Genomic DNA, 144,179 nt, shown 5'->3' on the forward strand with positions numbered 1-144,179 from the left:
GTTCTCTTCCTCAAGATATAGTTGGTCTGGGTCTACTTTAATCTTGTTGATTTTTAAAATTTTATTTTATTTTTTATTTTAACACCAAATGTAAGATGGAGGTAAATGTAATTGTCAAAATATTAGTGGGTCAACATGGAAATATGCTAAACTACAGGAAGCAAAGTGTAATTTACCCAAAAAAAAAAAGAAAAAAGAGGAATGCTAATATTCTCTCTTTCTAATAATATCTCTGCCCATTTTATCTTTTAGTGATTAAGATGATGGTAGTTTTATCTTTTACATAATAAATGTTCTTAGCATTTATGAATTACACACACACACACACACACACACACACCACACACACACACACATATATATATATATATATAAAATGTTATTAGTATATCTTTTATCTATTATCTATACCTATACCTATATAAAAAGAGAGAATTGATCGTACGATTTTTTAATTTGATGAAAATACCCATTTTTTCTAACAAATTCCTTTTTATGTCCCACGCATATCCCAAATCTGTGTCTCATCTTCTTTTACCTCTTCACCTTTGTCGCAAACCCTATACAATATTTTTGTATCTTCATCAATTATTAATCTCTTGAGCTCCTATTAATTGCAAATCCATCGATTGGATTGGTGATCTGTTTTCTTTGCAAATCTTTCAATGTCTTTGTTAGAGACTAGAAATATATTCTTAGTAAGATTATGAATTTGTTTTTTGTTCCAAGAAAAAATAGTTTGAAAAAATGAGAAGTTCAGAAACGATTCTGAAACACCTAGATGATTTCATACCCACTTTTGAAACTGAAGATTGCAGCAAGGTAATGCGGAGAAGTATATCCACTAGGGCCTCATTAGGCTTTTTGTTATACAATGCTTCAAAAAGTCTATTTTAGTTTCTCCTTTATTAATCAACAACTCGGTGTCAACCTTTGCAACTCTGTAAACTACTATCTCATCCTCAATTGATTTTGTGAGTTATGGATGTTATATTCGGTTTAAATTAGTATTATTTGTAGAGATTGTATGTGAAATTTTGAAGATTAAATAAATGGACAACTGGATTTTGTGGGATGATTTTTATTTTTTTTAGGGTTCATAATAAATTTTAATTTTTCTAAGTTGATTTTTACAAGATAAACGAATTTATTTAGGTAGTTTAGTTCGACTGAGTGAATTATTGGACGATTTAATTCAGGTTCATAATTGATGCCAAAATGAGATCATATTTGAAATATATGTTATGATAGGTAGATCTTCCAGTGCAAGAAAAATTCATTATGGTTCAGCATCTTCTTAACACACGTCTTATATATTAGATTCTGGGTTAGGATGATGATTTTGTGACTTGAAAGAGAAATACAGGTTTCCTATAGATCAATTTTCTTGGGGAATCCCTACGGAATATTTATTCATCTCAATCGTTTGTTGAACACTCTTTGTCCACGCTCCACACCATAATTTTTCTTTCAAGTTAGGTTGGGGGAGGTACATTAATCCCAACAATTATTTGCTTTTCGAGGTGATTTAGACTAGTTAGTTTAGTTTATGTGAAATCTTATATCAATATAGTGAATTGCATGATATTCCTGATTATTCTTTCAAATTTACAGTATTAGAAGAATACAAATAATATACAAAACTCAAGGAAAAAATAATATATCAACTATGGTACCAAAAATGTTATTAAAAATGAAAGAGCAAAAAAATATAGTGAGTAGTGAAGTAGCATATTCAAACTAAACATGAAAACCATAATACTATAGCAATTCACCACAAACAAACAGCCAAGTGTTCACATTAAGTCAAAGTTTCAAACAACCCATAAACTTGATGACAATTTATTATTATTTTAATGTGATAGGGTGTCCCCACTCTCATTGAAAGTAGGATTCATTCTTGTAGATATGCCCTAGTACCTCAAATAAGTATATTTGGTGAAGTATGGGTGTGGAAATTTGATATCATGATCCTGAGAAGAACACGCATAGTAATTTATAACCTATTACAGGCAACGAGGTGTCGCTAGCCAATATGTACCTCTCGATTGTAGAATTCTCTTCAATTTTTTACCCAAAAATGTCTTTCTCATCCATCCTCTTCAATATCTTGTAGAAGAAAACCTTTGATTTTCGTCACAAAGTCTCTCTCTCTCTCTCTCTCTCTCTCTCTCTCTCTCTAAATTCCATAGTCTCCAACCTCTTGTAGAGAACTCTTGATTTTTCTTCCATGTCTATGAATTCAATAGTTTAAGATATTTGTTAACTATTTGTATTCTTGAAGTTTGTATTTTAACCTTAATTATTTGTTTTAATTATCTTAAATCTTTGTTTTCTTTTCTTGTTAAAGTTTGAGACTTTACAAATTTAAGTTCAATTCTCATGGAAATCATGGTGAGTACTTACAAAATTATTCATAATACTTTTAGTGACAATCTATTTCATTAGGCCCCTCAAATTGTTCCTTATGGATTTAATAGATTTTCCACTTTATTTTGTTGGAAATCCTTATTGTCCTATTTTATTTTTTCTAAGAATTGTTTATGCTTCTTACATGGTATCAATACTTTCTAAATTACTTTCTTCAAGAGTTCCTTTTTCTCAAGTGATTCAATTCCTCTGGAAGCAGTTCTTTCCCATGTGTGAGCTCTCATGCAATTGAGTTGATAAGAATATTAGATAAATTTGTATCAATAGAAAATTTAAATTTATCCTTTTATGACCAAAAAAAAAAAAATACATTTACTATCTAATTTATAAAAATGGATCTCTTCTCATCATATTTTAATTAGATGGCATCCAATTAAAAACTTAAAATTTTCATATGTTATTGAAAAATACATTTTTAATTTTCAAAATAAATGTATTTTATATCCTAAATTTTGGGACATATAAAAAGAGAATAAAATGCTCAATTTTTGTTTATTGTTTTCTGAGGCTAGATCAACCAATACCACATCAACTTCATTCAAGTAGCTTTATCTTGGCAACTGCACATCCCTTCGTCAATCGCTTCCTGCCCCTTCTCTCTCCATTTTCAACTCACAAGGATATCTCCTTTTGTGCTACATCCCTTCAGAAGTAAATTTTCATAATCAATCTCTTTATCTCTTTTTCAATGGACGAGGAGGAGATAAAGAATCTACAACTCTATTTTGACTTTTGAGTTTTCATATGAGCTCTATTTTTCATTTTTGTTTTGCAAGAGAGTGAACATATCTATCCTGTGGAGGCAAATTGTTGGGGGTTTGTGAGAAAGATCAGTCATCGTGTCTAATTGGTCCATGAGAATCAATCGTCAAAAACTATAAAAATCAGTTCTTATGTATGATTTTACTCTAGAAAGACATAAATCAAGTTTAATATAATTATATAAATAACTACTTTGATTTTGTCTAATCTCTTTAAATTTCAAGACAATTAATATGAATTTGACGTTTTCATATTTTTCCCTTCTTTTATTCCAGAATAGAATTCTTTTAATTTTCCAATTTTTGTTGGATACTTTAAATCTTCCTATTTAGATTTTTTTTCTTAGAAATTTGATAATTGGAATATATCTATAAATGAATTCCTTATATATATATATATATATATATATATATATATATATATTTTCTCTATATGATTCTCGATTCTTAATTATTGTATCTAGAAATGATTTTCTTCTATTTTTTTTCCTCTTCATAAATATCGTTTTGATTTTAATTTATTTTTCTATATTTCTTCATGCTATATTGATGTTTTTTGGAATTTGAGAGTCCAATGAGGTGGAAGTAGTTAAGAAACATCACCTTGGAAATGTGGTTTTGAATTGTGTTGGAGGTAAATTTTCTATTTCTTTCTCAAAAAAATTATTGTTTAATTTAGAAGTACTTTAATACATTGTTAAATATTGTTTTGTTAGAATTAAAATTATTGGGTTGTATTTGGTATTCATGTCACTAATAATAAGTTTTTTTATGGCATGCATAGTGGGTCTATCTTGAGAATTTGTCTCCTCTTCTTATTTGATGATTACTCAATTATGATTTCATTTATGTTAGATTCAGGTACTAGTAATGCGAATGGCGTAAGAAACCTGAAATTTGATTTTTAATTATAGGGAAAACTTAATTTGTAGTAAAGAGTGTGGTGATGCCATTAAGTCTCTTCATATGCAGATGCTACAAACATTCATTAAGTATGTTTTAGTAGGGCAACACAAAAGCCATAGGTTTATGTGTCGAAAGCAAACAACTTATTTACAATGAACATTATAATAAGGTATTTGTATCTATTTGTTCCCTTTCCCTTTTGTTTACCATATGAATTTATCTTTGTAATGTTTAGATCTTCATAATAGTAATTATTACTTAGTTTTTTAATCTGTAAATTTTGATTAATCTAGGGTTAATGGATTTTTTTTTAAAACAATGGAGAGAATGGTTCAAAATTAAAAGAAAGGGAAAAAAGTGAGACATAAATTTAATTTTGAAAATATCTAAGAACAAAAATGCCCAGGGTTCTCTATTTTATTATAGGGTTATATATATTTGTAAGATTTTTTTTGAAGAAGTATTTTCTAAATATCCATTTTCTTTATAATCATAAGGGGTATTCTCCTAAGCCAGCTATTATGATATGTGGGGGGAAATAATATTTTTTTTCTTTTCTGTAGCGTTGTGTCTTTTTCTAGAGGTTAGTATAAATTTTCTTGGGACACAACACTTGTTTTCTATAACAAACATATTGAAAAGATATATTTACGTGATCTATTGATGCAAGTCTATGATTGTTTGCCTTTCTATTGAATTATTTGGAGTGGTTGATTCCTACTTATAATTGTAGAGATATTTGTTTTACTTTATAAATTTCTTGATGTTCCATTGCTATGATTTTGTAGCAAGATTGATGGGTTGCTCTTAGCAAGTCTAGTTTACCCACCAAAAATAAAATAAAATAAAAATTGCACATAGAGTCTTCCAAGACCAAATTTTTTATCAAAAGATTTTTCTTTTGAATGAAGGATTTTTTTTAGCGCCTCAAATAACGAGGATTGAGACTCTTATTTAATGAAGAACTGAGATGGGATGAGAAGGAAAATATGTTTCCTAGGGATCCATTTCTTCCCTAGGAATATTCTCTCATCCCAAACATCATCTATGTTAATATTTTATTCTCCCTCTCAACTGTTGATTTGATGGTGAGCCTCATACATCATCTATAGCTAATATTTTCCTTCAGATTTTTGATGTTCATGTGTGTATTTTCAGGTATTTGATTTCTTGACATTTTCTCTCTCTTTGATTAGACATTAGAAATTGTCTTCATTGAAGACAAATTATTGAGGGAAAATACCATTGTCTTTGTATATTTTTGTACAAATATTCATGTTTCTTTCCTCTTTATTAATTAACTTGGTTGATTGGTGGTTTAGCGGGGATTCCTTCCTTCCTATCTTCTCTCCCTACAATTGATCTCCTATTAAAATCTTCTGATCGAGTCACTTTCTACTTGCTTCTTGATTGAAAAAGTTACATTCACCGGGATATGTTTGTTGTTATGATTTGTTATTATTATTTTTCAATATCATGTGGCCAATTACTACAAAAATTCCAATTATTATTCCATACCATGCAAAAAAAACTAACAAAATATGCATCCTTTCCAACCTGTGTGGATGGCTTGTTGGATATAAACCTGTAACTCAACATCAAAGATTCATAAGTGTCTTATTTCATGATGAAAACACCATGATTCCAAGTTTGGTTGTGTGATTACTCAATTTTATAAATATAAAATGTATAGAGATCCATAAAGGAGACGTGATGTAGATAAATTGGTACTCGCCCATCATCTTAGGCAATTGGAGTAATAGAAATCGTATATGAAACCTGAGTGATGGACATGGTGAAAATTAAGAAATGCAAGTTCAAAATTAAATCATTTCCAATGTTCAATCTTAATCATGATATAAATAGTATTTTGGCTAAAAAAAATAGAATATGGTACAAGCACTATAAGAGTAAGTAACTGTTATATTAGTTGCCAATAATTTCCATTGAAAGGTTATCATTCTCAACTATATTATTTTACAAAGTTGTGCAATGGGTAAAACCCTGTATATCTCTTTAAGTAAAAGACTTGCTTGTTTGCTTCAAGGTCTTTTTAGAATGATCTTAACTTCTAATATTGTGCACTCAAGAGAAATTAGAAAAGATCAGGGGGAAAAAAAAAAAAAAAACTTTGCAAATATTAATTTCACTTAAATAAAATATTGATGAATATGTCATACTATATAATGTTTCATAGATACAAATATAGATGATTTTTAAGACAAAATAAATAATTTAACTAACATGTAAACTATGAGAAAAATAATGAGGTATGGTTTCAACTCTATTTCATTTTGATGCCTGAAAATTTATTACGATGCAAAATAAAATTAATGAGGCTATACATTTTTTATAGGTTGATTTTTTAATTTTTCACGTGGCACTTTACTAGTATTATATAAAAGACAAACATTTATTTTGTAAAAAATCATTTATTATATAAATAATAAAGAAAAAAAAATTGAAAGAAAAAAAATAGACAATGGTATTATTGAAAAGTGTTAACGTCATCATATGAGGTCTTAGACTAACTCATTCTCAAAAAAAAAAATTCGACAAAGAAATTTTTTATGGGTTGGTCAATGGTTTGGAAATATACGAATTCCCAAATTTTAACGAATTTGTCATCTAGATGAAGTGGTGCCCATTCAACAATTGAAAAAGCATTACAAAGAGCTATAGAAAGAAAAGCAGGAAAAAAAAAAAGCATTGGGGGAAGCTATAAGAAGAAAAGTAGTACGAATCAGATTGAGTTCAATTCGATTAGCTAGATGCAAAAAATTTGCTCCACCTTAAGATCTTAACTTTGGTAAGGATCACACAAACAAATTAAGCAAATAATACAAAAAGAGAGAAAACAAAAGATTTTATGTAGTGCGGCGAAAATGCCTACATCCACGAGCTCCATGGGAGTTATTTCACTATAATCCCCATTCTTGTTGTATGGTGACTCCTTTTACATACTTTCTTTTTTTTCAGATCCCTTTTTATAACGTATTTCATTTGTCATCCCTTTTAAATTAGATAAAACCCATAGAAGGGAACCTAATGCTAATAAGATTATAATTGTTTAATCAATCCTCCTCTAGAAAGGAAGTTATTTATAGGGAAAGAATTCTTTCATACTAAGAATTTTTTTCCAAATTTGATAGTATCAAATCTTCTTGATAATGCCACGTGGTTTGATAATACGTCTTAAGATAACGTCAACTAATGAGCGATTTAGTTCACGATTTGGGTTGTCCCTATCCCTCACCATATGAGATATTCAATAATATCTCATTCTGAATTGAAGAACTATTATCAATGAAAAAAAAAATCCTAAAATGCCAAAATCTAGGGTTTTGTCCACCTTTGATTTTCAAGTTTAAGGAAAAACAAAAAAACAAAGTCTCATCAATGAAGGAGCCACACAATTCAAAAAATTAAAAATTAAAAACCTAAATTAAAGTTGTGTTTGAAATATCCTAAATTGAAAAACCTAGGATTTTGAATATGAGTTGCAATTTTTTATTCCCACCATTTTACCAATTTTTAGTTCTTTTCTTTTCTTTTCTTTAAAAAAAACATAATTGGGAAAAAGAGTGAGTTGAAAAGAGAGTGGTGTTTGAATGAGAATATATATAAACCCATTCTAAAACTTCTAACCCCAACAAAATTGACTTACAAATTGAAGAATAATTGATCATTAATTTTTACCGTTAACTTGTAAACAACTTTTGATAGGGTTAGAAGTTTCAAAATCGACTGATTTTATGTAAGGATGATGTCCTTACCATAGATATCATCTTCACAAAAAATCAGTCCATTCCGAAACTTTTAGCCCATATAAGACAAAACACTTTGACTACATTATTGGATATGCATTCGGATCAGACATTTTCAAATCGATATATCAATATCTGAATATGTATTTGAAAATTATTTGAATATAAAAAAGTTATCCAAATTCAATAACCAGAATATTCAAAAAATTATTCCATTTAATATGATTTTGAATTTTGATTCAAATTTTCAACTAGTCATTGACACCCCTACTGATATAGAAATTTTCTTTTTAAATTATGTTTAAGAAAATTGTCTACTCCAAGAGCTGTCAATGGATTGGGGATGATTCCCAAAATCCAATCCGTTTTGATATGATAACCTTGAATCAAGGATTTGGATTCCAACAAGGATTTGATACGATAACCAACCATGATTGCATACCATAGGATCCTAATCCAATAAAATGTGAGAAATTGTGCAGATTAGATTATATATTTTATGTGATTATTAGTAGTAAGTTAAATTTTGTATATCAAAATTGGATTTGATACAATTCAAAGCCGACCCAATTGCCATCAGATAAGATGCTGATTTAATATTGAGATCCCATAAAACAGCCGACTCAACAAGGGTTGGATCTAATTATATTTGGGTGGCGTTCAAGGGCCAACTTTTTGGCAAAACATTTTTCAAAACATGAGTTCGTAGTTTTGGAATGGGATGATTTTGGTGAGGATGATCTCTACGGTGAGGAGATCATCCTCACCAAAAATCAGCCCATTCCAAAACTTCTAACCCCATCAAAAATAGTTTACAAAAAATGAACGGTTCACGATTTTTCAACTTGTAAACATGGGTTAGAAGTTTTGGAATGGGCTGATTTTTGGTGAGGATGATCTCCTCACCGTAGAGATCATCCTCACCAAAAATCAGCCCATTCCAAAACTTCTAACTCATGTTTTGCCAAAAAGTTGGCCCTTGAGCGCGACCCATTATATTTATAGTTACATATATATAACTAGACCCGGGCTTTCACAATGTGAAGAAAGCCCAAATTTGATGCCCTGGGCCGTCAAATTTCACAAAATTCGACGGGCATAGAGGTTGAATTGGCGTTGAATTTTTCATTGTCAAATTTTTATTTTTGACGGGGTCGAAACTGTCAAATTAATGAAGGATGAGAGAAATTTGACAACTCTAAACCATAAAATCTAGGAACATTAAGAATTGTGAATGTTCTAGACTGTCAAAATTCAGTTTCTAAAATCTGTAGGCCCTGATCCGTCAATTTTTTTTTGTCGTGTCAATTTTTTTTGTCGAATTTTCCAATTTTCGCATAATGTTTGTCCGGTTCATAGACTATGATATTGTCCAATGACTAATCTCGGGGCACATGCAACGCCCGCACCACATGCATCAGGTAAGTTAAAGTGATGAGGGTGCGTCTCACGGGTGGCCCCTGAGGAATTAATGCTCATATTAGGTATCGAACTCATGACTTATGGACATTAATCACTTATTAGTCCGAAATTACCATCGAGCCAACCCCTCGGGGTTGTGTAGATGATATGTTATTATAGGGAAAGACATTACTTCAACCCATATAGCAAAGTAAATTGAAAAATACTGAAAATTAAATTTATAATCCAATGGTAGAATATCTAGACCCTTGTGAACATTCAAAAATAAAAATAAGGCAATAATCAAAGCTAAAATCAACCTTACATCAAATAATTCCTTAAAATTCATGCATTAGTTCTACCATTCTAGTTCTCCAAAACAGCTAGTGCCTTTTGGCCACAGTCTTCTCTAATAGATTAATGCAGAATGACTTTAATACCCTTGTCTTCACCCCAAAACTAAAAATCCTTTGATTTTCTCTTTCCAAAACTAATCATCTTCATCATCTTGGGTAAATATTTGTACCATATCCTTCAACATTAATATAAATCTACTTTAACCTTCAAACATAAAGAACAACATAGGATTTTTAGGTAGAAGATGATGTCATTTTTTTATCAATAAATACAAAATGCTAAGGTTTTCCACAAGGGACCAAGGCGAGAGGAAATACTCAAGATGAAGGTCCTAAAAAACAAGTGCCGGTCTGAAAGAACTTGGATGAAGACAATGAAAGTAAATATAAAGGCATTCTCAATAACTAAATACTTGGATTTGGATAGAGTGATATGGAGGAATTGGATTTAATTAGTAAACCTTCTCAAGAGTGGTTGAAAGATATAGGAATAGCTCGAATAGGTGATAAACTAAGACAAAACCTGATTATAGTTTTTAAAAGACCTAAAAGAGTTAGAGGAAGATCTAAAAGAACTTGGAAGCAGATATAAACTCACTCTCAATAGCAAAAGTCTTGGGTTCGATACAATGGTATGGAGGAGCAAGATTCATCCAACCGACCCCAAATAATTTACCCATACAACTTCTTGTTATGAATTTACAAATAATTTTAAACTTATCTCTATTAGCATTAATGAGTTTTCTTAAATTTAACATAAATCCATAGTTTTATTATGTGAACGCTTGTTGAATATTGTGGAAAAAAAAAATAGGATTTTATTTTTTTTCATTCTTGATTAATTAAGTACAATAACCCTAAGAGGGTTTATATATAGAAAATTTAGGAAAACATAACCTATTGGATAACACAAACTAAATCTAATCCTAATCTAATCAGATCTCATCAAATCTATCATAATTTTCATATAAATTATTTGGTGTATCTTAGTACACCTTATTACGTTGCTTTCTATCTAATACTCTAACACCCAACCTCAAACTCATGGTGATCGATGATCATTGTGAATTTGATAAAATCAATTACCTCCAAAAGTGCAATTGTCGATGAAGAATCTTCTATAGCCATGTGCTTGTTGTTGAAGAATTTATCCATTCAAATCCAATTTGCCAAATGTAGAGTATTTACCCGAAAACAAGATGCATCCGAATGCAATAGAGAATGAGGAGCAAATAGCTCAACTTTAATAGGCCTCAATTGGGTCACGATCGGTTTTGGCTAAGACCGAAACCTGTTGGATTTTAATCTGAAAAATGTGGCACCTAACGAACCAGAAAACAAACATCAACGGCTCGATCATTGGCAATGACTATATATTGGGCCTTGAAATTGGAAATGGATTTCTATGGACCATCACGGGCTTGATCCATAGGACTCACAAGCTCAATATATTTTGTGTGCATTCATCACGACTCGGTCAGTTATCCTAAATGGAATCCAAAGTAATGGTGGGCCTGTCACTGAATCCATTTCCTTCATGAGCCAAGCCCATGGATTGAAAAAAAAAGGGCTTCAAACCCATGAATGAATGACTAGAAATCACCAAATAGGTTCACCAAAAAAGTGGGCCGGACATTCATGGTCAATAAGCCTGATTTGTTGGGATTATAAAATTAAACCTAGGATCAACCCAACTCGGGCCCCCAAACTAATCAACATCCAACCTCATCTGATCCAAAACTTTAGGATTTGGATTAAGCTTTTGGATCCAATCAGATAGTATTTTACACGTTGTAATCCACCCGAGATCCAATCCATTTGTAATGCAATTAAGACGCAATCCAATTTGTACTGAGGCTCTTGGCTTCGATAAGAATCCATCCAATAAGGGTCAATTAGGTAATGTATTGGATCAAATCCCAATCCAATCAATTTCTTAATGACCCAATTGGATCTGCCCCAAATCCATTTATAGTTGATAAATTTCTTGCTAAGTGAAAACCCCAGATCAATGACATGTGTAAGTTTCTTATTAAATACAGAAGATGGGTACAAGAAATTACACAATTACCCTAATCACATATTTAAATGTGATTTGATGCATCTCAATATACTTTAATACATAATAACATAACTAATACTCTAATAATAGCAACCTAGTTTCTAACCATATGTTACTAGATTCATTCCAATTGGACCGAACCGTGAACGTGTATAAAATGAATCAATTTGTGGGATAGTTCATACTGGATTGGTGGAATTCAGTTCGTAATCGTAACATGCATGCTTGAATTATATGTACACACATATGAATCCAATTAACCAACCTAAGTAAACTAATTAAGAAATGAAATATCTCTGCTTATCTTTTTAGAGTGATGATTCGCAAACCACAAACCCGACCGAACCAAACCGAACTGAGCCAAACCAGGTAAAATAGGCCTAACTTCTAACTAACATCTCTCCGCCTATCACGCCACAACCAAGTTAACACCAAGACAAGAGGAGAAAAGGTATCTTGATGGAGTCAAAGTCAATCGGTGTTGTTGACAAAATGTACTACTAACCACCGTTTGGAAATGTAGTGATTACATTTTCTACTCATCACTTGAATTTTGGACCATCTAAAGAGGAATCCTAACCATCTGATCTAATATTTTAAGATAAAAAGACATTGGATCTGCATGAATAGGGGCACGAAACTTTGATCCGACTCGACCCACAAAGAGAGAATGAGAACAAGAGAAGTCTGCTTCAAAAAGGCAAGAAGTTTTGATCGAAGACTTGTTAGGTGACCCACGATGTTAGACAAAAAGTTAAAAGAGTGCACATGGAGCGTGCACCGAAGGCTATCATCTAACTATCCAACGCCTCAATCCCCGCATAATTGCCCGGACATTTCTAGGAAGATTTAAATTCTCAAATTCTTATATTGCCCTCTACTAAATGGTCAATAAATCCAAATTAATCTCCTTTTTCTTTTTTTTGTGGAGTTGGAACTAATCTCACTTGAAGTGAGATTTTTGCTCAAAGAAAAGTCAATCTTAGATTTGATAGAATCTTGAATGACCAATTACACATAACATAATGAGGGTATTTTTGTAAATTGGGGATACCCTCGATATATGTGGGTTCGTGTCATTGTTTGAATCAGATTTCTATTATATCCCAAATTGACTTTTATGTGAGTAAAAAAAAAAATTACTTGAAATTATCATAAAACCCATCAAACCCCAAGGGATTTACCCAATGGCAAGTCGAGCCTTGATAAAACCCTCAAGAAGAGTAGGTCAAGTATTCGAAACCCCACCAAACAATGAATTCTTAAGGGTCATCCTCTAGAGTGTGGTTGACCCTCGACTCAACTAGTTGCATGTAGGACTTTTTGGGGTGGTTCATGTGATTGTGGGATTAGTCTTACCCAAAGTGTTAATGGAATAGAAGATCAAAGACATGGAAATTAGATGGGTATTATCGGGAAAAGAGGGTGAAGAGAAAAGATAATAAAATTAAAAAGGTATATTATTGAAAAATGAAAATTTTGAGGAATATTATCAGAAATTGAGTGAAAAGGAAAGATCATAAAATTAGAGGGGTATATTATTGAAAAAGGGAAAGATGAGCAAAGACAATTTATAAAGTCGAAGAGGCTCTTTTGGAAAGGGGGTTAGAAAAAGGAAATATAATAAAGTTAGAGAGGGACATTCTTGTAAAGAGATGGAGAGAAAAAGGAATAAAATTAAATATTGCCCTCGAGATAGGTATGAGATTGAATCTGAACCCCTCTTTCTGGTGGTGGGGGAATGAGGATAAACATGGGAAACACAACCATTATATTTTATTATATAAGTGGTAATTATCTTTAAAACAAAATGATATTTCTTAAAATGAACTTATACAAGGGACCACAATTATCATTCATATGTTCTTGTGTGGAGAGAGAGAGAGAGAGAGAGGTCTATATAAGACTTGGATCCCAACGTTTGCACTCAAACCATCCACCACTCATATCTAAGTTCTAACTCACTCATGGCCCCCTCTCCCAAACACCTTTCTTTCATCTTTCTAACCTTCCTCATCTCCTCTTCCCTAATTCAAGCCAGGGAGAGCAAATTCTTCAGCAAGTTCACCCGCGATGAAAACACAGCCACCATCCCCACCACCACAACTAATAACCACGCGACCACCCCTACCACCACCACCACCAATGATAAGGAGACTGAGCTCCCCGAGGAACATGCACCTTTAGGTAAACAAGATGAGGAACCAAGCTTCATCCCACAAACTGGCAATGGTCATGGCCTCTACGGTCGTGACAAGAACCAATACTCTCCCACCACCACCACCACCACCAATAATGCATATGACATGTATGCCAACCTCCCTGGCAAAACATCAACTGAAGAGTACTCCAGCGGAAGCTACAAGTACAAAGAGTTCAACACGGACTCCAACAACAACTACAATTACAACAACAACAACAACAATTGGTCCAAGCACGAGAAACAAGGCATGAGTGACACAAGGTTCCTAGAGAATGGCAAGTACTCTTACAAGTTGAATAATGAGGATTCATATCGTAACGAATACCAGCCAATGAGTGGAAGCTACGAGGGGTTTGGAACATCAAAAGGGGTGGATTCGACGAACAAATATAACTATGGGAACAATGATAATGCATATGAGTTCAACAACTCCAAGGAGGATCCCCAGTATCAACAAGAGGGGGAGACCCAGGATGGATACATACCATAATTAAGTTTGGTCTATAATTATCATTTACAAAACAAAACAACATTGAGGATTACATGGTTGTGGCTAGTTATCATAAATTAAAGTGCAGTATTAAGTTATGAGGGATGTTTATTGTCGTTTTATTATGTTGTCTTGTGTTTCCACAATTTTTAATCCTTGCAATTTAAGTTATAGAGGAATTAATGATTTTTGCTTTTCCATGAAGAATTCAACAAGGCCCTACTTGATATGTGCCCAAAATTGTAAGGTTTTGTGATGATATCTTATTATATTGCTCCAATTTATAAGGGAATTCTCTTGTGTGTGATTTTCATCTTTACACCCATAGACTCGCGTTGCTTGCCCATTTAAGATATATCATGCGGAATGTTAATTTCTTCAATCAGAGAACTTTCTAGTCTTGCCGAAGCATTGTCTCACCTCAAGGTCCATTGACCTCTACTTATAATGGGGGTGGGGTGGGTATACCAGGAAAGGCTAATGGGTCCATAAGAAGATCGCTGGCCCCACTTAATATGAGGTGTTGATTATTTAGAAACTTTTAAACTCTAACCCTATAATAAAAGGGGGCTGATCATTTCAAGGACCCAAAAATTAGTCTTGGTGATTATTTATGACCAATGGCCCTTTTTCATTTGAAGATTCTATCGGTTGGATTTGGGCAATTTTTCTAGGGAAATCTAGTGGCTAAATGGTTGTCGATCAAGTTGATTTCACTGTCGATTTCCATTAGTATGTGAGCCCAACTTTAGTTTGGTTAGTAAACCCAAAATATATGACCCTTAGATTCCCACCAAGGATTACCTTTTCTACCACATTTTGTTGATTTTGACCCCACTTTTAAATTGATAGAGCATTCTTCTCTGCCCTTGTGAAAACAGAGTGAACCAAATAATTGCATTAGCACTCATAATGCTGGGAAGAGAAGAGTGGAGATGACACTAAGAGATATAATAGTGCCTGATTGATAAGTCACATCCCACCTACTTCTATCCCCCCACCACCACCAATTGCTCCATTTCTCTCGTAATGGATGGTGAACCCACATATAATTTTATTTTTTTTTTTGAAGCAAGGTTTCCCCCACACCCTTTGCAATGGGAGTAGTCCCTACCTTCACACATCCCAACCCCATGGAAGCTTCTCAACATGCAATCAGAAGGAGCAAACCCCTATGCTAGTTTTACCGCTAAGCCAACCCCATTGGGGTTTATGGTGTACCTACTTCCTTGGAATCAATCTGGTTTGTCACATACTCGCAGTTGTTCGCCATGTGGCACATTTGATCACCAATCTTTGATCATTCAAGTATCTTGGGAGGACCACAACCTCATCATTCGAATCTTCATTTTGATGGCTGGAATTATTTTGTACGCTGGCCCAAAACTGGTTAATCAACCTTTACGAAAAACATGCTTTAGATAGGGTATTTAAAGGAAGACTAATCAAGGTTTAAAATCTCATCTTGGCCACAAGGGTGTTTTAGAACATGTATGATCTATTGCAAGTCTATTTCTACTCCTACGCAAGGTGATTTTAATGTTTCTTGGGATGGTGATGTACTATCTTATTTCATATTCTACCGTAGTATTGTTGGAGCACTTCAATATTTAAACATTTGTTCATCCCAACCTCGTCACATTGAAATAAATAACAAACTAGCTAACCTAAAATTTATGTAAAGTATATCAAATGACAAAGATGCATAAAAGTACAAAAAACAAGGTATTAAACTCTTTTCTTAAACTACATACTACACATGGAAGCAATGTTTAGAACAATTAGCTCTAAGGATGCTACATTCGATCAATTAGCTAGTCCTTAACTTATGCTGCCTTAGAGTTTATGCAAGATGACTTGAGCATCATACTCGGGGGTGAGAGTGGCAAAAAAGGAGCATGCGTATTGGAAATTCAAAAGAAAAGTTTTGTAGGATCTTAGCTTCTAGCAGAGCAAAGTTTTGTCCGATGCATATTCGCGGACCCCAACCAAATGGGAAGTATGAGATTTGGTCCTTTGACACCTTTGAAATCCCATTAGAGAGTCTTTCTAGATTGAATTCATTTGCATCGTTGCCCTATTGTTCAGATTGCGGGGTACAAGGTGTATAGGCATAGTGATAGTTAAATCTTTTGGGAGGGAGAACTCTCCTAATTTGGTTTCCTTTTGAATTTATCGATGAAGTATTGCTGGTGGGTATAACCTTAAAACCTCATAGAGAATCATGTTCACCTACAATAAATATGTCAAGAGTTTTAGAGAAGTTTACAAGAAAATGATCCAAGTTAAAAGGACTAGCAAGAATTTACTCACAGCCTTCAAACAATTCAAGCAATCAAAATTCGGTTTCTCTCTTCCTAATACGTCTAGAACCTTGTCCCTTGCTCACTCTTGCCAACTCGGATGCATACTCAATAGGATCATTGTCCATGATAGCAAATTTGATGGGTTTCGTGTCCCACGAGGTAGAATACCTTACACTCCTCTACAACATTATCGATTGTCATTCCAATGTTCTTCAATCTCTTATTCTCTTGAGATACATTGAGATTGGATTCCATTAGCAAGCCCAACAAGTCATTGACAAAACTATTTCCCATTTCAATAGCCTTTTCTCACTTTTCAATTATACCTCTTAATAAAGTTCGAACTTCTTCGTAAATTTCAATTCTTCTAGTGTTCACTTTCGGTGGGAACAAGCTGTTCATACAAAATGTTACTTTTTATTTGGATCGATAGAGAACTAGTGATGTGAAATGAAATGTACCTTAAATTTGAGGAATCAATTTGCTGATGCTCTTGGAAAAAAAGTTTTGCTTGTTCAACTTGGAGTCGAAATATCTGTCTCCCTTTTTTAAAGCTGCTACTAAATGCAACCCGAGAGTTCACATCTCCAGTTAAGCCATGGAATTCAGGACATAAATCCAATTCATACAACCCTACTGAGGTGACCTTATTGTCCCATCTATCGATTAATTCATCATAACAAGTAGAAAATGCTGGCAGCATCCACTACACCAAACATCAAATACCACCTTAGGGTATGTACCATACATGTGGAGCACAAGTTTATCAATATGTTATTAGTTAACCCCTTAATAAAAATGATCAAAAGATCCTAGTGTTAATGAAGGATGAGAAACTTCCCAACTATGTCTGAAACAAATAACAATCAACACGATATAAAAAATTAAAACTACCAAGCTAAATGACACTATAAACAACTATAGCAAGTGCACGGAGAAATTTATCAAACATATAGAAGAGAAACCACATCCCCAAAATTTACTTGGGGAAACTATCTCAATGAAGAAGGGAAAAACCACAGGACAACTCCAAAAATAATCCATTATTTCAAAACTATAAATAATACAATTGTTTTCTTATCAAATTCTTGTCCAAAACTTGAGGTATTATATAGAATGAGAGAAGTACAAGGTTACTTCTTATAAGCTTCAATAATTAATAAAAGCTCACCACGAAGTACCTCCCAATATAGATGGACAATAACCAATCTCACCGTGATGGAAATGAGATGAAAATGGCTCACTGAACCTTATTCTTGAGCACAAATGGAAGTCCCAAAGAAAACACCAACTCTTTCTCCATTTTTTCTCCCTTTTTTTCTTTTTTCTTATTTTTCCCTTGTCTTAACTTTTGTTTTATTTTTTATGATGGGGGGTGTCTCAAACCGTAGGTCGCCGCCCAACTAGCAAGGGCAAGGCAATTGCACCATATATTGCCCAAATCCCCCAGGTACATACAATACCTCACAAACCACACATTAACAGATAATCCAGGATAAATCCTTATGGGCAGCCAACAAGGGACTTGAACTCAAGACCTCTCCTTTTTTTTACGGAGGCTCTGACACCCAACACTAATTGGTTGCCTTATCTTAACTCTTAAGAACCCAAAACAGAAATTTGCAACATCTAGAGTTCCCAACTCAGTTTCTTACCATTGTAAATGAGGATTTCTAGGGGCAAATCCTATGTAAGATTGTACTCTTCTTTTGTGGGCTGGTATGGTAAATACCCTCTATTACCTTCCAAAAAAAATCTAGAGAACCTCACTCACTCTTTTCTTCTATTCAAATGGGTGAGTTAAAGATCAGTGAACCTTTATCATGGGCCAAGGAACATAACATAAACTTTATAGGCATGGGCCAACCAACCCATTGGAATACAACACCTAGAAACCTAACAATGGATTCTACGTTCTTAATAATAAAGAGAGAATGTGGCAAAAAATATTATGGTTGCTCAAATTGGTTAAGATCTTCTTGTCCAACTGGTTTTTAGGCTTGAAGATTTCCTATGTAGGACTCAGAGATAAGTGAGCATCTCTACCTTACCTTATGTAGAAAAAAAAAAGACACTTTGCTTTGGAATAGGGGAATAATTAGAGCAAATTTAGTACACTCTCCTCCCCCTACACACACCCATCCATCCCACATTCTTTCAAGCCTACTGGATCCATGACCTTTTGGTCAACCTCTTGGTGGACCCACACACCAAAATCATCTTGATTGGTGATTTAAGGACTTTTGATTTGGTTTTTTTTATTTATTTTTATATATATAAATCATGGGGTTTATGAAAACAGCCAATGGGTGGGTTCCAAGTGTGGGTGAGTTCCAAGTAAAATCAAAAGTTTATGTTTTGTTGAATTTTGAATAATATTAACTTAAGCTTCTCCATGTGGAAAGCAGGGTTCAATGATCCTCCTGTGTTTGGTCCATTTATCTCCATCATAACTTATAAGACCAGTCACAAACAACTTTACTGATGGGGTGGTCTCTTGCTTTAAGAAGTCACCAGACTTACTAGACATAATCTCCTTTATAATCTTTTGATCCATGATGACCAGTTGAGGATTTTTTTTCCCATCCAAGTAACAAATTAACACATTACTTGTAATGAATGGTGAAACCACTTGCTTGTAATGAATCTGGTTTGAAAACCATTTGAAAGAGTATTTAATTCTGAGATTGCACATTGAATTTCTAATCATAATAATAAGAACAATCACGATCCAGAGCATTGTCCCGTTCCTATAACAACACATCGGACTGCGTGCAATGTAGAAAACGACTAGTACATCATTCCTATTATTCCATAGGAACAGGACACCTTACTTGATAATAATAATAAGAGTCGTGCTGGAGTCACCTCAAGATTGGACCTCATATCGCACATCTTGACATGAAAGTGGATAGGAACCATAGATGCTTTTTCACTCGTGTCTTGAGGAAAGCCCCTATGGTTCCCATACACTTTCACATCAGGGTGTACACTTTCACATCAGGGTGTGCTCTGTTAGGTCCAATCTTGAGGTCACTGCAACATTATTCTAATAATAATAATAATAATAATAAGAGATAATTATAGGAATATAATTTTTTATAAATATTTCTCAAACCTGTAAACTTTTAGATAATTAAAAAATTTTCTCTTTTTTTCTGGAAATTACCTTGATCTCTATGCGCCTTGAAAAATGACATTATCTTTTAATAAATTTATCAGAATGTCATTATATACAGGAAACTGACTTATTTCTTAATCAAAACTCTAACGAATTTTCGAGGGGACTGCAAATGAATAATGAAACAGAATTACATCGATTCCAAAAAGGGAAAAAAAAAAAGTTTCGTTATCTCTTGGGAGTTGGGAGCTAATTTCTACTCTTATGCAAGGCAATTTTAGTTTCTCTTGGGAGAGTGAAGTATTAATATTTTACATTCAACCATAGAATTGTTGGGGGCAGTTCAATATGTAAACACTCTCTCATCCCAACCTCATCAAATTGACATAAATAATAAATTAGCTTAAAAATTACTCAAAATGTATCAAATAACTACATTGCATTAAACTACAAATAGACGATAGGGAACTCTTAAAAAGTATAAATAAACCCAAAGCTTGAACTATATGCTACATATATGGAGATGCAATCCTTGGCACTAGCTACAAGGATGATACATTTGATTGATCAACTAATCTTTAACTTATGCTGCCTTAGAGTTTATGCAAGATGACTTGAGCACCATGACCAGGGGTGAGAGTTATAATAATAGAAGGAGCATGAGTATAGGAAGGTGATAGTTCAAAAGAAAAGTTCTGCAAGATCATAGCTAAAGCCATCTTAGCTTCTTGTAGAGCAAAGTTTTGTCCAATACACATTCGCGGACCCCAACCAAACGGGAAGTATGAGCTTTGATCCTTTGACGCCTTTGAGATCCCATCAGAGAATCTTTCTGGATTGAATTCATTCGCATCGTTGCCCCATTGTTCAGGATCACGGTGAACAATGTGTACAGGGACCATGATTGCTACATCTTTTGGGAGGACAAACTCTCCTAGTTTAGTTCTCTTTCGAGTTCGTCGAATAAGTACTGTTGGTGGGTATAACCTTAAAACCTCATGGAGAATCATGTTCACCTGCAATAAATATTTCAAGAAGATTATATATGTTTTATAAGACAATTAATCAAATTAAAAAGACTACCAAAAATATTTTACTCACAATCTTCAAACGGTTCAAGTATTCGAAATTTGGTTTATCTTTTCCTAATACTTCTAGAACTTCCTCCCTTGCTCGCTCTTGCCAACTCGGATTCATACTCAATAGTATCATTGTCCATGTTATCAAATTCGATGTGGTCTCCTGACCGGCAAAGTAAAATAACTTGCACTCCTCTATCACATCGTCGATTGTCATTGCAATGTTCTTCGAGCTCTTATTCTCTCGAGATTCATTGAGATTGGATTCCATTAGCAAGCCCAACAAGTCATCGTTAACACTAGTTCCCCTTTCAATAGCCTTTTCTCGCTTTTCAATTATACCTCTCAATAAAGTCCGAACTTCTTCAAAAAGTTCAATTCTTCTAGCGTTCACTTTAGGTGGGAATAAGCTGTTTATGCAAAATGTTGGGCAAAGAAGATAATTAATTAGCAATGTTGTACTCGTTTATTTTTATTTTTTTGTTTAGATCAATATAAGGTTAGTGATGCAAAATGAAATGCACCTTAAATATGCGGAATTCATTTGATGATGCTCTTGGATAAAAAGTTTCGCCTGTTCAACTTGGAGTCGAAATATTCGTCTTCCTTCTTCATAGCAACTACCGAATGCTGCGCGTGAGATAACATCTCCAGTTAAGTTTTCGAATTCGGGACACAAATCCAACTCAAACGACCCTTTGGACGAGACCATCTTATCCCATTTGTCAATTAATTCATCACAACAAGTAGAAAATGCCGGCACCATCCTCTACAACAGACATCAAACACCAACTTAGGGTATACGCCATACATATGGTATGTATATAGTGAGGAGTTTATTTAATTTTTTGTTGCATTATTTGAATATAATTACCTTAAGCTTCTCCATGTGAAAAGCAGGATTGATGATCCTTCTGTGTCTGGCCCATTTATCTCCATCATAACTAGCAAGACCAGTAACAAACAACTTTGATGATGAGGTGATCTCTGTCTTTATGAAATCACCAGACTTATTAATCATAATCTCTTTTATGAGCTTTTGATCCATGACAACTATTTCAGGATTTTTTCCCTTCCAAATAACAAACACCTTACCTGCAGAATGATCACCAATTGACACACTTAAATTACTTCGAATATTCACTTCAGTTAGCTATAATGAGATGAAGATGTTGAGAAGCAAAAGTGGAAAGACTAGGACCAATTGCACTCCATCACTAAAAAAAAATTTCCTTTGCACTCCATTTTGGATGGTTGCACTCAAAGTAAAAATAAAAATATTGCATTCCTTTGGTTTTTGTTATTCTTCTTCAACTATGCTCACATAAATTAGTGTTGGTTCAATAGTTTAAGAAATGCATAATTTACTACTCCAACGGAGAAGACAAAGTCATGAGAAGGTGAATAATCCTAAATCTTAGCATTACCGATAATGAAACTAGTAGGTTAAAATATAGTTTATAAAAAAATAAAAATAAAAAGGTTATTTTTCAAGGTTGGTGTGCAACCAACTACTAGTGATGTGCATATAAAAAAAACTTATACCTTACCAAGTTAGTAAAGAAAGTTTCCTCACCGCATCACCTTGTCGCATCAGAAAACATGATCAAGAGCGGATTTATATGCTATTGCCAGGGATAACAAGGGTGGAAAAGAAGATACGATGCCACCAGGTTGTAGTGGACCAAATTATAAGAACTTCGAAAAAAAAAATTATTTTTCACTATTGGATTTTAATTTAAAATTTGGAGTTCAGTCGATGTTCATTTTCAACAACTTGGATCAAGCACAAAAAAAGTTTCTTTTTCTTGAATGATTTTTTTTTTTAATTTGAATTTGAATTTGAGTTTTTCGATGAAATGTATAGTGCTGAGGTGTTGGATTGCCAATTTGGTAATCCATGGGGCCCATTGACGTTTAGTAAGATATGAAATCTTACTAAATTAATCAGGTTGGCCTCATTCTTGTGAAGTTGCACTTAAAAATTACTAAATTGATCTTCAAATACATGAATTAAGTACCTTTTCTTTTCTCATTGCTATAACAAAATAGTAATAAACATTATTACTATTTATTACCCAAAAATTACTAAAATAATCTTTAAATACAAAAATAAAATATTCAATTTAGTACCTGTAGAGGTAGATTCAAGTTTTACCTTGATTGACTCTACCCTATTAATCCATAGTGGCTCTTCAGTCCCCCCTATAAGCACCAGTGTGGTACTTGCCAATAATCCTCTGAAACCCAAGTTAGAGTTGTAGAGAAAAATAGTATTCCAGAAAAACAATACTTTCAACCCTTGTTCTCTAGGCCAAAAAGATCCTCTCTCCTCCATTAATTCTTCTATTTATAGATTCTTCCTTCAAATCATGATTTCTCCTTTAATTAGGATTCGATTATGGTGAATCCCCTGATTGCAAAGATCCTAAACGAAATTGGGATATCTGAGATTGAGTCTAAGATTCCTGGGAGATCTCTTCCGAGATCTGAAGACTTAATATGTATAATATTAAATCATGCAGATATTCCAATTAGACCTGCCCTGCTAGGCCGATCAGATCTCCCCATATGCTATTCTGCCCTACTAGTCAGAATAGACGCTATTATCTTGGTCTACCTTGCCACTGAGCAGGGTTGGATATACTGGCTTGCTCCAAGTATCACTTACTTGGCTAGGACACGTGCACGGTCGGTCTAGATAACATACCATTATTACCCTTCACACTACCTTTATCTTGTTTTCTCATTACTCATTATTACAATAAAATAGTAATACAAACATTATTATTATTAATTATTTATAATAAATAATTTTAAAACAGGGGAGGAAAGAAGAAATTGTAAAGGAAAATACTAGAGTGATTGAGCCGCACCCAGCCTTTTTTATAATTCTTTTATTTATTTATTTAATTTTTCTTTAAAACTAAGTAAAGATCCTCTACTTATTTATTTATTTAATTTTCCAAGAAAAATGTATCTTTGTAAAAATCCCTAAAACATTGAAACAGATATATAGAAAATCTAACGTACCATATTTCATCATCGCTTTTTGAAAAAAAGGATAAAGACGTGGCACAATGTCATGAGACGACAGACTCATAGGCTGCTTAGATCTCATGACCTCCTGATCCATCTCCTTCAAGTTCCCATATATGAATCCGTATGGAAGCCCATTGATCCCTTGAACCTTAAAATACCTCTCTAGACTCTTGGGTTTCAACCATTGAGAGTACAACAACCACCAAACCCACGAAACTAATATAACAGATGAAATTGAAAGACCGATAGATACAACAGAAGAAAACGAACAAGTCTCCATAATTTTCTTTGATTTCATGAACTAAGTATTTCTTTAACATTTATAGATGGATGGTATGAAAGATACTGATTTTCTCGAATAATAGACGTGTCGTGACTTTGAAGATAACCGTGTTAAAGAGCCTAAGAGTCTTTGACAAATGTCAACTTTGCCTTTGTGCTTAAGCAAATAAAGATGATCGGTGACGTCTGTGGCTTTGGGGGGATTGCGTGTGAAATGGGATTTTGTTTTCAGTTTTCACATGATAAAGTGACTTTAAAAAAAAAAAAAATTGCTCAACTAACATTTAAATTGATATGGTTGTGGGCATCACTGACATGGATGTGTCTATATAGAACATTATTTTCAGAGTCGTGATGGGCTGACACAAAAGGAGACACAATGACATGATGCCGTGCATATATTTCATAGATACTTACGAGTAAAAAGCGATTATGTGCACGCCACCTCATTATTTATGTCATCTTTGTATCTCCATATGTATTTATGATTCTGTGCACAATAATGTCCCAAATGAGGTCAATTTCAATGCTATTCCAGCATGACTCGAAATTGATTTCATGAGCACGTATTTCTTTGACATTTATAGATGGATAGACACAAAGTGTGAAAGATACTGATTTCATGTGCAATAGACGTGTCGTGTTAAAGAACCTAAGATTATTTGACAAATGTTAGCTTTGCTTTGTGCTTAAGCAAATAAGGATGATTGCTTAAGTTTGTGGAGTTGGGGACAAGATTTTGTTTCCAGCTTCCTCCTAAGAATAATGATAAATGACTATAAAAAAAATAGGAAAATGCTCAAGTAACATTTAAATTGACATGGCTGGGGGCATTGCTGACATGGATTTGTCTATAGAATCATAGATACTTTTCATTGAGATACAATTGAGAAGTAGTTATGGTTCTGTGCACACCAACGTCTCAAATGAGGTCAATTTCAATGTTATTCCAGCACAACTCAAAAAAATAAAAAATACTCCAATGAATAATGATAAGGAAAATGTTGAAGTAATATTAAAATTGATATCGATTCTCACATTGCTTATGTGGATGTATGTACAGAACCATAGATGTTTTTTATCGAGATATGAGTGAAAAGCATCTACAACTATGTATGTGCCTCCACAACAGCAATGTGAGAATTGATGTCAATTCTAATGTTGGAGATTTCGTCTAATAAGTTTGGTGACTTCTTGAAGATAGAGAGGACCCCTTCATTCAAGTTTTTTGTGTCTAGTATTGGAAGTTATGATGGAGATAAATAGGCAAAACACAAGAGGATCTTCAACCATGCTTTCCACATAGAGAAGCTTAAGGTAATTAATTATATTCAAATCAAAGATAAATTGGGTAAGGGTATTATTGAAGAAAAAAAATACGATGAAGAATGCTAACATTCTCATGAGATTTTGGGTTACTTTAATGATAAACTTACTTTAAAAAAAGAAGACATTCAAAATTCACTCAACTGCACAAAATCATAGAGTTTTCCTTGTGTATCTTAAGGAAAAAAAATCTATGGTTCATCTCACATGCCAAGTCAATTGAGTTTTTTTTTTTTTTTTTTTTTTTTTTTTTGAGTCACTTCATTACAACACTACTCCAAATTTGGCAAACTAAACCATTGACTTAGCGGGAGCAAATCCTTTATAGCACTCTTTTCCGGTAATGCACTTAGACAATTAATAGAGTGTCACGTCAATCATAAACTTAAACTACACCATTAAAAAATATAATTTCAAGAGATATGAATTGTTATGGATCATGTTAAAAAAATAATTTTTTTTTTCAAATCTAATCTAAAGCATAAGTTCTAAGAGATATGAATTGTCAAAGAATGGAGAGAGGGAGTTTCTATTGGCACCACCAACTTTTAGTTATTTTCAACCAATTACTTATTTTCTTTATTTTTAGTTGAGTACTGTAATAAGTACAAGTTAGGGTGCCAATAATAGCTCTCTTATCTTATTTTACATTACATTACACCTTACCATTATTCTCACAATGAAGTAAATAACTAAGTGTAGCTTTTATACATACATATCTATATATAGGGTAGCGCTATTTGGCTAACATTTTGGCAAACACATTTTTCAAAACATGGGTTAGAGGTCTTGGAATGGGCTGATTTTTGGTGAGGATGATCTCTACGGTGAGGAGATCATCATCACCAAAAATCAGCCCATTCCAAAACTTCTAACCCCATCAAAAATGGTTTACAAAAAATGGACGGTTCACGAATTTTCAACTTGTAAACTGGGGTTAAAAGTTTTGGAATGAGCTGATTTTTGGTGAGGATGATCTCCTCACCGTAGAGATCATCCTCACCAAAAATCAGCCCATTCCAAGACCTCTAACCCATGTTTTGAAAAAGTGTTTGCCAAACTGTTGGCCAAATAACGGGACCCCTATATATATATATATGGGTCCCGTTTGCCACCCTAAGCTTTACCATACACTTTAACAAATGTGTTTTGTCCTACATGGGTTAGAAGCCTTGGAATAGGCTGATTTTTTGTGAGGATGATCTCTATGGTGAGGAGATCATCCTCACCAAAAATCAGCCCGATCCAAAACTTCTAACCCCATAAAAAATGGTTTACAAAAAATGGACGGTCCACAATTTTTAAACCGGTAAACATGGGGCTAAAATTTTCGGAATGGGCTGATTTTTGGTGAGGATGATCTCTATCATCCTCACCAAAAATCAGCCCATTCTAAAACTTCTAACCCATGTAGGACAAAACACGTTTGTTAAAGTGTAGGGTAAAGCTCAGGGTTTTGAACATTTCCCTATATTGCATGAAATTACAAATAAAAGGTACTAGAGTAGCCTTATTTTAAAGAAGAAAGAAAACACACAAACTCAAACCACTTAGACTTATACTACAAATATGAAGCTGATGCAATCCTTAGAAGAAGAAGCTATATGAGGATATATGCTACAATATTGGATCAATCAGTTATAATCTTTAATTTATACTGCCTTAGAGTTTATGCAACATGACTTGAGCACCATTTTCAGGTTTGAGAGTTAAACCAATAGAAGGAGTATGAGTATAGGAAGGTGAACGTTAATAGGAAAATTTTGGAGGATCCTTGCTATAACCATCTTAGCTTCTAGCAGAGCAAAGGTTTGTCCGATACATATACACAGACCCATACCAAAGGGAAACTATGAGTTTGGATCCTTTGACGCCTTCGAAACCCCATCAGAGAATCTTTCTAGATTGAATACGTTTGCATCATTGCCCCATTGTTCGGGATCACGGTGTACAAGGTATAAGGGCATGCACCGTGATTCCTGTATCTTGTGGGAGGGAGAACTCTCGTAGTTTGGTTCTCTTTCGAGTTCTTCGAATAATTGATGTTGGTGGGTATAACCTTAAAACCTCGTGGAGGATCATGTTAACCTCCAATAAATTAATATTTCACAAGAATTAAACTAGAAAATTTATAGGAAAAATTATAAAGTTAACATGAATTTACTTACAATCTTCAAATGGTTTAAGTCGTCGAAATTCAGTTTATTTTTTCCTAATACTTGCAAAATCTCTTCCCTTGCTCGTTTTTGCCAACTCAAATGCATACTCAATAAGATCATTGTCCATGCTAGCAAATTCGTCGAGGTCTCCTGACCGGCAAAGTAGAATCCCTTGCACTCCTCTATCACTTCGTCAATTGTCAATCCAATGTACGTTCCCGGAGCTCTTATATATTCTCTTTAGATTCATCAAGATTGGATCGCATTAGCAACCCCAGTAGATCGTCGTTAACACTCTCTCCCATTTCCATAGCCTTTTCTCGGTTTTTTTATCATAATCTTTCAGTAAGATTCGAACTTCTTCAAAAATTTAATTCTTCTAGTGCTCATTTTAGCTAGGAGAAGCAACCTGTGTTCATACAAAATCAAAATTTTTGAGTGATGATTATAATTTGCTATGGTACTCATCCTTAGAATTTTCATTTCACTTCATATATATATATACAATCTAGTATGAAATTAAATATACCTTAATTTGAGGAATACGTTTTTAAACGATCTTTGATAAAAAGTTTTGTTTGTTCAACTTGAAGTTGAAATATTCGCCTTCCTTCTTCGAAGCTGCTACCAAATGCTGCTCGAGAGATCACATCTCCAGAAAAGTTATGGAATTCAAGACACATATCCAATTCTCACGACCCTTCTGAGGTTGCCCTCTCCCATTTGCCGATTAATTCATCGCAAGAAGTAGAAAATGCTGGCAACATCAGCTACAATCAAACAAACCATCTTTTTAATGGTTTTTTTTTTTTTTTTTTGTTTAAGTTTCAAGAAAATTGTGATCTACAACCTTGTGGTGTCCGATCATTTTTTGGATTTCACATGGAGGATCGATGCAATCAAATGAAAACTATATAACCCCACACAAGATTTTTGAATAAGTGATTGTCTGATAATGATCAAGCAAGGAACATTCATCTTTATGCCAAACAAGATTTATTGATCTCATAATTCATTTGATGTTTTTTATGAATGTCAACTAAGTATTGTAAGTATATTTCCAAGTTGTTCAATCATTTGATAACCAGAGTCTCAGATCAAATGTATCAATATTCGAATACATATTGGATAAGCTTTAGAATTTGAAAAATCTATTTGAATCTGATATCCAAGATTATTAGGTAATAGTTGATTTTTCAAATACGAATCCGAAATTTGGATCAATTTTTCAACTATCTAGCTATTACAGCCGTATTTTCAAGTTATTTTGGAGCTTACAAGAGCGAACTTCTTTGAGCTTAAGAAGATTGGAAGAGAACACATCTTGAGACAACAAAAATTCGATCGATCCAACAATAAACAATAGGGTTTCAAAAGTAATAGGCGCAGAAAGGAATTTTATTACATTGATTTCATATTATAGGAAGAGAATATAACGTGATAGAAATAGACTTCATAGGTTTTTTATGTGACTGTAATCATAAAAACACAATTCGGATTCAACAATTATTCGATCGGGATTCAATTTTGATTGATTCGTATGAATTTGAAAATTTTCATAAAAATTTGGGAAAATGTTTAATGTACAGATGTTGTTTGGGTTTTTACCAAAACCTATCATTTTTAACTTTCCTACATACTATACCTTGTTCTTGATATTTGATTGGAAAAAATTAAAATTTTGAGGGTGAAGGGTAACAATTTACCCTATTTTGCGATTAATTAATATATTATCAATTATTTCCTTGATCCTTTGATTTAATTTGCAGTACCTAATTCAAAGAATTTTATGAACTTTTAGAAAATATTTGTAGCTATACCTTTAATACACATTTTAGTGACAAATTGTAAAATTCGTGGCAAAACGTAACTTTTTGCGATGAAATGATTTTCATGGATTTAAATATTCTTTTTTAAATTTATTTCCAAGATTATTCTACATATTTATTATCGATTTAAGACATATTAGCAAGGAAAAATTTAAGACATATGTATAATACATAAGCGACAAAATGTAAAATTCTTGACAAAATGTAACATTTTGAGACGAAACTAAGTTCATTGCTAAAAATATTGCCCCACATGCTAGTACAATTTACTTGTCAAGATTATATTACATATTTAGTGACGAAATGAGATTCGTAGCAAAAAAATCTATAACACATATTTAATGACTAATTGTAAAATTCGTGGAAAAAAAATTAATTTTTTGCAACAAGATGAGGTTCATGGCTGAAATGTTGTCGCAATTACTTTTCCCGCTTACATGATAGGAGGGGAAATTTTTGGCACCAAGGCTTTAGCCATTAGTTTTTGCAATTACTGCATATTTTGTTGCAAAAAATATTATGAAGTACCTATATAACGACAAAGTGTAATATTTGTCGCAAAAAGTATACCTTTTGTGATAAATTGAGTAGGGGTATTATTGAAGAAAAAAATGCAATGGAGAATGTTAACATCGTTAGGAGATCTTGGGTTACTCTAATGATAAACTTACTATAAAAAAAAGTAAGACATTCAAAATTCACTCTACTGCACAAAATCATAGATTTTTCCTTGTGTATCTTAAGGAAAAAAAAATCTATGGTTCATGTGACATGCCAAGTCAATTGAGTATTTTTTTTTTTTTTTTTTGAATCACTTTATTACAGCACTACTCCAAATTTGGCGAACTAAACCATTGACTTATGGTCTGTTTGGAAAAACTGTATGTAAAGTTGTTGATGCTGAATTAAGTTGCTGATGCTGAGAGAAAGTTGCTGTTGCTGTTGCTGAAACAACTTGCTAAATTAAGTATATTGTTTGGTAACATACTGTCTAATTGTGCTGTTAAGATGTTAAACTGTTTGGTAACCTGCTGTCTAAAAATTGTTGGATGAAATTAAAAATAATATTTAAAAAATATATTATTTTTCTGATATAAGTAATAATATATTAACCATAAATATAAACATAGGATTTAATATTAAAAAATAAAAATAAAAATTCAATTTCATTTTTTCTTTGATAATGTCCATTAAACAAACGGTTGACATGGGTGCATAGTCCCAAGGATTTTCATAAAATTGTAGATCTAAACTAATTCCTAAAAACTAATAACTCATTCTTGGAAATTTTTAATCTCTCCACTTATCTCAACCACCTTTTGATAGAGATCTTGGGCCTAGCAATGAATCAAATTTTTTTTCCGATATCCAATCCGATCTGATAAATATCCGAACCGTCGTGTTAGATCTTTCTCAATCCAACGATTGTAATGTTAAGGAAAAAAATATGTCACACCCATGTTTACTAAATGCACGCCAATTCACATTATCACTATTAAATTCCATCACTATCCCCAAATCTATAGGAAAATGATAGAACCATCAAATTGGATAAGAAAATAACCAATAGTGAAATACGTTTTGACTTGTTGATTATTTGGATGAGCTTCAATCATTGTTTATTTCCCATTATAATTGGACTCTACTCAATAACGTTTTTTAAAATTTTAAAAGATAATATTTATTTAATCCCTTTAAAAATATTTCAATGTATCTTATTTTATATTTTTTTATTTAAAAAAAATAGAAAAAAAAATGTAGGAAATGAGTATCTCAAATTGCTGCTTTATCTCTATTTGTTGTCAAGCCAGTGAACAATTTCTAGAAAAGTAAAAGGATTTTTAAGTAAAATAAAAGAAAAAATTACTTACCTTTTAAAACCATGAACTCAAATTATCAAAATTAATATTTCAAATTGTTGATCTCGGTGTTTCATGTTGAAACGTTGGGATTGATGAATGTTCAATATCAATGATTAGAAAAAAGTTGGTGTAGTGTTAACAAAAGTTGGTGTGGCAATATAACTTTATTTGTTAAGTTTGTTTCTAACCCACAATTTTTCTGTGGCTGTGGGAGAACATTGTTGTCTTTAGTGATTGCAAGTTCGATTGATTCAAAGAGGTGTGTGGGTGAGTTCTGTGGGTGCTGTCAAGAGCCCAAAAGCAAGTTGAATGCGATGAAGGTGGGTTCCATGAGTGAGTCGTGAGTGAGAGAGGGTTTGAGAGAGTTGGCCATTAATGGATGGTTGAGGTGTTGTTGTGTAACTAAGTAATTATTTGGTGTTGAGAGAGTTGGCCATTAATGGATGGCTGTGATGAAGGTTTGTGAGTGATGGGTGAGAAGACAAAGATGTTTGTGCCTTAATGGTAAACATGAGTGAATGAGGGAGATGAAGGTGTTGGGACGAAGAGAATGAGGGTGAGTTTGGGTTCGATTGAACTATTGGAGAAGATGACAATTGTGTTGAGACCAAAGGTTTGTAGGTGAGTGAGCATTGAAATCGATTGATGAATGGATGTAAATTTCTGTCTTACTCTTCTTTCTCTTTTAAATCTCTGAAAATTTTCAATTGAGCTCTTGGAGAAGATGACAATGGATTGCTTAAAACACGAAAATTGAAAAAAAAAAAAAAAAAGTTGCTTACCTGTGTGAGTTGCAGAGATGAATTCCTGATTGTTAAATCAGAGAGAGAGAGAGAGAGATGATGATGCAAGTAAGTTGTTCACTCTGTTTTTGCGGAACCGATTGATTTTGCGGAGCCTCCGTGAAGTGATGGTAGTCGATAGAATCGGCTGGTTTTAACGAAAGAGTCGGCAGTTTAAAAGAGGTTCAATCCATTCCAAACACTGAGGTTTCAAAAAATCGGGCGTGTTCGGATGAATTTAACCGGCCCACGACTCTTCCAAACAGACTATTAGTGGGAGCGAATCCTTTGTAGCACTCTTTTCCTTTAATGCACTTAGACAATTAAGAGAGTGTCACGTCAATCACAAACTTAAACTACACCATTAAAAAATGTATGAAAATTGGAGGTTTAGTGACCGTCCATTTTCATTGTTATGGATCATGATAAAAAAATAATATTTTTTTTTTCAAATCTAATCCAAAGCATAAGTTCAAGAGATATGAACTGTTAATTAAGTCTAGAAAAAAAAAATGGAGAGAGGGAGTTTCTATTGGCACCCCCAACTTTTAGTTATTTTCAACCAACTACTTATTTTCTTTATTTTTAATTGAGTACTGTATTAAGTAGAAGTTAGGGTGCCAATAGTAGCTCTCTTATCTTATTTTACATTACATTGCACCTTCCCATTATTCTCACAATGAAGTAAATAAGTGTACAATAATATTGCATGAAATTACAAATAAAAGGTACTAGAGTAACCTTATTTTAAAGAAGAAAGAAAACACACAAACTCAAACCACATAGACTACAAATATGAAGCTGAAGCAATCCTTAAAAGCAGCAGCTATGTATGAGGATATATGCTACAATATTGGATCAATCAGCTATAATCTTTAATTTATACTGCCTTAGAGTTTATGCAAGATGACATGAGCACCATTTTCAGGTCTGAGAGTTAAACCAATAATGATAAAATGACTTTAAAAAATACGAAAAATGCTCAAGTAACATTTAAATTGACATGGTTGAGGACATTACTGACATGGATTTGTCTATAGAACCATAGATATTTTTCATCGAGATACAATTGATTGTAGCTATGGTTCTGTGCACAACAATGTCCCAAATGAGGTCAATTTCAATTTATTACAGCACGACTCAAAAAAAAAAAATACTCCAATGAAGGATGATAAGGAAAATTTTGAAGTAATATTAAAATTGACATCGATTCTTACATTGCTTATGTGGATGTATGTACAGAACCATAGATGCTTTTTATCGAGATATGAGTGAAAAGCATCTATGACTATGTATGCACCTCCACAACAACGATGTGAGAATTGATGTCAATTCTAATGTTGGAGATTTCATCTAATAAGTTTGGTGACTTCTTGAAGATAGAGAGCACCCCTTCATTGAAGCTTTTAGTGTCTAGTGTTGGAAGTTATGATAGAGATAAATCGGCAAAACATAGGAGGATCCTCAACCCTACTTTCCACGTAGAGAAGCTTAAGGTAATTAATTATATTCAAATCAAAGACAAATTGGGTAGAGGTATTATTGAAAAAAAAAAATGTGGTAGAGAATGCTAATGTCCTCATGAGGGCTTGGGTTACTCTAATGATAAACTTACTTTAAAAAAATAAGACATTCAAAATTCACTCAACTGCACAAAATCATAGATTTTTCCTTGTGTATCTTAGGGTGGGGTGTATATATATAGATATATACATGGCATATAAGTTTTGGAATGGGCTGATTTTTTTTTCTGAGGATGATCTCCTCCTCACCAAAAATCAGTTCATTCAAAAACTTTTAACTCCATCAAAAGTGATTTAAAAAAATTGGACGGTCCACGATTCTTCAACTTGTAAACTAGGGTTACAAGTTTCAAAATGATCTGATTTTTGGTGAGGATGATCTCTTCACCATAGAGATCATCCTCACAAAAAATCAGCTCATTCTGAAACTTATAACCCCTATTTTGAAAAATGTTTGGCTCTCACTCCTAACCTGCATTATTTATAAATTCTCAAAAAATTTAAAAAAACAATCAATTGGAATGTTTCTTTATGGGCCACATTTTTGACCTTTTATGCCCACTGACCAATAGTTTATGGAACTTGCATGTTAAGGTCCACACCACCATAAGAAAGCCCCTCAAAAGGGTCTATTATTAATCATAAAGAGATAAGATATTAATTGATATTTAAATGGTAATTATGAGAGCAGAAGAAAATCACAACTACATTTTTCACTGAGATCCATTAATTTGATAAAAAAAATATTTATTCACCAAATATTATATGTCAAATCATCATCCTAATCTAATGGTTTAATTTGATCATTTTCCGTCGGTAGATGTATTTTCCACTGAGGTACATTAATTTGATAAATTTATTTAACCACCAAATCTCATAAATCAAACCATAATCTTTTAAGTTGTCATGGTAAATTTAGTCATTTTGCCAAATGAGAATATTTGTCATGTGGCACATTCATTAGGCCCACGATGAAAAATATTCAGATCCGTTTAATTTCTTTTGAGTACGACTTGAATAAATTCAATAATTTATTTTAAAGGTTCAAACATAAAAATGAATTTAACAAAATATGATACAAGAAGATTGGTTTATAATTCTAGTTTTTTTTTCTTAATTAATAATAATTTAAAAAAAAAATGCTTTAAAAAATTCTATACATACTTATTAGAGAATTTTAATACCAACACCCCCGATTTCACCACTTACCCCTTTCATCATCAAATACGACGTTGACTTTAAGTCAAGGAGGTAAACCTAAACTTGCATTTTGCAAGGGGGTAAACCTAATATCTATAATTTTAATAGGGCCTATTTCTAAAATACCTAAAACCCATCGGGGGTTAGCTGAGATGGTAAGGACCAATTGAGTTTGCTCCCCAGGTCGTGTCTTCGAATCTCTACACGCCTCTCCACATAAATGTGACTACTTAAATATCGTAACACACGACAGGGTGTCGAATGGTGCGTGCGGCCACGTACATTAGTCTCACCAAAGGTGGGGATACTTCTTGGGCTACCAAAAAAAAAAAATGCCCAAAAATACCTAATCAAAGACTTCAAAAATGGATAACCATTGCACAACCAAATTTAAAAATATTTTGATCAATAGAAGAAAAACAAAATTCCTTCGGAAAAAAAAAAAAGAATTTTGTACCTCACATTCAAGACAACCAATTATATTTTTAGATGGCACATGGATGTGCGATCCATTAAGATAATGTTATTACAATCAATTTCAACCTTTTCTTTTTTGAAACCAAGGTATCCGAACCTCTTAAAGCACCAGACTGGTCCTCGACATATGTGTCAGCTCCTCTACCCACACTCACCAAGAAATTTCTGGGACAAATCCCTCAGTGTGGCCCCCAGGGGGGGATTCAAACTTCATCATGATCCCAACATCTCCAATGAATTTAAAGCAAGAAATGGGTATTCCCATGGACGTGAACGATTTCTCAGCCCCTCAAGGACTAGAATTACTTGCAGAAATCCTTGACACGTAAATCCTACACCTACTAATGTGATCAATCCAATTGTTCTACATCAATGGGTGCTCTAGATTAATCAACAAAAGCCTTTCTAATCTCATTTTCAATGATTGCCCACCAAGAAATTTCAGGAAGATCAAGGATTTGAAGATCAGATTGTTATTGGAGATGAACTGCATGTATGTAGAAATCTCATTCTCAAGCTGTTTCGTTGAATCAAAATGATAGAAAGCCTAACTATTGGATCACGCCAGCAACATTTTTCATGCGACTAATGGCAATAAAATGCTTCCCCACACGCAATGTAGTTTTTACAGAACAGATTTTGGACCAGTAATATGGGCTACTATGGCACAGAACCTAATCCAGTTTGAGTTGCTACATAAACTAAATATATAAGCAAAAAAAAAAGGAAGAATAAAAAGCTTCTACCACATTCAAGAGGTTTAAGCAAATCTCGGGCATAAAGAATTCCTTTTGAAAGGAAGATAGGTCTTCTATTGTCCCAATACTCTGCCATCTTTCAACTCTGAAGTTCAAAATTCAATCGAGAACTACACCTCGAGCAGGAGCTTTACAAGGTTATTGAAAGCCATGGAAACTACCACCAACGCATCGCACCCAACAAATTATAAATCATCCATCTACAATACAAGAACAAAATGCGTATGGAGGCTATTAAGAAATTGATGAAAACAAAAACCATAACGAGCTATATCATAAATCTGACAATTTTACAATGCAGTTTATGCGATTGTTGGTTGGTAGTTGACCATCAAATAAGAACCATAAGAAAAACTATATTGCAACAAAAACAGAAATGAAAGTGAAAGCAAGTCTTCAAGCCAAGTCACAAATAAAGGAACGATGGAATTGACTCTGACGTCAAAATAAGCATATGATTATGCACGAATATGGGTTTGGGGTAATTTTCATTTGCTTCAAAATTTTCTCGTCCACTTTCTCTGTGATGCATATAGCCCTCAGTGACACACCAAATATTTGTGGAAACAATCCATAGATTTTTTTTAATTTACCATGAATATGAGAAGTCAAACAAAGAAAGGCAACAGATATATCAAAAATGAGAAGTTAACTTTTTGAAATCAACCAATTTTAAACACATCAAAGATTTTTAAAGATAATATCATCAACATGACAACTACTTGGGTCAGCTAAATGAATCTTGTTTTGTATTTCCACTACACCAGGGGCATAATCTTCATTAGTTTTCTCTTATAATTTCAAATCCTATGTAACTAACTACTTTGATCTACATTTTTTGGCCTTCACCTCCTTTAACAGGCATGGATCTGCACACGCAGGTTTTAACCAGATTTTGTTGGTCTATGTTACACAAACCATCTCCATCTCTATCAACTCTTATTTTATCACCAGTTGGAGCAACTCTCAGGGGACTTCCTCAAATGTGATTGTCCTTCCTATCTTTCCCACTCATCTAACACAAGTTCAAAACATCTTTATATGGGCCAACTCAGCTGGTTTCTTGCCCTAACATTTCGCTATCTCTAATAAAATTTCCCAGTAGTTTGACTGGTGCATCAGTCACAAAGCACCTGAAAAGCAAGGCTGCACTTCATCCACTCAGCTTCATTTCTCCATGCAACATCCTCCTGAATCTCTCCCTCCTTGTAGAGATATGAGAACTGAGAGAAGAAAATAGTCACTATCAAGTATATCTCATGGTCAATGGTATTAACTACTGCCTTGTGACCACATGAAGAATTACTCATATAATTTGTTGGTCAGATTAGACTAATTTTTGAACTCTTGGGTCCCAAGGCATCCCAAATACATCAACAACAATACACAACACCCTAGATAGATTACAAATCCTTTCTCATCTTACCAAAAAATCTTCAAAGTACACCCCTTTAAACTCCGTACAGAGATTTCCCCAAAATTACAGAAGACCCAAGATAGAAATAATCATGTCCTGCACAGATTGCTCCTAATTTTCAAAAACACCACTACTCCTCCCCTTAAACAAACCCCAACAAATCGCAAAATCCATTCCACAGCCCCTCCTAGTTCCTACAGTCTTCTACATCCTCCCCAAATGAAATTGACTCCACGCATAAGATCAAACTTCCAACATTCTCCACCTCTCATTCATTAAAGAGACTCCTAAATCAGAAGTCCCATGAAACCTCCCTTCCATCCCTAATCATGAAGGAAGAAGCTGGTTTACTTAGACAAAGACACCCCTGTTATAAAAACATGATTTTTTTCTACATATATCTCTCTTCACCAATTTCATAGAAGAACTTTTTCATCTCATTAACCCTATTTCCGCCTCACGTGGTTGTTGGGGTTCAAAAGTTCTACCCAAGATATCATTCTTTGTTTGTTCCGTACTTTGGGAAAGATTCTAACATTGGATGCCATTCGTATGGGTTTATGCACTCCTACTTTTAGTGTCATTTGTAAGGACAAGGAAATGGAGAATCATATTCTTTCCCATTGTTCCTTGGTGCACAAGATTTGGGATCAACTTTTGTCTTTGTTTGGGTCCCATTATCTCTTTGATCTTTGTTCGAGTCTTGGTGATGTAGGACAACCTGGGTTTTATCGATTCTAGGTCTATTCTACTTTAGGAACAGTGGGAGAGATGGCTAATTAGGTGAAGAAGAAGATTGGAGAATTAAACAAAGTGAAAGTTTAGGCTTGAAAGGTTAAATGGTAAATGGTAAACGGCAAACATAAAAGTATTGCAATTAGGTGTTGTAATTAGGTTTAGGTTATAAAATAGGGTTAGATTGGATGAATAGGAAGTGTTCAAAGGTTGTGGATACAGTTTTGAAGAATTTTGGATATGTTTTATATACATTATGGTGGGTTTAAGTGATGTCTTGATGAGCTTAGGGGATTCTTGATGGGTTCTTGATCAATATTTGATAAGTTAAAAACAGAAAGATAACAGTGAAAGGTGGAAAAGATGAAGATAACAAAAACGATAGGAGAAATACCTCAGAATCACACCAGAAGGTTCTTAGCATCCAAAAGATGGCATCACCATATCCAATAATTGTAAATGTGTTTTTTATTCAAATAAACTGAGAGAAATCAATTACAACAGTCAGATATGTAGGCTCTCACATTTTAGACACAAAACCCTAATCCTAACATGACTTAAACTTTGGTGTTTAACTCTGAGATTCAAATCTCATCACAAACGGATATCCTACCAGTCTTTTTGTCATAACTTTCTCACAGTGTATCGGATTCGCAAAATATTAAACACATTAGATAGGTGATAAAATAATATTTCAAATGACACGAAAATCAACCTAATAAGATAAGTTTTGACCCCTGAAAATAAAGTTTAAAGAAAAATGACGTGAATAGTACTTAGACTAACTAGAACTTCTAAAACAACTCAAAACTAGAATATAATAAATTTAATAATCTAAAACTAGTCACAATAAATGGAAAAGTAATAAAAATAAATAAATTTGGACCCAAATAATTACGAAATTTGTATTGGAGTTTGTGACAGTTTGCTTGATTTACGTCCCACATTACTTGGTCGTCATTCTATTTTGCTTTTTCGAGCTCTAAAGGATTTTTGTGGAGCACGATTCCATTTGAAATTTACTGGGGGATGTGGAAAGAAGGAACAATCGCATGTTTGATGGCAAAAAGGATTCTAATCAAGACATTACAATTTCCAAATTTTCAAGGGAATCGTTTTTGAGTATTTCGTAAGTAGACGAGACTAGAGTGGGTTTGTTGAATCTCTGAGTAGTTGGTTTCGTTGGTCTCGTTGGTTAGGTTGTTTTGTTTTGGTCTTTTGGTCTTTGTCTTTAATTTTTATTTTTATTTTTATTTTTTTGGTCATCTTTTGGTTAACTCAATTCCATTTATCAAAAAAAAGAGGGCGGGGGAGGTTTAGAAAATTCTTTATCCTCCTGTCAACTTTCAGCATATATAAGGGAAAAGGGCATGAAAAAAAGCATTTGAGCTGTTGCCCATGCTCATTATGTCCCTAAGAAACCTTTTCAGCTTTTTCCAAACTGGTACATGTATCACAAGGATATAAGAAAGCCATGCCACCAAATAGTCAGCTTTTGAGAACATAACCATGCCATTGTGACGATTGAAAAACCAGTAGACAAAAGTTTACTTACAAATTGCATCTTAAATTGATAAAATTGTATTTCCAAGGGGGGTGGGGGTGGGGGAGAGGTACTACATCCAAGTCTTCACATCTAATTTCTCATGGTTTTCGCAGTAGGTGCCATTAAAAAAATCAGAAGAATGTCCAAAATAAAGCTCAACAAGTAAAAAAACATCAGAATTTACTAGTACATCAAGGTAGAAAGCTCACAAAAACTAGCTCAGTTTTTTTTTTGGCTCATTCAACATCTAGATTATCAGGAATGACAGTCTTACAGTGCAGGGAGTTTGTAAATAAAACTTTGCTCAAACCCACTGGAGAATCATCATACGTCATCATTGCAAGCTGATTGAAAAAAAAATAGTATTCTCCGTAAGAGAACATGTTAACAACAAAATTACAGAAAAGAAAGTCGGTTCAAGTTAAATGAAATATTTGCTGCATATCTTTTACATTTACTGTCTCTAGGCTTCACATCAAGCACAAAACATATGGAGAAGGTGGGCATCAAATTTAACTAGTGAGAAAACAGCAAAATGTCCACTAAGTTCATCTAGGTCTGAATGCTCACAGAAACCAACTTAGATGTCTTCCAGCTTATTCAATACTTCTAACTATCATCCGTCACTGTCTTAGTTTGTACTTAAAACCCTGCTCGCGTCCACTGGACTTTCATCACAGATCATCACAAGCTGATTGAATACAGCAAATCAGATTCTAATTTAAAATTCATGTTAACAAACTTTATGAAACAAAATAGTCAGTTTGATTTGAATGAAATATATAGAATACACTTTTTACACTCTATCGATAAAGAGGGATAATTTTCCTAAAAAAGGGAAGGGTGTTGCATCTTCCACATTTGAACTATCCAGGTTCCATACCAAGCTCAAAAGCCACAGGAAAATGTGTGCACCAAACTTAACCTGTGAAAATAAAATAAAATAAAAAAGATACCTTACTAATTTCTCAAGGTTCACAAGATGCAATGTGTGGAGAACTCTATGGGGAAAAAAGTAAAGTGCACCCAATGAAATGAATTTGGGATCCCCCTAGCAATATTCAAATGAAATACCACATCCTTTCTTCAAATCAGTAGCAAACATTGTTCCTCATTATTTTTAATAAAAGATAATCTTCTCACCTAATCTATTGAAGAGGACATTCACTAATACTTTCAAAGCTCGATAAAAAAAATAAACATCCAAGTCATTCCTCCTTTGCTTGCTCTTCATCTAGTTTTGTCTTGGCCTACAAGAGGAAAAAAGAGTATCCACTCTTCTATCAAAACAAAAACAAAGAGAGGAATGGGAGAGTGACAAATTGACCTATATTTAGAAAGAAAATATCACAAAGTAAAAATGCCATAACATTGAAATTGATTTGAGAACCCACATCTCCATATCTTGATATTATAATAGTGCCAGTCATGTAAGTATTGATCTTCCCCTTTACAACTCCATAAGGATTTTTTGGACGGGCATATAGGTGAGGTAGGGTTTTGAACCTAGGTTTATGGTGTACCACAAAAAATTCCATAAGGCTTTCTCCCCTACAATTAATAAGCTAACTTACAAGAAATGAAAAAAGACAAGGGCATCAACAGAATCACCATTATAGCCCTATAAAGGTTGGTTGCATATTAGTAATTATCCCAACATAAATGAAGATAAGTGGGAATGGATAAGAGCGAAGGATTTGAGATTCTCAATCAGGTCCTTCCATGAGTGGTTGACTCCTACTGCAGAACTATCCCTCTCAGGTACAATCATTTGGTCTAAGTTAATCCCCTCTAAAGTATCCTTTTACATTTGGTTGGCTGCCTGTGGTAGAATTCTAACGATGGACAATTTAATTATCCGGGGTTAGATCACTCCCAATTTTTGTCCCCTTTGTTTGAGGGAAGGGGAATTTGTTGATCATATTCTTTTGCATTGTTCATTTTCTTACAATATTTGGTCTTACTTTCTTGGTTTATTCCGTATTAATTGGGTCTTTCCTCGGAAGTTTTCCTTGTTGTTGATTGAATGGACCAGTAATGCTTTCCACACCAAGAAAAGGTTCCTGTGGACTATGCTTCCCTCGACTATTGCTTGGGGGGTATGGAACGAGAGAAATAATAGGGTGTTCAATAGTAAGATTAAAAGCTCTCATGTAGGTTTCTTGGAGATCTTGAGCCTCCTTTACCTTTGGTCTAAACAGAACATAGAATTCGCGGGGATTACTTTTAATGATTTTGTTTTTAGATGGAATTCTTTATGTAATCACTAACGTTGCAGCTTTTTGTTTTCTTGTTATCCCTCGTGAGGCTCTCTCGGCCTCTTTGTAAACTCTTTTATCTCATTCTCAATATATTACACTTATCAAAAAAAAAAACATAAATGAGGATCCTAGACAACAACTATAGAAGACCTACGTGTGAATCTTACCAAATCAAAGTAATCTACAAGGGAAAAAACGAGAACATCAAAAGAACATAAAGATGCAATCAATGAAAAACCATTGATTGTGCTTGCTAAAATAATCAAGGTACCGTTGGTTAAAGTATAGAGCACTCGTGCTAGAAGCTTGCTTCGATGCCAATTTGAACTAATCCAATTTTGAATGGCTAATCAACAATTTGGCTTTTCAACTGTTGAAAATTAGGATGGGGATGTGGAGTGAAGTTCTACTAAACAACATTTTGGCCTTCATTTGGAATATGTAAACGGTGATGGGGGAGAGACAAGGGTATCAACAGAATCAGTATTATAGCTCTATAAATGTTGGCTACATACTAGAAATTATCCCAACATATATGAGGATCCAAGACAACAACTATAGAAGATAAATGTGTAAATCTTACCGAATCAAAGCAATCTAAAAGGGGAAAAAACAAGAACATCAAAAGAAAGAAACGCTTAAAATGCAATCAATGAAAAATCATTGATTGTGTTTGCTTAAATAATCAAAGGTACCATTGGTTGAAGTACAGAGCACTTAGTTTGGAAGCTTGCTTCAATGCCCAATTTTGAATGGCTAATCAATTATTTGGCTTTTTAACTATCAACATCATGATTGGGGATGTATAGATTGGAGTTCTCCTAGACAGCATTTTGGCCTTCATTTGGGATATGTAAAATGTGCTTTCAGGCGTGCAAGATGTCAAAATTCAATATTCAAGAAATAAAATAAAGGAAAGACTAAATGAAATAGGCAATATATTATACAATATTTTTATCACTCTAGAGTTCTACGAATTCAACATTTAGCCTCGCACTCCTATTGAGTGTTTTATAGCCTACTATAATCACTATGTGTATTCAAGATAAACGAAAATATAATCCAAATATTGGAGACATCACATCTCAATACAAGGTCAAACACTTCTATTAGGTTGAAGCTCTAACGATTAGCGAAAAAAGGTTGTAGCTCTCACTGTGGTAAAGTAGAGAAATTATCTAGGGAAATCCAAGGGTTGATTTGTTAGTCAGAGTCTAATCCGCGTAGTCATAGAAGGGGCAAGAAGTTGTTTAGTGGATAATGAATCTCATAATTATATCTCAGAATGCCGAATATATGGGCAATAGAGATAGGATAGAGGTTGCAAAAAATGGGATCAAAAGGTGGAGAGCAAACATTGACAAGATTCTAAAAACTAAAATCGAAATGACGGAGAAATTATATTATTGGAGAAAGCTGGTGGGAGGAGAAAGCAAATCAGGTGGTAAGTGTTCCTGAATTGGCTTCAGCAAGAGGGATAATGACTATTTGGCATTAGAAGTTTATTGAGGTAGCATATGTTCTAGATGAAGCCTTTTTTTGTTTTCCAAACTTTGAAGTTATGTGAGGGAAGTTTGACAAATTATACGAAGACACGGATATGCATCTTTTTAGGTCTTTGGGATCTTCCCAGAAGCATTAGTTTTTCTTACCCCAGTCAATTAGAACTTAGAGTAAGGCGCTACTAAGCTCTCCATTTTGCTTTTGCGTCTGTTTCTTTAGACCCATCTTCGGAAAATCATTCATTTCCTGGACTATAAAAGTATGAGAGGTTTGAGGGAGTTTGTAAATAGAAACTCTCTTGCGAATCCTCCATTGGAATGGGCATTGTGCACTGGATCTGATAATGAAGAAAACCAGACTCTATAGATTGGTAGATTTATGACTAATGGTAGTTGGAAGGAACAAATTTCTAGCATCTAGTATATATCACCAATGGTGATTCCCAAGTCCATATCGATAATGTTCCATTAATTGTAGATTGTGATCATACTTCTCATTGGCGTTCTCCCTCTCAATTCAAGGGCATGTCGCATAAGGTTCCTAGGAAGGTAGGGATGATTTTTTTTTTTTTTTTGTATGAACCATGAAGTTAAATATCAAAAACAGAACCGGAAGGGGTTCGATAGGGATGATTCCCAAAATTTGCCAGATCCATGCAATATTCCCAACAACCTAGAGTCTGGTCTTCTGCAGATGCTACAGACATTAAAGGAAAGCAGCTCCAAAAAAAGAACCATAATCTTCCTCAATCTCAACAAATACTATTTAAGAATCTTGTTCCCATGTCCTTTGGAGCACTTACATTAGAGTGTTAGGTGTCAAATTTAGTTTATTAGTGTTTATGAACATCGGGATCTATCTGGATTTGGGATGTTGATATAAAGTTATATTTTTTATGTAAGTGATAATCCAAGCTAACCCACCAAATATACAACCCGGAACTCAATCAAGCTAAGGCAACCTAAAATCCATGAAACTGTAATTTGTACTTTTTTATTATAATTCATCTATCTATTAGTCGAAACTGATTAACTACCAATAAAACATCAATCCAATTTGACACAACTATAATTTCTACATAGGAAAACATAATGCGAGTCTCATCTTCTACCCAATTTACCAAACAAAGAAAAAAAAAATCTTTAACCATATTTCTTTTACATAATCAACAAAAGATGAAAGAAATTTCCGAAAAACGTCTAATTTTGGTATAAAAAATAAAATAACCATAGATTACCTTCAGCAAGCCAACCGTAATGGTGGCGAGATACCGAGAGCATCGAAGTCAACAATGCAGAAGCAGTGGCAGTGTGAAACGGCATCAGCGATTCCACACAACAACTCATCTCAACAGGAGACCTTTAAATCATAATTTGAAATTAATTAATTATTACGTACACACATCTCTATTATCGAATCCTCCACAAATCAAGAACTACAAATACGGAGAGATTTGAAACTTCGTAAGAGTGATTAGGGTTCTGGTTACTGAACCTGAAAATACGATTAGAGAAAGGATTTTGCTTGGAGGGGCGAAAGGGAGAGCGAGCGGCTTTGGCTTCAGATGTGAGTCTTGCCGCTGAGTTGCGTAACGAGTTGGATCGGATGAGGGACCTGGCGCAGAAGGAGGCGAAGGCCATGGTTTTGCAGAAGAAATGCTGATGGCTTGGTTTTTCTTTGTTGGATTGATGAGGGTACGGGGTTTTGGGGGAGAGAAAACCCCTATTACTTTGGACACTCGAGTGTCCAACGACTACAGATGAGATGGGAAAATATTCCCTATGGATTCCCTGGACGCTGATACTAGGAAATACTAATGGCAAAATTCCTTAATCGACCCTAAATTAGGAGTTTCTTTCTAAATAATCCATTTATTAAAAAACTTTCTATATTTAAATACTCCCTCAACCTCATGAAGAATGCCTCGTGAGAAAACACATGATACCAATCGTTTAGACCCAAAATCCAACAGTTGAGATTTACGTGTATCTTGATAGCACATGTCTCACAAATACTTATCCCAAGGACAACTCTCAATCGTTAGATTTTGAGTTTAAACGGTTAGAATCATATATTTTCTCCGTGAGTCAAGGGAACTTGACACGCGCATGCATATATATATATATATATATATATATATATATATATATAAAGGAACATAGTTATTATTATTTTCATTGTGAAATTTGAATTGCGAAACATATATGACAAACAATTAAGGAGGATGGTAAGCCCAGAAATCTATTTAACATTGAGAAAGTATTTTCCATATCATGTACACAATGAGTAGGAGTGGCAATGGGTTGGAGCAAATTGTGTTCGTATTGTGTTGAGGTAAGAGTATTATGAAAATTTACAAAATCCAACCCATTTAATAATCATGTCAAAAACTTAAATCCTAATCCAACCTATATATAACTTATTTAATAAAATTTTAGTCTTTATTGAAAAAAATAAGTTATAATTTCACCATAAAAAATAAAATGTCATTACTAAAAATAAAGTCACACAACCATAAAATTAAGTTCAAAGGTGAAAATATAATTTTCTTTTAATTTTTATTTCGAAAATTTCATAGAGTTTTGTCCTTAACAACCACATGGCATCAGATCATGTTAAAAGTCATAAGGTGATGTGGTCAGAAAACGTTCCTTACTAAATTAGTAAGAAAAACATATTTCAATATTACTATTATTACTACTAGTTAAGCAAAGTGTATTTCATTATCACATGAGACATAATAGTCTTAGTGCCTTACTTGGTAAGATCTTAAATCTCATTGCATGTCATTTTGCCTGTATTAGGAATCAAACACTACATACCTCTATATTTTAATGAAAAAATAGAGTAAAAAAAATATAAATATAAATAAATAATTTATTAAGAAAAGAGGTTTTTTTTATTATTTCCCACACTAAAACTTAATCATTTATTAATTTAAAAATATCTTAAAACATCATTTATATTTTATAAAATTTGTTAAAAAATATATATATTATGAGAAAGTTCTAAAAAAAGTGAGTAATTTAAAAATTCTTAAATAATTATTGATATATTTAAAATTACACGTTAACAACAAAACAACTAAATGGGTTAAGCGGGTTAACACCCAAATCGAAACTCAACCCATATAATAATCATGTTAGACGGATTGACACTATTATGATCCAACCCCACTAACTTCATATTGTTTTTGCAGGTCGTGTTGAGATTGCCACTCCTAACAATGAGTACATAATGTTGGTTGTATGTGTGTGTGTGTGTGTGTGTCAATAGTAATTCTCTTTATAAATATTGATTTCCTTAGAGGACCCTCGCGGAAGGGTTTCTTTATAAATAGTTCCTAACTTTTTTACGATAGCTTGGCAAGACATTTAGTAAAGTTTTTTTTTTCTAAATGATTCCCAGACCTCCACAACATTTATCATGATTGAATGCTTTAACCATTCGAACTCATCATTTTCATAAAAAAAAAAAAAAATTTTGACATCTCAATCAAGTTTTAAAGACTCCATTCCACTGAGAAGGACTTAAGAAAGAAGCAGAAATCATTTTCATTGATTTTTTCAAATATTTTGAAGATGCATGTAAAAAATTAGAGAATTTTCACATTTTTTTTCTTAGTTTTTGGATGAAAATCGATTAAAAATGATTTTTTTAGGTTGAAATCATCTAAAACAAGTAGTTATCTCAAATTTTAATTGATCTTTCCATGTATTTTAATCAGAAAAACTTGAAAATTGAAAATGGGATGGCTTTACCAATGTCGAGTTCGACATTAAATAAAAAATGGTGAACTTGACATTAAATAGTGGCAAAATCATGAACTCGACACTATATAAAAAAAATGTCAACTTCGACAATAATAAAAAGTTGTGAATTCAAGGGTAAATAAAAAAACGGTGAGTTCACTAGTAACGATGGACCGTTAAGAAAGAAAAAGTTTATTACATGGGTCTATCAAGCTAGTGTGTAAAACTTAGCGACTATTTAGAATGAAACCCTTCCGCAAGGGTCCTTTAACTAATCTTCCATTTTGCTTTTCCTTTTATTTTCTCACCATGTCTCAAAACACGAAAAAGGGGTTCAGCCTTACCTAGTTAATAGTGATTGGTTCGTTCTTCTTAGAAACCCTTAGTGGGAACTGAAGGCTACACAAAACCCCCACAGAGCGACGATCTCTACCTCCTCCTTCTACAAACTCAACCAAAAGAACAGAGGGAAGAGCGCAGTATTTGTTGCTCAAAGAGCGTCAATGGCGTCTTTGTTTAAGGTACAATCGTTTATCCCCCCCCCCTCCCTCTCTCTCTAATTCTTCATTTACGTTCCATTACTCTAAACTCGATAATTTGTTCTACGCATCAACGTGTCAAATGCGTGATTTCTTTTCTCTCTCTCTGTCTGTCCTTGTTTGACTTAGTATTTATTGTTTCCTAGATGCAGACTTTCAATGTAGTAGTAGTGGTCAATTTGATTGAAAATTTTGAATAAGGGCTAATAAGTGTTAGGTTTAGGGTTCCAGTAGAAAATTCAGTTTATTTTTTTGTTTGTTTGGAAAATCTGCAATTTGGATAAGTCATTGTACGTAGTGTCCTGAATTAGATAGAAATAATTGAACTCAATGGGCCATCTGTCTCAACTGTGGATGTCTGCATCTATGTCCGGATTTGAAAATATTATCACAATTAAAACAAAGACTCTTGTTCTTGCCTTCCTCTATTTCTGATGGAGTCAAACGACGAATGGGAGGCAATCCTGCAGAATGAGTCGAATTAGTTATAGCGAATGTAGCAGATGAAGTGGTTGTGGTGGCAACGCAAGAGTTGGACCATCGGTTGGTATTGCTCCAAAGAGATAGTTTCTCTTCTTGAATTCATGCAATTTCAATAACCAATGCGAGGGTAGTTGGTCGAAACGAACGCATCTTATATTGTATTCCATCTCTAAGACCATTGATGAAATAACCCATAAGTCGTTCCACTATCCAATCATGTTCCCGACATGCCAAGTGTTCAAAACTAATTTGACTAATGGATTTGGTCTATTATAATTTCGAAAGGGAGCCGTGGAAGTCTTCATAATTAGATGGACCAAATGCACCATCATTGCATCACAAAACCCATCTCAATTCTCAAGTAGTTGTTTTTTTTTCATGAAAATCGGACTAGGGAGGTGCATTGCCTTCCAACCTCAACTTTTTTGGTAGCTCAAGAACTGCTCAGCCTTAGATATCTAATTGAGTGGGTTAGAATCATTAAATTTCAAAAAATCAAGTTTGAGTTTGCATGACCGAGGATCCTAGGAAGAAGCCTCATCAAAAATCCCTAACACTTTTTTTCCCTTTGAATTAGTTGTAAGTGTTTGAATTCCTCCATGACTGAATGTTGGAACTCATTTGTTTGTTAGTCATTGCCGCAAAAGACTCCTGCATCTCCTTAAATTGAGCTAAGGTATCTTCCTTGTGTTCTTGCAAATTCTATTCAACAGGAAAAAGTTCTTGCCTTTGATTTGGTCGTGCCTTTCTTTGCCCATAAGATCGATGCTCTGATACAAATTGTTAGGTTCAAGGATCTATTAAACAAGTAAAACGAGTTAATTCACTCAATATGGGAGCCGTTTTCCTCAAACAAAACTTTATGTTGAGCCAACTAATAAAAATAATTCTTAGGCCTGTAAGACCCAGCTACATCACCTAGACAACGTCCTTTTTACAAGTTGTCTATACATAATTTTAGAAAAAGGAAGAAATCTAATAAGAAACAATTCCTTATAGAAGCAAAGTCTTAATTGGAAAAGAAGGCAAGAAACCTAATGGGTAACAATTCCATACAAAAGGTAAAGTCATTAATCCTAACATCTATGGCATCCTAACAATAGACAAGCTATCAAAGAATATAGTAAAGAAATATTAAAAAAAATAAAAAGATAAGGGATGAAGTTAAAAAAGGTTTATTTAAAATTTCATCATTGCATAAATGCCAAGATTGTAAGGATTTAATAGAAAATATAATTCTCAATTTTACTAAGTGCCAAGAAGTGGACGGTGCTAATGAGGGCTTAGTAAGGTCTTGATTTGACAAGAAGGGCTCGAGAGAAATGGTCCAATCGAAAATTACTTAAGATGCTGGGCAACCGGATAGCCGGTGAGAGTTGGCTTTGGAGCAGAACCTTGAAGTGGTGGTGCTAGCTAGAAGAGGGAGTGATATTGTTTTAGAGTTTCTATGAGAAGGATGGATATTCTCTATTTTGACTAATGTTTTTTAGAACCTAATATATTTATTGAACCGGTGACTATCCACTAATCCAAAAAATGGATTTTTTTTATTATTGGGGTTCAGAATTACCGGATAAATTGCACGATTACTTGGTTTGGATTTGAAAGACTCACAATGCCAATGTTGTCAGACACAATTTTATCCCCATGAAAAATGCCATTTTTTGTTAGTTTCTTCTATTTGCTCGATGTGCTGGGGTATACAGGAGTGTAGAGTGTAATGGTTGGGTTAGCAACTTAGCATGCGTAGCAATTGGTGGTCTCTTACTCTATTGATGACCTGGTCTGCTATTTCGAAGGAGTTTTGGAATACTCAGCAGAGGGTTTTATTTGTCTTCTGGGTTCTCTCATATTTGGAAATGAAGTTAACAACTCTATTGATTATAATATTATATACTGTTATGCACGTTTTTTATTGCCATCATTCGCCTCTAGAATTGATTTGTAAGTTGCTTTGGTTTGCTGTCCTTATCTAACTTTGTTATCTCAATTTTAGGATCCAAACAAGCTTTCAGCATATCGTGATAGAAGATTTCCTGGATCACAAGAAGCGTTTGAACATGCACTCCTAACCTCAACAACTGTTTATATCGGGAACATGTCTTTTTACACAACGGAAGAGCAAATTTATGAGTTATTCTCTCGAGCTGGAGAGATCAAAAAAATAATCATGGGTTTGGATAAGAATACCAAAACTCCGTGTGGATTTTGCTTTGTCTTGTAAGACTACGATCTTTTTATTAAATCCCTAATTCCCTGCTATTCTCTACTTATTGATGGATCATCTGTTTGTTGTCGCTGTTTTAAGATGTCAAATGCTCAAGTATAATAATTTGCAACAGCATGTTAACTTTAAAGTTCTGATTTGCTTTGATTATTTATGTATGGTTTGTCAATCAGGTACTATTCTAGAGATGATGCGGAGGACTCAGTAAAGTACATAAGTGGGACAATTCTTGATGATCGTCCAATTCGTGTGGATTTTGATTGGGGTTTCCAAGAAGGAAGGCAATGGGGACGTGGTCGAAGTGGTGGCCAGGTTGGGTATGGTGGATTTGTTGGCATATTTTTATTGCAATAGTTCTATTTTCTTTGATTTAAATCTGTTTGTTCTGCTCAGGTACGGGATGAATATCGCACTGACTATGATCCTGATATCCTTTTGGAAAAATTTATGCCTTATTTTAGTCTGCTTTAGTCTAAAATTATACTTTACGTATTGCTGGGAAATGATATGTCCAGTTTCTAAGGCTGTGGAATATAGACTAGAGCCCAAATTGTATGTTTTGTGGAATTTTCCAGGTGGGATTCTTGCAAAAGGTTCTGATTACTAGTCCTTTTACGGGAAGAACCTGTGTTTCCAGACAGCCCTTAATTTATATTGGGCAAAAGTTCCATCTCAACCTTTGTTGTGTTATAGCCTTCCTTAGTGAGATTTATACAAAGCTTTAGCTTATTGATTCAGATGTAGTTTGCTATATTGTCATTCATTTGTGGACTCCATGTTGTTCCATAACGATTTGCACGTAGAGGTGGTTATGGAAAATTGGTTCAGATGGAGCTGGAACAACAGAGGCAGCTCGTAGATTATGGTGCAGGGTCTTTAGGCTCTTTACAGTCTGCTATGCCATCTCATTGTAAGTTCCAATCGTATTTATGTACTCATCTTCCTGTGATTCTTTGCCCTTACTATTTAAAAATAGTTTACTTTTTAATTGCAGCCATAGTAGCTATAGACTTTAACTTCATCAATCCTTGGCAGTGACTGTCATGTTATGGTAAATAGTTACTGACAGCTTCAGAGCAGAATTTCTCACACTTTCTTTGAGAACCATCACAGATACATCATACTTTACATTTAGCCTCTCTTTTTTATTTATTTAAGCTTTTAATTAAGTTTGTAACATGTCATGTCTCTGGTGCACCTATTCAAAATCATTTGGGAGTAATTTCTGTGAAGGTTGACATTGTTTAATATTTGGTCATTATGTGGCCATATGATTCCATACTTAGCACAATGCTATCAATTTTCTTTCTAGAAGGTTGTCAGGAGAGTTTTCTACATTGAGTACACGTTGAAATATTATATAGTAGAAAGTTAGAAACTGAGAGTAGTGATTCATGCCATGTGGACTTGTTAATTTTGGTGATCTGGGTCAAAATGCCTTATTTTCAGTATGGGGCATGAGTATGAGTCCTATTACCGAAATGGGATCTAAGATATGTGCTACATTTGGATCTTGAACTTTGTTTTCGATATGATTATTGAATACTGATGTCAAGGTTGAGTTCAGGTTGTAACTTTGTAGCACAATTTTAGGTCATGGAATTTAAAAGTGCACCTTGAAACTGTAGGCATTTTGACCTGTAACAATGACATGGGCACGTGACAATTTATTACACATGAAGTTTCTTGACATGACACCTTTGAGAAGCCCATATCATATGACTAGAGTTTGCCCATGCCTATAGCACGGGCATCCTCTTTGGGGTGAAGGGGGGTAAATAATAATATTGGAGGGGTACTATTAAGAAAACTTTGGGGGTAAAGGAGTAAAAGAAGAAAGATAGTAAAGTTAGAGGGGTATTATTGAAAAAGGGGGTAAAAGAGAAAATATAGTAAAATTGGGATATTATTGAAAGAAGGGGGGAGGAGAGGAAAGACAATAAAGTTAAAGGGAGTGAAGAGGAAGGGAATAAAGTGGGATAATGTATACCCTACTCTAAAACTGTAGTTGGGATGGGATGTCTATCCCCTACAACACTGTAGCAACTGTGGGACCTACCGTTGTGTTTTATTATATAGATATAATATAATATTTAATTTTGTTTTGCTGTTCAACAGTTCTAGAATAAGTAGGATAAAATTGTTTTTGTGGAGTCCAATTTTGTAAAGATAGAGGAAAGGTCCATAAAAATTGGAAATATCCCTAAACTACCATTTTCATTATCTCAATTCTGGTATCCATTTAGATGCCATTGTTGAGGAGGAGGATGTCCATAGAATTAGAACTAGATTGTTAGAGTGGAATGCTTCTTTAGTGCTATGTAACCGACATATTCCTAATCAAATCAAATTTAAAAAAAGAAAAAAAAAAACTTATGTTGCAAGATTAACTATACTCTAATTGACTAAATGTAGGGCAGTCAAGAAACATGTTCATAGATTGAGTTTAGCTAAAATGAGGATGTGGAGAATTTGATGGATGGGTATAATACTAAGAGATAAAATTATAAATGAAATACATTCGTGAAAAACATAATAGTCCCAATAGGCGATAAACTAAGGAAAAGTTTATTGAGATGGTTTGATCATGTTCAACGAAGATCGATAAAAGTCTAGTTAGAAGGAACATGCCTTTTGAAGGTTTTAAAAGAACGGGTAGATGGCCAAAAATGATTTGTATTGAGTTAGAGCGAGCGAATATAAACAATCTTGTTTACAACAAAAGAAAATGATTTTTGACATGATTAAACGAAGGAACAAGATTCATTCAACCGTAATTTTTTTTTTGGGATAAGGCTCTGATGATGATGGTGGATTTTATTTGCACAAAAAATTTAAGGTGGTGCATTCATACCATAAATGATTTTATTATAAAATCATGTGGTATTTTGGTAATATTGCAATCCAAAATTTATAATAATAAAACAAGGATATATATACACACATATTTGATAAGGTAGAACATTGCCCCCCCATCTTTACCCCCCCCCCTCCCAAAGTGTGGTTGTAATTTAATCTCATAATGCATCTCGAAGACAACTTTCAACTTTACTTCATTTTTTTCTTCTTTCCCTTTCCAAGAATACCTCTCGAACTTTATTGCCTTTACTCTTCTACCCTCACTTTCCAAGAATAATCCTTCAACTTTATATATTGTATTTCCTTTTCTCTCCATTTTTTCGATAATGCCCCTCCAACTTTATTGTTTTTCATCTTCTCCCCCCTTTTCCAATAATACTCTTCTAGTTTTATTGTCTCTCATCTTCTACCCATTTTTTTCAAGCCGTGAATTTGTTTGTTCAAACCTACTCTTGATAGAAAATTAGATTTTGCTCGCGCCTCCTCCTTGGGGTTAAGGGTGTAGAAGAGAGAAGGCAATAAAGTTGGCGAAGTATTATTGGAAAAGGGGGGAGAAGAGGAAAGACAATAAAGTTGTATGTATATCATTGAAAAAAGGGAAGAAGAAAGACAATATTTAAAGTTGAAGGGTTATTCTTGAAAAGGGGAGTTAGAAAATGAAATACAATAAAGTTGAAAGGGTATTATTGGAAAATAGAAGAAGAAAAAGACTAAAGTTGAAAAATATCCTTGTGATGCGTTATGAGATTAAATCCCAACCACTATTTGTAGGAACAATCGTCATGCCTTATTATATTAAGTAGATTTTGCCCGTGCCTACTGGCACGAGCATTTTCTTTGGGGTTAAGGGGGTATTATTGGAAAGGTGGAGAAGAGGAAATGCAATATATAAAGTTGAAGGGATATTCTTAAAAAGGGAGGTAGAATAAGAATAAAGTTGGAGGGATATTCTTAGAATGGATGAGAAAAGACAATAAAGTCGAAGGGGGCATTCTTAGAAATTGAGGGGAGTAGAAGAAGAAAAGTAATAAAGTTTGAGGGGTATTCTTGGAAAGGCAAGACGAGCAAATAAAATAAAATAGTTCTTGAAATGCATTACGAAATTAAATCTCAATCATTCTTTGTGGGGGGTTTTGGGGGGGATAAAGATGTGTGGAGAACCATCCTGCCTTATTTTATAGATAATATTTTTTTTCTTCGTAACCACGCCCTTTCAACCTGTCTCAATCTCTATCCTCCACAAAAAAGGATTGAGATTTAATCTTGCCATGAATCTTGGGGTTTACAGAACACAAAAAACCTCTTTAATATTTCTCACAACTCTCCATCTCCTCTCTTTCTCTCTCACAACCTCTCTCCCCTTTCTCTCTCTCTCTCTCTCTCCCCCCCCCCCCCCACCCCCACGCGTATTTTTTGGAAGAGAAGATGGAACTACCCAAGGTGAAGGAGATCATTTCCTCAAATCAGGTCATTGTTTGTCGGTTACACTACCTTCTCTGTTTAGATTCTCATTTTCTTTCTAAGGTTTGTTTTCTTCTTCAAGATGCAATGAGGTGAGCTCTATTTATATTTCTCATTTCATTTGTGCTCGATCTCGATTAGAAGATTATTTTGATATGCTTTAATATTATCTACTTTTGTTTGCCTTTATCACTAAACTTATGAGTTAGGATTTATTCTCTTAAAATCTGGTACTTTGAAAAAAATATGATATTTCTTTTTAAGGAGGGGTAGATCTATGTAATTTTATGGGTTGTTTTGTTGGTGAGAACTTAGGAATAAGAGAGACTTTCTTTTCTCTCTGAGTTGTAAGTAGGTAGTGTGAGATCAGGGCAAGTTGAGGTTCTAGGAGTTGAAAATCGGGAGTGTGTTTCAATGATTTTTGTAGGTTTCCTAATGAGAGTATGTGTTTTGTGAAGGAATTTATAAAAGGTCCCAAAGTATTGAGGGGGAGGTCATGAAAGAATGGAAAGAGGGTGGTTTAGAGAGATGAGAAAGAGAGCCGAGTCATTGTCTTCTTTTTTCCTTTTATCATCAAGAATTGAGTGGATTTTTTTCTTGATTTCCTAAAAAATTAGGGCATAGGATCATGCTTAGTTGGAGGGTTGGTTACAAAAAGATGGGGCTGTCGGGTTTTTTTTGGGGGTGTGGTGAGATATGTGTCACAATGAGAGGAGAGGAAGTGAGATGGTTGGTCAAAAAAATTAGGGAATGGGATCAAATCGTCAAATCCATTTGAGAAAGGAGCAATCATAGGTTGTTGTGAGAGATGTGAAGGGTAGGGTGAGGTGTGATGGACGATTTTGTGTGAGTGGGGTTGATTGGTGGGTTGTAAGGAAGGGATTGTGGGGACCACATGTAAGAAGGATGGGTTTGGGTTTGAGATGTATGGTGGGTAGGGAATGTTAGACGTGAGAATGGGATGGATTGATCTATGCTATGAAATCTAGAGGTCTGTGGTGTTGGCTGTTCAACATGGAGGGTGGGGAATGTTAGACGTGAGAATGAGATGGATTGATTCATGCTATGTATGAAATCTTGAGGGCTGTGGTGTTGGTTGGCCAACATGGCAATCCATCTGTGCTAGACAACCACTAGTAAGATTTGAGTCCCTCTCTTTAAATGTACATGTGTTTGTGTATGACGTTTTGTCATGCGTAAGGAACATATGCACATGTGAATGACCCATGCCATAGGCATCGACATTCTCTAGGGATGCGGGTATAAAATAAGGCCCCCTCTCAATCTTTATCCCTTTTTCTCATCTCCTCTTTTCCGATAATACCCCCAACTTTACTGCATTTCCTCTTCGACCCCCTATCCAAGAATACTCCTTCAACTTTATATTTTACTTTCCTCTTCTCCCTTATTCAAATAATACCCCTCTAACTTTATTGTCTTTTATATTTTACTCCCTCAACCCCAAAGAGGATGCTCGTAGTGTCTGCATGGGCAAATTTGATGGTCCTCCATCAAAACTCTAGTCTATATTATTAAACAGGACATTTGACCCCCCCCCCCAATAAAGAGGGCGGAGATATAATTTGGCCTAGAATCTCGAGGACAACTATCAACTTTATTTCCTTTTTCTCTTCCCCCCCTTTCTAAGAATACCCTGCCCAACTCTATATGTTGACTTTCCTTTTCTCCCCATTTTCCAATGATACTTGTCCAACTTTATTTTCTTTCCTTTTCTGTCCCATTGACCTTAAGAGGATGGCCTTGCCTAAACTCTTAACATATTTATATATATATATAGGGGAATGCTAACATCCAAGACCTTATGGGGACATTAGCATTCTCCAACACTTATTTTTCCAATAATACCCCTATTCATTTTGTCTTTTAGTGAAAACATATAGGGGTATGTTGGTCTTTTACACAATAAATGCTTGTTTGCATTGATTGCCAAATCATTTATTGCAACAAGATATTTAATTATAAAGATTAAATGCTCTTAATATTTATTATAAAAAAGACAAGGATTTATTACATATATAAGCATTTATTATGTAAAAAGATTAATATACCCTTGTCTTTTTCACTAAATGACAAAATGGGGTAAGGGAATTATTGGAAAAAAAAAGTGTTGGAGAATGCTAACGTCCCCATGACATCTTGTACGTTAGCATTCCCCATATATATTGTGTTTCACCTTATATATATACTAAAGTTTGCCCGTGCGTATGGCACCGACATCCTCTTTAGGGTTACGGGGGTAAAAAAGGAAAGATAATCAAGTTGAAGGGATGTTATTGGAAAAGGGGAAAAGATAAAAGGTAATATATAAAGTTGAAGGACATTCTTGGAATAGAGGTTTGAAGTGGAAAGGTAATAAAGTTGAAGGGGTATTCTTGGAAAGGGGAGGAGAAAAGGCGATAGAACTGAAGTTGTCCTTGAGATTCATATCAAGAGTTAATCCTAACCTCTCCTTGTGTGAGGGGGATAAAGGGAGTGTGGTTCACCGTTGTGTTTTATTATATAGATATATATGCACTTAGAAAAAGTAAAAAAAAAAATGATAACACTTTTCATACAACATTTACTATCCAAAACATATCTATATAATAAAACACAATGGTGGACTCCTCTCCTTTGTCTCAAGATTTATACCCCATAAACAATGTATCTCGAGGATGTTTGTTCCTCCTCCTTTGTCTTCTCTATTTTTCTACTTCCCAAGAATTCCCTCAACTTTATTATCTTGTCTCTTCTGCCCCTTTCCAAAAATACTCTTACAACTTTCTATATTTCTTTTCCCCTTTTCCAATAATACTCTTCTAAATTTATTGTTTTTCTTCTTTCACCCCCTAAACTACGGCACGGGCAAACTCTAGTTTATTTATAAGCCAAAACACTATCAAATCACTTTAGTTGTTTAAAACTTAATAAAATATATGTGGAGGAGGTAAAACACCACCCCATTTAATTTTTTATTGTTATTTATAAAGTTATTAATGGATAACTTTTTTTTTTTTTTTTTGTGGAACCAAGGTATGCCCGGGCCTTTTAGAACACCTGACTAATCCTCCAGGCATGTGGAGTCCCAGTAGATTTGAGAGTTTTAGGGTTTGTGTTTTTGTGAAGAAGAAGAAAAGATATGAAGAGAGAGTTACTATTATTTTCTCTCACACTCATATATATATTAATATCATAAGAGTGTTACTAATAACAAAAGAACCCCTGGAAGATTGTAAATAACCAAGAAATCCTTATAAATTTCTACACTCCCCCTCAAGTTGGTGCATATATATTTTTCATGCCCAACTTGTTAACAATGCTATGAAAAAGTAAACTTCCCTGCCCTTTAGTAAGGATGTCTGCCAACTAATCTTCAATTTGCACAAATGGAGTACAAATGTGTCCAGACTGCAACTTTTCTTTGATGAAGTGCCTATCTACCTTAATGTGTTTGGTTCTATCGTGTTGAACTTGGTTATGAGCAATACTAATAGCTGCCTTATTGTCACAATACAAACTCATCGGCCCATGAATAGGAAGGTTCAATTCGGTTAAGAGGATTTGAAGCCATAGAAGCTTGCACACCCCATGAGCCATAGACCTAAACTCAGCTTCTACCGAATCTTGCAATCACGGTTTGTTTCTTACTTATCCAAGAAACAAGATTACCCCCAACGAATGAGCAATACCCAGAGGTGGAACGATGATCTGACACTGATCCTGCTCAATCAGCATCTGCGTAGGCTTCGACACGCAAACTACCATGACAAGCATATAATAAACCTTGTCCAGGAGTGGATTTTAAGTACTTTAGGATTCTATAAGCAACATCTAAATGAGTTGCAGTTGGTACATGCATAAACTGGCTTACCACACTAACTATATAAGCAATATCTGAACGAGTTAAGGTGAGGTAGATAAGTCAGCCAACAAGTCTATGATAGCTCTCAACACCAATGCAGGGCTCACCATTGGACTCACGAAGCCTATGGTTGACTCAATGGAAGTATCACATGGCTTGTAACCCATCATACCTGTCTCATGAAGGAGATCCATACATATTTCTGTTGCAAGATGAAAATACATTTCTTTGATCTAGCAACTTCAATCCCAAGAAAGTATTTTAATTGACCCAAGTCCTTAATCTCAAACTCCATTGCTAACTGGCATTTTAATTTTTTCATTTCATCATGGTTATTACCAGTCACTACAATGTCGTCAACATAGATTATGAGAGGTAATTTTCTCATTGGAATGTTTAATGAATAATGTGTGGTCATTTTGACTATGCTTGTAACCATACCCCACCATGGCACGGTGAAACTTTTCAAACCATACTCTAGGAGACTGCTTCAAGCCATATAATGCCTTTTTTATTCCGCATACTTTCCCTTCAACAGCTGGACATTTAAAATCAGGAGGAGGTGTCATATACACTTCTTCCAAATCACCATGCAAAAAAATATTCTTCACATCAAATTGTAGCAATGGCCAATCTTGATTGGCTGCAAGGGATAACAAATATTCATTTTTGCTATTGGAGCAAATGTTTCACAATAGTCAATGCCATAAGTTTGAGTGTAACCCTTTGGCGACAAGTGTTGGCTTTATACTTGTCCACTAATCCATCTAGGCGATGCTTCACAGTAAAGATCCATTTACATCTTACTGGTTTCTTTTCTCAGGAAGAACAACCATATCCCAAGTATTATTCTTCTCAAGGGCCTACATTTCCTCCTCCATTGCCTTTTTTCAACTTAGTTGAGACAGGGCATCAACAACACTACGAGGAATAGATATTGAGGACAAAACAATAGCAAAAGTGCTATCGGAAGAAGACAATACATTATATGAAATAAAATTCGAGATAGGATGTCGAGTACATGACCGAACACCTTTTCTAATTGCAATGGGAAGATTGGAATTATCAATTTTAGGAGTAGGGATATTACCTTTGACAGATGGATTTGGGGAGGATTCTTGGTTGGGTTCATGAGGACTCTCTTTAATACCTATGTCATGTTTAAAATACACAAGAAATTATTTTTCTTCTTGTATAATAGGAATCTCCCCCTAGCCATTATTATTGTCGACTTGTAATTCTTTCTCTTGTATAATAGGAACCTCCCCCTGGCCATCATCACCACTGTTATGACCACTATCAACATTGTCAGAGGGAAGAGAAAAAGGACAAGACAACAACTCATAGAACGCTGAAAAGTCTCAATCTCACTTCGAGAGAGGTTAGTACTATCAAATGTCGGTGTTAGAATTGGAGTAGGCTCTAATATCTCCATGGAAGCAATAGAAAGAGCACTTGAACCCCTTCCACTATTGTAACGATTACCTCCTCAGTTAATAGTAAATAAACCTCTATGCGATGGACAACCATGAAGATCCCAACAAGTATCCCTAGTGTGGCGAGTACGACCATAATTGTCACATTTCAACTTATCTTTATCATCAACAGTTGTCCTTGAACGACCATCGCCTCGAGCATGACCACCATTGCAACCTCCTCTTTAGGACATCAAGGCTAAAGCCGATCTCTCATGAATGGTAGATTGGGGCATAGCATTACGACGACATTCCTCACGATGTAGGAATATACTACAGTTAATGATGGAAGAGGCTCCTTTCCTAGAATTTGAACCCTGACTTGTTCGTACTCGGAGTTTAAACCAGCAAGCAACTCAAATACACGATTTTCTGCAACCAACTTCTTATATGCAATAGCATCGATAGAACAATGGGCTCGGAATGTCTAATAATGATCCAACTCTTCGCATAGACGTCGGAGAGTGGAGTAATATGTAGACAAGGGCTTATTACCTTGCCTCATTTGCCAAATACTATGGCACAACTCATACACACGAGCTGTGTTGCCTACTTTTGAATGTCTCTGTAACTGCATCCCATATCTCCTTGGCGGTTTGCAAAAATAAGTAATTACTGCTAAAGTCGGGTTGCATAAAATGGAGAAGCCAAGACATAAAAATAACATTCTCTGCATCCCATCTATCAAAGGTTGGATCTTCAGAATCAAGAATTGGTAAACTACTGGTCAAATATCCCATTTTGCCTTTTCCTTTAATGTATAGTATGGCCAATTTAGACCAAGCAAGGAAATTATGGCCATCTAGTTTCATTGTAGTGATTTGAAGATTAGGAGCAATACTTTGAGGAATACTCATACTCCCTTCATAATTCAAATGCATATTCGAAGATTAACTAACCTCAGACATTGTAAAAAGCCTTTCGAAAAAAACAACGAACACCTTGTGAGTACGAAATACACTCCACTGGATACCTGAAATTGATGTTCACTTAACCCGATGGAGAAATACACTTATTATTCTCTTTAATAGCACATGAAAAGCATTAGAATATGGAAAACAAACCAATCCAGATCAGAAAATAGCACAAGAGATTAGATTTGCATAAAAAACACCATTTTCAACAAAAATAAAAAATCAGAAAAGGGGTCCAAAGAAAAGATCACCGAAGCTTCAATATCTAACCAATCGATCAACGGTCACCACCGTTAGATTCCTCATAAAAAAAGACCAAACTACTTATGTCCAAACTCATAAGAAAGTAATCGAAATGAACATACAGAGAGAAAATGACAGATCCTGAATTTTCATCATTTTTGTTGATTTTCCACTAAAAACATCGTAACTTGCTCAAAACAACTCCAAATCACATGAAATTTGTTTAAAAAATTCTCTAAAATCACCCTCTCTTAGAAACAATAAGAAAATATCAAAATATCCGACGAAAACAGTGTCAGATGACATTAGCACGCCAGCCGCTAACGTCATCAGATGCAACAAGTAAGAGAGTTTTCTTGTCTCTCTCCTTTTTCTTTAAATTTGTCTTTAAGGTCTTTTTTGATCTTGAGCTCTGATCCCAAGTAGATTAGAGAGTTTTAGGGTTAGGGTTTTTGTGGAGAAGAAGAAAAGAGATGAAAAGAGAGTTACTATTATTTTCTCTCACACTCATATATATATTAATATCATAAGAGTGTTACTAATAACAAAAGAACCCCTGGAAGATTGTAAATAACCAAGAAATCCTTATAAATTTCTACACTCCCCCTGAAGTTGGTGCATATATATTTTTCATGCCCAACTTGTTAACAATGCTATGAAAAAGTAAACTTCCCTGCCCTTTAGTAAGGATGTCTGCCAACTAATCTTCAATTTGCACAAATGGAGTACAAATGTGTCCAGACTGCAACTTTTCTTTGATGAAGTGCCTATCTACCTTAATGTGTTTGGTTCTATCGTGTTGAACTTGGTTATGAGCAATACTAATAGCTGCCTTATTGTCACAATACAAACTCATCAGCCCATGAATAGGAAGGTTCAATTCGGTTAAGAGGATTTGAAGCCATAGAAGCTTGCACACCCCATGAGCCATAGACCTAAACTCAGCTTCTACCGAATCTTGCAATCACGGTTTGTTTCTTACTTCTCCAAGAAACAAGATTACCCCCAACGAATGAGCAATACCCAGAGGTGGAACGATGATCTGACACTGATCCTGCTCAATCAACATCTGCGTAGGCTTCGACACGCAAACTACCATGACAAGCATATAATAAACCTTGTCCAGGAGTGGATTTTAAGTACTTTAGGATTCTATAAGCAACATCTAAATGAGTTGCAGTTGGTACATGCATAAACTGGCTTACCACACTAACTATATAAGCAATATCTGAACGAGTTAAGGTGAGGTAGATAAGTCAGCCCACAAGTCTATGATAGCTCTCAACACCAATGCAGGGCTCACCATTGGACTCACGAAGCCTATGGTTTGACTCAATGGAAGTATCACATGGCTTGTAACCCATCATACCTGTCTCATGAAGGAGATCCATACATATTTCTGTTGCAAGATGAAAATACATTTCTTTGATCTAGCAACTTCAATCCCAAGAAAGTATTTTAATTGACCCAAGTCCTTAATCTCAAACTCCATTGCTAACTGGCATTTTAATTTTTTCATTTCATCATGGTTATTACCAGTCACTACAATGTCGTCAACATAGATTATGAGAGGTAATTTTCTCATTGGAATGTTTAATGAATAATGTGTGGTCAGTTTGACTATGCTTGTAACCATACCCCACCATGGCACAGTGAAACTTTTCAAACCATGCTCTAGGAGACTGCTTCAAGCCATATAATGCCTTTTTTATTCCGCATACTTTCCCTTCAACAGCTGGACATTTAAAATCAGGAGGAGGTGTCATATACACTTCTTCCAAATCACCATGCAAAAAAATATTCTTCACATCAAATTGTAGCAATGGCCAATCTTGATTGGCTGCAAGGGATAACAAATATTCATTTTTGCTATTGGAGCAAATGTTTCACAATAGTCAATGCCATAAGTTTGAGTGTAACCCTTTGGCGACAAGTCTTGGCTTTATACTTGTCCACTTATCCATCTAGGCGATGCTTCACAGTAAAGATCCATTTACATCTTACTGGTTTCTTTTCTCAGGAAGAACAACCATATCCCAAGTATTATTCTTCTCAAGGGCCTACATTTCCTCCTCCATTGCCTTTTTTCAACTTAGTTGAGACAGGGCATCAACAACACTACGAGGAATAGATATTGAGGACAAAACAATAGCAAAAGTGCTATCGGAAGAAGACAATACATTATATGAAATAAAATTCGAGATAGGATGTCGAGTACATGACCGAACACCTTTTCTAATTGCAATGGGAAGATTGGAATTATCAATTTTAGGAGTAGGGATATTACCTTTGACAGATGGATTTGGGGAGGATTCTTGGTTGGGTTCATGAGGACTCTCTTTAATACCTATGTCATGTTTAAAATACACAAGAAATTATTTTTCTTCTTGTATAATAGGAATCTCCCCCTAGCCATTATTATTGTCGACTTGTAATTCTTTCTCTTGTATAATAGGAACCTCCCCCTGGCCATCATCACCACTGTTATGACCACTATCAACATTGTCAGAGGGAAGAGAAAAAGGACAAGACAACAACTCATAGAACGCCGAAAAGTCTCAATCTCACTTCGAGAGAGGTTAGTACTATCAAATGTCGGTGTTAGAATTGGAGTAGGCTCTAATATCTCCATGGAAGCAATAGAAAGAGCACTTGAACCCCTTCCACTATTGTAACGATTACCTCCTCAGTTAATGGTAAATAAACCTCTATGCGATGGACAACCATGAAGATCCCAACAAGTATCCCTACTGTGGCGAGTACGACCATAATTGTCACATTTCAACTTATCTTTATCATCAACAGTTGTCCTTGAACGACCATCGCCTCGAGCATGACCACCATTGCAACCTCCTCTTTAGGACATCAAGGCTAAAGCCGATCTCTCATGAATGGTAGATTGGGGCATAGCATTACGACGACATTCCTCACGATGTAGGAATATACTACAGTTAATGATGGAAGAGGCTCCTTTCCTAGAATTTGAACCCTGACTTGTTCGTACTCGGAGTTTAAACCAGCAAACAACTCAAATACACGAGTTTCTGCAACCAACTTCTTATATGCAATAGCATCGATAGAACAATGGGCTCGTAATGTCTAATAATGATCCAACTCTTCGCATAACGTCGGAGAGTGGAGTAATATGTAGACAAGGGCTTATTACCTTGCCTCATTTGCCAAATACTATGGTACAACTCATACACACGAGCTGTGTTGCCTACTTTTGAATGTCTCTGTAACTGCATCCCATATCTCCTTGGCGGTTTGCAAAAATAAGTAATTACTGCTAAAGTCGGGTTGCATAAAATGGAGAAGCCAAGACATAAAAATAACATTCTCTGCATCCCATCTATCAAAGGTTGGATCTTCAGAATCAGGAATTGGTAAACTACTGGTCAAATATCCCATTTTGCCTTTTCCTTTAATGTATAGTATGGCCAATTTAGACCAAGCAAGGAAATTATGGCCATCTAGTTTCATTGTAGTGATTTGAAGATTAGGAGCAATACTTTGAGGAATACTCATACTCCCTTCATAATTCAAATGCATATTCGAAGATTAACTAACCTCAGACATTGTAAAAAGCCTTTCGAAAAAAACAACGAACACCTTGTGAGTACGAAATACACTCCACTGGATACCTGAAATTGATGTTCACTTAACCCGATGGAGAAATACACTTATTATTCTCTTTAATAGCACATGAAAAGCATTAGAATATGGAAAACAAACCAATCCAGATCAGAAGATAGCACAAGAGATTAGATTTGCATAAAAAACACCATTTTCAACAAAAATAAAAAATCAGAAAAGGGGTCCAAAGAAAAGATCACCGAAGCTTCAATATCTAACCAATCGATCAACGATCACCACCGTTAGATTCCTCATAAAAGAAGACCAAACTACTTATGTCCAAACTCATAAGAAAGTAATCGAAATGAACATACAGAGAGAAAATGACAGATCCTGAATTTTCATCATTTTTGTTGATTTTCCACTAAAAACATCGTAACTTGCTCAAAACAATTCCAAATCACATGAAATTTGTTTAAAAAATTCTCTAAAATCACCCTCTCTTAGAAACAATCAGAAAATATCAAAATATCCGATGAAAACAGTGTCAGATGACATTAGCACGCCAGCCGCTAACGTCATCAGATGCAACAAGTAAGAGAGTTTTCTTGTCTCTCTCCTTTTTCTTTAAATTTGTCTTTAAGGTCTTTTTTGATCTTGAGCTCTGATCCCAAGTAGATTAGAGAGTTTTAGGGTTAGGGTTTTTGTGGAGAAGAAGAAAAGAGATGAAAAGAGTGTTACTAATAACAAAAGAACCCTTGGAAGATTGTAAATAACCAAGAAACCTTTATAAGAATTTCTACAACCACCACCCCCCACATGCACCAGGTTATTTTTGGGATAAATCCCTGAGGGGGTCTCCCTAAGGGGGGGGATTCGATTTCAAAACCTCAACTTCCCAAGGCGTAGTCTTGGTCATCTCACCAACCTTGGGGGAGGTCATGTGTTAGGAATTTTTGGGGCATGCTGACACATTTTTGCGATACATTGACACATGTATCCTTGTCAATAATGTCTCAGCTTCATGTTTCTTTCGAATTAGAGATATGAAGGTGCTCATCGGGCTGTAATTAAGAAAACCCTGTCTTGGACATCTTTGATTACCATATCAAATCTTCCTTAATGATCTCCCAATAGGATTCATAGATGGCCATAGAGAAGCTGTTAGGTTTGAGGCTTTGTCATCACAAAGCCCACAGTAGCTTGATTACACTTCCTTGTCAAATGGTCTCTCTAGCCATGCTTGCAGATTCAACAAAATGGATTGAAAAGTTAGATTGTCGAGGAATGAGTGACAGTCATGATCGTTAGCGTTTAACTCTGTATAGAATTCCAGGATGCTTTCCCTGATCTCAACCTTCTCTTCCAACAGTGCCCCATTGACTCGGATCATCTGAGAAATGAAATTAGATTTTCTATGGCAATTGGCCATTTGATGGAAGAATTTCATATTGTTGTTGCCATTCTTTAACTCTTTCGCTGTGGACTGTTGTCTCCAACTAATCTCTCATCCAGATCTGACCTTCTTTGAAACTCAGCCTTGTATTCCATATTTTCTTTTGCCTCTAGTCTCTATAAGCCTTTGTGTTATCTAAAGCTAAAGCTACTCCACTTCTTATTTTGATTATAGAGTGACATTATGCTTTTATAGTTATACTGGTTGTTTCACTTCAAAGTGTTTTGCTTTTTTGTTTGAAGGATTAAAACTTAGAAATTTGGATAGTAAGAAATTATGGTCGTCGTCAATTTAATTTGATTTTGATGAGTTTGAAATTTAGATTTGGATATTGCACTTTGGTATGTGAAATTGTGAATCATCATAATTCTTCCTTTTTTGGGGATTTCTCCTGATTTTGCTTTTTTATTAAAACAATTGCTATTTATTATATATTTAATTAAATATATTTTTAATAAATACATATTTAATTAAATATCATTGAAAGAATGCATGCTCGTAAGGCTTCACTAGTGAAATGTCTCGCCTCACACTGAAGTGTTCAAAAAAACATTAAATTGATGGCTGAGGACAATTTCTGTTCAGCGTGCTAGTTTATTTTTCAGCTAGTTTTGAGTCCTTTTATGTTTTTGTGTTTCGCAGATGGTAGGCATGGAGGAGGAGACCATGGTCATGGGGGTTCGCACAGATACAGTAGAGGTATATTCCCTTATTTACTCATATATCCATATGTTTGATTCTACCAGTCCTGTGAAATTGCTGTTTTTAACATATATTTTCTTCAGTAAAAAAGATTAATTTGGGCTTTATGATTTGTTTTTAAACCTAAAAAAAAAAACAGATTACCAGCGCAAGCGAAACCGAGAGGATGATCGCCACGCTCATGGGAACTCAAGAAGAACCTCTGATCATGACTCCCGGAGAGTATCTGATCATGAATCTAGACCGGTAATAACAAAAGCAATAATTTCTTGTGTTTCAACACCTCATAACTTTAAAAATTACCCTTTTCCAACAATTTAACACTTAATTTGATTGCACAGGAAAAGAATCCACGTTTTCGTGAGAGTGGCGATTCTGACGAAGAAGATGATGATGATCGAAAGCGACGGCATTAGCCAATTTCGAGCAAGGTCTTTTATGTTTATCTCGACAGTAATTGTTGACTTATACTTGATCTTAAGGTAGATATCCTTGAACTTTTTGGTGCTTAGTTTAATTTGTGTATGTGATTTATACCATTAGAGTTAAACCAAATGAAATCAGAGTGACGAAGGTTCATTTAGCTAGAACTCACACCGGACCAAAGTTCTTCTGTCATTTGTCCACTGTGGAGACTAGAGTATGAAATCTTGTAGTAGCTTTGGTCAAATGGCTATCGTCATCTAACTTCTTTGCTGCCATCCAATGGTGCAGGTTCTTATATTTTACTTGTACCCCTTCGTTATCTTTGCCAGTACCATGTAGCAAACCTAAACCAGAAATCTTGAAGTTTTAGTGTTCTAAACTACTACTAAGTTTGATTTGTGAAGCAAATCTGTTTGAACTTCTACCAACAACACGATTCTCAATCGAGAAAGCTTAATCTTAGAAAATCATTACTCATCCCCCACGAAGTGTTTCTATCTTGATATAAATTTCTTTTTGGAAAAGCACATGCGTTAAAATTTCAGCACATTGAGCTGATTTTATGCTCCTTAGGTCTATCAACATGGATTTTTCTTGTGGTTGAGAATTGAGTAAAACGAGGGGAAAGGATTGACAGAGTCATGTATGAGGCAGAAATTACTGTCCTAGTATTTAAAATATTTATCATAAGGGCCCATATAATCGGTACTTGTTTATTTGTTTCCAAGGATATTAGCTATTTTACGTTTTTAGCCTTCTTTCTTCATAATCTTGAATAATAGATTTTTTTTTTTTTTTTAACAAAAAGGACTGAATTACGCTCAAGAGTGTGTTTGATTGCTGGGAAAATATTTACCTATCAAATGATTTGTCAGGCAAATCCTTTTTCACTGTTTGAGCACATCTTGGAAAAGCACATGGAAAATCTTTAATTTATAGTCGTATAGGTATTTTTTCTTTTTGTTTTAAAGTAAGTGTAGCCTTACTAACTTGGTAAGATTTCAAATCTTAGTGAAGGTCATTGAGGTCACCTTGTGGCATCCAAAAACATGAACCGATGCCACAGGATGTAGAGAACAAAAGTCTATGAATTTTAAAAATGTTTTTCTTTTTTCACTATTAAATTTGGGAGTTTTGGTTGGAGTTCAATAGTTGGTCATTTTTAATACCTTCGGTCTAAGTTTCTTTTTTTATTGAAATTTTCTTTTTTGGGTAAGGGTTTTTCCATTAAATCTAAAGGACTCCATTTCAACTCAACAACCTTTATTAAGATTTGAAATCTTACAAAATTAGAAAGAAAATTGTTTCTCCTTCTTTCTTTTTATAAATTAAATTAGAAGGTGGTATTGTGCAAATGGACATGTAAAAGAAGTCGTTTTTATTTAACAAACAATTTTTTTAATATAATAATTGCACTAGAGTTTGAACGTCAAGTTAAATGCGTAAAAGAGGAAAGATAATAGGGTTAGAAGGGTCTTGTTGAAAAGGGAAGAGAAAAGAAAATATAATTATGTTGGAACATGTGTTATTAAAAAAATGGAAGAGAAAATTTAATATATAAAATTGAAGAGATATTCTTGAAAAATGAGTAAAAGAGGAAAGACAATTAAGTTAAAAGTACACTTGAAAAGAAAATGAAGATAAAAATTTCCTTGCCATACTTTCTCTACGCTCAGGACTGTCAGTGGATGGGTTCAAGCTGGGCTTGGTTTAGCCCTAGTCCGGCCCCTAAGAAGCGGGCTCTACCTGAACCTGTCCTATACCGGGCTTAAGTCTACTAAGCCCTAACCTGGATCTAATGGGCTCGAGTATGAATTGAGTCATATTCGAGCCAAATAACATTATTAAAATTCAATATTTTTAATGTAAAAATGTACTTTTCAAATATATAAATATTTAAAGATGGAAGTTAAATTATAAGAATAATGTAATAATCTGAGCCCATATCGCATTCGTTCGAAGGGGGCATGAACCCAAATTTATTGAGCGAACCTACGAACCAAGCAGCATAGGGTCTGAACCTAGTAACATGGGGAATTAAGGATTTGCAATCTCAGCACATAACATCGAAAGTTTGAGTTCCTTTGAACGACTTATTGACACCTGTCATAAAGAAATCAGAAGTGGAGATAAGGAGTAGTCAGAGTAGAGGACAAGTCAAACTAAAATGGAGATGATAGGTGATGTGATTTGATAGGACAAGACATGTCGTTAGTAGGTCCCCCAAATAGATGGACGACCTCATGTGATCACATGCTACCTGATTACATTTAATAAACTAGACTCCTAGACTTCTTCTAGACTATATGTTTAGTTATTCTTGCGGACCTCTATCGCTACACACGCTTTCAGATCATGTGATCTTAGATGATATCCCATCATCTCAATCTACATCACATTTACATCCAATCAACGTCATCCGATAGAGACAACACATATCACACACTCCATGCTACAGGATCTTCTCAGATTCTGTGCAACGGCTTATATAGTCCACGTAAGATGACCAATCATAATGGGGGACTCTCTGACTCGGCTGGGCTGACTCACGAGTCATCATTACTGAACAACAATGAACAGTTAACAGAACACGGAAGGCGGCGGGTGAGCTAATGATGACGTCATATGCAATCGTTGATATATTTCTCGACATTCGAGCTACTTTTCAAAATTTAGTGCTTGTTATTATTCACCCTCGATGGATGCGTAGTTCGGTCATCCTGAGATTTTGACCCTTCGATGGACTTCGAGATTCTCAATTATGAAAATAAAGTGTATTTGAGTAACACACCTGCGGAATGCAGGATGAAGTGTACCCATGATTTTAAAACTCGATTTCGCGTCTCGACTCGTCCATGTCGTATCGAGTCGTCTCAGATGAACTTTTGGATACATTTGAGATGTACTGTTAAGAAAAAATAAAAAAATGAACGTGAGATATAATATCTCATCTGAAAAATTAACTTGTCCATCCACCTCATCCATACTTGATATCGAGACGACTCGGACGATACATCTCGCTTTCGAACGAGTTTTAAAATCATAGGTTTACCCTTGAACTTTCTCTACCCTTCTCAATTCAATTAACGATATATTGTTTAAATACCTAAATTACTCTTATAATATTTAAATTATCAAAATATCATTATTTTAATTAAAAGAATAAAAAATCTAATTTAATCTCAATCATTGAATTGAAATATTTTATATTATTGGATTAAAAATAAAATTCAAATTTCATCTTCTTAAATAAGATGAAAATGAAGTTAAGATTTTTTTGATTATCTCATTTATTCTACTTAGGTGTGTATTTATTATTGTTGGAATATTCTTGAGAGTGTTTGGGTTTTATTCTTTAAACCCATTACTTCGAAAACCTATCATTAATATCTTCAAAACCTATTTTGATTTTGGGTAAAGATGTCATGTTTCGTGGAATGGATGGAAGTTTAGACTCTCATGTGAGATTTTTTAACAATTTTGACTTCAAGGCTCAAGTTTTCGTGGAAAAAAAATATCAAGAAAAAAACATGTTTGTATTTTTTACTATGCTAAGAGAGGTAAAAGTAGTATTAATATTTACAGGAGGGGGTGTTACTGATTTCATTTTCTTCATTGTATCGTATTTTCTCTTTATTTTTTTTCAATATTTTTGATATGAAAATTCTAAGCGTTGGATCAAATAATGCATTTGAGATGATATTAAAATGATGAGATTGAGATAAACACAATGATTTTAGGTTGAAAAATATGAAATTGAGATGAAAATGATGAGAATGGGTTGGAAACGATGAGATTAAGTTTTAATATTTCGATTTTGATTGGTGAGAAATTGGTTTGAAAATAACTAGGATTCTCAAGGTTATTATGTTTAAAACGATTAGATTAAACTTAATTGGGTTGATCTAATCGAAGGATATTTTCATAATTTCAACATATGAAGGTATCTTGGACATTTTACCATCTTTTTTATTTTATTATTGACAATCATTTTTTATTAATGATTTGACTAGCTCAACGAAAGTCAAGGGGTAGATCTTATCTTGCATTTCGCAAGGGGGTAGCACTAATATCACTCATTTCATATGGACTTTTTATTAAATTACCCAAAAATAAAAATGTTTTTTATTTACTTCCCTCATTGACGTAAATGGTTGTTTATTTATAAATTCATGAAAATCATGAATGGTTAAGAATAAGTAAAAGTTGGGGTGCCATTAGTAGTTTTTTAAAAAAAAATTTGTTAGATTTCTATTTTTAGGTTTGGGTAATTCTCCATTTTGTGTGTTGAATATGACGAAATTTTGATTTCGGTACACTGCCAAAATTTCGGTACACTGCCTATTTTTATTTTCAAAGCATTTGTTTACAATGAATTCGTCACTTTTATAATCTACGAATTCGTTGATAAAATAATGACTTTGCCTTATCAACAATCTTGCTATTGGCATTCATTGAGCCTGGATTACAATATCTCAACCAAACCTTAATTCAGGTTAAGGGATTAAATAACTCGACTCAACCTGAAACCCTTGCCAATGTACTAATATAAAAATATTTTGGTAGTAATTATAAAATTTTTTTGTTTAACTTTTTGATTCCATCTTATTTTGACTTGTGGACAATTGGATATTGTTAAGGTGGGCTTTGATTAAGTATAGTTTGTCTAAAATTCTCTCTCGATGGATTTGGAGGTTGTATGTAATTTTATTTAGTAGTGATTTTGTTTTTGGTGTTGAATTTTTTAAGATATAAAATCTATGAATCGATTAAAATGAAATTAAGGATATTCAAGGAGCTAACCCCTCTAACCTCTTCAAAATTACCCAACTCAGGCTAACCCGAGCTCAACTTGATTTTAGAATATCAAGCTTGGGTTAGTGAGCTCAAGCCCAAATGGTTGGGATGAATTGAGCTTGGTTTACCCTCCAATCCACCCAGGTTTCAATCTTACTATAAGAGAACATTAAAGAAGTGAAACACCTTTAAGCAAGGTATAGATAGTAAAATTAGGAATTCAAATACATGCATGGATCTCATGGGTAACAAGTTGTTTTAGACTCATCTAATGAGGATTACATATTTAAGCAAGGTGTGGATAGTAAAATTAGGAATTCAAATACACGTATGGATCTCATGGGTAACAAATTATTTTAGACTCATCTAACGAGGATTACCCATTGATGCTCTTACTTTTTTTTTGAAAGGTGAGTAGGGTTATGGTAGACCCAGAACAACACAAGGAGGGGTTCAAGGGGTTTGAACCTAAGACCTTAAGAACAACCTCTACAAGTTCTTACCACTAACTTAAGTGGTCCTTCTTTGATTGATACCCTTATTTGGAGATACTTAATAAATTATTAAATTGTAATCCTAATAAAATTCAGTTTGTTTGACACATTGTTAAGCAACTTTGAGGTCATGGGTTCAAATCTAACTTATTCATCACAAAATATTTTAGTAAAATCTTGGAGGGACTTTGTTTTTCACTGTGTTTATGTGATAGTCATAGATGTATTTTCTCAATATACAAGTAAAAATCATTTACGACAAAAATGTGAGAATTGCAATAAATCCTAATGTCACTCCCAACATTATTCAATATTTTAATCAAATTCATAAGTGGGGGTGATGGGGATATACATTTCTTTTATGTAATTAAAAATAATAAAGAGGATGGTTAATAAAAGTGAAAGAAATGATCTAAATCAAATTCATTACTTGGGTAATTTTTATTATATATTTTTTCTATAATATATAATTAAGAAAAGAGAAGCCAAAGGGCTGGTTGATCAAAAACGGGGTATCAAACAAAGGAACAAACAATAAAGAAGAAAGAAGAGATAGGCAGTGAATTTACTTCGTTTATGTCAATCCGCTTATTTTAACTTTTACTGTGCTGACATGTGAGATACGAAACAGCTTTATTGATCCATTATCAAATCCCCCAACTGTCTCTCTCTCTCTCTCTCTTCCATTTGTAATTTACTCAACAAAACCACTCTGTTCTTCTTCTTTCTCTCTTTACAGACGAGGAATGCCTGCACACCTTCTCATGCAACAAGAAAGAAAGAGAGAGAGAGCGCTGCAATGTATATGATATGGGTTGCTGCAAAGCAGGAAAAGCACAGAACAACAGCGGAGGACAGAACATAGAAGCAGATCTTCTACCAGATCATACCTTCCTTTCTACTGTCACACCTGATTCATCAAATGAAACCAATATGATATAACCTCACATTTCAAATCCAAATAATCAATTTTATCGTTTTCATCTCTTCAGTCGAATCACTCCTCCTTTTCCCTTGTTTTCAGCAAGTCTTTGGCTTTCATGTCTAATCGTTTGTTTTTAGTGTTTTTGCATTTGGGTTTCGCATAAAACCCGAAAATTTCAACTATATTTTCTTAGTTCCTCTCTTTGAGTTACCACTCTGTTTCTAATTTTCTCATAAATCAAATTTGGGTCTTCACCTAAACTTAGAATTCCCCTCTTTAAAGTTCAGGTTTTTTTGACTTGTTCTTGCATCTCTCTCTCTGCTTCAATGGACAACAACGAAGAAACCCATCTTCCTCCTGGTTTTCGATTCCACCCAACAGACGAAGAACTCGTCACATATTACCTAACAAAGAAAGTCCTGGAGAGAAACTTCACAGGAAGAGCCATTACAGAAGTAGACCTCAACAAATGTGAACCATGGGAGCTTCCAGGTACCTCTCTCTCTCTCTCTCTCTTCAAGTTTACCACTTTTTTTCCTAGAAAAATTTAATCTTTATTTGATATCTGATAATGAGGGGTTGTTGTATTGTAGAGAAAGCGAATATGGGAGAGAAAGAGTGGTATTTCTTTAACTTGCGTGATCGAAAGTATCCAACAGGACTAAGAACAAACAGAGCGACTGGTTGTGGTTACTGGAAGGCAACAGGGAAAGATAGGGAGATACATAGTTCGAGAACATGTGGACTTGTCGGGATGAAGAAGACTTTAGTGTTCTACAAAGGGAGAGCTCCAAAGGGTGAGAAGAGTAATTGGGTTATGCACGAGTATCGACTTGATGGCAAGCTTTCCTACCACTATCTCTGTAGGAGTTCCAAGGTTTTCTCTCTACCTAATATTTATAGATATTCTATAGGTACACCATTTTTTAGTTTTTTTTTTCTTTTAATAATTTTAAAACTTTTTAATCTGAAAACATTGTCTTTATTTTATTGACTGGGAATTTCTTTAATTCCGTTTTTGACATATTTTTGCGTTTAATGCAAAAAAAAAAAAAAAAAAACGCTGTTTTCTCGATTAAAAAGTAAGTGCTTTAGGTTTCAGCTATTTTCTTTCAAAGAAAAAAAAAAGTGTTTTTATATTAAAAATGTGTTTTAAATTAAGGAAAAAAAGTTTTCAGATTAAAAGGGGAAAAACAAAATTAATAAAAAACTTGTTTATAAAAACATGTTTTCAGATGTAAAAAAAACCGAAAAAGAAGGTAAAGGAACAGAAGAAAAAAAAAAAAAAAACTTGGGAGTGCCTTAAGATTGAAATAAAATAAAATTTAAAAAAGAAAGAAAGAAAATAATGGATTGTGGGCAACTATAATAATCATTAATCATCTCTCAGCCATTGAAGTTAATAAATTTTTTATTTTTTTTTCTCTAATAATGATATTCCATTAGCACACCACAATTTACTAACAGCACACCAATCCTTTTGAAATGCAGTTGCTGTCCTTTGCATAATATAGATATTAGATTCAGGTGTTGTAAGTAAAAGTTGCTGTGTTAATAGAAAAGCTCTCTTTATAATAGTTAGAGAATCCCCATGAATAATAACTTCATTTCATAGGTAAATAGTATAGGGTAAAGCTGGGGTGACATTTGGATTTACTGCTATTCTCACATTTCTGACGTGGAGGTGTGGATATAACCTTAGATACTTTTTTAACTCGTATCTCGAGGAAACAATCTATGGCTATCACATCTACTACACAATAAAAAATAAAAATAAAAAAAGTCCACCTAAAAGCATATTTTGTTATAGTACTATATAGTGAGAAAAGGGTAATTTTGTCATTCCATATGCTTGCTACAGTTGTATGATGGTAGAAGATATGTCAGTTAATTCTCACTACTTTTGATTTCCATGAACGTGTAATACTACGTAGGACGAGTGGGTCATCTCTAGAGTGTTTCAGAAGATAGGAGGTGGTGGTGGTGGAGGAAAGAAAGATCGTTGGATCCAACATCCATCCGCTTCATGTACTACCCTTCTTCCTCCACTTCTTGATTATACTGCTGCTGCTGCTTCCGAAATGGAGCACGTGTCCTGTTTCTCCACCATCACTGCTGCTGCTGATACTCTTCATGCAAACTTCAATCATCACCACTTATTTTCATTGGGATCATCATTTTCATCATCATCATCTGCTATGGTTTCATCCATCATCAATGCTTCAGTAGAAGATACATCTACTGCTGCTGCTGCTGATCAATTTGGGATGAATTACCCAAGTAATCGAAGGTTATTGCAGAACAATGAGATGGGGGGTGGTGTGTGTAGCACTTCAGCTGGTGAATATTGGCTGGAAGAATCTGAGCATCATCATCAAATGGTTGAGAAGACTCAGACGTCTGTGGGGCCCACTGAACTTGATTATGTCTGGACTTGACTTGACTTGACTTGACTTGATGAGTCTCCATCCATATTTACTAATGGTGGAATGAACGAATGCCTTGTAAAATGTAATGTTAGAACCCATGTTCGTAATCCCCCGTTTAATTCTTCAAAATTTCACGTTTTTTTTCTTTCTTCTCCGGATTATTGAAGTATTCTGAATAATTCACACATTTTAAGTTTTAAAAGACCAAAACTCTTGTTTTCACGAATTTTTCAATTAAAAAAAAAAAACTCTCCTTATATGTCGCTTATAAGTGTAAACTTGTAAGTTGTAAGTCTCCCTTATAAGTGTAAACTTGTAAGTTGTAAGTCTCCCTTTCAATAACTCGTTCTCTGTTATTTTAAATTCACTACAAGTAATTGTTGAAAAAAAATAATTTATTGTAGATTACACCTTAATTTTTCAAATTATTAATATGCCCCATGATTTTGGTCTTTTTTTTTAATATATAAATTGATGGAATAATAATCTTAATGCCCTCATTATCGCCTTCACATCATTATTATCATCCCTAATATAATATCATCACCATAACTATCATATTATGAATTTTTGGTTATCGAATTGAGATGGATGATACATGTAACAACTATATGCCACATTTTTTATATATTGAGTTTTTGATCGGATTTTTGTAATTCACAATCAAATAGAACTTGAATTCTTTACTAATCGATCGAATTCTCAATTGCTAACAAAGGTTAGAACTTCAAAGGTCTTTTTGTTGTGGGCTTAATGACTCGTGGTTTTCGTATTAGGGTTTAAAATGGCGTCTGGATATTTGTTTGGATCTAAATCCGTGTCCGAATGTATATTTGAATCATTTCGTTTTCACGTGAATTGGATTGGACCGAACCTGGTCTGGATAGCTTGATTCAGGTCGTTTAGTTCAGACCATTTAACATGTTTTTTCTTCGTTACTTCTTTACTAATTGCTACATTATTCTATTTTACTATTAATTCTTTTTTTTTTTTTTCTATAAGAATTCATATTTTGCATTAGTTGAAAACAATATTTTGATTTATATATATATATATATATATATATATATCATTTGATGTAGATGGATAAATAGATTAATTAGTATCCGTTTTAGATAAGGAGACATCAAATCATAATCAACCTATTTTTTTATTTGGATCTATTTCAAGAGTTTAAACATGCTAAATTCAAATATCGGATAAAATCCAATCCATTTAATGCGTTAATGGTCTAGACCCCTAATTTAGAATTGTCAATGAATTGGAATGGATTTTATGTAGGAAGTAAAGAATTCTTCTATAGGCGGTTCATGCCATCCTTACATAGCGTTAAGATTTCAATTCTTCTACATTTTAGTAATATTGTTATAGGACCATCATACTTGTGAATCATCAATGAACTGATCAGAATAATCACCCGAAGTTAGCTTCAATCATTATATATTGAATAAAAGCAAAAGCCTAGGTACCGAACAAACGATAGTAAAAGATGTTGGTTTATAGTCTTAACTTGAGTTATTTTTTAGGTGTATCTTGAGTCGCAAGGGTTGAGTTAGGATTTTCTCGTAGTGAGGGCAAATTATGATTAATTGTATAGTTGAAAAACTTGAAGATGAATGGTCTTAGAGAGAAATTTAGAGGTTTTTTTTATTAGAAACTGAAAAAAATGATATTTATGTCATTTCCAATTAGAATATGGGAAGACTCACTCAAAGGACAACGTCATCAACAAAAAATTGAGAGGGAGGTTAAAAAATTGGAGGGAGGGGGGACAAATGGGGCATGTAATTAGTCGAAAATATAAGGGTGTTTCAAAGTTCTATAGGTGCAATTGCCCTCACCATCTCCTTACTAGCTCTGCCTTGTTGAGTCGGGGGTGTGAGGGCCAACTAAAATTGTATTATAATTTCACTAATTCATCAATAAAGAATTGTCATCGTTACTCATGGATGTAGGCAATCTTGTCAAACCACGTAAGTCTCTTATGTTAATTTAAGTCCAAACCCGATCCGTAAAATCAAAATAGGCTAGGTAGTGATCAACTTGAGTTGATTCCAAACCCGTCCGAGTTGCTCCCGAATCCACATGGACTTTTAAATAGTAAATCGGATCGGCTGCTATGGGCGCGCGCTTCCATTGTGGGGGCCCATACCCTTAGTTTAACTAAATAGAAACGAAATGCAAATGGGTCCAACTGATGGGGGATGAAGCTTTGGCGTCTCAATTCCCTCCAAAATCCTTCCCACCAACGTCTCTACCCGCCATTCAAATCTTCCACTCCACCTACTAATCTTCTCTCCGAATCTAAATCTATTCAAACTTTCGCTAAATTTAGCGGAGAAAAAACAAAAGCCATCCTAAGCTTGATCGAGAAAGGCGATTTCTTCCCCACATCCAACACCTATTCTAAGCTCTTATCAGAATGCAGCGCCACCAAATCTCTCAATCAAGGGATGCAAATCCATGCCCATATCACCAAATCTGGATTCTCAGAAGACACAACTCTCCGCAACCATTTGATCAATTTATATTCAAAATGCCGGGTTTTTGGTTTCGCTCGTAACCTGTTTGACGAAGTTTCTGCACCAGATTTGGTTTCTTGGTCTTCTCTCATATCTGGGTATGCCCAGAATGGGTTAGGTGAAGAAGCCCTTTTGGCTTTCCATGAGATGCATTTATTGGGGGTTAAGTGTAACGAATTTACGTTTCCTAGTGTTTTAAAAGCGTGCTCGATTATAAAGGATTTGAATAGAGGGAAGCAGATTCATGGGATTGTCATTGCCACCGGGTTTGAATCTGATGTGTTTGTTGCGAATGCTATGGTTGTTATGTATGCAAAATGTGGTGAGTTTTTGGATTCACGTAGACTGTTTGATGAGATTCCCGAGCGGAACGTTGTTTCTTGGAACACTTTGTTTGCTAGTTACGTGCAAAATGATTGTTGCGGAGAAGCTGTGGGTCTGTTCCAGGAGATGGTTTTGAGTGGGATCAAACCTGATGAGTTTAGTCTATCAAGTATATTGAACGCTTGCACGGGTTCGGGGGATTATGGCCAAGGAAGGCGAGTACATGGGTATCTGATAAAGCTTGGGTATGATTCAGATTCATTCTCAGCTAATGCACTTGTTGACATGTATGCAAAACTTGGAGATATGGAGGCGTCAATGGAGGTTTTCGAGAAGATCTCTCAACCTGATATTGTTTCTTGGAATGCTGTTATTGCTGGTTGTGTTCTTCATGCATACCATGATTGGGCGCTAGAACTCTTGGTGGACATGAAAGAGTCGGGAATCATTCCGAATATGTTCACTTTATCAAGCATTCTTAAAGCTTGCGCCGGTTTAGGGATGAAAGATTTGGGTAGGCAAATACACACTAGTTTGATAAAAATGGATATCAAATCTGACTTGTTTGTGAGTGTTGGACTCATTGATATGTATTCCAAATGTGATCTTATGGAAGATGCCAGAATTGTTTTCGATTCTATGCAAGAGCAAGATTTGATTGCATGGAATGCTATGATATCGGGATATTCTCAGAATGAGAACGACAAAGAAGCTATTTTACTCTTTTCTGAGATGCAGAAAGATGGAATTAGTTTCAACCAGACCACTTTATTAATGATCCTTAAATCCATTGCTAGCGTACAGAACGTTAACATGAGTAATCAAGTTCATGCCCTTGCTGTGAAATCAGGGCTTCAGTTTGATATTTATGTTGTAAATGGTCTTACCGATTCGTACGGGAAATGCAGCCATGTGGAGGATGCGGTGAGGATTTTCAATGAATCCCCCTATGTAGATGTGGTGTCTTTCACATCTATGATCACGACTTATGCTCAATGCGGGAAAGGCGAGGAAGCTCTGAAGCTCTTTTTGGAGATGTTGGATATGGGGCTCAAGCCGGATAGGTTTGTCTGTAGTAGCCTCCTCAATGCTTGTGCAAATCTATCTGCATACGAACAAGGGAAGCAAATACACGCTCATGTCTTGAAGTCGGGGTTTGAGTTGGACGTCTTTGCTGGAAATGCACTTGTTAACATGTATGCCAAGTGTGGAAGCATCGGGGATGCAAACCTTGCCTTTTCCGAGATACCGGAGAAGGGGATTGTGTCATGGTCCGCTATGATTGGGGGACTTGCGCAACATGGCCACGGGAAAGAGGCTCTACACTTATTCGATCGGATGCTTGAAGAGGGTGTACTCCCAAACCATATAACTTTAGTTAGTGTTCTTTGTGCATGCAATCATGCAGGTATGGTAACTGAGGCCAAACAATATTTCGAATCGATGGAAGAGGTATTTGGTATCAAACCGATGCAAGAACATTATGCATGCATGATTGATCTCCTTGGACGTGCAGGGAGACTAAACGAGGCATTGAAGCTTGTAAACAAGATGCCATTTGAAGCCAATGCGTCAGTGTGGGGGGCACTACTTGGTGCTTCTAGAATTCATAAGAATCTTGACATTGGGAAACGTGCTGCCGAGATGCTCTTTGCACTCGAACCAGAGAAATCGGGAACGCACGTTCTTCTTGCGAATGTGTACGCAGCTGCGGGTATGTGGGAAAATGTTGCCAAGGTGAGAAGGCTGATGAAGGACAACAAGGTGAAGAAGGAGCCGGGAATGAGTTGGGTTGAGGTTAGAGACAAAGTACATACCTTCGTAGTTGGGGATAGAAGCCACTCTAGAACCAAGGAGATATATGGGAAGCTTGATGAATTGAGTGATCTGTTGAGTAAAGCTGGTTATATGCCGATGGTAGAGATCGACCTTCACGACGTGGATCAGAGTGAGAAGGAGGTGCTTCTGTACCAGCACAGTGAGAAGCTCGCTGTGGCATTTGGTCTGATTGCAACGCCAGCGGGGGCTCCCATTAGAGTGAAGAAGAACCTTCGTGTATGTGTGGATTGCCACACCATGTTCAAATTTATTTGTAGGATTGTTTCGAGGGAGATCATTGTAAGAGACATCAATCGGTTTCACCATTTTAGAGACGGGTCATGTTCTTGTCGGGATTATTGGTAACATCTATGGAGGATGTTTGCAATTCCACTTTTAACTGGAAAAGCTAACCACCTCCGCCCATGCTCCATTCTTTTGTTACATACAATTTCATTGTTATATACATTTAGGGCTGGTACTGTGCTCATAATAAACACTTTTTCTACTTAATTCTCTCGTTGTTTGATGTACGTTCTGAAACTCAACCCGTAAGCCTATCTATTACCTCAATCCATTAGCCGTCTTAAATGTTCAAGACTGTCTTGTTGATGGGCCATCTCTTGAATGGTCATGCCCACAAGATTTCATTGATTGGATGATCGTAGCCATTGGTTATTGGCATTCTTCCAAATCCAAATCGCCAGTAAGTTGTCATTTTCTCCAATGATCACTAATTTTTTTCAAAGATAAAGTAAAATAAAATTAAGAGTGAAGATATCAATATTTACAGAGGATTTTTTTTAGTGATGTTTGTAGAAATGTCCATCATTTGCACATCTCATTTCCCGTGATTTTAATTTATGTTTTGTTTTCGATGAGGATGTTGATATAGATGAGTGGAAACACTAAGAAAGATAAAATTAGAAATTAATATATAGCGTAAAATGTAGGATTAATTCCAATAGGCAATCAACCAAGAGAAAGTCGGTTGAGATGGTTTGGCCATGTTCAACAACTTCTATTGGAAGAGATATTTAAGTTGAAGATTCTAAAAGAGAGGAAGATCCAAAAGAAGTAGATGAAGATAGCAAAAGCAAATATAAACTCACTTTCAATAACAAAAGACTTGGCTTTAAACAGGAGGAATAAGATTCAAGATTACTAACTTGATGCTGACAAGAAACCAACCCAGGTCAATGGTATCATCACCCGTAGAATTTAACAACAAAGCTAGCTGGCACCTCAGGTGGTGGTGGTGGTGTTATGTTTTCAATGATCATTGTCTCTTCAATTTAAACAAATATGTTGCTTACCTATTATCGTATGGGCATTGAGAAAATTCAGAGATCGGGATGCATAAATACATGCAACTTTAACATTCATTTAAGTTTGTTTACAAATTTTCTGATTGGAGAAGATAGTAAGTACGAAAGATGGGACATTGCCAAAATGAGCAACAAAGCAAGAAAAATTTAGCAGATTTTCAGAGGCCAATGACATGGCAACTCAGTTTGCTTCACAATGAACATGCCCAAAACAAACAACCCTTTTGATTACATATAACCCTCTATTTTCGTTGAGAGACCTCCCTAAACAATAAGGACACCCATCTGCAACCCCAAATGGCCTCATCCAAAGAGAATGTTATTCAAATTGCTATCGCTTTTGCTTCCATATCACTTGAACCCTTTGAACCTATATGAACCAGACACATTAATAAGATATTCTGTCAATGATCAATAAATGAGTGAGGTCATCCATACTTGGATTCAGCAACAATTCTTGGCATTCTCCTTGCAAGCTACTGCTTCTCTTCTACATCACATGAATCCTTTGAACCTATATGAGCCAGACACACTACTAAGATAATCCACTAAAAGCCTATGAACGAACAAAACTTGTTCATCTGTAATTGGCTTCAGCAACAACTCTCCTTGCAATGGGAATACAATTAATGAAGGCTTAGACAAATTTATCTTGCATGCAAATGGTTTGTTCTAGATTGAGAAGGCCTGATATGGTCCATATTCACCTGTTGTAAGAAGCCAAGTTAAACCTCTTCATCCATGTTCTTCATTTCTCATGGAAGTTAAACTTGGTAGTTGAAGAACAAAAAGTGAAGTGTCACCTTTTCCTCTTGTTTTTCTCTCTTGTACCTGAACTACGAGATGAATTATCATCATTCATTACCCTGCACACACACACATTGGTACAATGCACTACTTTGTGAAAGGCCACACTGTATTTCAATGGCCAATACTGCAATAGCTCCTAAGCCATGTGTAAAGAATTCCCACCGGTAAAGAAGTTGATTCATTCAATCAGATTGATATTGTGGCAAATGCCTTGTGTTGAAGTTGATATAAATATACAAAACAACATTTACAAAAAAATATGACAGGCAATCGTTTTCGAATTCCTATCTATGACATGCAATCAATTAAGGCCATCCTCTGAAAAAACAGTCAACAATGAGTACTTGACTTTCAATGAGATTTTTCCACCCTCAACGCATAGTTTCGCTCCGGTGACCACCCAATATCCTGGAAGGTCCTCTGGGCCCCTAACCATTTCCTTCATATCCACAAACCTTGATGTCCTTGGCACTCTTGCTGGGACTGGCGGTCCCCCCGGAAACACAGCTGAATTCACCTCCACTTTCACAGGCTTCTCAGGTGGAGGTAGTCCCGTGCTCAATCTTGTGCTAATAAACATTGAAAGGGAACCCGATTTCCGAGATGAGGTGGTAGACCCCTCCCACTGTGACCGACGGATCCTAGCAGATGAAATCATAGAGAAGCCAAGTTTCAGGAACAAAACATTCCTCATCCCACATTCCCTCACCTCTAACCAGGCCTTTGTCACAATGGAGGCAGAGTCATCAATACAGGCACCATTATACTGGACTGGGGCCGTACACACATGTGAAAATAAGCTCCACTTGACAGGTTCATAGTAGCCCCGTTCCCGAGGAATTTCCTCATTGGGTTCGCAGCTGTAGTCTTCTGAGAGTTGGAGTATCGTAGGAAGCGTTGAGAGGTGTTGGATGTGGATTGCTAGGTGGTCACTCTTCTTACCTTCTAAGTATAGACGGAGACCTGTCACCGGTCGATTTCCAGAATCAACCTGAAAATAGCAGATTTAGAAAAACTTGTAGGATCTTGAAATTTGATAATACAGTGTAGTAAAATTATATGCCCAGGACATTCAGAGGACCAAATGTTGAATAATTACAAACAGGCATTGAGCATAAAATTGGTGCACAAATGTGTTATTCTGTCTGATAAAAAAGAAAATAAGTTAATTTATTAATATGGGTGATACCAACACTAGAATGGACCATCATAGTGCGGGAACTTGTACAGGTGACATTCTAAAAAATGCTTCAAAAGATTAGGATAGGTATTCTAAAAGTAGATCCCAAATACTATGATGAATTGATGGTTTTTTGGTGTTGAGTCCTAGATGAGTTATTCTTAAGTTACTAGAAAAAAAATTAACTTTGAATTCGAAGGGACAAAATATATTGATTATTGATGAAATCCCAATCCCACCTGGGTAAAATTACCATAAAGAGAGAAAATATGGGCTAATTGATAGGGTATGAAAAAGAATTCAGGATGGATTATTTGGTTGGGGAAACACACAAAAATGAAAACAAAAAAAACAAATCAGAACAAAGCATACTAATGTTGTCTTTCAAAAACAACGATATTATCAGAACTTAAATTGTAAAAGCAGCATTTGTGGAATTTGTAATGGATATGATCTTTCCTTGCTCTGAGAGATAATAACTCACCTGGACTGTGTTAACATAAAGCTTGGGGCCCATGAAGGTGAACTGGAGTGATGGGGAGCCATGTTTCTTGTGCTGACGACCAAGAGGAAGATCGCTATACACCGGAGCCCATTGCCTAGGTAACTGGAAGTCCAAAAAATAATGAAGCTCCTCTATTGGTGGCTTATCTAAATCAATTATCAATAATCAATCATCAGAGGCGAGAAAAGTCACATTTTAATTTGGAGCAACACTATTCTCTATAGAAACAAGAAACATAGAAAAACAAAATAAAAAAACAGTAATTGATAGATTCTTGAAGGACCGAAAAATCCCTGAGTGCTATGATACAGGAAAAGTGTTGACATTTAAACTGTCAGAAATAGTCATGCAAAAATTGAATTTGATATCCCCTTTCTCCCCCAAGGTAAATTTATTAGGCATGCATCCTTTCTTATACAAGATAAACTTTTTTTTTTTCTTTTTTTGTGGATAACTCAGGGTATCCCACATCCCTTTCGGGACATGGACTAATCCCTACGGTTGCACTCCCTAACCCCACGGAAGTTTCCCAATGTGCAACAGGGTAAAACAAGAGGGCACCCGTCGCTAGTTATACAAGATAAACTCATTAGTTAATAATTTTTTGAAAGTTAAACTCATTAGCTAATATTGTGTATGTTTAAGTCATACTTCCATATGTTACTGAGTTCAGCTATGAAAATTCCTGTTTAGCTCAAGTAACACAAATATATATATATAGGGTCCCGTTCAGCAACAAACATTTTGGCAAAACATTTTTCAAAATATGGGTTAGAGGTTTTGGAATGGGCTGATTTTTGGTGAGGATGATCTCTACACCGTAGAGATCATCCTCACCAAAAATCAGCCCAGTCCAAAACTTCTAGCCCCAGTTTACAAGTTGAAAAATCGTGGACTGTCCATTTTTTGTAAATCATTTTTGATGGGGTTAGAAGTTTTGGAATGGGCTGATTTTTGGTGATGATGATCTCCTCACCGTAGAGATCATCCTCACCAAAAATCAGCCCATTCCAAAACCTCTAACCCATGTTTTGAAAAATGTTTTGCCAAAATGTTTGTTGCTGAACATTTCCCATATATATATATATATATATATATATATATATATATATATATATGTAAGAAAATTTCCCGACCACGAATCAATCAAAAGAATATGGGCTGGTTGTTAAGAAAGAGAATGTTCGGGTTTATCAATTAGAGTAAGAGTCGACTATGGTGTGAGTGAAGAGAGGAGAGTAATAAGAGAAGAATAGGATGGGCCTGCAAGAATTAGCACTTGCAAACTTGAAGAAACTTTCTTTAAGGAGTCACCGCATAAAAGAAACCTTTTCTTGGTGAAGAAGAGTCAACTACTTTGGAGGAGATTCCTAGATTATATAGATGAATTGCACCACTCTACGATCATGAGCATTGTGTTGGTAGGGTATGTTCGACTATGGTGTAAGTGAAGAGATGAGAATCGATGTTTTAAACGGTAGAAAAAACTGAGAAGTGGAAGAAAATAAGAGAAGAATGAGATGGGCCTGCAAGAATTAGCACTTGCAAGCTTGAAGAAACTTTCTTAAGGAATCACCAAACAAACAGAACCTTTTCTTGGTGAGGAAATGTCAACTACTTTGTAGGAGATTATAAAGATGAATTGCAACACTCTACAGTCATGAACATTGTGTTGTTGGGGAAATGGATATGGAGGTTTGGAGTTAAGCAAGATAGATTCCAGAGGCATGTGGAATATGTGATCTTTCTAAATATGAAGGGGAAGGATTGGGTTGGGAGAGTGGTACAGTAACTTCTTTACCTATTTAATCCCACTTTTCCACTAACTACACCTCATTTTTACTAAATATGGAGGTTTGGATCACAATTACTACTTTGATACTGATAATCAGCAAGCAACACTTGATCTTTTACAGTAAATTTCACTCAAATGGACTAGAGATGGACTTACAACGGAGGTAGAGATTCACTGCATGGCTTAGGAATCCACTGCCAGCAACACCATTCAGTAGAGATGTTATAGGCACAAAAGACATTGAAATCACATCAGGCGACTGTGAAATGGTTGAAAGCCACTGATTATGACTTTGACCATTATAAATACCCCCTTTTCGGACACAAATGCTTACTATATCCTGCACAAAAGGAAAGGAGATAATAGTTGTGATCAAGTTAACCTGTTCCCCAGGGGGTCCAAATCTACATATAACTGTTATGAAAGACAGAGAAACTTACCTCCTTCAAGTGAGAAACGACGGACCTTCTTGAGTGTGCTATATTATGTTCCCAGGCCACGAATTGTTGATCCTGAAATGATGAAGTATTAGGAAATTAGAACAAACTAAGTATTTTTTTTTAGCAACAATTGATTTTTATTTTTATTTTTTTTCTGTTTCTTTCATTTTTCTTCTACTTTTTTCAGACTTCAAAAGCCTCAGAAATCCAGGAATAATTGATATACATTTTGATTTCTGAACTCTCTCTCGAATAGGTTACTTTTTTCTCTCTATCATTCTTTAATTCTTACTACCGTTCTTTCAAGTTTTTTATACCATAAAAAAACTCAAAGATCCATGGATACTCATACAATATGCAGATCATTAAAGTAAATTTTGTGGCAAATTGACATTAAGTAAATTGTTAACAATTTTCTTCTTTGTCTTTCTATTCTTTAATATGTATATACTGCAAGGGGAGGGCAGAATAAGTTGATGTCTAAAATTACATATGCTCATAGGGCCCACATGGCTATGAGTCAAGGGCTGATTCTTTTTTAGAGTGATATCCATGGTGAGGAGCTCATCTTCAACAGAAATCAACCCATTCTGGTATTTCTAGACTTGTGAGAAGTTGAGTAATCATAATAGTCCATTTCTTTGTTAACTTGAATGTTGTAGTTCGTAGGGATGGATTTCTTGGGGAGATCATCCTCATCTAAAATTAGCCATCTACTCATCTCCATGTGGACCCTATAGCCATTGTCATTTTATTTTCAACATGCTAAATATCAACGAATCCTGAACCTTTTCTTTTAATTTTAGAACTCAAAAGACCCACACATAATCTGCTAAGATTCAGTAATGTTTAATAAATTTAATTCAACGAGAATTCAGCATTAGTGAAATCCTTTTTCTTTTTTATATTTTCACTTTCATACTAGAAAGATCCTAGAGTTAAAGGTATTTCACTTATTCATGTATTACTAATATTGCTTCTATGTAATTGTGTTTTGCTTTTAATACTTACAAAAAAAAAAGTATTTTGTGTTTAATTAATTCCACTATTTCTTGTCATAATTTCTTTTCATTTTTTTAATGGTTTGTGCTACCAATAATCTGGTGTACCTTCCCCTTTCTTGACAATGCATCAGAGTTCAAGATGGAGCTGCCATTGACATTGTCAGAAAACCTCTCATCAGCTAACTTCTTTAACAATTTCTGCACTTCATTTGGCTGAAGAATTGAGTTTCGTAGCTGCTTAATATGAACTACATCTTTACCTCCAATCTTTACTCCGACAATAATATGAGTACCATACTTTTCGATAAACCTGGAAAATCATGTATTGGAAAGAACTTAAAGCGTGGAAACACTCTATGGAGTTGAACTGAATTTTCAAATTGAGAATGAAAATCACTCTCACATTATGCATGACAGAACTAGTGGAATAATAGACCAGGACTATCATTTTTCAGAAGTGAGATAAAAGAATACAAATTCAAAGCAGATGCTCATCTAAAAATTCCATCAATCTGAACCATGTTCAAGGCATACAGACCACTCTTCCACAATATTTATTGTTTCCAAGATACCAGAATATAAACCTGAATTCTTTTTTACCTTTTTGACACCCATTAGTCCCTTTATTTTTCTAGCATCCACGAAAAAATAAAATGTTGAGAATTTTTTATCCATGTAGGTTGCAGTAGGAACGCTGAAAACAATCAATCTATGTGACAAGAACACATCCCAAAAATACAAATCCACTCAACAAATGAATCAATCCATATGACAAGGGCACTCTTTTGTTTCGAAGATTGTTATTGAGTTATAGTTCGCATTTTATTTTAAAGTTTTAATATCACATTTATTTACCTTAAGGCATTTTTAAAGTACCACACTTACATTAATTTAATATAACTTATCTGAATTATATCTGCATGATTTAAGGTTGTAGAGTAACATATAGTTCAATTCTACAAATTAATTTTATAATATATATTTTGAACTTCATTCACTACGCTTGGCTTGTCCAAGACCAACTTGTGCCCATGTCCAATCTACATAAGAAAAAATGGAAACAAAATATTATTTTAGACTGAAAGCAAGGGTCGGCAAGATGGCCAGGACCACAACTCATGAAGTGGAGGTCTTGAGGATTAGTTGGGTGTGGAAGGGGATTGTACATACCTCGATGATGAGTTGGGTGCTCTAAGAGGGCCAAATACCTCAGTTTAAACAAACAAAAAATTAAGCGGTATGCATAAAGTGCTAACTACCCAAAGAGCAGATCATTTTAGTTAGAAAAAATACCCAGAAAGGGCGGCAGGGTCCCACGAAGTTGGAACTTCTTGTTTCACATGCTCACGCAACACTATCTGAGATCTTGCTAACTCAATATTGTACAATGTCAAGAACCAACCATCAAAGGCGAGACTCTTTGTGGAAGCTGCATCCTTTTGCCAATTGCCTGGGAAACAAAACATTGAATTGAATATGCCAGAGGGGATTTTACCAGATAAAGATAATTCCTTATTGAACTGCTCTGACATCTGGAGAAAAAAAATGAAAAAGAAAAAAGAAGTTAAGAGAATGCACCAAGTGCCCTTAAAATTTTCTATTTAATATTGAACTCATCAAATTCATCCACAAGTATCAAAGAAAACTCAACAACCACATCAATTTCCCGATCAGTTCACATAGAATATGCATTTAAAAGGCAACCAGAAAGGGGCGATGGGGGAGAACTTGAAAGACAAGGTAATTCCACAAAATTATCATTCTCAAAATTAATGGCATTTCCCATAAGGCTATAACCAAACAGATTAGCAAGATCTGAGAAACTCAAAGATGTAATGAAGTGAAATGCACCATCCGTATAATTTATATTTAGCTCCATTAGTAATAGTGACGTATGAAGCAATGAAAAGACTTTTGAGTTATTTACTATTGTAAGGCTATTTATATCCTGAGTTGTTTTAAGCCCAATCCACAGTATACCCTTGTGTGAGACACCAGATGAATAAATTATTCTTTCCAGAAACTATCATTCTACTTCTCACTTGTGTGTCTTGCAGTTTCAATAGTCTGCAATATTTCAAAGCTTTCATTTCCTTTTCATATAGTTCCAATACAAACAGAGAGATTCAATGCTGCAAGACTGGGGAAGTTCAATTAATCTTGAGAATTATAGTCTTTTTAATTCAAATAGTTTGGTACAAAGGGTGCTTATGAAATCTAAGCAAGATTACAAGAATGACAGTTTCCCAACAATTTTCCACAAAATAATGGGAGATTTCGGGAAGGAGCCCACTAGGACTCCAGTTTATTTATTTTTTATTATTGAATATAATTAATCAAAAAAACCATTCTGTCTCGCGCACACACGCACATGCACACAATTCGGTTGATTCCAAGTGTTGTCGACAAGCAAAACTTCCTCTTTCAGTGACCCAGATAATCATTATCCCTCTGATGGTTTTTTTTTTTGTTTTGTTGTTGAAGTGAAACACATGGCCCATTCCGGGTTCAATGGAACAGTCCTAACATTGGAACTGTTCCTTTGAATTGGAACAATCGAAATAATCTACATTGGAAGGAATCCATCAAATTCAACACTTCAAATTGAGCCTTATTCAACTAAAACCAACCAACATCAGTTTCACAATTAAAAAGATTGCAAATGAAACAAATCTACCAAATACCAAACCAAGACTACTATATCAATAAAGAACTCTACGGTATGTTTGGATTGAGAGAAAAGAAATCCTGTTTCTCTCCACCCTGTTTGGTTTAACAGTAGAAAAACATAAGCTTGGAGAGAGAAAACATGAACTTTTCTTTGCTCTCCATTTCTCTCCCTACTTAACAATACAAACAAGAGAAGTGGAGAGAAACTCACTTTTTTCATTTCTTTAAATCTAAAAACATTGTAAAAATCCACAGAACCCAATTTTTTTTTATAATAAAAAAACAGTTTTTTTTTTTAATAAAAAATAAAAAAAATCAGATTTCTGCCTCAAACCAAACTCAGAATTTCACCTGGTGAAACGAAACAACGTCTGACCGAAATCGCGTTCGCTCTCCCTTATCACACTTGATCGATTTCGATACATTTGGAACAACAATTCCTCCAGGCAAGACTAGCTCTCTACCTAGTGTTTCATCAAGCTCGATCAAACGAGAATCAGAAGGACCAGATTTGCAGTGAGAGAAGAGGATATCGCTGCAGAGATCGTAACCGAAACCGATTACAGAAACTGCCTTATCGGCCACAGATTGAGGATCCATGGTTTCTACTTTTCACTGGTTCTGCATCGATTGTTTCTAGGGTTTTTGGGTGAGAATTGGCATTGTAGAGGAATGAGAGAGACCTATCGAACTGGTCATCTTCGACTTAAAAGTGGGGGTGAAAGCAGCGGACGTGGACTTTGGAAACAAATGGGAAGAAGACGTAGAGGACCGGAACAGGGCGGCGGACCAATTAGAAGACGAGGAATGCTGCCTGGTCGACACGTGGTGAAAGAAGAGAAAATTTGTAATTCAAATTTTATTTGAACTTTTTGAAAACTGAACAACAGAGGAGTGTCAACGGGTCACTTACGGTTCGACTTACGAACCGGAAATGTATTTATATAAAAAAAAAAAAAAAGAGTGCTGATAATATGACGCGGTGTTGACTCACGCCCTTGACGCTTACATTCCAACAAACGTTCGACATGTGGAACAAATAACATCACTAGTAGAGATTTTTTTATTTTATATAAGTAGTAATGGAGAGATTCTCTTTTACCCGCTGCCCAGATATTTTTTCTTTTTAGATTTCAAATCTTAAAGAAGTCCTTAGGCGAGTTCACATTTATAATCCAACAACACACCCTTCTAGATTTATGAAAATATTTATATTTAAAAAAAATTATTTCTAAAACTTGATCCAAGGTATTAAAAATGAGCGATTAAAAAATACTCAAATTTAAAAATAAAATTCAACTGTGAAAAATAATTATTTTTTGAATTTTTTTATTTAAAGTTCATATATTTCTGTCATCTCTAACTCCATTATAGTGTATCATGTTTTTGAATTTCACAAAGTGATCAGATCATAAAGTTTTATTTTTTCACTATAAATAAAAGAAAGAAAATAACATCAAGAGTGTTAGCCAAAAACAACGTCATATTATCAAAATTCAAAATTCAAAATATATATATATATATATATATATATATATGCTGATTTTCAAACAAGAAAGTCTTCACTCCATTAATACTCGGTTGACGTGACACGAACAAGGAATCATATATCTCTTTTCTTAGGATACACAACTGGACATCCCCATAAAAGATGTGCAGTTGTGTCTCCCGAGGAAAAATATCTATGGTTCTATGTTTATGCCATGTTAGTCGAGTATTGACAAAGTGAAAACCTTTTAGTTAGAAAATCATTATTAAAAAAAGTGTTGATTTTCTAATTAGAAAGTCTTTGACTTGGTCAATACTTGGATGATGTGGCATGGACACGGAATCATAGATCTTTTTCCTTAAAACAACTACACATATTTTATGGAGATGTGTATCCCATGGAAAAATCTATGGTTTGTGTCCGTGCCACATCAATCGAGTGAAGACTTTCTAATTAGAAAATCATTATTCAGAAAACAAGAGTGTGATTTTTTACAACCCCTCTGATGTGGCATGGGCTAAAATCATAGATTTTTGAGTTTTGATTTTCTAACTAAAAGTCTTCATTCGATCAAATACTCAACTGACAACAGATACAGAACCATAGATCTTTTTCCATGGGATTTTGCACATATTTTGTGGGGATGTGTGGTTGTGTATCCTAAGGAAAAATATCTATGGTTATGTGCCCATGCCACGTCATCCGAGTGAAGATTTTCTAGTTAGAAAATCATTATTCTAGATTTTTTCCCTTGGGATATACAATTGTACGTCCCTATAAGTATGTGCAGTTGTGTATTCTGAGGAAAAGAATCTATGATTCTAGCATATATCATGTCAAGGGGCGTGTGTTAGAGGGGGATGTCAAAAAATCATTATTAAAAAAAAGTTCTCTTAAAGGTTTTAGTTCTCAATTTTTTTTCTCAAACTTGTCTAGTGACATGTTTATTGATATTGATCGAGTTGGAGGGAGTTTTGATGATTGAATTCATGTTATGGCCCAACCCTTCCACTTTTGGTAAAGTTGAGATTCAATACGACGAGATGCTTCCCAAGGTCTTTGGAGTACGTTCCTTTAATTATAGGCGTGTCCAATCCGAAAATAGTCCATTCTACATAGTATATGTAATAACCCAAATTTTATGAGGGTAGACAATGGGATTATGTGGTTAATGATTCTTAAATCCCAAAGCCCATAAATTTTTATGGTAAATGAACTATTGAAGATATTTTTTATTTATTTAATATTTTATTAAGCATAAAATAATCTTTTGAATAAATTAATTAAGTTAGGTGTAGATATCTAGATGTATCAAGGGTGTGATCTTAATTAAATTAAGTTATTTTTAAAAGCCCCCTTCCCCAAAATGGTTAGTGTTTAGAACTTCCATAATTCTCAAGTCTATAAAATCCTAATCTCTTTCTCATCAAGAAATCCTCCCTCATTTCTCATATATTATTCTCTTCTCTAAAACTCGAAACCCTATTCTCCATTGTTTTGGAAATTTATAAAGGAAGAAGAAAGCTTGGATGTGTGAAGAAAGATGCATTCTCTAGATGAAAATCATCGAAAAAAGGGGTGAGTGATTCTAACCCTTAAATATAATTAATAATTAAATAACTTTTATGAAAATCATGTTCTTTCATCATTTTGATTTTTTTAGATATATGATTGATAGTGGTATGATGATATTACCATGATGCGTTCATATTTATTTTATTTTTGTATATATAAAAAAGAATTATAATGATAAAATCGAAAGCACAAAAAATTTGTTTTTTTCCCGTGTCTGAAATCGGATTCTATTCAATGTTCGTACAAGTATTATAACTTTTTACTCCAATGTCGGATTCGGGTAAAATCAAATACGATGACTATGAGTTATCCTAGCTGGAAGTTCTGTTAAGTTTTTTACTAAAAGAATATTTTAGTTTTACTAAGAACGTTAATTATCCTCTTGTTACAATGCTAATTTCGACATTAGTCATGGTTTTTGTTAGTAATGTGAATAATTATTTATGTTATGCCGTGATTGTTAATATTGTAAAAAAAAAATTGTATTAAATTGATTTTAGTTTATAATTTTATCAATAAATTTTTCTTTAAATATGCCATGGGATGTTGACATTGAATAAGTAGTTTAATTTTCATTGTTAATTTGATAGAGGAAACATCCTTTAGGTAAGAAAATTTTATATGGCGTATACATATACAGAAATTGGTTCTTGGTTCTAATAACTTATATGAACTGATTTGTCACGATTGAGTTGTGACTCGGTTAATGAGGGTGTGGAGAGCCCTAGGATGTAAGACCCAAGAAACTCATGATCATGTGGTATGTGACGGGGGTTGCACACGTTAGGGATTGTTTGGTCTCATGTGCGAAATACGACCTTATAGTAAGGTTTACCGAGAGGTTAAATCGGTGAGGTGTTCATTGTAGGGGAACAAAGAAAAAAATGGAATTTGACGATTTGAACGATGGGGTGGGTTAATTGTAGTTTTAAATTATTATTTTTTATTTGCATATAAGATTAATGAAAAATATTATATTTTATTTACTTGGTGATTTCGAAAGTATTAACAATTATATTTAAGGTGTTAGAATGAATTCATAGGCTCGTGAAGCTCATGCTCTATTATTGATCGATTTCTGTATATGCTCTATGGAATCAGATTCAGAATAGCTATGAAGCGTGATTGGTAAACATGGATTTAATAAATCATTGTATTGGTTTCAATATTTAATTTGTGTAAAAGTTAATATTAAATAATTTTTGTTATGTACCGAATAATTCAGTTTATAAACAAAATGTTTTTCCCATTTTTTCTCACAACTCGAGATTCTGGATCACAAATGGAGTCTTACACTAGAAATCAAGTTACGAGTTTCCAAGATTCGGAGCGTGACAATGCAAGGGAAGCTATTCAAGATCATTACAATCCTTTTTCGAACAGTTGTAGGAAGGACGATCAAACGTTTATAGGTGGTAGGGCAAAGTGAATGGTACAGCTCAAATTCCAGTCGATATTTCATAATCGTGTGCGCGGCACACTTACGGATCATGTCACTTGAAAGAGAGTTCTCACTCCCTCTTTTAAATACATATGGTTGAATAAAGCCTAAAACTTTCTAGTCATTCTTGACGATGTTCATTGCCATGTTTGAACTAGGACAAACTGTTTTTGTCGTTCTCTCATAGTGATTCCCCTACCCACCAAAATCCATGGACATGGCGGCATCGACGACTAATCTAAGTCCTCGTATTTGCTTCTTCAGTCCTGCCCCCTCTCGAACAGACGAAACAGTGAACTAGGGCTTAACCAATCCATTCTCTCACTTGAAAAAAGATAGCCATGGTGTCTTGATCGACTTCATCTTAGACCAAGACACATTTAATGTATGGGTGTTATCGTGGTACATTGAGAGCACCTTTCACGTTGGTGTCAAGTTTCAACTTATTTCTCAGAGTGAGATTTTGAAAACTTAGTTATCTCCCTTGAGGTAAGTAATCTCCAATAGTCAATTGTGCTATAGACTAAGAAGTAATGCTAGAACGAACAATAAACGCTTATAATTTTGAACAATTCCCACAATTTATAACTATTATTCAATATTAATTTAATTATTTGTGATTAATTGATTAATTTTTATAGTTGTAGGTTTGGAAAATTTAAAGTGAGATAATGATGTTAGATATAGACTTTTAGGTGCAATAAAAGATCAAAATGATGGAAGATGACCAAACCATGCAATCAATGATCCAAATCAGACCCAATGGCTCGATTGATTCGAGCCAACTATAGAGGTGCAAATAAGGCAGGGTTTCATTCGAATAAAGATGACCAAACCCCATAGTCTAGGTGAGTTCCCAGTGTCTCTCTATTAGACTACAAGTCCCATAAATGCGAATCGTGATTGATTTTTCCCATCTCAAGAGGAGGGTACATTCTCGAGCTCAATTGACTCGATTTCGGTTGGTGGGTGCGAATTGAATTTTGTAATTACATAGGATTGTGATTTTAAAACTCCTTTTGACGTCTAGTCTCCGATGAGTTTTTCGATTTATCTAAGTCGTGTCATTCAACATGATAGATTTGATTGACTTTTAAGAGACGCGTCAAATTAGAGACGACTTGACAATTTGTTTGGTTGATGGACGATACCGAGATGACTTGGATAGGTCATCTTGGTCTCGACCAAGATTTAAATCTATGTATATGATATGTTGAGATGAGCGTAGATCAATCCCCAAGCTCCCACAAGTGTTATATTTTGTCAACACACAACCAAGGCTAATGATGAAAAATAAAGACTGAAATTCACCGACTTCTAATACCAAAGATGTAAAGAACAACTTATGAATAATACGTAGACAAAGAAAAAAAAGAAGAGAAGGGGACACAAATATGGGACATAGGTCCTCTGTAACTCGTTTTTTTCATGTAGTTCTATATAACTATTATCAATAGTTGAGGGTGTGTGCTAGGGGTGCACATGGTTCGAATTTGTGGCAAAATCGGAATCGAACCAAACATGATCGGTTCTACAAATTTGGAATTGAACCAATCCAATTACCTTATAGAACTGAACAAATCCAAATCAACTTTGGTTCGGATCGATTTTTTATTTTCATACTTATTATTTTCAATAGTAAAGTTAAAATAGTTAAAACTTAAAACTAAACAAAATAAATATTAAATAAAGCATCACACATGACATGTAACACGCATAAACAGAGTATCAACATACTTATTATTTCAACATAAACAAAGCGTCACACATAACCCATTAAAAATAAAAATCATGAAAAAATTAGAAGATAAATCAAAAAAGTCAATTTTGACATTTACCTTGTAAGGGGTGATTGAAGATCAAAGTCATTCTTAAAATCAATATCAAGAACATGCATCAAAATGTTGTTTATTCAAAGTTGAATCCATCATCAATTAAGAAAGTATATCAATCTAGAACAACATAGAGAAAGCAATTATGCATTTATGCTAACTAATATTAAATATTATAAAGTAAAAACATTAAATGAATAAATAAATTCACAATTATCAATGATTTTAGTCAAAAGACATAACAAAAATAAATATAATATGAAAAATTATAGGAATCAAGCAAATAAATAATAGAAAATAAATAAGTGAATAGATGAAAGAAACTAAGAAAGGGATTTGAGATTTTGAGTATTGTTTGAATGTTTTTACCTTTTGTCTTTTAAGATTATATATATATAAATTGATTTGATTATCGGATTTACTCGATCCAGTGTGTGCCACATCATCACGATGGTTACATCCAATCGTTTAAATTTTGAAGTTCAGTAACCATTTTCAAACACTTCACTTGATAAAAGAATTATTATTATTATTATTATTATTTTCAATGTGATAGTTTGTGGATTGTAGAACAAGAGCTGTAGAGAGAGATAGGAAAAATGGACTACAGAGGATCTGTTCTCCACAAATATTCTTTAGAACTTTGTCATCGAATTTCAATAATTATATTGTCATACTTGTCATAATGAGCTTAAAAATTTTCTTTGACTAGAGGGCTGAAAACACTTTAACCCCTCACAATCATTTTAATAAATATTAAAAAAAAAAAAAAAACATTGACATCCCAACTTTTACTTACTACATCCCAACTACTTAAATTATTCCACACCCATGATAAAAAAGAAGCAAATCTCTATGGTACTTTTATCCTGCAATTTCATATAATTTGGTTAGATGGTTGAGAAATTACCACATAGTGTAGAGACAAAAATCCCTTCGTTGATTTGGAGAGAAAAATGTTAGAATTTAATAATCACTAATTTTCAATCTACTTGATCAGACTTAAAAATGATTTTTTTTTTTTAATATTTTTTTAAATCTGATATAAATCATGATCAAAACATAGGTGATAGATTAGATTTTATTTTCCAACATGATCTCACTATTATTGAAAGAGTACTGGAGAAAATTACAAGATAAAAAGTACCAATGATGATCTGCTCCCTATAAAAAATCAACGTGCCACTTGAACTAACATTTCCACCTAATGTTTTTATCATAATACATTAATAAATAAAAATGCATAAGATGAAAAATCCACTAAATTGCAATATATTATCCACCACAACCCATCAATTAGAATATGTTGACGTCGACAATGATCGTCTATTTCAACATTTTTGATATTGCTGTCATGGTGTCCTCTCTTCGATTTCTCTCCACATGAAAGAGAAAAATATCTTTAACTTTCTCTCTTAAAAGTATGAAAAGTTATAAATTTTTATTTTTTTAATTTAGTTGGGGTGTAATAAGTAGAAAAATGGGTACCAATAAAAGTCATTGTCCCAAAAATGACAGATATAATAATTTTGACAAAATGTATGGCTGTTATAGTAATTTCCTCTTTTAAAAAAAAATGGGAAACGATGCGTATCAAGTTGTCACGTGTAAGAGGTCACGCTATCTTCAGCGTGTTTGACGGACAATCAACTTAACACGCATCCCTATAATCTAATCTATTATTTAAGATTAAACTAAACATATTTAAACTCCTAATCCATCTATATTTTATTAAAAAGAATTTAACATCAACCAACTAAGGAGATTCTGACATGTGACCTATAGATCCAGTTCATCTCCTCACCTCTTCCTCTTTATTTTCTAAAAAAAAAAAAAACTGAAACTGTTTCTCTAGGTAACCAAAAAAAAAGCTCTCTCCACGTGGCATTATTTCATTCGTTCTAGTACCTTAGAAAAAGCTAAGAACGCTGCTTCGATAATCACGCGGAACGTGAGCAACAAATTCTAATTCTAAAAGTTACGGCAGCGAAGCCGCCCCACACCCAACTTTCTTCCTTTTGGCGGTTGCTTTTTCATGCTCCCTCAGCGCGAAACGTGGCGAATCTGGAAACAGAAGTGGACGCATTAATTGTCTGTCGTAATCAAACACACGTCACGTCAACTATAACGAGTGTATGATGTATGATGCATGTACATGATGACATCCATGTCCATGTTATGGATATTATAGACATACATACATCCATGGCATGTGAGAGTGAGAGAGATTGTTTGGGGGGTTTGAAAAAGAGAAGCGAAATCTTCTGCATAGATTGCGACGACGAAGACCGGGACCACCAAAAGCGGCCGCCACTCCTCCACTTCTAATGCTGTGGGCCCTACTTTGTCTGCTTCTCTGACTGTCTTTTATAATTAAAATAAAAAATAAAATAAAAAAACAGACAGGACGGCAAGACGTACACGTGTTAGCATTGTGATACTCTAACCGATAATGTCGTCAACACGTAATCAATGTGGGGTCCACTTAAAATGGTGATCCGGTAGTGCAACATCGCCGTCGGTGCCGTCCTGGTTAAAATACTGGACTAAAGCCGTACTGACATGGCTTCCCACGCAGAAACAAGGATGGAAGAAAAAGAAAAAGAATTAGTAGTCCTTTTAATCTTAAATTTTTACATACTTGGCCCCTCTATTTTTTTTTTTATTATTTCAACCCAATGGTAAATTTGTTTAAAGTGGTGTTATTTTTTTTAGATACCCTTACGTTTTCGAAAGCATGGCATGTCCCTGGACCTTGGTCTTAACTAGAAAACTAATGAAAATGAACCAAATTTGGTTATCTTTGATATTAGCTAAAAAACCCCTTGGCCCTGGTCTTCTATAGTTAGACTACTTAAAATGACCTAAATACCCTTCATTTTCAAGATTAGAAATTACCCCCTCATATCCTTCCTCCTCAAAACGAGTGATATTTTTACCCCTTGAAGTTGGCAAATTTTGAGGGAGAAAAATAAAGTAGTGCTTCTGGTTGAAGATGATGGCATTTTGGTCAATTTTCAAAACTCAAAAGAGATGACCGAGATCAAAGCATTGGTTATTATATCAAATTCAATCACCCTTTGGTGTTACAGTTTAGAGTTCAGATTCAATCCAAATAAAAGATTAAGACTAAGGAGCCCACTCTAATTTTGTTAAAATTTTGCATTAATGGTGGAAATAAGCAGAAAAAAAAATTCAATAAAGATGGATAAAAACCAGAGAGGGAAAAATCATCAAACTTCCATTGATGAAACAAAACATTGATTAAAAGGTTACAACATATATATAGTAGAAGCAGCAGAATAGATGATAAACAAACAACATTGAGAAATCTACGGTCCTGATTTCTCAGTTGCAAAAAAGGATTGGTGATATATTTACATCCAATCTTCTGCCCTCTCTTTTATATATTAAAAAAGAAAATATATAAAAGCTAAAAAAATAATAATTCAAATTCCGATTTTGTTCTTCGTCCTTGCGGCTGATCTCAAAATTCTACCTCATCAAGAAAATTCAGGTGGAGGAGGGAGGTTCAGATCAAGATCAAGAACTCTCCTTGGTGGGCTGTGATGCATATCGACGACGGAGGACGAATCTGAGTCGCTCTGGACCCCGCCGAGATGAAAATCAGCCGCGGTTGGATCAAACATGATCCGACGATTTTTCCTCCTCTCAGATCCAACGATTGCATCAAAGAAAAAGAGTTGCTGAGCGGTCGGATAAACCCCTACTGCGGCATGAGGATGATTGAAAGGAAATCGGACGGTTCCTCCGCTGCGTTGCATCAGATCAAGATCCAACGGTGAGGGATGAACGATCGGCGCGAGCATGAAACCTTCTCGGCTCGAAGACTCGACTGTACTGCTCTGGCTTGGGCTTTGGTTGTTGTTGATGTCGAGATTCTCAGAAGCAAGAGGAAAGTTAGTTTTCGCCTTTTCACCGCGAAATTCTCTAGCGGCGGCGTCGTAAGCCTTCGCAGCCTCCTCAGCCGTGTCGAACGTACCCAACCAGACACGGCTCTTCTTGCCTGGATCTCTGATCTCAGCTGCGTATCTTCCCCATGGTCTCTTCCTCACGCCTCTGTAGTGCACTTCTTTACCGTCACCGTTAAGCTTCGCAGCCTTAACGCCGTTAATTTTCTCTCTTGGAGCCATTTTTATTTGCGAGTGTGTTCTGTTACCGTGTTACGGAGAGGACACGGTTGAAGCGGTGAGAGATTGGGGTATTATATAGGGAGGGGAGAGACTGAAAGAGGGGGTTTAAAATAATTAAGTGCAGTCAACGAGGGGTTTGACTGATCCTCCGCCGCGGCCCCCGCTTCGAGCGTGTTATATTTTTCCTGTCTGCCTCACGTGTCACGCGGTTTAGGTGGACGCGTGTTGAACGACAAACGTGCGGCATTTTGATAACGGCCGTTAAGATGGCTTGTATGCTCTTTATGCTTAGTTTTAGGAATATAGTAGGACGGAAAAGATGACGGAGTTAACAATTGGCAGTATTTTTGTCTTCTCGCCGTGTGAATTGGATCGGGGGCTATTGCAAATGTGCTACGCATTTGAACCGCTCTAGTGGACTGGAAATTCGTGTAGATAACCAACGTGAATGTGACACGTGTCTTATAGTTTGGCGGGAAGGAGGCAAGAGGAAAGCCGCGCCTTCTTTTTCTAACACAAGAAGAAGCCCTTTCTGACAGCTGTGTCTTTAAATATATTTTTAAGGAGAACTGCTTTTTACCACTTTAGGTAGACAAAATTACCCTTATAAAGGAGATTATTTCCGTTTCACTGTCTCAGGTTGTTTGTGTTTAACGAGAGAAGGCTCGCAATTGGTTTCGAAAATTTTAGACCATTTTTGCAAATTTATTTAAAAAAATAATATCTAAATTTAATTATAAAGATAATTTTAATTGATATAAATATTAGTTTTTCTAACTCGAATTTGAAAATGCAAGTGTGACCACTTTGTAGCATTTAAGAATAATAATTGCGTAACAATCTTTAACGTGGTTGGCCAGTCATATAATAAATAATATAAATTTTCAATGTGAAAAGGGCAAAATTATGGACTTATCGGTTTGAAAATGATAAATGTTAGTGAGGGAGTGAGGCTTACCTTCTATATTGATCCCACACTTATGGAATAGATGGTCATTGTCGGGTTAATCTCCAACCAGTTGTCTACGCTTCAATATTTTTTCTAAGGAAAATCTTGGAATGATATAGGGTATTTACTACGATTCTCATAAGTCTGACGTGAGATGTGCACATAACCATAAATGTGTTTTCTCGTGATACGAGTAAAAATCATCTACGATTATGTATGTATATCCACGTCATAATTGTGAGAATCACAACAAGTCCTGTGTTACTCCAGCATGACCCTTTTCCTAATAATCTCGATTTAATTGGACATATCAATGAACATCATGAATTAAATAGAAGAGAGAACATGTGAGATTTTTAACAGGGTTTGAGTTCTTAGAACCAATTCACTAAAGGGATCAACTAGTTGCACACCACTAGTGATTGATTGCACTCTAACATTAAAAAAAAATGTTTTTTTTTCTAACCTCAATTTTAACCTACTGATTACAATTTGCTATGGTAATATGATTTAGGGGCTTACACATCTTCTTATGGTCTCTTCTATGTTCATGCTCTATTTATCTTGTAATTGATTTTGCTCATGTTCTCAATGACACCAATTGAATGTATTGATTTTTCAATCTCTACTTAGATTTTTATTTAGAAATTGATAAAAGCCTATGCTTTAATCTTATCTCTTGAAATTCGATGATCATTGATTAGTCCAAAGTGTTGTCGTGAATTCCAACGAGTTTCTTAAGCAATTATAATGACTTTAAAATCATCAAAACCAACCATTTATACTTGATTTATAAATCCAAATACATGGTGATTACAAGGGATTTGTGATGTTTGCAAATGGTAGTATACAAAAAAATATTGAACCAACAATTATTTATGTGGGTATGGGTTAGGGAAGAAGAAGAAGTGCAAAAAAAATTCTATTATTTTTGGAGTGTAATCATTCAAATGGAGTGCAAAGGGGAATTTTTAAGTAGTGTAATGCACTTGGTAATGGGTGATGTGCAACTAGTCAATCCCTTCTCTAAACTACCTTTGTGTTCCAAATTACATATTCATTCGCCTCATTTTCCTTTGAAAAAACTTTTATTTAAAATACAACAAACTATGCAAAATGTAAAATGGCAGCATTGATAATGGCATAAATTGTTTATAATTTGGGTAAATTACTTAAAGGATTCAGGCAGAGGGGTTTCTTTCTAAGTAGTCCCTAAGTTTTAGGCGGTGTCTAACCGTCCATTTAGTACAAAAAAATATTTCTTAATGGTCATGAACCTCATGTTTTGTTTTAATAGTTTTGAAATACCCAAACAACCATTTTTCTCATCTTCTTCACATTGTTGGATTTTTCAACAACGATAGTGATCATTTTCGATGATTTTTTTAATGGTAAATGACAATTGAAGAATAATATACTTTTAATTTTGAAAATGACAATGTTAGTGAGAGAGTGAGGCTTACCTTCTATATTGATCCCACACTTATGGAATAGATGGTCATTGTCGGGTTAATCTCCAACCAGTTGTCTACGCTTCAATATTTTTTCCTAATAATCACGATTTAATTGCACGTATCAAATGAACATCATGAATTAAATAGAAAAGAGAACACGCAAGATTTTTAACAAGTCACTCAAAGGGATCAACTAGTTGCATGCCACTAGTGATTGGTTGCACTCAAACATTAACAAATAAAATAAATAATTAAACCTCAATTTTAACCTACTTATTGCAATTTGCTATGATAAAATGATTTAAGGGCTTACACATCTTCTTATGCTTCTTCTATGTTCAGGTTCTATTTTTCTTGTAATTGATTTTGCTCATAATCTCACTGACACCAATTGAATGCATTGGTTTTTCAATGTCTATTTAGATTTTATTTAGAAATTGATAAAAGCCTATGCTTTAATCTTATCACTTGGAATTCGATGATCATTGATTCGTCCGAAGTGTTATCATGAATTCCAACGAGTTCCTTAAGCAATTATAATGACTATAAAATTGTCAAAACCAATCCTTTATTCTTGGTTTATAAATCTTGTACATGGTGATTACAAGGGATTTGTTTGCAAATAGTACTATACAAAAAAAGAGTGAACCAACAATTATTAATGTGGGTATGGGTTGGGGAAGAAGAAGAAGTGCAAAAAAATTCTATTATTTTTAGAGTGGAATCATCTAAATAGAGTGCAAAGGGGAATTTTTAAGTAGTGGAATGCAATTGGTAATGGGTGATGTGCAACTAGACAATCCCTTCACTAAAATACCTTTGTATTTACAGAAATCTTATTTTTGCACTCACTTGATTAATTAACTCGTCAATCCGATCGCAACAATTCCCAATGATGGATGATTATTCCAATACTTTATTTGTTACTAGATATGTTTCAGAAATTCAGATAAGGTATCTCAAGCAAACAAAACTCTAGAAATCACGCTAAGCTAAGAAAATACGACCCAAAACGTATAAATCATCATTTTTCAAACAAAAAGAAGTTTTGCGATAAAAATTACTGAAAAATGACCTAAATTACTAAAATACCCCTAATATCAAAACATCCTTAAAGCTCATATTATACTTATGAAAACCCTTTCAAATACATAACACAACAAGGTGAAATCAAATAAACCATTCCGCCAATTTTCATAAAATTCGACAAAAATACGAAAATGCCCCTCATAAGGGTTGACAATCATTTCACGCCAAAAAATTCATAAGGGTTGGGATTGGAGGATATTGTTTTTATAGAACATTTTTGACAACATACCTCTTGGATTTCGTCCATATTTTAAAATGATTTTTACAACATTGTCGGATCTTGTTAGATGGACGTTGTAAAAAATGTATCCCACGATATTAACCCATGTATATATATGAGTCGACTACACATGGGGCATTACATTAGGTGTATTGTAAGAACCAAAAAGTTTCTTTTCTTAGGGATTAGTAAAGTTACCAAATTTGGGTGGTCTACGATCCAACCCATGGACCCAATCCAAAAAAACAAGAAATATGGCCACCTTGGATGACCCTGCTCAACATTGCACACTTAAGAGGTTCGTCCACCTTGGTTGAACCCCTTTATTGCCCCTCTAAAATGTTCGACCACTTTAGCCAAATCCTTTATTACTCCCTTTAAGTGGTTTATCCACCTTGGTCGAACCCCCTATTGCTCCTCTTCAGTGGCTTGACCACCTTGATTGACCCCTTATTGTGATGGTTCGACCCCCTTGATTGAACCTCCCTATTGTTCTTCTTATGTGGTTTGACTACCTAATGTCAACCTCCTATTGCATACATTATATGAATCTGCCACCTCGACTAACTTCAATATCAAAAACTCTAAGTGGATTAATCTCATAGACTCATCAAATAATCATGCACGCCAATGGTCAATTATAGTAGATCAATCTACTCAACAAAAAAATGAAAAAATCTTACGCAAAGTTACCCGAATAACACAAGTCTCCCAAAGTAAAATATGTATGGTGCCTGAAAGAGTTGCGATTACATAACTTGATTGAGTTAACTCAAGAACCAAGTAGTCACCGAGTTAGAACAATTATACATTTAGGGTATGTTTAGTTGCACATGGAAAATGGGGTGGAAAATCAATTTCCATGGAAAAATACAATCAAACACATTTTCCATGGAAATTGATTTTCCACCCAAATAAAAAAGTTCACCAAAATATGGATTTCTCTTTTCCACCCATATAATCCCAAGTGAAATCAATGCATATTTTTCATCCCCAAAATATCACCTTTTTCTTCCTTCTTACCATCATAGCTACCATGAACTTCGTCGTTGTCACCATCGTTCTCATCGTCGTCGTCGTCATCACTATCTTTGGTCACATTTTCTCTCTCTCTCTCTCTCTATTTTTTCATCGTTTTCTTCTTCTCTTTCTCCTTCCCTCACCTTCGTTGCCACCACCATCACGTTCTTCTCTTTTCTTCCTCACTTACCTCCACTACCACCACCACCACGTCCTCTCCCCCTCTTATCATTTATCAAGCCTCTTCCTTTCCGTTCATCTTTTTTCTCCTCCTCCTCTCCTTCTTCTTCTTTTTCATCTTCCTCAGATATTTTTTCATGATTTTATCCAAGCAAAATTAAATAATGAAATTTTATTTTCCAACCCTACTATTTTCTACCATCATTTTTTCATAGATTTCAAATTTCATGAAAAGTCACTTTTCATGTAATCAAACATACACTTAAGGTTATTTCTTGTAGATGCAATTTTTTGCACTACCTCAAGATTCTCCTTAAAACTTTGGATCTGGATCCTTTTGCTCTTGGTTGTGCCTGCAACAACACTTCTCTGACGTTCAAGTCAAATTAAGTGCATTTTTTTTTAGAGTTTTAGTGTAGAAAAAAAATACATATTCTTTAGTGTTTTTGCCTCCCTTATTTATAAAGGTCAAAACCCTAATCTTTTCATTCATGGGCTAATGTTATTTTCCTCTCTATTCAGAGTTGGAATCTTAATTGAAATGTATCTCATTTAAGATTATATTTAAGTTCATTCAACTAATTTTGCAACAGATCCCCTATGTCTAGGGTAATCTATGATTTTTCAGTCATCCAACGGAAAATACCTTAGTAAAATCCCTTGAATTTCGAAATTCATGTCTTACCATTTTCTGTTCGATTATGAGCTCCGAGATAACTTTGGACTCGGAATGTTTACTTATCTCCGAATCTGTCTTATTAATCTCTTGTTGATTTGACTCGAATTCTATGGGTTGCTTCTAACTCGGAGAATGATGTTTTTTGTGGGGCCCAGATTCTTTTGTGCCACATGTTGCAATCTAGTGTGTTAAAAAATAATCATCCACACTCCTCATAGAGATTACAAGAACCATGAGGAACAGGTCTTCATTATCATCAAAATATCATAGGCTTTTAATACCATAAATGTTAAAGGTACAACATGAGGGAGTGGTTACAACTGAGTTTACTATTCTCATTAAAGAGTCAAGTCTATAAAAAGGGAAACTTCTCCCACTCAAATTAAAGGTACACATAACTCTACTATTCTTATTTTCTTCTTTTTTACTCTGTAATTTTCATTAAGTACTAATTTGATCGTCGGGGGTTCTTTGGTCGGTATTACACTGATGTCTTTCAAGTAAAGATTGACGAGGAAAATGCCAAAAAAGAAAGCTCATCAAAAAGGATGACCATAGTATATATTTATTGCGACATGTGGTTTGAGGATCAATGAATTAATTGTTACATAGATCCCAAAGAGTGAGAGATCCAAAAAAATCCTAAATGCGTTATATGACAATAATATGTTTTTAAAATTATTTTTAATGTTTAAAATGTACTATATAATTTATTACATTTTCAATCAACCAAACATTTACAACTAGCGATTTTGTTTTTTCAGAAGTTATAAATCAATTAGAAGAATGTTTTGTAACACAAAACTTTATGGGTTTAAAACATTTTGCAATGCATCAAGTAGGGCTTAAGAGTCTCCATCAAGAAATTAATGAAAACAAACGTATAGATCTTATAATTATATAAAATAAATAATATAAGAATGTGATTTATATTTTCCTATATAGTATTAGATCCGATGCTTTTCCCACCTCTTCCTATATTCAAATTATATGTTCCAAGGATCTTGAGTTTTGTCTAATTTTCAATAAATAGATTTTTTGTTTTGATGGATAAATTGAACTTGAACCCACGACCTCAAAGTTATTTTGCAATGTGTCAAACCAACTTAGCTATGGATCTTTCTAATTAATAAATCGAAGTTCTTCATGTCTATTTGAATAAATTTCCAATGGTTTACTCGTCTAATACGATATGACTTGTTAGACTGAATTTGGTAGCGAATGAAATGATATAAACAACATGAGTTTGAAGGTTGAACCATTTTTTATTTTTTTATGACGGGGGTTCCAGACCCATATACTTGGCTAGCAAGGGTGAGGCAATTGGCCTTTTAGAGCACCGTATCTCGTTCAAATCACTCGGAACATACAATACCCCACAAACCACACTTACCAAATAAGCATGGATAAATCCCTGTGGGTGGCCAATGAGGGGGATTGAACTCGAGACCTCTTCATTTTGGAGTTTGAATCATAATTTTGAATCTTGTCATAGACTGATTCACACAAAGTCTTAGGCTTCACATTAACTCAAGAGATAAATGAGATAACTCAAACAATATTTTGAAAAGAGACAATTTCCTTACGAACTCAGTAAAGATTTTAAGCCTTATACTAATGGTTGTTTTGATCAAATGGATTACCACATTAGCAATCCAACACCACATCCCTCTAGGTTTCATAGGAAAACTCATATATCCAAAAGACAAATAAAAATGAAAAAACAATTTCTTTTGGGCTTGATCCAAGGTTTTGAAAATGGACGGCTATCGAACTTCCACCTAACACCAAAATTAAAAATTGACATTCAATGGTGAAAATTAATTTTTTTTTAATTTTTTTTTCGAAGTTCAAAGAATTTTTTCATCTACCACCCTAAATATCGATCATGTTTTTGGATGTCACATCGTGAGCCCAAGGACCCTTAGTAAGGGTGAAATCCTTACTAACTTGATAAAAGTAGCCTAACTCTTTTGAAAATCAAAGATAAGTCAATAAAACTCGACCAAGTCAATCTGAGTTTAGTATATTCTAATTAAAATTTTAAATTTATTACTTAAATAAAATATAATTTTATGATTAAACATCTCCTAAGCCACTTATTTGATAAAAGAAAGTATAATTATTTTCTTATAAATATATATATGAATAAATAATTATTAATTGAATTAAATGATTTATCCTGTTTGACACGTTAACTTGTCTAGACAACTCGATCTCTCCAACTTACGTGATGAGACACCAAACCAAGATTTAAAACCACGAGCTCTGAAACCATGACTTTAGGGTTTTGATGTATAGAGTCAATCGAGGCCATGACTTTAGGGTTCTAATGTACCGAGTCAATTAGGATTTAATATATTTTAATTAAAATAATCATTTATAAATTTAAAATTTTAATATTTAAATAAAATATAATTTTATAGCTAAACATCTTCCAATCCACTTATTTGATAATAAAAAAAAGGTATAATTATTTTCTTATAAATACATATAAATAAATAATTATTCATCGAATTATTTATCTCATAAGATACCAGTTGACTAGTCAAGACAACTCGGCCTACTCAACTAACGTGAGCAGACACGAAACCAACATTCGAAACCACGGAGCTTTGAAACCATGACTTGAGGGTTTTGATGTGACTGGTCAGCACATTCAAAGCTAATCTATTAGTGAAAAACTTTTCTTACTAAGTTAGTAAGATTTAAATAGTAATCCAACACCACCAACCTCTAAATTTCATAATAAAAATAACTCAGATTAAAAAACAATTGGACTTAACTAAGATTTTGAAAATGGACGGGCTACCGAATCTCCACATAAGTCCCAAATTTAAAATTAAAAATCTACATAAATAATAATTTTTTTTTTTAAAATTTTTTTTTTTTTTAAATTTTGTCCTCTATGACTCTGAAGCATCAGATCATGATTTCGGATGCCAAAAAGTCCAAGGAGTTAGTAAGGATGAAATCCTTACTAACTTGTAAGGCTAGTTGGACTCAATCTATTCATCACCGAAGCTGAGAGCCTCTGAGCAACTTTTTCTTCTTCATTTTCATCTACCTCTCTCCTATATATATTTTTTTTCGAGAGCGAGAGAGAGTGAGAGAGAGAGAGAGAGATGGGGAGGGTGTTCTTGGTGGAGTTGGAAGGAAGAGTTTACAAATGCAAATTCTGTCGAAGCCACTTAGCCCTCGCAGATGATTTGGTCTCTAAGGTATTATTCTTCACTCTCTCATTCTCTCTGTTTCCATCATCTTTAGGCGTTCTTGTTCCCTATGTTTACGCTGCTTGTCTTAATGTCTTTAACAAGCTGCGCTGAAAGCTCTTCAAATTCCAAACACAGGGTATCTCCAAAAATTTCAAAAATAGGGCCAGAAATTCGTTAATTATCCATCCAATAAACCCCTAATTCTTTGCATATAAAACCCATTATAATTTCAAGAAGAATTTCGAGATTCTGTTTTAATTTCGCGAAACTTTGAAATTTTGACAAAATTTTGTAGGGATTCTCTTGATTTATTATCTTAACAAGGGTGGAATTAACAAAGCTTCAATCTTTTCTTAATTTGAATCTAGTTTCAGTTCATGTTAACCTATGGATGCTTAGAATATGTGTCATTAAAATATTTTCTGTAGAAGCAAAATCCGAGATGCTGTCAATCCCTTGAGATTTGCCCCCAACAAGCTCCATTCATCGATGCACACAAGATACCCAAATGTATTAGAAAGAGAAACATCACACAAATGATTTTTTATTTTAAGGGGTTCATCAGAAATCTGAACCATGCCCTTAGACTCCGAAGAACTATTACACTATCATACCATTGTTACATAGTAGCTCTCATTGTCATTTTTCCTCCACAATTTACATGTTAGCCCTCCTTTAAATAGATAAAGATAAAATTAACCCTCAAAAGAAGGAATCTATTTCCTCCCCAAAATCAATGAATTATCAATACCGAATCAATAGGATATAGAAACTTCCCAATCAATTAGGAGACTTTTAATTTCAGAATAAGATTACATTCTTTTCGAGATAAAATATAATTTTTTAACAATTTCAAGGATTACAAGGCCCTTAATGGAAAAATTATAGAGACAACTACTATCATTCTCCAGTTCTTTGAAAAAGATGTTCCCAGGAGATAATGTTCTAGGACTTACTTCGTTCTCTTGATGGGGTTGGGATCTTTGAATTACTAATGATAGAGATAATCAATCTCTTAAATTACAAGATTTGATATATTCTCTTTTCAAAACAATCTCCTCACCAAGTTGATACATTTAGGTACCAGCTAGCTTAGTTTGTAAGTCTTTGGGTTTTTGCCAGAGACCTGGGTTCAAATTCCGCCAGCACCGAGTTATTGAACTCATTAAAAACAGGGTCACCGAACAATATATATATATTTTTTAAGCAGGAGTCAACTAGCTTAGTTGGTAAAGTCTTTGGGTGATGATACCAAAGACCTGGGTTCAAATCCCGCCAGCACCGAGTTACTGAACTCATTAAAAACAAGCTTACCAATCATAGAAGGGCATAGACACATAGCCCAGTTGGTTTGACACATTGCAAAGCAACTTTGAGGTCATGGTTTCAACTCCATCTTACCCATAAAAATTTTTGGGGCTTAGATCCATAGCTCAATTGGTTTGACACATTGCAAAGAAACTTTGAGGTCGTGGGTTCAACTCCACTTACCCATCAAAAAGTTCGAACCCGACCGGGCCTTTCTTGTTAATTAATTTATTAAAAAAAAAACTCCTCACCTTTCTGAACTGAGAAATCTGAATTCAATCTTGAAGTCTTTCATCATCTTTTGGCAACATTTTTTATTGATTGGTTTGGTAATATTTCGGCTACATTGGGTGGTGCACGTGGCATCCATTAGATTCTTTTCCAAGACACTGATCTCACACGCCTTGGCCAAGAAGTCCTTCCAATTCTCACTAATCTCATGGAGAGATGTGTTTGGCTTAGATCAATTGCAAATATTTGTGCTCACAATTTTCTTAATACCTTGTTACTACTTTAGAATAAACAAAGTACACATATTTGCTAGTTTGATTGAATTACCTTTCTTAAATTTGAAGGAACAAAATTATTGGTGACATAATACAAAGAAAGATAACTATTCCAAACAAGGTTTAAAATCTTGTCTTGATGGAATGTTTTGGCCAGTAGAAAAAATGTACTACCTCGATTGAAATATTCCAAGACAACCCAAATCATTCCCAAAACATTCAATGATTTGTTCCCGGGTCTCAATTGAAATTGGGATATTTCTGCTGAAACATTTCAAAACAGAACAAAACTTTAAACCATGATTCTGAGTTTCTCATTTGATTAAAGAGTTAGTTGAAGCAGGAGTCAACTTGATGAGTTGGATTCTTCCAACAGGTAGAGTTTGACATATGCTCTGAACCTATCCATTTCAAAGGTCGGTTGTGCTCTTGGATTACCCATGTTGCATAGATGAATCTAAAAAGATTCGATTTTTCATTGCATTTGATATTTTAAACTTACTTATCACAATTTACTATTTTACTTATTGTAATAGACAAGTTTGGCAAGTGTTCTAGAACTATCCTAAGAGTTATTTTAAATTTTTTGTTTTGTATTTGTTACATGACATTTCTATATTATTTTTTTTGTTGGGGGTAAGACAAATTTTTGGAATTGCTCCTAGCTCAATCTATAATACTCCCATGCACTTTCATGCATATTGAGATAGCTGTCTTTGTGACATGTGGTGTCTTGTGTTGTGAGCTTTGATTCTTAATAGGTTCCCCCCATCATTAGCACTGTATTCACTTTATTTGTAGATAGATCCTCCAGCTAGAACACCACCAAGCTGTGAATGACACCTCCAACTAGGATGCCACCTTAGGATTAGGCATCCTAGTTGGAGAGGCGTGCCCTGCATCCCCTCTCTTCTCTTGAGGTTATAAATACTTGAAGGGGGTCTCCAAAAAGAGGACTAGACTCCATGACATAGCTGAGCAATCTTAATACCTTCAAACGACCATCTCAGTGGTCAGACTATACTCTGGACACTTGCGGTCTCTGTGTAACTAAGACCTTATCCACTTTCTCAACTTTTACTTCTTAAGTTTCTCCAATTATCTTATCCCAAAGAAAGAAAGAAAAAAGTTCCTCTGCTGCACACCAAAATGCTTCCACAATGCATGTGTGCATGCATGCTCTCTACCAATTGTTTTCTGTCACATATGTTTGTTTTGCTTTAGGAATTAATCCATCTGTTTGTGATGAACGAAAAATTTAAAACTTCTTAGTCTTTCAACAGTTTTACAATTGCATGATTCTTTTTGGGAATGCACATTTCTACTGCTTCATTTCTATGTAGTATGCAACTATCTACATTGTTCTCCTAAATTTTTAATTATGACCTTGCTCAATGTTTGAATCTAACTTGTTCTTTGTTATTTGTACTAGGCGTTTAGTTGTCGCCGAGGGAAGGCTTACCTTTTCAATACTGCGTGAGTTCTTTTCTATTTGGTTACATACAAAATTTGATCGTTGAAAAGAATGGTTTTCTCACTTATAGATTACTAGTTCTTGATTTCCTGGGACTAGGTGCAGTCCAGGCACATTTGAGTCACAAAAACCTCAGGACACAAAGCAGATCCATATATGATTATTATTTCATTTCATTTTTTTTAATCACTGTATGCGTAGATATACGCATGCTGGTGTGCTTTGTAGCTGTAAGTGTATGTTTTCTTTCTTTCTCCATCCACTTCTATTTTGTTATTATTATACATTACCTCCCTCTTAATTAAACTAAATCTCCCATTTATTTTATCAATAATTTTCATTCGATAGCAATTGACGCAAACTATTATTAAATGATAATTGTTTGAATTTTGTTGTGTTAGTTTTGTTAGTATCTGTGTGTGTGGTGTGTGTGTGTGTGTGTGTGTGTGTGTGTGTGTACCTGTGTGTTATTTAGATGAAAGTAAATGCAGAACTTTGATGAATATGGTTTAGATTTATTGTTTTGCATGTTACAGAAGTTCTGTGATGTTAGCTTCTCAAATTTGCTTATAGTTTCTCCTCCTTTTTTACCGTCTAAGGATTATCTATCAAAAAAATAAATAAATATTTTTCTAAGAATGAAGCTTATATTACACAACTGACAATACCAACCGTGTTTGCACCTCTTCTTGTTTCTGACTACCTTGTGATGTAGAAGCTTGTAACCCTAAGACAGAAAACCAGATTTTTCCACTCTTTTGGACCCCCTAATCAGGTCCAAAATCCATGCAAAATCTGGACCTTTTTTGAGGTCCTGATCTACCCACTTCTGACCTATTTTATTAGCCTAATACAAATGTCCAGCAGGCCCAAGTTTCAGCCTCTTAAAAGGAAGGTATTTGAGTGTTTGAGCAGCCCATTAAATGGGTTTTATTTGTGTTGTTACTACATTCTAACCTACTTTACTATTTGACACTCATTTAAGCTTACATTTCATGCACTAAGCTACATCCACTACTACTTCTATGTTATCAACCATCTACATCAAGCTCAACCAATCAAGAAGTAAGAATTAAGACTCAAGATATCAAGAAATTCATATTCTCTAAAACTTAGACCTTAATCAAGTATTTCATTTATAAATTATTTATATTATTATAATCAATCATCAATCATGTCTTCGTCAAGTTATTCTCTAAGGCATCAATCTAATTATCCGTGTTGGAAATATGGGCATTACACTAGTAATATGAAGAAAGCCGTCGTTGTTTATGAACTGTGTGGCTACATAAGCCATGATGGCATTGCACAATACAAAAAATACCTTGTTCAAATGGCACATGGCAGGATCAAATGCCTGGGTGTGTTACAACGTTACACCTGAAATCTGAAGGGGAATCATAGAGTATATGGACAATCAAGGAAAAACATGATGCTATGATATTATAAAACTACATTTAAGGTGGGGATGATGGTGATCATCTTTATGAATACAATATGCCCCTGACAATGACGGAGTGATCTAGACCCATGAGTTCCACCATCATCTCGAGCTCCCAAAAGAGCTCGTGGACATGGTCTGCTAAATTGATGGTGTAAACCACATCCAAAGCACATGGCTGCCTAAAGGGAGAAGGGTAAAGGACCTGTTCAAAGGACGATGGAAAATCATTGTAAAGATAGGAAAACAACAATTCAATATCTTGCCAAAAATGGATGTTCCAATCCGACATTGTTTTTTATGCCTTTAAATTGAAAAGCTTCAAAGTAATGGTTGAAGCAGTAGGACAATGGATTAGGGATGAATATATGGAGTACATGGCTGGTAATACCACTAGGACTTGGGTAGTTTGACTTGACCTCCTTTTCTATTTTCTATATCTATCCAAAAAATTAGTGCAAATTACATAGTTTTTTTTTCTTCAAAATTTTGAGTAACATGCAAATATAATATATTATAATGAAATTGGTTGTAAAAGATTACAATTTTTTTTTCAATACTATAATAATTTCTTCCATTTATTTTCATTTTTTCTTATTATTCAATTTTTTTATGCAACTGCATATGATATTGTGCAATCACAGAGCCGCACAACATAGTATATGTTATTTGACAATGAAGGTGCCAATATAGCCAAATTGGTAAGCTGTGTGAAGAGTTGAATTCCTTGCTTGCCTACCAAAAACAAATGGTTTTGACAACACAATCCAACAATCATATTAGCTCATAAACCAAAAGAGAGTTGAAGGGAGGGTTTGTTATAATGTTGGAGATTTGGTCATCCTCTTCAGTAGGGGCTTCTCTCTTATAGTCAAAACTGAAAGAGGGCTGTGATACCCTGATTCATAACTGCTCCTTCATGCGCTTTACTTTGTAACTGCCTAGCACGGTAAATGGCCCACTTTCCAATCGTGCAGATGGTGAGGTATAGATTTCTAGGCTTCTAAATGAGATGCCTTGAGAACTATATTAAGAGGAATCCTATATCCGAGTTACCTTGCTCGTGAATATGCTTCCATGTCTGAGCTAATGGATAGCATCATTATCTGAGCTGTGGTATTGAGGGGAGGCGCTTGGTTAAGTCTGAGTTACTTTGAAAGTAGGGATTCCAATTAAGACCTCAGATGGGTTACTAGTCCAAGGTGTTAGCTGTGACAGGTGGATCCAAGCTGTTCTGGTTTCAGGAAAAAAAATCAATGATAGCTCGAAATCTCTATCCGAGCTACTATTGATTCCTGGAGTCGGGGGGATTTATGTCTGGAATGCCCAATGCAAGAAAGATGATCAAAGGAATGAGTCCGAGGTACTTGTGTAGATGAGCTTGGCGACTAGTGTGCCTTACACTTACCTAATACAAGGATCATCTGCACGTCTTGAGGGGACATGCGGACATCAAATGTAGGTTGCAAAAAAATTTGCCCCCCTCACTTTCTATTTATTTAGTGAAAGTTGTGTTCAAGAATTTCGAGTTTTATTATTTCGTAAGTCTAGATTTAGGTATCTTAGATTTTTTTGAGTTTCTATTGTTGTTATTTAAAAAGTTGCTTTGTTAAATGAGAATAAGAGGACGTCTTATCCTGTCAATGGCTCCATGCTTATCGTAGAGAATAAAATTGGCTGAATGAAGAATTGACTTTGTTCTTTGCGAGTTTCCTTCAAAGGTGAGTCATTTCTCTCTTTAGTGGTGAGACTATACTTGTACTCTACTCCTATCCCTTTTTATTTTTCTCTTGCAAACCCCATCCATAGAACACTTAAATCCAAATTTGGGCTACCCTTTTCCATCCCCCACCCAAAATAGAAAATCCAGTTTCGTAACGTCAATCTTTTATTCCTTTTGATGTTAGAAACACACCCCCCCAGGAATGTTATGGCTCAATACAATATATTTGGTACATTCTAATATTAGTAAGTATATTAAAATAGGAACAAGTACATTACATTAATGTTTAAAAGGTATAGCTCATCCCAGAAGTATATGAAATTCATGGAATATATAAAATGCAATGTTCAATGAATACTTAAAAATTAAATTGGGTTTTAGCTGAAAGTTTGTTCAATCATCTTATTTGTCATTTGTCCCTTTACATCTCCAGTTTTTGCCTACTGAAATGACTTTTTTTGAAAGAATTGTTGCTCCTTGTACCATCTTTGCAAGATGACATATTTAGGTTAGTGTAATGATTAGTTACTAAGTTTCAACATGTTTCCTAGTAATAGCTTTATCATCATCAAAGTATCATCCCAAAAATTTGTGGCTGGCTTAGTTATTATGGCTTGCTAGATGGAAATTACAAGTTAAACAGGTGGGGGCTGTAAATTTCCGTGATTTCTAAATATGTATGCAATGTAGTACATGTTATTATGACTTGTTCATGGTACCGACTATTGAGCAACTATTATTCCACTTAACCCCCTGGAGGTTGGCTCAACGGTAAAACTAGTGATGGGTTTGCTCCCTTTGGTTGTATGTTAGAATAGGAAACTTCTGTGGGACTATAGGCCCATCCTAAAAGTGGTGTCGCATACCCTGCATTATTATTATTATTTTGTGTGTGTGCGTGTGTGTGAACACGAGGTGGGGGGGGGGGGGGGGGGTTCTATTGTTTTACTCATTTGTGGCTTTGCGGATACTTTAGCACATTTATTATCATAAAATGGATTGGTTATGGTTTCTTTACTAATTATATTCAAGACAGTATGTATGGTCCTTCATTTCACCTGGTCCTCGCATGATTTTTTTTTCTTTCTTATCGTGGGTATCCCGACCTTTTGGGTGAAACTAATCCCACGCTCACACGCACCGCCCCCTCGAAAAGTCCTACGTGCAACTGGTTGAGTCAAGGGTCAACCGGACCCTGGAGGGTGGCCCCAAGGAACTCATTGCTTCATGGGGTTTCAAACACTTGACCTACCCTTTCTGAGGAGCTTATCAAGGCTTGGCTTGCCACTAGGCCAGCCCCTTGGGGTTGTCCTTGCATGAAACTGATTATGGTCAATTGAAATATAGAACATGTTCGAATTTGAGACACATTTTTAAAGGAGAGAGCGACGGAGCAATTATTAAAACAAAAATAACGATATCAGGGAATCATTTTGACTTCATTATGGTGTAATCAATTATTGGGGCAATCTTCCTACTTTGACAAATTATGGAGAAGTTTAGAGAAGGGGAAGAGTTCCCCCATGATCTTTATTGCCTTGGATACAACATATGGGTAATTCCTAGAAAGTTTATCTAGCAAAGATTTGAGCACTCCTGTTTAAGGGAAAACGTGGATCTAGATAGAAAAGGATCATGTTGCAGACCCCATACCATGGGATAAGGCTTGATGATGTTATGATTGGCATTCCTCAACATATTTAGCTGTCATAGTGTTCTGCATCTGGCTATATACATATGTCTGGTAGTTATGAAGATCTGTGGCAACAGTTAACCATTTGGTGACATGTTATGGTTGTGAAATTATTTTATTGATTTTATGAGGACTCAAATTTATGCTTACCGGTAGTGTAGGATGCAATATGCAAACTAATTCTTGGTAACAACTAATATCTGAGGTGTTAATTAGTATTTAAGGCCACCTTTTGCTACCATTATCATTACTCCTTCTAGACTTTTAGTATAGAATAATGATTTTCTGACACGCTCCCTGACGTGGCATGTGCTAGAATCATAGATTCTTTTCCTTGGGATACACAACTGCACATATTTATGGGGATGTACAGTTGTGTATCCTGAGGGAAAAGTCTATGGTTTGAGCCCATGCCACGTCAGGTGGTGTGTGTTAGACGGGGAGTCAGAAAATCACAACTCTTTAGTATATTCTACTTTATACAATCCGTATCTTTGGTTTATACTGAACATCTAATGCACAATCATTGAGGACTTAGATTATTTTTTTTATTTTTATGGTGGCAGGGTGTAGATTTTACAAAAATTTTGGTGTCAAAACCTTGCGCACACTAAACACATATTTGAATGAGAGTATATATACTGGTGGACTAAATTTGGTGTGGCATTTGTTGTTCCAGGGTGAATGTCACAGTTGGAGCTCAAGAGGACAGAATGATGCTTTCTGGAGTACATACTGTTGCAGATATATTCTGTTGCTGCTGTGGACAGATCGTTGGCTGGAAATATGTAATTCTCTCAAGCCTTTTATCTTACCATCTCTTTCAAAGTAATAGCAATTGTATTAACCAAAGCAAAAACTATATGGATACTCCACAACAAACAATTGTGTCATGTGCAACATGTATCTCAGTTTGATTGGAGTAAAACTCTTGTTTCGTTGGCTACATTTCTATATTAGCAAGCTATTTATATAATAAAACAAAACGATGGACTCCGCTCAGTTACAATTTTGTCAGGATATAAAGAATGAAATAAAGGAGTAGTGTGCAAATTCCACACAACCCCACTTTATTACCTTTCCTTTTCTCCCCCCTTCAACTCTATTGTCTTTCCTCTTCTCCCCCCTTTTTCAATGATACCCCTCTAAACTCATACCCTTTTAAGAAAATCCTCTTCTCCCCCCCTTTAACTCTATTGTCTTTTCTCTTTTCCTCCCTTTTTAAGAAAATCCTTCAATTTTATCCCCATTTTTAATAATATATACCCTTTCAACTTTATTGTCTTTCCTCTTTTCCACCCCCTCCCATTTTTTCAATAATATCCCTCTAATTTTATATTCTTTCCTCTTTTATTCCTTTAATATTAAATTTTGATATGCTTTTAGATATGCTACTTATTGTTTCTATTGTTGAATCTAGGAAGCAGCACATGATAGAAACCAGAAATATAAAGAAGGGAAGATTGTTTTGGAAAGGTGATGTTGAATTTGGTTTCAGTTCTCTTTATATTTTTTCACTTCTATATCTGTCATTGTTATCTGGCTAATTTGCTTCTTTTTTTTTTTTGTAAAATTTTTTCAAGCAGGGGTAGGATTGTTGATGAGGTCGACTCGGAGTACTATCTTGATGCTCGCTTTGGGGTAAGTGATGCTGAAGATGCTTAAAATCTATTAACATTTGTATTAGAAACACAAATGGTAACATTAGGATGACTTACTCTACCCATCCTCCCCCCAAAAAGTGAAAAATAATTGCTGTACAAATTGTTTATATACTCTATATACTAAACTGCAGAAGAGATTGTTACGAACACTAGTTAAATTTTCTGGGATGGTAAGGCTGACCCGTTATAGGGCCGATCTGTTACCATCTTTTGGTTATAGAGACTTGTATACGTGCCTTGTGCACTTCAAATATTTTGGTTTTGCAACATAAATCCGATTTTGCTTTTCATCTCTTTCTAGATCAATATATCAGATATTTGGGATAAGGTTTTGATATTGATGATGATGATGAAAGGAGTAGGACTGACTGACTATATAATGGCCCTGTTTAACTTGATACTACGATAAGATGTGATCTGTCGTATTGGCATGGTTGATCCCAAGTTGCCATGCCAGAGTCGTCTAATCTCGGATTAGTCAATCCATTTAAATTGGTTTAAAAGTTGTGATTGTGGGTTTATATTTAAAATATTATAATTTTCTAATAATTAGGTGCATTAGTGGATGGTAAGTCACAAAATCTTGTTTTTATATGGATAACAAATATTTAATTCATTTAAAAACTAATCATCTTTACCACTAGGGTAAAAGCACTTCATGAATGAATAAGGGCAACTCATGGCATAGCCGAATTATTTTGTCTTATAAGAGTTAAAAGTTTTGAAATAAGCTGATTTTTGGTGATGATGATCTCTATGACGAAGAGATCTTTGGAAACTTTTAATCCCATCAAAATAGGTTCAAGAATCATAAATCGTCTATTTTTTTATAAATCACTTATGATGGGTTTAGAAATTTCGGAATGGACTGATTTTGGTGAGGATGATCTCTTCATCATAAAAATTATCTTCCCAATAAATCAGCTAATTCCAAACCTTTTAACCCATATAAGATGAAATAATTTGGCTATGATGTGGGTAGTCCTTATTAATTTGTGGGGGTAATTTTATAATTATCCCTACTCTTTTAATAAGAGAAGGCAGAGGAGAAGTGATTGGATATTTTAATTTACAAATAAGCCCTTTCGATACATATGCGTTTGCACACGCCACCTTCTAGTTTTATATAATAATAAATAAATAAAATCCTGTTGACTTGACTGAGACATCTTTCGATTTCAGATGAGTCAAAGTGATGGAAGATTCATATTGACTCTCTTACCTGGTTTCCACAAGATCTGAATGACTCAGCTCAAGTCATCTCGGTCAAAACTGACTTTTAAAACCATGATTCCTAGGATTGTATAAAATGTGAAGAGGGGAATAGGTGCATAGTTCAACAACTCCACCTAAGTTTGAATCGATTCTTCTTTTTGAGTAGTTAATTTGAAAATAAAGATATTTTTCAGCATTAGTTTTGGATTTTGGCTTATAAAATCCATTGTCTTAAGAAGTCCTAACCAATAGTTTTAAAAGAGAGATGCTATGGGCACTCCTATTTGGGCATGCCTATGATAGGGTGTAATTCTCTACTTTCTGATTGGGGGTATGTCTAAAACCCCATTAATCCACTCACAAAAAAAAAAAAAAAAAAAAAACTTATTATACCCATAATTTCTTAAATTATTTATCACACCCCAATTAAAGATTGAAACATACCATTCAAACATTGCAAAGATTTGACTCAATTTTTATCTCAAACATTATAACACTCGTTCAAACAATTTCTGTAGTAGTTTACAGTTATGATTAGGTTTATATAAAATCTTAAATCTAAAAATTAAAAATCTAACAAAAAAATATGTGAGAGATCTTCTACTGGTGCCCCAACTTTTACATATTCTCAATCATGTACTTATTTTATTTATTTTTAATTGGGGTATAATAAGTAAAAGTTAAGGTGCCAATAGCACTTTTAAAACTTGAAATTTTAATTCCAACCATTTGTAAGTAAACTACAATGAGTCAAATAAAAATATACTAAACTTGGAAATATTCACAAACTACTATTGAATAGGTATGTTTTGCTCTCCATTCCACCAAAAATATTATATGTTGCCAAATAACTTGATTTCTGACCATTCTTGGTGCATTTTGATCTAGTCCAAATTGAAGAGTTGACTTGGAGAGTTGGTTCCATCTCATTTTGGGTTTGAGTCACCTCAAAATTTAATTGGATTACACTCAACTGAGTTTCAACTCTACTCAACGAGTTTTAAAACTATGATAAATGACAAAAAGGATATCCTCATAATAATAATTAAAGTGAAATTCTATTGGCACACCAACTTTTTTTACTTACAACACACTAATCCCTCTGAAATTAAACGTTATAGATTGTTATTATTATAAGTAAAAGTTGCTGTGAGAACAAAAACAAATAAATAAAGAAAATGATAAGCAAATATACCACGTGTGATAATCTATACTATATTTTAGAAGATTTTATTATTTTGCTTAAGATACCAATCTTCATGGATAATTGATAACTTCAGATACGGCCCATACATCTCACCTACCTCAGATGCATCTATTGGTTACGTGGCAAACAGAGATTGGATAAAATATCTGTTTCGTATAAAACAACCTCCTCTCCTTTTATTTGCTAATCTTACTTTCAAATGAGTCAGCAAAGCAAACCCAGTTTTGGAATCAAATAATAGATAAAGCTACTACGGGCCGTAATTTTCCTTTGGTGTGTCCCACTAGGATCTCAGATAAGATACTAGTAATTATTTTATGGGCTGGATTTAGTAAATATAATATATAACATTTGGGCCCATTGAAGTGGATCCCCATCTTTTGATTTTATATCCGCCCCAAAATATAGTGTTTCATACACTTGTCCTTGAGTCAAGACATGCTTGACCCAATCTCACTTGGCTTTGCCTTGACTTTTAACTAATTAAAAGATTTGGATTTTTTGACTAATTCATATTATAATTTGTTTTGTTTACTCTAATGTATATGGTATGAAGAAGACTCTGATGTTCAAGTTAAGAAACAATTAATAATCTATCTCTAGTACAATTTAATTGAATATTTTGTTAAATTCCTCATATTATAAACTTAATTACTATATAACATATATTTTAATCGATTAGGGTTAAACTAGTTGGAGATTAATAGTTGGTGGGGGTGGGAGACATTTTTCTTGAGATCCTTCGAGGCTTCTTTTTTCAATCTCCAATTGATACTCCTGTGCGGGATTCCTATGAAAACACTTCAATAATCAAATTAGTTAAGATTTTGATAGAGTAACAGTATGAGTTTCAAAAATTACGTATCTTTGCCTTTAATTGACCCTTTATTTATAAATTTCTCTTCCATATAAATAACAATTCTTTCGACATGTTTCTCAGATGTAAAAGAACTCACCATTGATTTTTAGAGGCACATACATGTTTGTTTAATCAAAAGAGAGTGATCGAGAGTTTACGTTTGCACTCAGGACCATGAGGTGTCATATAACAGGATTACAGTCCGAAGAGAGTAGGGATGGAATGTCATGAACTATTGAGATCTATATGTCTTATCATTTTCTATCTCAATTTCCTCGTCCAATGGTACTTCTTAATTTCATTCTGACACTCAAGTAAATATTAGACCAGAAACATATGTAGAATAAGATAAATCAAAATGCATGTACCTTTACCCTCTTCCCCCGATGGATTTTCGCCTTTGATTGGACTTTTATAAGGATTGATTGCTATCTTTATCTCTTGATGAGTGATTTTTGGTTAATTGGACCTCTAGGAATTATGCCTTTTTTTTATATTTATTGCGGGGCATGGGAATTGAACATTATTTTTTTCACGACACAAATAGCTTTAATGGACAATTTGGTATTATGTTACCCCCGCCCCCCACCCCATATAATATATTTTAAAAAAATAGAATCAATCCTAACTTAACCCCATTATTTAGAGAACTATTATTAACACTCCAACTTTTACTTATTACATTCTAATTTTTTAAAACTCTTCAAACATTAGAAATGTTTTGTTCAAATTATAATCTCAACGTTACAGAACATTATAACACTCGTCCAACACGATTTCAATAGTTGTTTACAATTATGATCAAGCTCATAGAAAATTGTAAACCCCAAAAAATAGAAACCTAAACAAAAGAAGAAAAAAAATTCTCTAGGCACCCCAAACTTTTACTCATGCTTGGCAATTCACTTATTTTCTTTATTTTTAGTTGGGATTGGGATGTAATAAGTAAAAATCAGGGTGCCAATCGCAGCTCTCTTAATTAGTTATGCATGTTAATTTGGGTAAAATTTGATTTGTTATTATTAAATCAAATTTACATTGTTGTTTACTAATCAAATTTAAAAGTAGATCGAATTAAATAAATTGACATGATCATAAAAATGGCATAATAAGCATGCAATAAAGTTAAGACGACGTGCATATGACATGAGATTAAAATAATGATAATTTTATCTCTCGATTTTCTCATGATCAGATTATGCTTTTGGATTTATTAAAAAATCCAAATCTATCTCAACCATTAAAGTCTATCTATGCGTGCCAAACCCTTCACCCTTCTCAAATATTCGTGCCACACGTGGTGTCGTGAGGAGTGACAAACAATTTTATAAATCATTAAATTTTAAATAAAATACAAAATTTAATATTCCCGTAAAGTTAGATAGCGATATGCGAGCCAATGTGTTGTACACCGGACACGATTTCTTCCATCTTTCCACCGGTCAAATCATATAGCATACCATCTCATATATCATGATCATACATGGCTTGACATGACATAACATAACATGACATGATGAGTTTAACGGCACCGTTAAAGTTAAAACTCTAGTTCAACAAACCATGGTTAGGTTACGTTAGGCTGCTCCCCCTGTAGACGACCGTCAACGTTACGTCGGAAGCTGCCACATTCAAACGTAAGCATGACGGAGGCGCGTGAGAGAGAAAAAATAAAAGTCAGTAAGTATAGTCGTGACGTGTTTGCTGCCGACATATTCGTTTGTGGACCCCAATAGACACTAACAGCGGTATCAAACTGCCACGTACAATTTTACTGGGCCCCACAATATTAAACATTAATAATAATAAAAATGGAGTGTGGGACCCATAAAAACGTCAAAACTCTTCGCTGTTTTTTTCTCAAAGTGACGGCCGACCGCTACGGACGCTTTACTATTTAATAATACCAGCTTTTAGACCTCGGGATGCGTAAAAACAAAACCTCGAAAGGATTTCTTAACGAAGCTTGAGGTCTTTTTGATGGTGGATGAGACTGTGTGAAGCCTTTTTCCTCACTATGTTAGTAAGGCTAGTAGTTGGACTCTAATCTAAAATATCGTGAGATATTAATAATGAATTATGAATCAATCTCAAATACCGAGAGAAAGAGCGCGAGAATTACATAGTGAGGACCGCACGGCCGGCACATGTACAGCCGTTCTCCTTTAAAAAAAAAATTTTAAAAATTTGAAGGATTTCTGACATCGATAAAAGCAACTTATCCAGAAGCAGAAATAGCTGGGGAACACGAGAAATCAATCCATATCGCCAAAAATACGATCTTTTTTATCCACAATAAAAGACAAAATGTATTCAAGAGATCTTGGCCGTAAAATATTATGATTAAACTTTTTAAAAACAAAACTAGTTGATGATCTTGATGTTGCATGTTGAAGGAAATAGATCAGACAGTTTGATATCCATCTAAAGTGGGAACGAAGGACTATTTACAAATGGGTTTTTCTTTGAAGAAAAACCTAAAACATCAAAGATGAAGCAAAAACAAGAGCAATAAAAAGTTCTCTCTCTCTCTCTCTCTCTCTCAACCAGACAACAATGGGGGAGTTGAAGGTGGTGGTTCGTTTAAATCGATCGACAACCCCCGCTTCGCAACCTTGAAAAACATCTGTGGTGATGGTGCTACAGGTTCTGCCACGTGTACTGGACCTTGAGAAACATCCTTATTTTTCAGCGAAGACGACTCCTTCTCTTCTCCATCACAGGTCTTGAGAACACGAGTGTGTATGAAATCTCCAAGAACTAAACCGGGTGGACCAGACCAACGGTCTGATGGAAGGTGGTTTAGATCGAAAGATAGAGAAGTTGGTGGAGGTGGAAAATTAGTTTTAGCTTTGTTACCTCTAAGAGACCTGGCTGCGCCATCATAAGCCATGGCGGCTTCTTCAGGAGTGTCGAATGTACCCAACCAAACCCTAGTTTTCTTCCATGGATCTCTTATTTCAGCTGCGTATCTTCCCCATGGCCTCTTTCTTACTCCTCTGTAGTGACCTTCACGAGAAGAAGCCATGAAAGCTATAGAGAAAGAGAGACAGAGTTTTATGAAGAAAAACGAAAGGTAGGAAGGTCCACACAGTCTCTCTCTTAAATAAAGTGCGTAGGTGTGTGGATTTGGGTGTTGGGAAGATATTGGAGTGTTGGGGTCTTCGGCCGCCTCAAAGCAGAAGCCGCCGCATGATTTGACGTGTCGCAGGCGTTCTCATGTGATCACATACCCTACTGATGACGTAAGCCCTACTGATTGTACGGACTGACAAGCGGCGCTAATAGACATATTTTATTTATTATTATTATTAATTTTGTTTTTCTATCTGTTCATTCAGACTATGTTAGAGGCACAGGGAGTGGGCGAGAGAGGTATACGTGTCAACATGTGGGAGGACAATAGGGTTTAGTTGATGTCAGTGATGTTGCACCTCCCCACGTGAAGTGGAATAGGTCGAGCCTGCGGGAGACAGCTTGAGAAATACGTATTACCGAGTTGAGTTAGTTGGGCGGTGAGTTGGTGGTGGGTCCGGTCCGTTGGACTCTTTTTATTTTTTATTTTTTATTGTTTTTTCTTTTGGAGTAGGAGTTTTTATTTTTATTTTTATTTTTTTTGGGTTTCATGAGATGTACGTGTGCCGCGTACTTGAGGGCTGAGGCCGCGTGGACTTAAAATTTTTGTCGTGACTTTGCATGTGTAAAGTATGACTGGAAGAGAGAAGACATGTGTACTGAATGAGGATACACGCGTGCGAGGTATAAGAGAACAGTTGATTTTTTTGATTTGACATGCATCATAAATTCATCATGTTAGTGAAATCTAAACCGTGGGATCGGAAAACTTCGCCATAATTTTTGTCTATTTATGATAGTAGGTGTGGACTATTATTCTCCCATTATTGATCAAATACTATCCTAATATTTCTTGTGATTAATCTTGTGTCAAATGAATCATGCAATCGTATTTCTTAACAATCTAATCAGTTATAATTTTGATAAAAATAATATAATTTAAAGATAAAAAATTATATATTTTTTAATTTTTGAAATAATTATTTATATAATAGTGTGCGGTCAAAATTTAGTGGACGATTCTGATGGATTCTATCTCACTGGTTCGAAATCGTTCTCAACACCTCCCTCCTCACAACGGCGTGATACCTATCAAAATCACTCTGATGCTCAAGTTAGAGATGTAGAAGAATAATCTTTAAAAATTGGTTAGACCTCGTATCTTCCCAAAAGATCCATTCTACAATGCTACTGTGCTACTTATAGTTCATTATTACGAATCAGGGTTTCTCCCTTTTCGGACGACAATCATAGGATATCTCCTGACTTTATGGAGTTGTTCACCAAATGAAAATCATCTGAATTGATCGTACTAAATTGCAAAGACCTTCTCCAAGATCTCTGGGATTGACATATGCATATTAGATTTACGGTTATTTTATGACGCAGCCTACCCTGCTTGACTAGTCCAATTTCCCTTAATGTTGTGCTGCCCTTTCAACTAGGCTAGGGAGATCTTTGCTTTGATTTGTCCTACTCAAAGGGCAGCGCTTGTATCTGACATGTGCCTGATATCACTTAATCGATTTGGACAAGTGTATAGTTTAGATTAATGTGCAATTATTTCCCTCTACAAGTAGTAAATAATTTTTTATTCCATTGAATTGGGTCTTGTCGGAATAACCTTTATCCATATAATCCAAATTATTTAATGCAATCTCTCTAGATTTAAATGTATTCTTGTGATCCAATGCTTGTCTTTATACATATCAATGTCTATAAACAATGTATCTTTCTATTAGACTTCTTGGACAAGCACCGTTGACTTACTTCATTAGAAATCAATGTTTGGGGCATGTCCAATTATTGTTTGGATTTCTCATGGCGTGTTTGATTACATTGAAAATATTGTGACAAATGATTTGTTGTGGAAAATTGTTATCTTTCGGTGTTTGACAACAAAGTAAATTTAATAAGATAGAGAAAAAGATTTGTCGGTTCAAGAAAAAAAGCTTTTCTCACCTTCCCCCTATCCCTAAGAAAACGATTTGCCACGAGTTAATTAAAGATAAAATAGAATTGAAAACCTATACCATTCTATTTGTGTTTGGAATGTGCGTGTTACTATATAAAAAACCCACCTTACTTTATCTACTATCTAACATTACTTTATGAATGAGGCTAGCATGACTACCTTAGTAAGATTTGAAATCTTACTAAGGGTTGTTGGACCCACATGGATTATCAAATTGGAAATTCAACCTTTTAGATTTAATGGAAATATTCAGATTCAAGAGGAAAAAAAAAATCATTTTTGAACTTGATTGAAGTTGTTGAAAATTAATGTACATTGAACTCTCAAATTTAAAACAAAAATTCGACGGTGAAAATTAACCTTTTTTTTTCAAAGAGCTTAAAAAAATTTCCTTAACAATCTTGTGCCATCAGATTATGTTTTTGAATGCCAAAAATTGATGTGATTTGTATCCATTCCAAGGTATGCTAAGTAACAAATTAGCAACATCAATCTGAATTCTATGAGGTGGATCCCCACTCCAAGGTTTGAGAACTCCAAGGGAGTTTTTGTAATAAAAATGCAAGAGTTAGGTCTACCTTTAAATCTCTCTTCTTTTTGAGTTGTTGAAAATAAATTTAGTCTTGCACGTTTGTGTAGTTGTTGATATTAAGGTCATTGAGTTTTTTTATATGATACATTGATACATATTATCGGATCAATCACGTCTAATGATCAATATTATTATAAAAAAAAAAAATGTTCTGGTGATTGGGCGGTTCGATGGTTTAATTGATGTTTAGATGTAACAAAAGATGAGAACAGATAAAATAATACAAGTGGGTATTAGGGCAGCTATTACAATAAATCATGGGCTCAAGAATTGAGTGCTAGATGTGATGGGCTTGAAGATTATGAGCCCATTTCTACTTTGCAGGCTCTCTTCATCAAGCACTTATCCTTAGGTTTTTATTTTTATTTTTATTTTTATTTTTTTTGATATTTTAGAAACAATTCCTATAAAAGTGGTGATATATTGGGTTTATCCTCTTGCAAAATGCAAGATTTAGTTTACCCCCTGACCGTAAGTCAAGTTATTTTATTTTTTTATTTTTAATGATTTAACAGTGAAATTTTGATATTTTTCAAATTTTGATTTAGTAATTTAAGTATTTAAAGAGTATTTTGGGGAAAAAAATTAAAATTTCACCGTTAAATCATCAAAAAAATTCAACGTTGACTTACGGTCAAAGGGGTAAGTTTAATCTTGAATTTTGCAAGGGGGTAAATCTAATATCACAAATTTTACAGGGGTTGTTTCTAAAATGCCTTTTTTTAACAGATTGGGTCATGTTAATGGGCCAATGGCCCAATTGACTTCTTTAATGTCACATCAAACATCAAGCACCATCAGCACGTAAACACAGAGATGGGTCCACGTGATTGGCCAGAAAGAATATTTCTCATGTGTACAAGTACAAAGCTGAGTCTAATAGTTTTTTCAGCTATACTATGTAGCTATAAAATGTTTAGATTGATTTGCTGCCACCACAGCGAAGTTGCAGATCCCTCACAACGATTCTTGGCCGTCTGGTAGAGGGAGGCCCACTTTGTGTTTGTGATTTGATCGTACACTGTGACGTTGTATTGTACCCTACGCGGAGCATCTCCATTTTCCACGTGGGGGTGGCACAGAAGGATGCATAATTTAGTGGGTTCCACCACCACCAACCTTTGTTGAAACTTTCACTCATCCTCCTAAAATCAAAAGTACTGATTTTGTAACTCAACCGGACAGAATAACTCACTGACGTGGCAGGTAAAAGAATCGTAAATTTTCTTGAGATACACAATTACACATATTTTATGAAGATGTGCAATTGTGTATCTTGATGGAAAAATCTACGTTTCTTATAGGGTACACGTCAATTGAATTACAAAATCATTAAACTAAATGAAATCAGTGAAACGATAGTGGTGAATGATTTTTGGAAGAGTGATGGTTTTCTAATGCCCCCTCTGAAACACGTCTCCTGATGAGGTATGGAATTGTACATCTTCGTAAATATGTGCAATTGTGTCTCTCAAGAAAAAAAATCTATGGTTTTAGCACACGTCACGTCGGGGACGTGTGTAAGAGGAGGCATCAAAAACCCATTATTCTTTATATAATTTTTTTTAAAGAGAGTTTTTATTGTCACACCAACTTTTACTAAAAACACCCCAAAATGTGAGTTGTTTCTTTATTAATATCATGGGAATTTGAGTACTTTCAATAAAATTTCTCCTTTAAAAAAATAATCTCTTAAATTAATTATAAAAACATTTTTTTAAAGGTACTTACAACGGTAATTTTAATCAAAAATAAAACTTATGTGTAAATGCTTATATAATTACTAATTATTTTGAGTCGTGCTAAAGTAACATTGAAATGTACATCGATTTTGACATTCTGATATGGTGGTGCACACATAATTAAAGATGTTTTTCACTTGTATCTTGATCGATAAAAAACATCAATGGTTATGTGTGCACCACCTCATCAAAATGTACTATCAATGTACATTTTAATGTTACATCAACATTATCCAATTATTTTTATTATATATACAATAGAGATTCCAGATCTAACTTTTGAAAGTTTCAGAGCCAAGTGTGAACAAATAAAATAAAATTGTAAAAGAATGTAACACATTTTTTTTTTTGGTTGAATCAAGATTGGACAAGGTCAAAGCCAAGTTAAAATTCTTTGAGTGAGAGGCTTTACTTGTCCTTTAGTGAAGGAAATCAATCAATGGATCCACATACACCTGCTTTACTTGCAAACAATAAAGTCAAGTCTAAATTATAGGATTTCTAACTTATAAGTTACGAACTTGTAATTATAGGGATTATACTCTGAAAACTTTATATAATTATCATTATTTAATAAATTCCTCAGAAAAAAAATGGAAAATTATGTGTAGGCCTTGTTTTCCACTTTCTATGTGATGGCCATAATTTTTTTCCTTGAGATATGAGTAAAAAGCATCTATGATATGTGAGCACCTCCACAAAATGTGAGAATCGTAGTAAATCCCAATGTCACCCGAGCATTACTCAAAAATAATTAAGAGTCTTGCCGGATTAACATTGAAATGTACATCTATGATTCTGACACACACATCCATGGTTCTGACATACATCCGTGTCAAAAATGTCCTCCACCATGTACATTTTAATGTAAATAAATTTTAGTTGCATATAGGACTGCCACTTAGGTACCCTTGTGCATGGAGGCACAAATTTTAAAGTTTCTTGATTGTACATGTGTGCGGAATCGATGTGATATTTTATTGAGTAAACCATACGAAACTAAATAAAATGGGGAAATTACTTAAAAGACATTGAAAGAGGGATTTATTTTTAAGTAGTCCTTAAGTTTTGAATTATAGCTTGATAGGACATCTAATAAATGTTTTATTTCTTAATGGTCCCTCGTTGTTGGTGAACTCACTGCTTTTTTATTTATATTGTTGAGTTCACCATTTTTTATTTATTGTCAAGTTCACAACTTTTACTATCGAACTCACCACTATTTATTGTCATGTTCACTACTAGTAAAACCCACCCATTTTCAATTTTTATTTTTTATTTTACCAAAATACATGGAAAAATCAACTAAAAACTTGAGATAAGGGCTTGTTTAAAAGATTTCAAACCAAAAGAATCATTCTAGATTGATTTTTATCCAAAAACTAAGAAAAAAAGTGAAAAAAATTCCTTGAAAATGATTTTTTATTCCTTTTTAAATCCTTTTCAACTGAATGGAGTCTTTTGGAATTCAATTGAGATGTCAAAAATTCAATTTTTTTATGAATATGACAAGATCAAATAATTATTATATTCAATTGTGAGAAATATGGGAGATGAGGTCCAGTGACTGTTAAGTAAAGAAAAATTTACTAAATGAACTATTAAGAGATTGCCCAAAACTTATGAATTATTTAGAAAAAAGTCCCTACGAAAAAGTCCTTAAAGTAATTTTCCCAATAAAAAAAAGTGCACCCTAGCTAGTTCATGTAGCAAGATATTTTATTTTGTCATGAAATCCATACCAAATTAGCTACACCAAAGATGGGTTGATGAATTAGAAAGGTGTGGGTTAGTAAATAATTAATACTTGAAGCTTTATTGATTACTTTTATTTTGTATATATATATTAAGATTTATAAATATGGGTAATTTAAAAAAAAAATGTTGTTTTGAGGCTTTCATTTGATAATGAGACCTGGCTTTTGTTAAATTATCTCATTCAATGAGATCAAAACTTTGTAGTTGCACAATTTTACAGCAAACTAAGTTTATAATGCATATATGTATATAACCTAACACCATGTAGAGCTTGGACTGAGATCCTCGTTTTGGCCACATGAATTGTCACTTTGGATGAAGAATAATGATTTCTCCCCCCCCTCTTTGACATACGCCCCCATCACAGAACCGTAGACCATTTGTCCCGAGATACATAGAATCATAAATCTTTTTCTTGTGTATCTCAAGGCAAATGATCTACGATTCTGTGATGAGGGCATATGTCATAGGGGACGTCATATTATCATGACTCTTAGATGAAATGACACTTCAACCTCTATAGTTCATAGTACACATTTTATATGAAAATAAGAAAATACAAAAAACCTAAAATTTAACTTTGGCATGATCTAAAACTTTGAAAATGACTCATATTTATAATTCAAATCCAACACTGATTTTTTTTTTTTTAGTATATGAATTTTATGCTCTACATCCATGTGGCACCCGATCATGTTTTTGGATGCCACATGGACATTTGGTTAATACAAATAATTGGTCTTCATTTTTTTTAAAGCATTGTGAGGTTGAGGATTATTGGTGTGAGTTCTTGAATCTAAACCTACCTATTAGACACCACATGATACATCCAAATAACACTCAATTGACCATAAATCTTTGGGTAAGACTTTGTTGTTGTTGTTGTAAGTCGATGGATTATTTGAGGAAAAAAAATTAAGGGTTGTTGGCAAGTGACAAAAGTTGAGGGTATATCCATCCTTTTCTATTACTTTCTCATGTAAGACCATTGTTTCATTGGTTTGAAACGTAAGGTGCATCCCCAATGTTGACCAAAATTTTGAGGACTACGTCTAAATTACCCAAAAGATACAATAAATAGATCAAGCATGCATAACCTCTCCTACCAGGGCAGAGCCAGGATTTTGCCCATGTGAGGGAAACTAAGAATAAAAGAAATTTGTGGGGACAACTTAGAGTGAAAAAAAAAAAAAATTGTTGGGGGCAATAATGACAGATTTTTTTATCCACCGCTAATATCTATTGCAATAGCTCATTAATTTATAGACTTTGAAAATTATTATGAGGAAAAGTGCCCTCATTGTAAATCCGCCCTTGGACTCCCACTGGGCTTGGGAGCTAGACCTGTTGAATTGCCTCACATAATATAATAAATTATTATTATTGGAGATCGCAAAAACATTGACATGAATCCAAAAACCATATTGACCTAACCCCTAAGAAATCCATCTCCTGATGATTGTAGAGTTTGTGGAGCAAACCCCTAACTCCAAGAGTTTCACTAGGATTATCTAAACACTTTTTTACTCAAACTCCATAACACAAAATGGCAGCAGACACATACTTCAAATTAAGGACATGACTTGCATCGACACGTGATCATCATGTAGAACATAATATACAGAAACTTCAAAATAAACACATGTTAATGTTTCCAAATGCTATATAGGTGGGATGTTGTACAATACAATAAATTTTTAGGAAAAACTATATAAATAAATACAATACCGACAAATGTATGCAATTTTGAATTAGAGATTCTTTACACTTTACTAAAATTCATATCGACTTGATCATCAAAATACAATTGTAAGGACACAAAGTTATAGATCACAAGTGAACTTTGCCACCAACATTGAAATAATGGAGATTGAAATTAGAGAAGATTTGATACCCACAATTCATCCTGAGTTGGATGTGTATTTAGTCTGATCAGTTAGTAGAGAAGTCGAGCCAGGGCTTGAATTTTGTGGCCCAATTAGAACCAGATCCTTATAGCCCGGTCCAAACCCGACCCACAGTAGCCGCACCATCGCCGATCGTTCTATCGAGTAGGGTTGTCAATAGATCAGATTAGACCTAAAATCTGATCCGTTTTGATAACTTCGGGTTTGGATAAATGTTTTGGATTCCGATAAGGATCCGATCTGACATCTTATTGGACCGAGTCTAGATCAACCATGTCCTAATTCGACAAGGACCCGATTCGATAATAGGTTAGAAAATATATAATTATATTATATATTTGTTGAAATTTGTATTATTTACTTAGATTTTGTATACAAAAATCGAATTTGCCTCGATCGGATTGTTAATGGATTGGACTTGGATCTTAATATTGAGACCCAATAAAGCCTGATCCGATACTTATCAAACTAGTTCTAGATTTGATACGATCCTTATTGGTTTGTACCAAATTGACATCAATCTAATCCGGACCCGATCCATTGACAATCCTGCGGTCTAATGTGGGTCGGATAATATTTCTACCTAGGTTGGACCAAACTTGCTAACTTCTACAGGTCAAGTCAATTGAAAAAAAACTCAATTTTGTAAAAACCAATTGACTCGCCCAATTCAACTAGTTTGGACTGGTGACTTGGTCGGGTTTGTGAAATGGTCGACTCAATTTTTTGGTGATTTTTAACATACCCCTCCACAATTTGATGACTATTTGAGTTGCCCCTTGTGTTTTGAAATTGATGACACGGCTCTTTACCTAAGTTCTATTCTTGTAAATTAATGGAAAATAATCTAATTTAGTAAAATTTTAATTGTTTGACCCACATGGATTGCCACATTGGAGAAATAACACTACAACACTCTAAAATTCATGCCCAAACCTAATCAAAACATAAAAAATAAAACAGAAAAATGTACTTATTTTTGGCTTGATCCATATAACTCTTAAATTTCAATTCAAAACCAATAATGCAAAAGTATCTCTTAAATTTCAAATTCAATTCCAATGATAAAAAATTATCTTTTTAATTTTTTTAAATTTTAAAATATTTACATGTAGACACACCATTTTCGCACTCATCTGATTAATCAACTTGTCAACTAGATTGTGATGGTTTCCAATGATGGATGAATATTTCAATATTTTTTATTTGTTACTAAATATATTTCAGAAATTTAGATGAGGTATCTCAAGCAAACAAAATTTTAGAAACTACGCTACGCTAGAAAAATATGACCCAAAAAACATAGAAATCGTCACTTTGAGACAAAAAGAAATTTTATGAGAAAAATCATTAAAAAATGATCAAATTATCAAAATACCCATGACATCAAAATACTATGCTTAGGAAAATCCTTTCGAACACATAAAATAGCAAATAAAAACCAAATAAACTGTTTTGCCAATTTTCATAAAATTATAAAAAATGATCAAATTATCAATATACCAATGGTCATAGGATCCACGACTACTTCACGCAAAAAACCCATAAATGACACAAACTGATATTCCCATTGAATTCCTTATGAAAAATCGATTTCAAAACATCCAAAAACATGAAAAAACGACTTCGAAACACAAAAGCCCTCTTTGAGGGCAAAACGATAAATTTTCAACCCTAAAAATTCAAAAATTTGAAATTAATAATTAAAATATTAATGAACGTAAAGTGAAACCTTAATAAATTAAATTTAAAATTTTAAATAAATAAAATCAATTAATTAAGCTCACAGGCCAAATTTTAAGTGGTGGCCCACTTATTCAAGTGGAGTCCACCTGATATTTATTACAAGACCCCTCCATTTGGGGTCCGAAAGAATTAAAATATAATCAGGGTTTTTTTTTTTAAATTAAAAAAATATTCTTTCATTGTACGTAAGAATAGAAACCCTAATTAACATTATCTTAAAGGACTTGTCAAACTGAAAGACTCCCAAAAAACTCTATAAATAAATAGCCTCCACAACCCAATTTCGAAAGTCAAGAGAAACCCTATGAAAGAAAGGTCAGAAACACTCCCCAACCTTCTCAAAATCCTAAATCTGAATCCCCAACCCCCTACCTAATATCAAAATCCCAGTTATTGCTAAAAAAATTCAGAAACCCTCAAAAAATACTCAGAAACCTTATAAAAAAATCAGAAAATGCTCAGATCTAAGAGGAAAATACCCCAATTTGGAGATCGGAAGCAAATCTAGTGATAGAGAAAAAGTAGGAAAACTCACACGAGGACACTTTTCGCCAGCTTTGAGAGAACCCGTTATCACAATCACTCAGGTAAAAAGTAATTTTTATTTATTTATTATTTTTTTAGGTCATTTTTTTAGCAATGTAATTTTTGAGAAAGTAGAGATCGACGTTTAACGGGCGGGGTTGGTGGCTAACACCTTCCAACCCCGTAACATGATCCCAGGACTCGTTCTTTTTGTAAATCAATATTTTTATCTATTTAGAGTCAATATTCGGTTCATATACCATAATACTAGTTGTCGACTCTCAAACTCAAAAAAGCGGATCCACAATCCGCGGATCGAAGGCACTTTTACTACATTCTTATAAAAAAATCTTATTACTTATCCCTACTGCATTGGATCATGTTTTTTAAGTAGAGCAATTAGATTTTGGGAAGCAACCCCAAAAACTTAATTAATATCTCATTTTTGGTCCAATCGATTTGACCAACTAGTCCGACCAGTTTGGATCGATTCGATCAGTCACACAGGTTAATGCTGGTCCAATTTTTAAAACATTGTTTCTACCGACTCTATACCTAAATTGAAACACACACCCACCCGATTTCTTACCCAAATCCAAATTTTTACCTAAGTTTTAGGTGAATAACCATACTCGATTTCTTAACTAATTCTTGGGTCATCAAAATTTTACTCTCGTCTAAATTTTTTTTACTTTAATAACAAAATTATATAATAAAAAACTAATTATTTACATATATTTATATATAGAATATGAAATTATACTTTTGTTATCGCGTAAATGGATAATCGGGTAGGATGACTTACATTCATACTTGACACTACAAATTTTTTGGGTAAACAAGTATCGGGTAATATTACCCAAATTCTTGATCAGGTAGAAAAACCATGCCCATATCCAATTTATTCGGGTCGGATGAGTCGGGTAGATGGGTATTATCCGACCCATTGCCAGTCGTAACCGTGGTGCTCATTTTTTCCTCATTTGGGTTTTTTGTTGCTCCACAGATTTTCGTTAGAAAGAGGCTGCTTGCTCTGTTATCAACTATGGCTAACTGCAATTCTCGACTCATTCGTTCCTATTCGCTTTTTAATTGCTAATTCTTTTTCACCCTTTATTTGTTTTGTTTTGCTATTGGGTTTTTTTTTTTTTTTTTTTTGAATTTTGTTGTTGCAGGTAACAAAGCCTAATCCATGGCTGCGGGTACTTCTTCCTCCAGAAAGAAATCCTCTTCTCGCAAGAAGAAACCCACTAAGAATTCCTCTGAGGTCTTCTCTCTCTCTCTCTCTCTCCCTCTCTATATATCTTAATCGATCTCTATATATTTGATGTTTCAATTATGTTTTAGGGTTTTTTTCGTATTTTTTCCAATAAGATTTTAATAGAAGGGAAAGAGGTATTCAAAGATTCGTGCAAATTTAGAGGTTGATATTACCTACTTAAGCATGTCTTCCTCTTTAATAATTCATCGTATTTTAGGTTGTTTAAATTTTTTTTTTTTTTATATTTATTTTTCGAATTAAGACCTTGTTTGAATTCTATAACATTGAGAATTAGGTTCTTTGGTAATGCAAAATTGAAAATTGTGTTTGAATTTGGGTTCTCTGTATATATCTCTATGCATATTGGTTGTTTCCGTGACGAAAAGTAGAAGTTGGAAGGGAAATAAATTCTTTAACATTGAGATCGAGATTACCTACTAGAAGAATAAATTATCTTGTCCCCTTTTCCATCTGTTGGGGGTTGTGGCATCATTGACGTTTTGGGCGAAGATCACGAGAGCATCGTTGACGTTTTGGGTCTTTTATTCCATTGGAGTTAAGTTTTTATTGAAGCAAAAGGGATCTTTTTTTGAGGATTTCTTGGGGAGATGGGACTGGGTTTGTAATTGTTTGGGTAGCTCTTTAGTCTTGCTTCTCTTGTTCTTTCCTGTTTCTTGTACTCTTTTCTTCGTGTTCGTCATCTCGACCTCCCCCATTTTTAATAAAGCTTTTTCATTCATAAAAAAGAAGAAGAAATAATCCCATTTTAGGTTGTTTAATCCTTCTTTGAGAATTGCCACCTTGTTTGAATTCTATAACATTGAGAATTATGCCCCGTGACAATGAAAAATTGAAAATGTGTTTGAATTTGAATTCTCTGTATGTATCTCTATGTATGTTGGTTGTTTAGGTGAGGAGGAATAATAGAAGTAGGAAGGGAAATAAATTCTGTAACATTGAGATCGAGATCACCTAGTTAAGCATCTCTTCTTCTTGAATAACCAATCTCATTTTAGGTTGTTTAATCTTTATTTGCAAATTGCGTCATTGAGAATTAGGTTCTGTGGCAATGAAAAATTGAAAATGTGTCTAAATTTGGGTTCTCTGTATATATCTCTATGTATATTGGTTGTTTAGGTGAGGAGGAAAAGTAGTAGTAGGAAGGGAAATAAATCTAAGAAGCGTCGCCGTGATGTTTCTGTTTCATATTTGGATGAAGATTCAAGGACTGAGGATTCAGTATCATTTTCATCTTCTGATTCAGAGGATTATAGGCGTGGAAGGACTCGTTCACGTACTCGAGGGAATACAAAGGGAAGTGTGAAGAGGGTTCGAAGAAGCTCATCGAGTCATAAAGACAAAAGGGAGTCACCCCGTAGGAAGAAGAGAAAAGTGTCGAAGAGAAATGATGGGTCTGAGCAGAGGAAGAAAATCCAAAAGAGGAAACGTGGTAACGGACGCTCACAAAGACATGTGAGTGTGGATTCTATGAGTAGTGATTCGCGTAGTTGTTCAACCTGTCGGAGTGGGAGTAGTGGTGGGGGGAGTGAATTTGAAAGGACAAGGGGAAGGTATGAAGGAAGAGAGAAGGGTAAGAGAAGTTTGGGTAAGAGGATTGGTGAAAAGGACAGGTCTAGGAGTCATTCTCCGTGCAATGAATGCAACAATGATAGTAGTTATGAGGGTAAGGAGAGATTGACGAGTGAGAATTATTCGAGACGTCTTAGATCAGTTCTTATGGTTGCAAAGGAATCTGAGGAAGAAGAAGGAAGATATCAGAGTAAGGATGAGAACAAGGCTGAGATTATCCAAGCATATGATGACTGCCCATCCTGCAGAAGCAATGATAGTTATGAGAAGAGACGGGTAGACGATTGGACGGTTGAAGAAGCTTATTCTTCCAAAATTAGGGAAACCCAATTTGTTCATAGTGGCAAGGATGATTCTATCATTCAATGTGGTGATGATGCTCCTATCAAAGATGTTATTGGGTCAACCAAGGTGGGAAATAAAAGTCATCCAATGGAGGGGGATGACTTGGAGTTAGTTTTAAGACAAAAGGCTTTGGAAAATCTTAGAAAGTTCCGTGGGGGACTCCATACAAACACAAAAGCTTCTAGTGATGAGAAAGGTGTGAGTGATAGTGGTGTGAACCGACTATCTACTGCAAAGATGGAATCCATCGGAATTGAATCCCACAAGGAAGCACATAGTAGATTAACGGGAACAAAGCAAATTGTAGCCAAGGACATGGGATATGTTGGTATTCCAACGATGGAGAGAAAGTCTGATACTTCTTCGCAAAATAATAGTCAGAGTACGGAGGGGAACACTGGTGCTATTAATACTAGGTCTGTGCAGGGTACTTCAACATTTGGGCAAGAATCTTCTTGTGATCCCTCTATTCTAAATAAAGCACCCATATCAAAGGACTCTCCTAAGGGAAAGTTGTTGGAGACTAGAAATATTCCTGATAAAAGTGTTGCTGAGACACCTGACACTAATGGCTCAAATGAACCAAGGAATGAAGTTGAAGGGGGCTCAAACTTTAAGCAGAAGACAATGTCTGTGATGCGCGGTGGTGAAATGGTGCAGGTGAGATTTCTCTTCTTTTCTCAATTATTGGGATCTATTTTATCTATAAATATCGAATATTTGAATAGTTCGGATACTATAGCAAGCTTGAACATCTGGATTGATGTCATATGTGTGTGGCAGGTGAGTTACAAGGTTTACATTCCAAATAAAGCCCCAGCTTTGGCAAGGAGACAACTTCAGCGGTGAAGTGTGTATGTGAGTTCTTGTGAACAAGTTGGAATATGGCTTGTGAAAGTTCTAAATCACTGATAAAAGTTCAATTTGCTTAATTTCTAATGTCCCATGAAAAAGGGTGTCCTGTTGTTTCATCTTTCCGTACTGTAGTTTGTTTGAATGAAACATCAAACTTTAGTAGTAATTTAGCTTCTTGTTGATTGCTTATTATTTTCTATGGTATTATTATTACCTTGGTTACTTCACCATGCTTTCTATTGAACGAATGTAGAGAGTGCATTTCGTTCCTTTGGAAGCAAGGAAGCGATTCAAATTGTATCCTAAATGAACATTTTTCTTAAATCCATCTCCAGTGCAATGCTCGGAAACTGGCTCAGTCAGCACTCATTAGTAAGTTTTCTCTGCAAATCAACACTTGTTCGTTTGTTTGTTTGTTATGCATTTATCGATAAGAAATATGTTCCATAATTTGACCACGTCTAGTAATTGTTCTGCTTTACTAATATAATGAAGAGTGTTTATTATCTGTGATTGACTCCACATCAAAACTGCTGATTGTGCCTTGAGCTTTGCCATTAATATTTTCCTATGACAGACTAGTCCAATTTACTTAGGTCCTCGGTTTGCTTGTAAACACACTCTTTTCATTTTAGTTTTCGTAAGAAAATTTTGATATGTTACTGAAGTTAAAAGGGTAGAAAGAAAAACAGAAAGGACCCATTAGTTTGAATGTTGGAAGCAGCAGATTTTGTTATTATTTTTCTTTTATAGGTACCATGCTTATATCTCAAATGGTTGAAGTTGGCTGTGTTTTATTCCAAGAGTTGTGCGTTTTGGCTCTATCGACTCACCCTCTCTCTTTTTTTCTTCTGAAAAGCAAGCTAGTCAGGGGTTGGTAATTAGTGGGTGAAGGTGGATTATGAACCCAAGTCATGGTATCAAGTATCAACACACAGGCTTAACAAACTTAGCAACCTGACACCCTTCAAATCCACTCACTTGGTATAAACAATGAAGCAAATACATGACACTTAGCTTTCTCTCCTGTTTAGTTCAAGTAAAGCTTTCCCCCAATACAGTATGGGAAAGTCTCGAGTTGCATGGTAAGCCCGTGTCATATGGTTCTGTGGTTTACTATTTGGGGAGTGGATGCAGTTGGGAACTTACTTTTTGTCCTAGTGGAGCCGTCTATGATTTATTGAGAAAGTACATGGAATCTTGATGCTGTACCGGGTGTTCGTTTTTTTATTTTTATTTATTTATGAAAATTACACAGGTGTTCGGTATTGTTTGAGCAAAGTTGGAATGATTTGATGATAGACCATGTCCCTCAGAGTCTCAGACACTCAAAACATTTGACTATCTTCGCTTCAAAAGTAGCTGGTACTTCTATACAAGAAGTCAGGCATAGCAAAGTGGTAAGACCTTGTGAGGTTCGAGGGGTTTGAACCTAAGACCTTGGGAGTAAATGCTTACTGTTAACCGCTAACCCCACCAAGCGAAAAAAAAAAAAATAGAAAAAAGAAAAAGGAAAAAAGAAAAAAGAAAAAGTGGCATGGCTAATGAAACCTCAGTTGTATCATATGGGTTGATTGACGTAGATGGAATAGTGAACAAATTAGAAAAGATAGAAGTGGAAATTAACTCATTCATACAAATGTAGTACTAGGCATTAGGTTGAATAGGTGATAAACTAAGGCCTTGCTTGGTATCCCGTAAAAGACATTAAAATGTAAAATTGTGCATTTCCTGTTTTTTGCGGTTGTTTGCAATTGTAGTGCTTGGTAGACTCGTTATCCCTTCATCAAACTTTGCAGTTGCTTGGTTGCGCATTTAACGCAAAAAATTGTAAAAAAAAAAACGTTTTAACATTTTTTAAAACTATTCAATAATCTAACACTTAAAAATCCCAAAAAAGTCTATATATGGATTTTTTATAATTATTATCATATTTATTAAGGTTTTCTCATAAAAATATTGATTTTGGCGCATAACCTTGAAAATTAAAATAATTTTCCTACAATTTCGGCGACATATCTCTTTATACCTGCGAATGTCACATGTTTCCAAGAATATATTAATCGTCCATCTATAATTTAAACCATGCAATAACATTACATGCTTCAGAATACAACTAACCCATCACATGCATAATCCAAAATGCCTAATTGTCATGATCAAATGTTTTTTTAGGTTATTGTACAATTGGTTAAAGGATTATGGCATGGTCTGTATGGCCTTCCGTTTGGGCTAGCAATGTTTTGGGACTGAAATATAGACTACAAATGTGTGTGGATGTTCATGGTGGATTACGAAGGAAAAGTATAGTTGTATAGCCCAAGATGCAGTTGGACTCAATTCTCCTTTTAATACTGGCATTGACAAACCAATAATTCAAATAGTATCATGTTAAAGCATTTCAAACTTAATATTTTGATAGAACCACCATTTCTTGGCCATATTTATTGGATCTGATTAGTTTCTTAAAGTACCCCAACTGAAATACTTAGTTGTGCTTTGTTTTACTAATTCTCCATTGCCCATTATACTCATGACAGAACCCCACCATGTCTCAGCTGTTTTCATGTGTGTTTTTGAAATTGAAAACTAGTATGGGTCTGAAATAAGAGTTGGGTTTGAAGTAAGAAAACCTCAAAGCTACTAATGGGTTTTTACTGCTAACATCAAGGTATGGTGATGCAAAGAACAACTAAAAAAAGGTGGAAAAATAGATCTAAACCCCATCCACAAGAAAGTTATGCAAATTGTCTTGGATTATACCCAGACATATCAAAATGAATTTGAAACAGAAGTTGGTGAAGAAAAATAGAAGAAAACAAGAAAATAATTGAAAAACAGAGCTTGATCAAGATCTGATTTTGAAGATTCAATGTCATTTTGATTTCAAATCAGGGTTTCAACATGTTTTTGATTGTTTTGATCTAAATCTAATTCTAGATCCTCACCTTGGTATTAAATTGCAACCCTTGTTATTTGAGGGAAGGAGATGAACCAGTGGGGGACACGAGGGACATTTGATGTGGAGGTGCGTGCATGCCCGTAGATGTATTTTCTCCGAGATACGAGTAAAATGTATCTACGGATATGCACACGCCACCATGTCAAGATGTCCCCTGCTGAGGTCACTCCAGCATGACTCATATATATATATACACACACACACACATACGTAGAGATCATCTAGGACATGCAAACGTATCTCGGAATGAGCTGATTTTTGGTGAGGTAGATCGTCTAACCGTAGAGATCATCCTCACCAAAAATCAGTCCATTCCAAAACTTCTAACCCATATAGGACAAAGCATGTTGGGCAAATTGTTGGGTAAATGGTAGGGTGTTGAACATTTCCCATATATATATATGGAACTGATCAAGGGACATATGTAAAACAATGTAACATTAATAAAATTTCAAAATATGGGTTAGAAGTTTCAGATTGAGGTGATTTTTTGTGAGGGTGATCACTATGATGGGAAGATCATCCGAAAAAAAAAATCAGTCTAATCTGAAACTTCTAACTACATTAAAAGTGATTTAAAATGTGGACCATCGATTTTTTGTCAATTATTTGTAAATCACTTTTGATGAATTTAGAAGTTTCAGATTGAACTGACTTTTTGTGAGGATGATCTTCTCATCATAGTGACTATCCTCGCAAAAAATCAGTTCAATCCAAAACCTCTAACCTATATTTTGAAATACCATTGTTTTTACATATGTCCCATGACCCATCCCATATATATATATATATTGGTGAGGATGATCTCTACGGTGAGGAGATCATCTTCACCAAAAATCAGCCCATTCCAAAACTTCTA

At 34.5% G+C, this 144,179-nt stretch overlaps 9 protein-coding genes and 2 pseudogenes across 17 annotated transcripts; 6 read left to right on the forward strand and 5 right to left on the reverse strand.

Annotated features, from left to right (window-relative positions):
* Positions 1-13,592: 13,592 nt before the first annotated feature.
* LOC147411234 (uncharacterized) lies at positions 13,593-14,583 on the forward strand. The gene has a single exon (XM_086446254.1). It carries the CDS (start codon positions 13,651-13,653, stop codon positions 14,374-14,376), a length of 726 nt encoding a protein of 241 aa, XP_086302380.1. The 5' UTR covers positions 13,593-13,650; the 3' UTR covers positions 14,377-14,583.
* Positions 14,584-20,184: 5,601 nt separating this feature from the next.
* On the reverse strand, positions 20,185-24,224 carry LOC147411235 (cytochrome P450 CYP72A616-like). The gene is made up of 5 exons (XM_086446265.1): positions 23,916-24,224; positions 21,757-21,977; positions 21,407-21,651; positions 20,905-21,292; positions 20,185-20,819 (listed from the first exon to the last, which is right to left on the reverse strand). The coding sequence occupies exons 1-5, from the start codon at positions 24,220-24,222 to the stop codon at positions 20,397-20,399; spliced, it is 1,584 nt and encodes a 527-aa protein (XP_086302391.1). The 5' UTR covers positions 24,223-24,224; the 3' UTR covers positions 20,185-20,396.
* An 11,713-nt stretch (positions 24,225-35,937) lies between these two features.
* Positions 35,938-45,370, reverse strand: LOC147411236 (protein NUCLEAR FUSION DEFECTIVE 6, mitochondrial-like). 6 transcript variants are annotated; one of them, XM_086446278.1, is made up of 4 exons: positions 45,079-45,369; positions 44,822-44,943; positions 40,095-40,164; positions 35,938-36,322 (listed from the first exon to the last, which is right to left on the reverse strand). In XM_086446278.1, exons 1-3 carry the CDS (start codon positions 45,222-45,224, stop codon positions 40,145-40,147), a joined length of 288 nt encoding a protein of 95 aa, XP_086302404.1. In that variant the 5' UTR covers positions 45,225-45,369; the 3' UTR covers positions 35,938-36,322; positions 40,095-40,144. The 6 variants fall into 6 exon arrangements, with proteins under 6 accessions (XP_086302404.1, XP_086302439.1, XP_086302421.1 ...); XM_086446295.1 differs by lacking the exons at positions 35,938-36,322; positions 40,095-40,164 and adding exons at positions 40,217-40,511; positions 40,964-41,070 and having other exon boundaries at positions 45,079-45,370; XM_086446287.1 differs by lacking the exons at positions 35,938-36,322; positions 40,095-40,164 and adding exons at positions 40,538-40,745; positions 40,964-41,070 and having other exon boundaries at positions 45,079-45,370.
* Positions 45,371-47,643: 2,273 nt separating this feature from the next.
* Positions 47,644-67,834, forward strand: CBP20 (CAP-binding protein 20). Its single transcript, XM_086446333.1, has 8 exons — positions 47,644-47,857; positions 50,355-50,578; positions 50,759-50,897; positions 50,979-51,012; positions 51,385-51,495; positions 67,074-67,130; positions 67,273-67,379; positions 67,475-67,834. The coding sequence occupies exons 1-8, from the start codon at positions 47,840-47,842 to the stop codon at positions 67,547-67,549; spliced, it is 765 nt and encodes a 254-aa protein (XP_086302459.1). The 5' UTR covers positions 47,644-47,839; the 3' UTR covers positions 67,550-67,834.
* Positions 67,835-73,403: 5,569 nt separating this feature from the next.
* On the forward strand, positions 73,404-76,399 carry LOC147411238 (protein CUP-SHAPED COTYLEDON 2-like). Its single transcript, XM_086446360.1, has 3 exons — positions 73,404-74,267; positions 74,369-74,652; positions 75,710-76,399. Exons 1-3 carry the CDS (start codon positions 74,102-74,104, stop codon positions 76,211-76,213), a joined length of 954 nt encoding a protein of 317 aa, XP_086302486.1. The 5' UTR covers positions 73,404-74,101; the 3' UTR covers positions 76,214-76,399.
* A 1,942-nt stretch (positions 76,400-78,341) lies between these two features.
* On the forward strand, positions 78,342-81,365 carry LOC147411239 (pentatricopeptide repeat-containing protein At5g04780, mitochondrial pseudogene; annotated as a pseudogene).
* Positions 81,366-83,171: 1,806 nt separating this feature from the next.
* NSL1 (MAC/Perforin domain-containing protein) lies at positions 83,172-91,497 on the reverse strand. Its single transcript, XM_086446348.1, has 7 exons — positions 90,952-91,497; positions 89,224-89,462; positions 88,036-88,240; positions 86,927-86,998; positions 86,643-86,826; positions 84,671-84,837; positions 83,172-83,997 (listed from the first exon to the last, which is right to left on the reverse strand). The coding sequence occupies exons 1-7, from the start codon at positions 91,198-91,200 to the stop codon at positions 83,308-83,310; spliced, it is 1,806 nt and encodes a 601-aa protein (XP_086302474.1). The 5' UTR covers positions 91,201-91,497; the 3' UTR covers positions 83,172-83,307.
* An 8,662-nt stretch (positions 91,498-100,159) lies between these two features.
* Positions 100,160-101,148, reverse strand: LOC147411241 (ethylene-responsive transcription factor 4-like). The gene has a single exon (XM_086446372.1). The coding sequence runs from the start codon at positions 101,089-101,091 to the stop codon at positions 100,441-100,443; it is 651 nt and encodes a 216-aa protein (XP_086302498.1). The 5' UTR covers positions 101,092-101,148; the 3' UTR covers positions 100,160-100,440.
* Positions 101,149-109,645: 8,497 nt separating this feature from the next.
* LOC147411242 (Yippee family putative zinc-binding protein) lies at positions 109,646-120,000 on the forward strand. 2 transcript variants are annotated; one of them, XM_086446383.1, is made up of 5 exons: positions 109,646-109,903; positions 113,144-113,187; positions 118,722-118,830; positions 119,463-119,518; positions 119,629-120,000. In XM_086446383.1, exons 1-5 carry the CDS (start codon positions 109,808-109,810, stop codon positions 119,705-119,707), a joined length of 384 nt encoding a protein of 127 aa, XP_086302509.1. In that variant the 5' UTR covers positions 109,646-109,807; the 3' UTR covers positions 119,708-120,000. The 2 variants fall into 2 exon arrangements, with proteins under 2 accessions (XP_086302509.1, XP_086302518.1); XM_086446392.1 differs by lacking the exons at positions 109,646-109,903; positions 113,144-113,187 and adding an exon at positions 113,698-116,084.
* A 5,352-nt stretch (positions 120,001-125,352) lies between these two features.
* LOC147411243 (ethylene-responsive transcription factor 12 pseudogene) lies at positions 125,353-126,231 on the reverse strand (annotated as a pseudogene).
* An 11,077-nt stretch (positions 126,232-137,308) lies between these two features.
* LOC147411244 (transcriptional regulator ATRX-like protein) lies at positions 137,309-141,850 on the forward strand. Of its 3 annotated transcripts, none has more exons than XM_086446422.1 (4): positions 137,309-137,574; positions 138,706-140,163; positions 140,287-140,361; positions 140,612-141,850. In XM_086446422.1, the coding sequence occupies exons 1-3, from the start codon at positions 137,500-137,502 to the stop codon at positions 140,350-140,352; spliced, it is 1,599 nt and encodes a 532-aa protein (XP_086302548.1). In that variant the 5' UTR covers positions 137,309-137,499; the 3' UTR covers positions 140,353-140,361; positions 140,612-141,850. The 3 variants fall into 3 exon arrangements, with proteins under 3 accessions (XP_086302548.1, XP_086302558.1, XP_086302540.1); XM_086446432.1 differs by having other exon boundaries at positions 140,694-141,849; XM_086446414.1 differs by lacking the exon at positions 140,612-141,850 and having other exon boundaries at positions 140,287-140,555.
* The last annotated feature ends 2,329 nt before the right edge of the window (positions 141,851-144,179 follow it).

This window comes from Akebia trifoliata, chromosome 1 (assembly GCF_017979445.1).
Source record: "Akebia trifoliata isolate Shusen 1 chromosome 1, ASM1797944v1, whole genome shotgun sequence".
NCBI lineage: Eukaryota > Viridiplantae > Streptophyta > Magnoliopsida > Ranunculales > Lardizabalaceae > Akebia > Akebia trifoliata.

Excerpts from the sequence above, each read along its gene's own strand:
- LOC147411241 (XM_086446372.1), bottom strand. The coding sequence starts at position 101,091 with ATGGCTCCAAGAGAGAAAATTAACGGCGTTAAGGCTGCGAAGCTTAAC.
- LOC147411235 (XM_086446265.1), bottom strand. The coding sequence starts at position 24,222 with ATGAAATCAAAGAAAATTATGGAGACTTGTTCGTTTTCTTCTGTTGTA. Across the intron at positions 21,978-23,915 it reads AAAAGCGATGATGAAATATG|GTAAGGTGTTTGTTATTTGG; the intron begins GTACGTTAGATT and ends ATCATTCTGCAG. Across the intron at positions 20,820-20,904 it reads ACTTGAACCGTTTGAAGATT|GTGAACATGATTCTCCATGA; the intron begins GTGAGTAAAATA and ends TATTTATTGCAG.
- LOC147411242 (XM_086446383.1), top strand. The coding sequence starts at position 109,808 with ATGGGGAGGGTGTTCTTGGTGGAGTTGGAAGGAAGAGTTTACAAATGC. Across the intron at positions 109,904-113,143 it reads CAGATGATTTGGTCTCTAAG|GCGTTTAGTTGTCGCCGAGG; the intron begins GTATTATTCTTC and ends TATTTGTACTAG. Across the intron at positions 118,831-119,462 it reads AGATCGTTGGCTGGAAATAT|GAAGCAGCACATGATAGAAA; the intron begins GTAATTCTCTCA and ends TGTTGAATCTAG.
- LOC147411236 (XM_086446278.1), bottom strand. The coding sequence starts at position 45,224 with ATGGCCTTCGCCTCCTTCTGCGCCAGGTCCCTCATCCGATCCAACTCG. Across the intron at positions 44,944-45,078 it reads TTCTCTAATCGTATTTTCAG|GTCTCCTGTTGAGATGAGTT; the intron begins GTTCAGTAACCA and ends TATGATTTAAAG. Across the intron at positions 40,165-44,821 it reads TTACGGTTGGCTTGCTGAAG|CTTGCAATGATGACGTATGA; the intron begins GTAATCTATGGT and ends TTTTTCAATCAG.
- LOC147411234 (XM_086446254.1), top strand. The coding sequence starts at position 13,651 with ATGGCCCCCTCTCCCAAACACCTTTCTTTCATCTTTCTAACCTTCCTC.
- CBP20 (XM_086446333.1), top strand. Across the intron at positions 50,579-50,758 it reads TGTGGATTTTGCTTTGTCTT|GTACTATTCTAGAGATGATG; the intron begins GTAAGACTACGA and ends TTTGTCAATCAG. Across the intron at positions 67,131-67,272 it reads TTCGCACAGATACAGTAGAG|ATTACCAGCGCAAGCGAAAC; the intron begins GTATATTCCCTT and ends AAAAAAAAACAG.
- LOC147411244 (XM_086446422.1), top strand. The coding sequence starts at position 137,500 with ATGGCTGCGGGTACTTCTTCCTCCAGAAAGAAATCCTCTTCTCGCAAG. Across the intron at positions 137,575-138,705 it reads CCACTAAGAATTCCTCTGAG|GTGAGGAGGAAAAGTAGTAG; the intron begins GTCTTCTCTCTC and ends TTGGTTGTTTAG. Across the intron at positions 140,164-140,286 it reads GCGGTGGTGAAATGGTGCAG|GTGAGTTACAAGGTTTACAT; the intron begins GTGAGATTTCTC and ends TGTGTGTGGCAG.
- NSL1 (XM_086446348.1), bottom strand. The coding sequence starts at position 91,200 with ATGGATCCTCAATCTGTGGCCGATAAGGCAGTTTCTGTAATCGGTTTC. Across the intron at positions 86,999-88,035 it reads CATTGTCAAGAAAGGGGAAG|GATCAACAATTCGTGGCCTG; the intron begins GTACACCAGATT and ends TCATCATTTCAG. Across the intron at positions 84,838-86,642 it reads AGTGAATCTCTACCTCCGTT|ATAAGCCACCAATAGAGGAG; the intron begins GTAAGTCCATCT and ends TAATTGATTTAG.
- LOC147411238 (XM_086446360.1), top strand. The coding sequence starts at position 74,102 with ATGGACAACAACGAAGAAACCCATCTTCCTCCTGGTTTTCGATTCCAC. Across the intron at positions 74,268-74,368 it reads TGAACCATGGGAGCTTCCAG|AGAAAGCGAATATGGGAGAG; the intron begins GTACCTCTCTCT and ends GTTGTATTGTAG. Across the intron at positions 74,653-75,709 it reads ATCTCTGTAGGAGTTCCAAG|GACGAGTGGGTCATCTCTAG; the intron begins GTTTTCTCTCTA and ends AATACTACGTAG.